At 43.5% G+C, this 144,179-nt stretch overlaps 1 protein-coding gene across 1 annotated transcript; it reads right to left on the bottom strand.

The window, feature by feature from the left end:
- Positions 1 to 81,896: 81,896 nt before the first annotated feature.
- GABRG1 (gamma-aminobutyric acid type A receptor subunit gamma1) lies at positions 81,897 to 142,357 on the bottom strand. The gene is made up of 9 exons (XM_075422046.1): positions 142,077 to 142,357; positions 124,010 to 124,158; positions 115,687 to 115,754; positions 97,799 to 98,019; positions 95,161 to 95,243; positions 93,730 to 93,867; positions 93,453 to 93,605; positions 89,970 to 90,181; positions 81,897 to 84,900 (listed from the first exon to the last, which is right to left on the bottom strand). Exons 1-9 carry the CDS (start codon positions 142,160 to 142,162, stop codon positions 84,622 to 84,624), a joined length of 1,389 nt encoding a protein of 462 aa, XP_075278161.1. The 5' UTR covers positions 142,163 to 142,357; the 3' UTR covers positions 81,897 to 84,621.
- Between the last annotated feature and the right edge of the window lie 1,822 nt (positions 142,358 to 144,179).

Raw genomic sequence — 144,179 nt, 5'->3', positions numbered from 1 at the left:
GACTGAGACAGTACCTCTAAGCTATTTCTCATGAAACCTTCCATAAAGGGCAATATATATGTGATATTTTTTTGTCCCAGTCCAGCGATCCTAATGCTCACCAGACCTTAGGGTGGGATTTGTGGTGCTCACACCAGTTGAATTGCCTGTAAACTGAGCTTTTTACTGTACTGATCTTTCTCCCTGCTCCTTAAAGAAGAAGTGTACTTGCTGCAGTGACTTAATCATAAACCCGTTCACCATTACTATACCATGAAGTTATCAATTTTTATTCCTTAATTGAGGAATACTTAAAATTAAAAGCATCAGACAAACTGGCACTTTCTGCTTCAGTTCCAGTCAAAACCTGAGTTGTTTCTCATTTTTTAAGTGAACATATTGGTGAAAAAAAAAAAGTCCTCTAGACTCAGCTGGAAATTTCTGAGATACAGCACTACATAAAAAGAGCTTTGTAGACACTGGACTGTAATTTATAAATCAGTCTGTTAATTATTTTCATAATTCCTCCCAACCTTCTGTCTCAGGCATGACAGCTGCCCTTGAGCACTTGTGTCTCTATTGTTTACTTCAAACTATTCTTCACTGCATAGAAGAGCCATATGGAACTCTGGTTTTTTATTATTATTTTAAATAAAATCACCAATCCTTCCATTTGTGCATTGCAGAAGCCATTCAAACTAGACAAAGAATCTGGAGCACTCAGTCTGGAAAGCTCAAACGCATCACATTTTTTTGACAAAAACATGAAAGATTTTTGACAAGAAGATTTTTTTTTTTTAACATAGTTCAACACTAGGCAATTGCAATAAAATATTAGGTTAGGCAGTTCAGGTATGGTGTTAATGAGACAGAGAAGGATAGTTCTTCTGTTAGGAACAAACAATTAATTTTAAAGAAACAATTCAGATGCATCCCAAGAATTTGATCCAAAAGTTATTTGGATCAAGATTTCCTTTCTGATAATACTGGAAATATGCTGTTGGAAACTGGGGGAGTATTTAAACATAAATCTGTCTTCTGAACAGAAAGTATTAATGGAAATGACATTAAGAATTACAGATCAACACTGAAGCTTCCATAGAAGTTGAGATAAGATTAATACCATATAGTGAGTATGAAAAGTGAGTATGAAATATTTTAAGCTAGCAGATTTTTTAATACAGATGCACTGTGTTGTCTGTGCATCTTTGAAAAAGAACAGTGGAAAAGAGACTGTTCAGAAACAGATATAGATTTTTCTGACAATGGACAAGACTTTTTTGTCATTTTATTTAAAATAAACTTTCCAGTTTATTTTCTTCTATTTTTGTGCAGTTATACTGTACAACCGTTTGCTGATGCTTTGAGAAATTATTGATCTTACCTCTCAGCTGCAAAATCTGCCATAAGTGAATTTGATTCCCTGGCTGAGAATGCATCGCTTCAAGTGACGCATCATCAGCGGGGAAAAACATTTCTAATGATACAGTGTGACTGCCATCACTTGAAAAGAAATCTTTTCAGTATTTGTTGAACACAGTCTTGTCTCTGTGGTGGATTTTGCAAGATCAAAGAAGCAACAGCAACATCAAACAGACTTATTTACAAAATGGTACAGGCACGAGACAGATATGGCGTGTGTGTTAGTGCTTCAGCAGCTTGTTAGGACTTAGCTAGCTGTCTGTTGTGCTGCATGGAATAGGTTTTTCATATTGTTAAAAAAAGAGAAGAAGGACCCACTAGACCTCCAGTGTCTATAGCTCTGTGCACTTGATACTCTTCAGAGATTTAATGTTTGTTTTCCTAGTAATTTTATACTTTGAATTTTTAGCAATATTTTAGGCAGGCTTAGTTTAAATGGCCCATAAAATTCAGCAACTAGTATCCAATCATACTGATTTCATCTATACTCATCTATTTCAAGGTTCTATATAGCAGATCAAAAACAAAAAAAGGAAGTTCCTATTGAGAGCAGAAAAAGCAAAGATCTCATAAAAAGAATAGCCTGCATCTTCAAGGGTCCTGAACCGTCTTCATTTATCAGACCTAGTTAGGGAAAGATCTGATCATGCATGCTACTATTTGCAGCTCAGTATTTTTCCTGGAGAGGCTGGCAGAGATCACTGAAGTGGGAAGATAGAGAAAGCCCAGTGACTGCAGTGGGCTTGGTGGGGGGACAGGTATGGAGATACACATAGAAGGAAAGAACCTCTCTTGCAAGATAAATAGCCCTGGAAGATGTTGCTGTGGTCCTATCCCTTCATGGATTTGGAAGGTAGGATGGTAACATAAACAAACAACCTAAACCCCAGACAAATCCAAAATGCATGCCAACACCCACAGAGGACCCAAAACCTAGCCACTGCAGAGAGGTGTGCTTCGTGGTCCGACTACAAACTGTTCCATTTTATTGCACTGGGAAAAGAGGAGTAAGATTTAAAAGCTTATATTGAAGTGTACTGGAGAGAACACGCTAGAAAAAGGCATTGCTTATCTTAAGAAGTTTTGCAGGCAGCGTAACAGCTTGTTGGTCATAATCATAATGCAACAAAAGCTATGAAATAACCTTGTCAACCTTGTCGTTTCAATTTTTTATGCATCGGCTTTCTCTTCCTGGATACGTCAGTGAATTCTTCTCTCCGTAACATCTTGCCATAGGCTAAAAGTGCATAAAAGAGCTCTGTCACAGAAGTGTCACATATAATAACATTATACCATAAACAACTCTGGCCTTGGTTGCTTCTGGAGGTCTACATTTCCAAGGTATCGCAGCACATGAGATACTTCAGCTCAGCCTCAGCTGGAAGGACATGGTGTTCCCACCCTTAGTGAAAAGTCATGTGTAGAAAATGTCCTCGCAAGGTCTGGATAACTGATCCAAACTAGGTTGGAAGAAAGGTGGAGAGGAGTTAAGAAGGACCTGCTCACCATCCCTGTCCACTCTGGGGTTTGCTCTTGGTCTCCAGGTCTCAGAAAGGCCACTGCTCCTTGACAAATACAGGTAGTCAATGTGGAGACCAGCCCAGCACTGCAGCTGGGAGGACTACAAGCAGCTAGAGCAGATCCCAGAGTGCCTTTTGGAAGCACTCAGGACTTCCAGCAGTTTGGGTGGCAGTGCTCGCTTACAATTGCATTTCTTTGGGTTCTTTGCACATCTGACCATCTTACCTCCTCCTCCTCCTCTGCCCTGTTCAACCTTCCTGTTCATCTGATGTTAAAAACCTCAACCAAATTAAGCTGGTATTTGCAGAAGAATGACATTCATTCTGCTGAAGGACATTTCTATTTAGCTTTAAATGTTAGAAGCCAGCTAATACTGTGTGTTTCTAAAGTATCACACAAAAGCATACAAAGAGCAGTATATCATACGTACATTCCAGCATCATTTGGAGAGTAAAGAACATGCTCAATTTTATTAAAACTTTAGTTTTAACAGCTTAAATAAGGTAATGAGGAAGGATTTCTAGCCAGTAGAACAACTAAGACAAGATTGTCTCAAAATAACTTTAAAAACTTCACCAAAACTGCCAAAGAGAAAAAAAAGGGCGGGGGGGGGGGGGGGGGGGGGGACAGAGGAGGGGAAGGAAAGGTGTGACAGAGAAAAAGATGATAAGGAAAGAAATCAACTTTTCACAGCTTCAGTGGAACGAGGAAGTTCCAGTTCATTGGAACTGCATGTTCTTCATGCTTCAAGGGCTTCTAGAATAACAATATATTGTGCATGCTTCCTTTGCCAAAGCAAGCTGAAGAGACAGATGTGCTCCTAGAACACAACCAGGGAGTCTGGCTGCCCATTCCAGTCGCATATTCCAGCCAATGAAAAGCTGACATCTTTAGAAGTGGGCTGCAGTAGTGCAAACACGAGTCCAACGCTGCTGCTGACTGCGTAGTTTGTATTTTCTGTCTGAAAAGACCCACTATTTTGATAACAACAAAATGCTCCCTCGGTGACATGCTGCAGGTTGCATTTGGAATAAATCACATTTTTACAGACTGACTGGTGTCATTGCTTAACCTAAGGAGTAGAAGGATAGATCCTGTTCCCACCAAAATCAATGGAAAGGCTCTTACTGACGCAATTGTGTTGGGGACAGCATTAGCTCTGGGATTTTCATTTTCTTTGTAATACACAACCAAATCCAACAAACTTCCTTAGCACTTTCTACTGAGCCATCATACGGGCACATTTTACCTTTCTTAAATGCTTGACCTTTATATTAAATGTTAAATAGTTCTTATCTTTTCAGCCTTACAGTTCAGAGAGACTTTGAAAATGTTTCTTCAGTTCAATTACACCTCTTCAAAAAGGCAGATGGTAGAAGTCGTATGCTAATTTTCCTTTGCTGGTGAGATGGAGGAAGGTATTCCGCTTCTTCCTCCCACTGTGACACTACTTGGTTTACAGGTAACATTTAATATTTGTCTAACATCTTTAAAGTTTAAAAGGAAAATTCCTTGAGACTGCTGTTAATGGAAACCTTTCCAGCAAAGAAAATGGGATCTCAGCCCTGGGGAAAGCCTATGCTGCGGTTGTTTGCTGTGACTGCAGCTCAGTAGCCATACCTGAAGCTACTTTTAAGCTCTCTGGCTTCAACATTGTTAGGAGCACAAATATTTCAACCCAGAACTTTAAAAAAAAGCAAGATGTCCCCAAAGAAGCTGGGTTAGACTGCTGCTGAACGCTGCTCGCTGAAGGGCTTTGTGCAGAGGCCGTCCCACCTGCAGGCACCGCGCAGGAGAGCTCCTGCATGGCTTGCAGATGGAAAGATTTGTCTTCTGTATTTTTGCTTCAAAAGTTGATGGAGGTTCTTCCACCTCCGCTGCTGCCCCCACCCCAGTTGTTCCCATTTGTCTTGGGCTGTGCAGGTTCCCAAGCTTGTCATTGGTGTTGGCATTTAAAATGCCATTTTCATCTCCTTCCTCCTGTTTAATAATCTCATCTTTCTTCAATAGGATATGACAATTTTCTGACTACTTCTACCCGTTACAGAGATGTTTCCAGAAAAAAATAAATAAATCATAATTAATTATGACATGAATGTGACAGCTTCCAAAACTTCCAGCTATTGTTTTCCATTTCATCCTATTACTCTAATAACAGATAACAGTTTGACGTGGACATGGAAAAAATGCGCTTTGGAAACAGCAGCAGACTTAGTCAGAGAATTTGTTTAAAATCTGTTAGGCAGCAGCAGTAACCGTTTCAAAGCAGTAAGAAATTGTCTGAACCTGAAAAGGAATTCAAGTTTGTACCTTTAGGCCTTGCTAAAGATCTATGAGTAAGTCACAACTCGCTTGTCTTCTCGCTAGAAATGTGAGAATTGATGAGCAATAAGATTGGATGAAACAAACGGCCACCACACTGCCTATGAGGACAAACGTCCAGAAAATGCACTTGCACAGAGCTGTTAGTTTAATCCACCTTCTATCACGACCACGCTGATGAATCTGCAGTGTGGTCGCTGGAGCTTTCATTCACGGCAGTCGTTCAAACCGCAAAACCAGACGTCCTCAGCATAGGAGACAGAAAAAACACAAAGCAAAGACTCACGGGGAAGCTCATCCAAGACTCCCATTATTTATTAATCATGACTTGCATATCAGCAGAGACCCAACACAGAAACCTGAGCAGTGGGATGGGTCAGTTCAGAGCAGCCAGCCCACTTAGGAAACAAATGAAAAGTACAACTTCAGGGCATCAGAGATGAAAGGTGACTGCGGTTAATCACAGACTACCAGTCCTTGTTAGCAGCCATTTGCTCTGCAAGTATATAAAGAAGTCTGAGAAGCGAGTTCTTCAGAACATGCTAAAAACCAAGACTACAATGTGCTGAGAAAAAGACTGCAAACATATAAAGAATTACAGTTCTGCATTGTTCAGAGTGAATTTTCCCCTGACTTCCACCGTGATTTTTCTACCGTGCAGATTTATTTGCAGGCAGTTTGTCCCCACCCAACTCTAGCTTGAGACCTGAGCATGACTTACTTGGAAAACAGCTGTAGACACTAATTTCACCAATGTAATGTTATGGTCATCTCCTGCTATCACCTGCCCAGTGTTTCTCACAATGTGTTTTTTTAAGGATTTCTCAACATCAAACGCCAAAACTCTCTGATGAATCACTAAAACTTTCTCAGTGATTTTATTAACGGCAGAGCATCTTGTAAAATCTCGAGGATTTCAGAGGTGAGGTCTCAATCTTGCTACACGTGTACCCAACTCATTTCATACCCCCTTCACTAGCAGCCTTAGGGATGTTATGGTAGGAACAGAGCAATTCATAAGTGTTACAGTTATTGCAGTTCACAGAAATATTTTAAATCCAAAATAAGATTTTGCTATGGCACTGAGGATGATAGCTTAATACTTGTAGAACCCAAAGATAAACCATAGAATAGTCTGGGTTGAAAGGGATCTACAAAGGCCATCTAGTCCAACCTTGCTGCAATGAGCAGGGACATCTCTGACTAGACCAGGTTGCCCAGAGCCCTGTCCAACCTGGTCTTGAATGTTTGCAGGTGGGGTCTCACCAGAAGATAAGTCAGAAGTCAATCAGAGGTACAAACAACAACAATAAAATCACAGTTCTGAAGACAAATTTAGGAAAATAGCCGACTCAACAGGAGTCCAGACCTACACACCAGAGGAAACAATCCTGTATGAACTAAGCAGATCCATGAACTAGATAACAACCCACTGTTATTCCTTTAATTTAAAGTTCACAAACTATCTCATCATTACTTAAATTAAACTAAAATATTACTTACAATTCTGAAAGGCTTCAAAATAAACCATGATTTGTGGGAAGTACATCTTGAGTTTAACATTTCTTGCAGAACCTCAAAGTTCTAACTCGACAGTTTCATTCTGGTGTGCACTTGAGCCAGGATTGTCCTACCAGGCTTTCAGGCCCATCAGGGAGTCCAGTCAGGAGCAAAAGGAGGCAGGACCAGGAGAGACAGCTATTTGAGAAGGAAGTTCAGGCAGCTAATAGCCTGGGGCTGGACCTGACATGGCCTAGGGGCAGGGTGTGGGGTGGCCCCAGGTGAGGCTGCTTAGGGCCGTTACAAGCTTCAGTGCCCTCAGGGCCCTGCAGTAACTGTTGGGTTGCTGGGGCTTGAGATGACTATGTGACCAAATCAGTGATCTTCCTGTAGGCTGGCTGGTGGCTCCACTCCTTAGTTTCATCTGATTCTTTCTCCGTGACATTCTGTACACTGGTTTTTCAGCACAAAATTTGTCTGGTTAATTTAATCTGTATGACCTCATAATTCCAGTAGAAATTTCCTGATCTCCTATTTTTTTTTCTTTTCTATCATTTTTTCTTATAAAAAATGCTGGCATGGTATCCTGCTAGTGCGCTACTGAGATTCTCTGCTTTGTGTTTTTCCAACTAGAAAAATCTGCATTGTGGAACAGCTTATCTGTTAAAAAGTATTCCATACCCCAACAACATTAGTACACTGCCAGCTAGAGAATAACGGAGCCGTTAAATCTTCCAGTCCCTCAGCACCCGCCGTTGCTTTCAGAAGTTCAAATGCACAAACTTCAGTGCCGGCAGTTAGAAAATACTGGTGATTGCTGGAATTTCCTTGCTATGGTGGGCATGGCAGATCTGGGACTGAATTACGACTAACAGAAGATGATCCACTCATTTTTAAATTACAGTTTGTTACTTTAAAATGAGGTAGGTTGGATGGCTTTCATTGTAGCACTTGGAACACGAGGTGCTGCTTCAGCACTGATCGATTGCTCTGATCTGTGGTTTGGAACACGAACAAGGAAGCAAGAGCAAGCACGACTTTACTTCAGCGATCTGGTGATTTTACCTCTTCTCTACAATCCTGCATAGAGCAGCCTAGAACACGAATTTAGAAAGCAAAGAGCCTAACTCCAATTTTCTCCATTATGGTGGAAAGCATTCATGCTGACTTGTTACCACCCCGGAGTCACAGCAGCCTGCAGCTTCTCCCTAGGAGCAGAGTGTTTCCATCTCCTCCCCAGAATGGGAAAAGACGATGAGTAGCTTGCACGTATGGAGCATAAAATGGGCTGTCCAAGGAAGAGAGAACCTCCAAACGGTCTGCAGCCCTCCTGTGCAGCATCCACCAGCTCCAGGTTGAAAACCAGTGGTAGGAGCTTCGGAGAGGGGTTTACAAACAGCAGCTGCGGGGCTGTCGGCAGGGATGGCTGCTGGGAAGCCGGATGCCAAAAAGCAGCCTTAGGAACTCCAAGGTGTTTGAACTTTCCCTGTCCCAACCTTTCATAGGAGGAGAAAGAGCCAAGGCGGGGGAAAACCAGATAATAGTGGCAAGCTCAAGCTAATGAAGGGCTTCAGTATGGAGAGAGAATCTGTCCTAACTAGCAGAAGTTTTGTAATTAATTTGCAAACGGGCACAAAGCAGCTAAAACAAGGGACAGAACATGTCACAGGCTCCCTGCCCAAAAAAGACATTGCAAGCAAGACCAGAACCCAGCAAACCCTGAGGAACACAGGATGGGGCTCGTTTTGAGAGGGAGTTTGCCTACACACATTGATGGCATGGCTAAATGTATCACAGAATCCCCGCATGGCAGGGGTTGGCAGGGACCTCTGTGGGTCACCCAGCCCAACCCCCTGCCCAAGCAGGGTCACCCAGAGCAGGCTGCAGAGGACCGTGTCCAGGCAGGTCTGGAATATCTCCAGAGAAGGAGACTCCACAGCCTCCCTGGGCAGCCTGGGCCAGGGCTCCGTCACCCTCAGAGGGAAGAAGTTCTTCCTCATGTTCAGCTGGAGCTTCCTCTGCTTCAGTTTGTGCCCGTTGCCCCTTGTCCTGTCACTGGGCACCACTGAAAAGAGTCTGGCCCCATCCTCCTGACCCCCACCCTGCAGATATTTGTAAGTATATATTAGGTCCCCTCGCAGCCTTCTCTTCTCCAGGCTGAACAAGCCCAGCTCCCTCAGTCTCTCCTCGTAAGAGAGATGTTCCAGTCCCCTCACCATCCTTGTGGCCCTGCACTGGACTCTCTCCAGTAGCTCCTCATCTGTATATGCACACAGAAATCAGAGCATCTTGGATTTTTTAAATTGCTTCGGCAGGAGGGTTGGACTAGATGACCCACAGAGGTCCCTTCCAACCCTGACCAGTCTGTGATTCTGTGACTCTGCGAATTTCAGAGCACAGCTTCGAAAGGGTCTGACTGATAGACATCGCACCGTCTTTACCTGCACTCATTGGAGTTGGTGGTCACCTGCCTGCTGAGCGGTGGGAAGCTGTTTGGGGCTGCATCTTTACCAGCAGGAAGTTTTCTGCCAATCCTTGGATGCTGCCAACGTGCTGCCTGCACCAGGTAGCATGGAGCCACGAGGCAGTCCCCTCGCTGTCCCACGCAGCTGAAAGCTCATTGCAGATCTTTCTGGGCTGTTGTTTGCTGCGTCTCGCTGTGGATATTAACCCAACACCTAGCTGAGTCACCTTTACTAAAAATAAACTACCGCCACTAGATGCTGTGTGGGAGTTTCAGAAGTTCTTTCTACAGTTTCCAGAGGGAAATTACGAATTTCTGACACTAATTAAAACTGCACGTTGAATTTAAGCCAGCTAGCTAAGGCTGTGGTTGGGATAAAGAGAAAAGAATTCACCTCACCCTAAAATAAATGTATGAGGCGGGTGGGATGGGGAAGCTGCTAGGGCTGCCCGTGCTGAGCATGGAGGGATCCAAGACTTCGCCTAGACATCTGATTTTTTAACAGCTAAAACTGGGGTAAGCCTCTGCCAATATTTACGTGTTTAAAATTCAGTACATATTAATCTCATGGTGTTCATGTGCATTTACAGGGTGGAGTTTATATCTTTATGCATCCAGCTCAGAGTAGGCACATCTGACGCGCAGGCAGCAGATACTGCAGACTTTGTGTGTGTGCATTTATAAAGCCTGCATTTCTTACATGATTGCTATTGATCACCTATCAGCTTTCTGGCACACCTCCCAATCAGGTTCTTCTATTAAATAGAAATAAAAGGCTGAAAGTGATTTCACAGACCAAAGAGCATTCCTTGCAGTCGCAGACAATCCGGTGAAGAAACTCACTCGGACACACAGTAAAATTCGTCAGCTATTTGCTCCCACCGTGCCTGTAGGAAGGCTGTCTTAGAACACCTTTGCTTTGATATTTGGAATATTCTTTTCATTTACAGCCTAAGATTTTTTTTTAGTTCTACATCCCTCTTTCTGGTTTTGTGTCACCATTGCCCTAGAGAATGTATATTTATTCACCCTCTGCGTTGTTTATATCTCATTCCCAATTTTTCTATAGAGAATAAATCTCTGTCTTTGGAGGGCAGATTTTTGCTGGCTAACCAAACTGAGATCCTCCAATATATATTAAAACGGGCTTTCTGTACCTCTTGAACTGAAGTGATCATACACATGATAATTAAAATGTTATTTTGCATTGCCCAGGGAGGTTATGGAGTCTCCTTCTCTGGAGATATTCCAGACCCGCCTGGACGCGGTGCTGTGCAGCCTGCTCTGGGTGACCCTGCTTGGGCAGGGGGTTGGGCTGGGTGACCCACAGAGGGCCCTTCCAACCCTTAATATTGTGTGATTCTGTGATTCTGTGATTATATTAGTGCCAAGTAGAGTGGCAGTAGTATTTTCCTCTGTCTCACAGAAATACTGCATACATGTGCAATTGCATATGGCTCAAATGAAATTTATAGACAGATGGTGCAGAGCCATGGCTTTGTTGCTTGTGTTACAGCTCTAGACAATAACAGCTATTCCGACTGATGGAAACAAATCGATCAGAAAGTCCTTTACTTGGACTTGTTAGGAAGCTACATCAGTTGTAAGAGTATAAAGGAAACATATATGTAATGTTTTATCTTTAACATAAGAGGGCATATAACTAATATTGCAGTGCTTTTGGAATATGTGTAAATGAGGTAATATGTATTTTTAACACTAAGTACTCTCATAAAAAGTGAAAGAAGTTGAGCTGTATTGATACCAACAGTAACAACCCTGTAAGGTCAGGCTGCGATAGCAGCACACACAATGACCCTCGTACTGCTGGTGGTACTGAACTGATGTAAACGCATCACTTAACCAAAAGCATACGGTCCCCTAATTATATTATGAGTTACACAAACGTATTCAGGTGTTAATTTAGCAGAATGTGCTTAAAAAAGGGATGTTTCACTGTCCTCTCTTTACATTGCATTCGACGAGATAAACAAGGAGATTGGGAAGCAGAGGAAGGAGGTGACAACGGGCAAACCCCATCGTATACAATCAGCCACATCGTCTTGGTAAGCAAGGGCACTCATAGAATCATAGAAAGTTTTGGGTCGGAAGGGACCCCTAGAGCTCATCTAGTCCAACCCCCCCGCAGCGAGCAGGGACACCACTAACTAGATCAGGTTACTCAGAGCCCTGTCCAACCTGGTCTGGAATGTTTCCAGGGATGGGGCCTCCACTACCTCTCTGGGCAACCCGTTCCAGTGTTTCACCACCCTCATTGTAAAGAATTTCTTCCTTATATCCAGCCTATCAGCTTCCATTAGTCCTTTTTATTTCACCTCTGCTACTGCTTGATTCTTATTTGTGTCTTGTCCATGGATGCACCCCTTGCTCCCAGCTTTCTACAGCTGATGGACATCTCAGCTGCTTTCATTGCTTCCACCCCTCTTCCTTGTGACTTGCTTCCATTTTCTTTCCCTTACCTTCCTTTTTCCCCACTTCCCCTTTCCCTGAAAGTCCTTTTCAACTTGATTGCTCTCTTCCCCCTCGTGACGAATCCAGCTGTTTCCACTGAGAGCAGAGCAGTCAAGCAGAAAGTTTCTGGTGCTTGACGAGATGTCAAAGTGTGATGCTAATTTCTCAGATATTTTCCTTCACTTATCCAGTCCACATTTCCAATGATATAACGCTGCCAGAACATATGTATATTGGTACCCCCTCCTAGCTACTGTAGCCGGAGAATTATTTTTAGCAGCATTAAAGAGCTAGCTGTCCTAGTCTAGGATTTTATTATTATTGTATTGAACTCCTGTAGGAAAGATAAGCAGAAATTGACCTTCTGTATTCACAGAAACAGGGCTTCATATTTGAAATGGGATTTGTTTTCTTTTCCCCTGTAGATCTTTTCTACTGTTTTTGCGATTTACTCAATTATCCCATTCCCTAAGCACAAATGCCTGTGAGGCCGTCTCGTACAAAGGGCCCTAGCGTGTCCTCCGGCTTCGCAGAGTAGCCCTGAACAGCAGTCGTTGTTGGTGGGGGTTTTTTCCCCCCCTCTATGTTCCAACAATTTTAACCTTGGAAAATTTCAAAAATAAACATACTATATCCCCTTGAGCAATCCACAACGTGGAGCTGAACTGCACAATATACTGTTTTTAACTTGTTACACATGTTCCATTTAAAATTTTCAGGAATAAAAAAGCTCGGGAATATCTAGGGTCAGATATCCAGGTATCTTTCAATAAAATGAAACCAGATTTATTTTTGGTCCTGAATCATCGTGAGAAAAAGATGTGCAGTTCCTAGTGAGCATGCTTGCCTCAGGAATACTGCATTGCTACACGCTCAGAATAATTTTATATTCATTTTGATTAGAGCAGACCGGTTACTCTCAAGAGGCTGACAAACGTTAAAGATTTCCACTTTAGTGGTTTACAATGACATCAAAGTGGCCTCACATCTTTGCAAAGATCTGTTTCCTTGGTAACATGAAGCAAACTGTTCATTTCAGAGGTGCCTACAGAGAGCAACTGAGATTTTATTTTTATGTTAAATATCAATACTAAGTGTGGATAATGACATTGTACAGAATAGACTGCTGAGTTTAAAAGATGTTCAGTCTTCAAGTAAATCCTACAAATAGTCACTCTGGAATATCAATAATTTCTAATTATATTTAGATAATATTCTTTGTTGGAAGCTGAAGTATGAGGTGTTTTCATGCTTATGAAATTAAATTTAATATTTCTATAATTAAATTTAACTATTTCATATAGTTAAATAAATATGAGATTTTAAAAGAAACCCCAAAACAAAACCCAGAATGATGACTGTCGAGAAAACACCCATATTACGAAATATTTCACAGAAAAGTATTCCCCAACCAGTAAATTTTAAAGAGTTTTCAAGTACTGTTTAGCTAACACTGAATGGTTTCTCTGGCAGGAGCATCTTCCTCTGCTGAACACAAGCTTCACGCACACAGCATTGCAATGAAAAAGAGCTCGAGATTCACACGATCAATAAATGATTAAAACTCATCGTCCTTGCTCTATTTATTTGTTACGCTCTTTCACTGTGTCTTAACTCAGGCCCTGAACTGGAATTACGTCGAAGCCTGAGCTTAGCTTTGAAGTGGCAGACAACTCTACTGAAGTCCTCCGAGTTCTGGGAAGACCTGAAGAGCACACGCAGAGCTTAGGAATTCTCACAAACACTGTCAATGTTATAGCTGAAATTATCACATGTGTCTACACGTAAATAAATACTGTTTTTCTGACAAAGTGTCTAAAAATCTGTCTATCCGAGCATCTCCACAAAGGAGACAAGTTAAACTCAACACTCCAGTTACGATCAATAATCACTGTGCTAAGGGGTTCGTTAGAGATGGGAAAATAATGACCCCCTTTTGTTCTTGATGGAAAGGGAAGAAATGTGAGGTGGGGAAGAGCTTTGAACAGAGCAACGAGAGAGGTGGAGCAGGAATTCAACAGGACCCAGGCAGAGCAGCTTCATGGAGTGACACGGCACCCTTCACGGAAGAAGACAGAGATGTGCTTTTATAATCAAGGAGATAGGATACTACGAAGGCGAAGTCTAATTTATGGGTCCTGAATAAAAATCCTGCGAAGGATGCAGCTCCTACCATCTTCCTACACACTCCTCCCTTGAGTTATTTTAAGTAGTGGAGATGTGGATCTTCCATGCTAACTGGGATTATCTGAAGAAGCCCTTTCTGTACTGGCCGCATCACATCAGCACTTGTTCACCACTCCCTTGCGAGCCAAGCCGTAAGGCACACGATAGCCACATGCTTCGAATTTTGTAAAGCTGCTTTTAGCTTGCAGAAAATATCTGGTGTACTTCCTATAGTGAGTGGACGAAAGGGTGCAGCCCAACAAGCTGCCTCCTAACCAGAGGAATTTTACCGGATCTCTGACGGGACATCACGCTCAACACTGACACATGCAATAAGGCACTGCTGGTTCTAGACTGTTTTCTTAACTGGGACTATCCATTCCTACAGCGGCTGGAACAATTCTGTTCTACAAGTTAATAGCCAGAACGGGGATACAGAACAGTATTTCCAGGGAGACATTAGAGAACAAGGACTTTTTTTCCTTCCGTTCATTTCCAAGCCAGTATTCTAGGTAAGGCTAAGGACTTGTGTGAAAACTGAAGCTCTTTTCTGTGGAGCATTGTGGTGAAAATAGATGTTTGACTCTTCAAAGAAAGCTGGCTTTTCTGCATTTCCCGGAGAAGAGAAATTCCCGTGTTATTCACTAAAAGGCAAAGTGTCATGTTTTGACCTTTCTGCAATATTTCCAAAGATCTCTGACACGACCACGCACGCTTCAGAACACAGCCATCTGAATTCATCCCTTGGGCTTTAGATGAAGACTTGCATTACCTTTCAGCCTTTGGAGGACAATGTTTGCTTGGATAAAATCTGTACAAAGGGATTTCTGGTCCTTCTTGATTCATGTTAATGCAGGCATGTATAACTATATATATATATATAACTATTAACAGGCATATATAACTACTAAGAGAATGATAGGCTCAGCCTGGGTGTATAGTATTTTCACTCATCTTTTTGGGTGCTTCTGGTCTGGATCCTTCTTCTAAGTCAGAGTAACTCAAGGTGGTAGTATTTGCCTTTCTGGACTTGGGTTGAGAGGTTTATAAATGAGTAATGGATGTGGGTCCAGTCAGGTGACCCTGCTTCGGCAGGGGGTTGGACTAGATGACCCACAGAGGTCCCTTCCAACCCCGACCATTCTGTGATTCTGTGGCCTCATGACTATAATACAGAAGCTAATTAAGCTGCCTACAGTTCCCTTTGCAAGATCATACATTTCATGGGTTTTGTTAGACTGTTTGGTTGGTTGGTTTTGTTGGAGTAAGTTAATTCAGCTACTCATTTATCAGCTGGCCAAAATAGCTACCAGATAATCCTCTCTCTGCTGTCCTCAGCTTTTCACCTATCGCAGCACGGACTGTGATGAAGTACTAGAGCCCTGCACAGCAGTCAGCACAGAAAGGCAGCTGGTTATTTAATGCCCTGATAAGGCTGGAGCCTGAGCAGCGTATTGCACCTGCAACAGTCAGCAGAAAACATCTCACACTTTCAGAGAAGGCTTGTATCACCAGAGAGGTGATGCACCTTGCCAAGAGGCATCACCACGCTGTAACTCAGGGTGCTATGGGTGACGTGGAGGTGGGGAGGAGCTACCTAATTTCACAGTTCTGAAATGCATTTAAAGGAAGAGAACATTAGTCTCAAGCCTAAAGTAACAGTGAAAAAAACCACAGTAATCGGTCTTCGTGTTCCATCACTGCTCTTCTGGCAGATGACCCTTGAGGCACTGATTTAAAGTAGGGCTACTCTTAACAAATATTTACATTTTTACCATCTTCTGTTTCTGGCTTTCAGAAGAAAACCAAACACGACAACTTGTAAATTACAAAACCAAGACTTCTGGAAATTTTATCTATTCCAGAAACTTCAGCAAAGGACAATCAAGGTAAGTTATTTACACGTGGTACTAGCATTATCAATTTGTTTAACCTCTTGTAAAGGAACAGAGATACCAGAAACCTCTGTGATAAGAACCTGGGTGCTCAGCACATGGGCTTCCAACAGCTCCTCTTGCCTTACAGTTCAAATAATGCTTTCTACGGGCTTTTTGTCCAGCAATTGACACATGAATATTATTTTCTAGTAGTTTCATATGTAAGTCAGGACCCAGAACTGTAGTGATTTTTCTATAAAGCTTCCGACTTCACCTGGAGAGAAAGGGGAGAATTCCACTCCTGGAGGGCGCGGGGTGAGGAGAGACGGTCCTGCTGAGCTGAGCAGAGACCAGGTGGACCCTCTGCAGGACTACGAGCAGCTTACTGGCAGCATCTGGGAAAAAGGCAGAATTTGGCAACGAACTCCCTCACCACAGAGCGAATCGCCTCCAGCAAAGACTCTGGCTACCAGTCAGTCATAAAAATGAACTTGCCATGTTCTGAACTTATAATTTATTTGTCTGGCAGAAAAGGAGTATTTTTTATGGCGTGACTGTAGCAATGGTGACAGCAGTGAAAACAACACCCGTAACAAGCATAAAGTTAAATTTCCAGAACAGTCTTTCAAAGACGTTTTCTTTCCCAGTTAACCAAGCATCAGCAGGAAGCTGCAATATTTTTTCCTCTCCGCAAGCAAACACAGCTTTCGGTGAACGGCACCTTTTCTGCTGTGAGAAGAACAGGAAAATGACTGCAAGACGAAGAAATCTTTACAAATTTCTCTGAAGGAGTACTAGATTTCGCAGATATTTTAGAAATGCGATTAGAGTTGGTAGGGTCGCAACTTTACAAAACTAGGACTTAAAGTTCCTTACTGTAGCCCAGACAAAAGCTTCAGGAATCTTGTGTGCAAATAAAGAGTTAAACACAGAAAAGTTTAAAAAAAAAAAAATCCATGAATAATGCAGATGCATTTTTACTGATCACTGGAGGAAAAACAATTTAGTCCAAAAGAGGTGAAAAAATTAAAGAATAATGAAATGTAATAGAGCATTAAAAAGACAGAACTATTCAATTATGGAATAACAGATTGGTATTCACAAATTCTCCATAAACAGAGTAATGTGTGTAAGAACCTTGACTAGTGTTAATACTGCTATTTGTTTTTGGCTTTTTTTTTTTTAAACTGGCAATCATAGCTGAACAGAATTCAAGGCAAAGACTTAATTGTATAGTTTTTGCAAATTCTTTCATTTTGCTAAACTAGCTTATATTCACTTTTAGTACTTTAATTTTATTAGTTAATGAATACATTTTGTTTAGTTTTAATGTTTCATTTTTCTTCCTTTTACTCCTGTATTATCTGTTCCTTTTTTCATATAATGGGGGCTTTTTCCACTTTGCTTTTCTTTCATGAAACAATTTCTACACTAAATGCCTTGTGAAGTTATTTTCGCTCTTCAGACACCACTACGAAACCTGCCACCCAGCAGCAGAAAAATCCACAGAATAAAAGGCCTGTGCATTAAACAGACTCATTTACTAGAAGTTAAATCCATAAAATATGACTGTCAGACCTTTAAGCCTCGATCTGTAGTGCCATGCAGACAAAGTGCATTCAGCTACCTACCTTTTCATGCAAATTTGTTTTATTCTACATATTGTCTGTTAGTGGATTATCAAGAGATTTAATTTTGTTGTTGAGAAATGTTATGGTACAACTCCATGTTAATCTTCAGACACATATGTTATTCTCTCAGTAGTATAGCACACACACACATCTTTGGACTCGACAGGATCTTTTAGAGCTTTCCCTGTAACCTCAGGCCAGCTCTCTCTCCTACGACTGCCTGCCAAGAAGGCGCTTGTCCAGTTTAATTTCTTCCCCCCAGGAAAGTGTTAGGTCCCTTGTAGGGATTCCATGAAAATAAAACACTTTGATAACCTTATGAGCGTTGTACAAACGTGTCATTGCTACTGGCTATTTTGTCTCTCAGTGGATTAGACATTTCAGCACTGGAACTTGTGTGGCACTTTTTGAAGGGGTGGGATAAGGAACACGGTGCGTCCTCACAAGCATACAGTTCAGCAGCAGAAAAGGAGTCCCACCACCAACCCAAATTATAGCTTTTCTCTAAATGTTGCCCGCCAGTTTATCTTTGCAGCGATATTGTTAGAATACTCTTTCATCTTCCAGCTTTTTTTTTTTCTTTCTTTTCTTCCCCTCTCACTAAAAAGTATCAGCAAGGTGGTTTCTCATTTTGGTACAGTCGCCTGCTTGTACTACAGATTTGATGCCCTCTCTGCTGAAGTGTTCAATCTACAGTGACAGTTCTTCTCACCTGAAACTACCTACATCTTCAATACTTCTTTTCCTGCCAAACCCCAAAGCACTTGAGGAAGCTTACCATGCCACTGCCTCTCATAGAGTAATTCCCTGCCTCTGCTCCCAACAGAATTCAAATTCTGCCAAGAAATTCAGAATCCGGAATCCTCCTTTTACTCTCCTGGCTTCTTTTGTCCTGACTCTAGGTCTCCTTGCTACAACGCAATAACCATCTCCCTTGGCAGCTCCTCTTGTCCCTTGCAGGTTTGCAGAGCCCCAGGGACGTGTCCTAAGGAAGGGTTCCTGTCCGCGGTGCAAAACCTCTCTTGAACGAGTCACAGCTTCACTGTTCTCCAGGTCCCAGCTACGAATTCAGGCAAATCCTTCGTCCTAATCTTTGGGATTCCTGTGCTTTAAGACTTTATGCCAATAGTGGCAAAAACCGTGGTCTTAATTTGCAGCACTCTGTGTGTGCACGTGCGTGTGCACACTGTCCTCTACACACACAAACACACCAAGATATAAACCAAACCCAGCAGGGAGTTCCCAATTTCAGCTTCCAAGTATAAAGAAAGTTGAATAAAAACTTCTAGACAAAATACCCATTTGTATTCCTCAGAGTTACACTTTATCTAGGCATGTAATGCTTAACATTATAATAGCACAGCTCAGCAATATGCAATATTGCTAAAGCGATTTATATAGAAGACACCCTATGCGTTGAATGCATACGTTGCTGCTGATAAAGTGATTCGCTGGAGTTGCTAATGAAAACCTAATTAGCCCTTAGATAAACAGATTATGGTTATGATGTGTGACATAAAGAGCAGTGATGAAGAAAATTAAGCGGTCTCCTAGCGCCAGAAACTGTATCAAAACTTCTTATTTCCAAGTGGAAAGAATAATCTTGACTCCATGCGTTTCATGGCTGCATGCTGAACGAGTCCTCTACCAACAAATCAGGACATGGAAGAGCTTCAAAAATGGAAAGTGTATGTATCAACTACATTATGATATTTTGCTAGTTTGTTTACCAAATGATTGGTACCAGCATGCAAATAGATTATGTAAATGTAGACAAAGATCTGCATGATCTATAATAATTAAAAGGCTTCAACAAATACGGATATTTTTGAAGAACAAAATCATTATGCCAGCAAGTAAATGATTCAAAGACTAATGTAATGTTGTACTATCACAGCAAGAAAAATCCCTTGCTTCCAAGGCTGAGGGTGATAAAGTTTCAGGAGTGAGGGAGGCTGCTTTCAGCCGGAGGTGATGCAGAGCCCGCCTCGCCGAAAGCAACGCAGCCGCGTGGGGCTGTGGGCACCGAGCGAGACAGCGGGACACTGGCCAGCCTTGTCCATGAGCGGGGCTGGGGAAGAGTTTCTCTACCCTGGGAAGAGAACAAATGCCACAGACTTATTCATCTGTTTATCAGGAGGTGACAGTGTAATGTTTGAGTAACTCGAAAGCTGGTAGCCGGATAGCCCCAAGGGGATGTGCCTCCATCAATCAGAGAGTGAGCATCTTTCGTTCAACGCAACGCAATTTCCCTTCCTGAGGCTGCTATCCCAGCACGTCATTGTCAACCTTAAATCTTTCCAGGTTGCTGCCTTCTTACAGAGTAAAGTGGAAAAGAAAACAGTAGAATGAGATATGCAGTATTTAATACTATTATTACAGTATAAGTAAGCAAATATCTGACAGAAAGACAATTCAGACACAGTTAGCAAGGTAGCACACATACCAAGGCAGGCAAGGCAAAGGGACAGAACATATCTAAATTGATTAAAGAAATCTGATAATTCACAGAATCACAGAATCACAGAATAGTAGGGGTTGGAAGGGACCTCTGTGGGTCATCTAGTCCAACCCCCCCGCCGAAGCAGGGTCACCTACAGCAGGCTGCACAGGACCTTGTCCAGGCGGGTCTTGAATATCTCCAGAGAAGGAGACTCCACAACCTCCCTGGGCAGCCTGGGCCAGGGCTCCGTCACCCTCAGAGAGAAGAAGTTCCTCCTCATGTTCAGACGGAACTTCCTGTGCCTCAGTTTGTGCCCATTACCCCTTGTCCTGTCACTGGGCACCACTGAAAAGAGCTTGGCCCCATCCTCCTGACACCCACCCTTCAGATATTTGTAGGCATTTATAAGGTCCCCTCGCAGCCTTCTCTTCTTCAGGCTGAACAAGCCCAGTTCCCTCAACCTCTCCTCGTAGTGGAGATGCTCCAGTCCCCTCACCATCCTTGTAGCCCTCCGCTGGACTCTCTCCAGTAGCTCTTCATCTTTCTTGAACTGGGGAGCCCAGAACTGGACACAGGACTCCAGATGAGGCCTCACCAGGGCAGTGTAGAGGGGAAGGAGAACCTCCCTCGTCCTGCTGGCCACACTCTTCTTGATGCACCCCAGGATCCCATTGGCTTTCTTGGCAGCCAGGGCACACTGCTGGCTCATGGTTAACCTGTCGTCCACCAGGACACCCAGGTCCCTCTCCGCAGAGCTGCTCTCCAGCAGGTCCACCCCAAGCCTGTACTGGTGCATGAGGTTGTTCCTCCCCAGGTGCAGGACCCTGCACTTGCCCTTGTTGAACCTCATCAGGTTCCTCTCTGCCCAGCTTTCCAGCCTATCCAGGTCACGCTGAATGGCAGCACAGCCTGCCGGTGTATCCACCACTCCTCCCAGTTTGGTGTCATCAGCAAACTTGCTGAGGGTACATTCTAACTCTTCATCCAGGTCGTTGATGAAGAAGTTAAACAAGACTGGGCCCAGTACTGACCCCTGAGGGACACCACTTTTTCCTGTAGAATTTTTCCTGTAGAAAAACCATTCACTAAGGAACCAGGAGCAGAGGGCCTGACTCGTGAAACTTTGAAGACAGAGGTACCTATGGGTGCCGATTTTAAAATAGACGCCAGTTGCACCCTATCATATGAATTGTTAAACTATTTGAAAACCTATCCTCTGTGTTTAGAGCAGCCAAACTGATTTTTGACCCATAGTGTGGGTCAATTGCTTCCAGCGTATTTGAAACCCAGAAACTATTCTTTCATCACACAAAACAGAAAATTCTGGGCACCAGCAGGCTGATGTCTGCACCAGTCAAACCAGTGGACCTCTTCCCACCAGCGTTCTCACTTTTGACTCTGGTCAGACTTAAACTAAATCCTTTGCAGGAGGCTTATTTTTCAAGCACCTGGCATCATGTGGGAATCCTGAACCGAAAGCAATCTAACTACAGCAGTTTCTGAAGTCAGTGGGGAAAAGAATCGTCACAAAAAAACCCCATCAAACAACATATAAAATCAGGGTTTGCAGCTAGTCATGCATCAGAAATGAGGAGAAGACAAAATATCCATCAAGACATCAAATGCTGGGTCAAGGAAATATCCACCCTTGAATGATAAGTACCCAAGTTACAGAGTGTGAGAGCCTTTTCTGGTGAATATTGCACCTGTCCATAAATTCTCTCGGTATATGAATAAAAGAAGGATCAGTGTGGCTTTTTTTGACAGGTCACCTCCAAACCAGAAAGAATCAGCAGAGTAGCTGGCTTCTCTGTAACAAGTGTGTCGATGCCCAAGTAATAACTGCAGGGCAGGATTCTGTGATTTTGGATCTGCTTCTGCAGCTGCAGGATGGGACAGGGAAAATTAATCTCCGGTCTGAGATCATGCCTGTGCTGACTGAACTAATCCTCAGTGTGATTCCAGTGCTCATTCCATTACCATTTAGTTATTGTCAAACTCTTAACCCTCGGTGCAGAATCACCATGTGGAGAAGTACAACGCAATAGAGGATCCTTGCACAAAGTCCTTGCTCACAGGCAGAGACCTTTTTTACTTAAGGTTCCTTACCCGAAGAAAGCCCCTTCCTCCAAAACTCCAAGCATCCCGTATTTAAGGCTCTTTCTGTATAATTCCTGATGTTCTTTTCAGAAGCACAAATGTAAGTGGAAAGAGGGAATGGCACAAAGAAATTAAAGGCGTTTTACAGTAGCCTTAAAAGAAAATCCTCCAGCTTAATCACCTCAAGCCTGTCATCATTCTGAAGAGCTTACCTGCCATCATGCCAGTTTTTAATTAAAATCCATTAATGAGCTATATCCATCCACTCATTCAGACTTCTGTGTCAAATATTTTCATTAAAGTACAGGTTACTATGAAATATAAGATTCAGCAGAAAAGACACTTCACACTGAAAGACATATCTCGAGTTATCACAGAAGAAGACTGATCCCTCCTGAGACAAAAGGTTGTTAACGGGTTAGTCACGCACAGGAGATGACATCTGGTCTTACAAAAATATTAACATCTATAAGGATGGGAACTGGCACTACTTTAATTGAGAGGAATGGTAAGACTCTCTTGTGAATAAGAAAGGAAATAAAAATTCTCATGGAGAAAGATTAAACTTACCTGAATGGATTTCAAGGATGAGATGTTATTGTGGTCTTTTTTTTAAAAAAAAAAAAGCAAGAGGTCGCGTGCTTCAGAGAAGTTTTTTGTTGGACACAATCAGAGACCCAAGGCTTACAGAAAGAAAGAAATCCTGATGAAATGCATGTCAGAAAAGTCTTTAGGAAGTCACACGGGTAAAGGAGAGAGAATGTTCATTCCATCAGCTCTGTCTCTCATAAACACTTGTAGCAAGCCTGTCTATTCCGCTACTGGGAGCTTAATACTTGTAAGATGCATTTTACCTCAAATTATCTGGAGTTAGAAGTGATTTCAAGGTAAATGAATAATAGAAAAGCATTTATCTCCTGGGGGGTGTGACAGGTTAACGTCAGAGCACTAGAAACATCTTTAAAAAGAAAATCTAAAAAATCTCAAGTGTAATCTGCGAAGCACCCAGAGATGAACAGAAGGCACACCCCAGGAACGGGGTGGGCAGCTGACATCCCTGCCTCAGGAGAGGAAGAAGTATTTTACGCATCTAATGGTAACTGGGAAGGCTTTCTCTGTCGCAGAGCGATACTTGGCAAAGCACCATAAAAACCCAGCAGTCCCTCAGAGAGATTGAGAGGATCCAATTCTGAAGGATCAAGGCCACTGAAGGGTCCTGGAGTGCAGCCTGCCTGCGGCATTGGCATTCCCTCCATCCGTCCTTTGGGGCATCAAGGCAGTAATTTAAAGTTCCAGATCTCCCATCTAGATTTTAGCTGCAGCTCTGAAAGACCCTGGGACTCTCCCAAGTCCTGTATCACAACCTGTCAGCCCCACCACACCTATGATACGCTGACTGAGCTCAGATGGCCTTGGAAATGTACCTCGTAGAAGTGGATTGAGCCCTTTGTCTCCTCCTTAACTAACGATGGTGGTCCGCTTCGTAGAAATGATTATTCTTTGAAATGATGCAGATGTGGAAGACATTTCAGATCTTTTTGTGTTTAATCCAAGCAGAACTGATCCAGCAGTCGAGTAGCCAGGCAGTTAATGCACTCATCTAAGGAAAATCCCACATCAGGTTGCTACTGTCCACTTCTGAATTTGTGGTTTGGAGGCATTTTCCAGTCAGCTTACTTTCACCACAGACTGAGAAAAGTTTTGAAAAATGGAACATTATCTGAAGTTTGGAAAAATCTTTCCCTACCTCACATTTAAAGTACCATCTAAAAATTTAAAGTCCTGGGCAAAAATCAGAGCAGTGTTCTAACTTGTCCTACATTAAAAAAAAAAAAAAAAAGGAAAAGACTAAAACAGCTGAAGTATGAACAACATTAATCTTTTTCATATACACATTGATGAAAGGGTAACAAGAGATAGTTCTGTTTTCCCAGTTAATGAATTATGTACACTGGTTGTCTTAAGAGTATATTCGAAAAGGGGTGGGGGAAATAACAGTCCATTTAACGTTACATGTCAGATAAAAATATTCCCCCTGGAGTATTTTGGTTGAGGGGAAAGGCGTTGCCTCTAACTCCACCCACTTCCAGTAGTGGCTGGACTGGTTCCAGCACGCTTTTGTTCAGACCTCTGTCAGCAACGCAAATGTCGAAGAATAATTTACTGCTGTGGTAATCAAATTAAACAAACTTAACGTGAAAGCAAATAAATCTTGTCCTATGTTCCAATAATTAGTTAATGGAACATCAAAGAGAGAATGAAAAAGACATAGCTGCAGCACCCTTAAGAGCAGATTAACTCACTAATTACGACTCAGACAAGCTCTGTCGCGTTTGGGGACAGGGGGGTTAACCCTGTCAGGGAGGAGGGTCTATAAATTGCCTTTAAACCAACAAAAAAAAATTGTCAGGCTGCCGCAGGAGCCCGGAGCTGAGGGGATGGCAGGGCTGGTCCTTGTAACCTGGACCCATCCCCACCGCCTCCTTCAGCGACCTCGCGGCCACAGGCACCAGGGCAGCTCAGTGATGAGAGGACTTCTTGGTTCAGCATCCTCCTAGTCCACGAGAGTTCAAATACATAAAGCTTGCAGATGGACCAGATGATGGTTGCAGGCCCCCTCCAGCTGAACTGGTCTAGTCTAGAACACCAAATCTGTAATGCTCAGACGTTGCTAAACCAGACATGGCGGCAGAGGTCTCCTACCCCTCTGCGGAAATCAGGGTACTCACATCATGGTACTACAAAGCACAGAGCATGGTGCTACATAGCAAAGCACACACAGCTCACGGGGCCAGTGCCCTCTCCCCACAGCAACCTGGGCAGTGCACCCTCCAGACTGGGGTGGCCTGGCAAGCCACTTTCCTCTCTTCACTCCCTCCTCAGCCATCGACTCAACACACAAAGCATCTAACAATTCACTTTTTCCACCCTCAGCACAGCTGCTATCACAGCCAAGGGCTGGTCTGCACAGTGGACTCTGTCCTGTGCCATGATATAAACTTAATACCTGCTCGTTGCTCTAAGTGAAGTGGATGCTCCTGACACATTTGGTGTGTTTGCGTGACAGTAGCCAACACTGCACCGTTCCTTGAGCCAGAGAAAGCGCAGTGTGCAAGAGGAGAAGACTGCAGCTCTACTGTTTGCTGCTTCTGAAGATTCTCACTGAAATCTGGCTAGGATACTACCGCACAACACCACAGCGTATGCATGTCCTCAGCGTGCATAGGAAATATCCATGGAGAGTACCAAGCTGAGATGGCTTCCTTCTGCTGTGAGGTGCTGGAGTAGCTAGGCAAGCTGCCAAGAGAAACTCAGGTCCATGGAGAATGGTTCCTCGCATGCCAGCTCTCAATGACTGTAAAATACAGAGCATTCCAACACTGAACTCATTCCAACTGGCTGTTTCAGATACATAGTCATTCATGGGGTTTAACCCAATTCTGGCTCTGCAAAATTGCTATGTAGAAAATAAAGACAAAAGTTAACCAAGAAAATGGCAGAAATAGCTGTGAGCTGGAACTGAAGCAAAGACTTTATGCAGTTGTAATGATTTTAATCTGAGACACCCTTCATAAGTTCCTGATCAGTCTACTGTTTGGAAGACAGAGGACTCCAGTTTTGAGGACACAATGTATTTCGATCAGTGGAGTAGTTCCCAACAGCTTCAGAACGTGATTTCCTCAGATTTCGTAAGAGTTTCACTAATACGTGATAGTACCACAAATATGCGCTTGAGTTCTCAGTGCTTCAGGTCCATTTGGACTTCCTTATTTCTTACTGACAACTTCCGAAGATGCTATCCTGGAGACGAGCCATTTAGCGTACGATCTAGCACAGCAACATATTTCTTGAGCAACCTAAATCCCTGGTGGCACAGAGTCCCTCCTGACTGTCCTGGGCTTGCAGAGAGACATTCACAGGAACGTTACTTGGAAGGGTTGATGCTGATGAAAATTTGCCCGTGCGAGGACATAGAGTGCCTGGACCTGAATCCTAAGAAAGGTTCGGTTAATTGAGCTATCTGAAACATCGTGTCATAAATCAGCTGAGAGCACAGTTCACGCTGACACTTCCAGTCAAGCAGAGTGTTAAAGTACTTTCTTAAAATTTCCCACATACGGTCTCAAATGAAATTAAGAGCAGACACTGACAAAGATCAGTAAAGATCAGTAAAATAAAGATTTGTCCATAAGTTTTGATTAAATTTTGTGGGGAAAACGAAAGCAAGAGTCAACAGACAGGAAAGGCATGAACAACAATCTTTTTCCTGTATTTTACCCTTACTTGAACTTAGATTACCCTTACTTGAACTTAGATTCCCCTTACTTGAACTTAGATTCCCCTTACTTGAACTTAGATTCCTCTTCCTGGTCTGGGTCTCTCAAAAACATTTACTGATTGAACATCACTCAAGGCAAGTCATATGTAATTTAATTGTGCCAGGAGTTCTGCACCCATTTCAGACTGTAGCCTGGACACAAACCTTCCTCATCTGCTTCCCAACAGAGCAGGCTTGCTCCCACTTTTCAGCACGATGCTTTCTTCCCGTTGAGACCACTCCTCATATCACGAGCAGCTAAATAGTACTTGGAGCAGGGATTCTGCCTGACCTTCTCTCATCTGAGGGGAGGGCCTTAACCTATAAAAAACGGCTGAGGTTTGTTCATCTTTAGCATTTCCTCTGAACAGTGTCTGTACACGGCGAGTTGCTCTACAGCCTCATCTGATACATCACTCTGTGTGGCCAAAATTAATGAGGGCTGCACACTGCTCAGGAATCATCAGCCCTAGAAGTACCGTGGTCTCTATATCCCGTGTAGTCCAGTACAATTTTTACTGAATCGGACATCTTTAATGGGAAAGTGGTAATTTTAGCGAGACTTTCACCAGAAACTCGTTCTGTTGCATGGATCTCAAGCCTCTTCTCATGTAACTTATGTGGGCTGCTGCAGAGCCCAGAAAAGCCAAAGCTTGTGTGCTAATGGTAACTCGGTTCCTCTTGGGTGCAGGACAGAAGATTACTTTTTTTTTTCCCCTTGACATTTGGAAATACCTGGTTTTAGCTGTGTATTTTGAATCTGCGATTACCTTATCGGTGGAGAAAACAATCAAAAATTGTTTAAGAATTTAATTTCCTATGATTGCTACTGCCTTAAGACATAAAGTATTAAAATATTTCCAAAACATCTTATTTAACAGCTGGAGGAATAATAATTTGACGTGTTATTTACTGCTGAAAGAATAATAATACTCTGACTGGCCGAGTATTTTAAAAACAGCAGTGTAGTATTCCAGTTAGGAAAAGGTGTGTTAAAAATAAATGTCCTGAAATTTGGCAAAATATCACTAGTTGCAAATGAGGCGGACAGGTTGTTCTAGCTATGAATCGAGGCCAAAGGAGGATGACTTGGCTTCTAGCTAATTGTCCAACTAATCATCTGCTTAAGACAGCAAAGTGCATTGCACAGAAATTATCTTTTGCTCTTGAAATCTGAACCCCTTGTTACACGATCACTTTTTCTCCGCCATCAGTAGACTTCCAAAATTCCAGAAAATATTTCATTTTTCCTAGCACAGAATGTGCAGTCTGTCTCTCTAGCACTTTTTAATTAAAGGACATTAAAATGTTTTCCAGTTATTAGAAATTACTTTGAACATCAAGTGAGTCCATGTAGAATTTTGTAAATTTTCTTAAGGGAAGGATAAGTACGAAGGATGGAGACTTTCAGTTTCTGAAAGCAAATATTTTTTTATGCAGTAATCTCATAATTACAACACTCTGATCTTGATCAGTATGAAATTTGGGACAAGAATGCATTCATGAAATGGCAAACTACAGCTCAGAAATGAGACATTGACTGGTCACACATACATTGACTTCAAACAAATTGTGACAGTGTGGAAAAAATCAAAAGATATTTCCTTCTTTGGTACATAATAGCTCATAGATACCTCATTTATTATCTTGATTTACGGAAAAAAAAAGACTTTCATCAAATTCAACCACAGTCTTTGACAAAAAATTCAGCTTTTCAAGATATTTTCAATCCTGAATCTGGACCAAAGGCTGAATATGGGTTGCTTGTAGTATTATAAACTGAGAGTTTTAATAAAATGTTGATGCATACTTGAAGAATTTTGTATTATGGTATAGTACTGACTTTAAATCTGATTTTCTTAAAACATCTGAAACGTATTAAGTCCAATACTACCACAAATGCAGTATCAGAATATTTTTTTTTTAAACAGTGGTAGATAGTTTTCTAAATATTGATTCTGTTAAAGAAAACTTTCAGAAGATGTTTTATTTTATATTGTTCATGTGTTTACTTCTTAAAAAATAGAGATATTAAAGCTAATCTTAAATACTGCAGTTCATGATAATTGAATTGAGCATTTGAAGGCAAATCTATACTTCATAGAAAACTAAATTACATGCTACGCACTTATCTAAACTGTGATTCAGAAAGAACACATTGCAAATTCTCCTCTTGTTCTTTTCCTTTTTACCAGCAAAACAAAAATGGTCACTTGCTTCTCAGAGCAATACTGCTGGCCTTAGATTCGAGAGAGATGAAAATGGCGTTGCCTTCAAAATAGGAGAGTTCTGGGAATGCACAGAAAAATCCTCAGATCTCAAAGTAAAAGCTGTGGAAGTAAAAGGCATGGAAATACACACCCACCTAGGGTTTGGTGGCAGGTGCCTGAAGTTTCACCACTGCAACCTCAAGAGACAGCACAAAAATTAAACCTAAATTTCCTATTAAGCACCTAATATATGTAGCTATAACTACTGCTTTTAATTATGCTGCACTGTACAAGACAACATTTGCTTTAATTTAATTTTGGCATATGTGCCCAAATGTTTGAAATACAGGCAACTGCAGATCAGTTCAAATGCATTAGACATCCACATAAGCCAAACTACCAACACTGCTCCTGCCTGGCAAGAGGAATGTTTATTTACTCCAGAAAAGGACTCTCTTACCTTACAGACTGAAAAAGAATAGAAAAGAAAAAAGCAACCCTTTATATCCACGACAGTACTTTGAATTATATGTTCATTAATTCAGTTAAAGTTAACTAGGTTCATGGTATCCTGGGGTAAGGTCACAAAGAACTGACATGAAATGAAGTGTTGTCTTGAAAATCAGGACTCACCAAACACATTAAGGAAAGTCATCCAAAAAAAACAATTATGATTCTGAAGCAAATGTGAGTTCTCTCAGGACCACAGAAATTCAGAGGAGGTTCCTCTACCCAGTTTAACAGCAAATCAGAAGCTTAGAGGCACAGTACAAACCTGATTCTGATGTCAGGTGCCCACATCTTCCTCTAATTTAATGCCATGCAGTGCAATTCTTGCTTACTTCAGTCTGAGCAAGACCAGAACCAAATTCTGTACTGAGTTCGGGAATTCCCTCGTTGCCTCAAGTAAAGGAAAGTTCAGAGGGAAACGGGGAGGGAAATGTGCAGACACAGAAAGCACTTTCATGTGTTCCTGCATTTGCTGATCCAGAGCTCACCAAACTCCCCGCTCCTTCCATCCTTTCCCACTCTCACCTTCCCAAGCTGAAAGAAGAAAGGAATTAGCTGAATGAAAGAGCAGCAAGGAAAGCAGGAGAGAGAAGGCAGGAGACAGGTTAGAACCCAGCTTCTGCAGCAGCTTGCAGATAGCAAAACCTGTCTTTCCTCCACTGGAGCCTTTCTGGATCATCAGAATAAACTAATTAATCCTACATCAGTAAGCAAGAGCATTAAAGAAGTCAACTGGAGCTTGGCAATAATAGCCGAGTTCCTGATTGCATTGATTGCAGATTTCTTGAATCTGAGTGGCTCTCTCACATCTCCTCAGTCTCCCCAGAAGGGAATTCTGGCTTGTCAGTAGAGATTGGTGGGAGTAGGGCATTACTCATTGCAGGGTTTCTATTTTCCTAGATGAGAGACTCAGGAGGGACTCGTGAGGAACAGTAAATGTGTGGAGACAGGGAGCAAAACCTACTGCAGATCCTGGTGGAGGAAGCGCTGATGACCAGCCTACTGGGAAGCCAAAGGGAACAAAAAAGACATAATGGGAGACACTGCAAGAAGGAAGATGATGAATTTTCCACAGCTGTGGAAAGAGAAAATTCAGAAGTCGGGAGAAAGTAGTTCAATGAGAAGGAGAAGCAGCCTTTGAAGCACCTGAAGCGGACAGAAGTCTGGTGGGGACAGCCTGGGAACAGAGAGGGAGGAAAGCACGGGGCCCACCTCCTTTAATCTGGTCTTCCAAAAAAGGAGGCATGATTAGTGCAAGCTTACTATCTGGCAAGCAGGGACTCTTCTCCTTAGGTATCTAGGTATGAAACCCATCAGACTAGCAGCGTGGAAGAGCACTTGTGTTTCACAGGTGCGGGATGGCTCTTGCCAAGCTCGTAGCGTAGCTAAGGTAGCAACTACGGGAGTTTTTGCTGCCAAAAGGTGGAAGAGGAAGAAGGGGATGGCTGAGAGTTGTGGCAGCGGGGGGAGACGAAAGCCTCTGAAGTCCTGAAAACACAGACTCTTCAAAACAAATTCTTCTGCCCGTTGTAAATGCTTCACATTCTGTACAAACTAAGCCTGTCGTTCAGCGTACTGACTCCGATGTGAGCGCTGCCCAGCACAGTGAGAGCACATCGGATGACTAGGAGAGGTCTACCTGGCAGCTGCTGAGATGTGTCCGTCAGAAGTGAGGGATCTGCAGGGACAGAGACCGTGTTTGAAGCCCGTTCAGCTCTTCACGGAATGAACTGAACAATTAATACATAAAAACTGCGCAGGCAGGCCAAGAGGTGGTGGAGTCGTAAATAACAGTAGGGACAGTGCACGAGGCAGGGCAATCGTCCTATCGTGACAAACAGCAGTAGTCACACTCAACATATTCCGTCTGAACATGAGGAAGAACTTCTCTCTGAGGGTGATGGAGCACTGGAACAGGCTGCCCAGGGAGGCTGTGGAGTCTCCTTCTCTGGAGATATTCAAGACCCGCCTGGACAAGGTCCTGTGCAGCCTGCTCTGGGTGACCCTGCTTGGGCAGGGGGGTTGGACTAGATGACCCACAGAGGTCCCTTCCAACCCCTACTATTCTGTGATTCTGTGAACACGTTTTCAGCCGCAGACAAAACTACGCACATGCCATAGGAGATGCCGAATATGTATTGAAGAAAAGGACCAAAGCATACGCTTTTTAAACATTTTTAAATGTTTTTCAAAGAAGAACTATAACTGGGATTACTGAGTAACAACAGTGAAGTGATTTGCACTTCTCCTTATGGCATGATAAGACCAACACAAGCATAATGAGTAGCAATGGGGGTTCACACTACACAAAAACATCACTGAGAAATTACAAAGGGTGCAGAAAAGTATTCAAAGGCTAGAGAAAATGCCTTCCTGTGGGAGACACAAAGAATTCAATCACGACAGTTTATGCAAAAGAAAGTTAATGACTGGCTTCAGACTGTCCTAGAGAGAAAAATCCTGTTATTAAGGCACTTGGTGAGCTATGAAGGAAAAGAAAAGCAAAACCCAATGTCTGGAAGCGAAAAGCAGACAAATCCAATATGAAAACGCACACAGTTTTAATACTGGCTAATGAGTGGAAAAACAATTATCAGAGGAAGTGCTAGATTTTGTTCCTTTTTTGATTTCTTCCCATTAAGACTTGCTTTCTAGAAGCTAAGCTGTGGCCAAACCAGTTAATGGGCACGGGAAAGGGGTAGCTGGAGATCAGCTGCATAACCAGTTAGTGATCCTTCTAGACTTAGACATTCTAAGTCTCTGAACGCACCCCAGATATGAGAGAGCAGCAGAGCCCTCTTGGAGGGCATTCACTAGTCCTTGCTTCACGGGTCTTTGGGGGAGGGTGATGGGAGCGGGGAGTGATTTGTCCCAGCACCGGACAAGGAACCTTTCTCAGCGAACTTCTGCTGCCCATTTGTATTTCAAAAGGCAGCAAGCTGTAATGATCTTCTATGTGAGAAGAAGAAGATAAGATCCACTTTGAAACTAAGGATGGTTTGGGGGAAGTTACTCCACTTCGGTAGGTGACCACTGCTTTAGATGCTGAGGTCACCACATGACCAGAGAGGGAGAAGCCCATTTCTTACTGATCTGTACTTTACATTGCTGCAACAGAACCAAAAGCTGTCCCTACATATCTTGCTTTGAGAGCTGGCCAGTGCTTGGATGTCCTTTAGTTTGTACAAAGGCATGGAACACACCAATTATAAGCAGCGTGTATTCTTTGGAGCAATGACCCATCTCCAGGTTCTTGTCCCCCAGGACATCTAGCACACAGGCAGCTAAAGGATAATTAAGGATAACATTTGCTTTAATTATGGATGCCTTTGCTTTTATCCATCTTAGAAAAGCAGCACTAATATGCTGTCAAGTGTTTGTTGAGAAGTGTCTCTCAGTGTCCCAGATATTTATTGTTTCAACCTCTAACGACACAGCTCTAGCTTTTTCACACAGAAGGTAGATAATGAAGTTTTGTCTCTCTTCCTCTATATATAGTTTATCAAGCTGATAACTGCCATCTAGCTTGGCCTTACTTGGGGTATGAGATGTTCTGGACCTGTTTCTCAGGATAAGTTTCCTTTGAGAAGAAGAGAGATGTGAACGGTGGTTTTGCCACCATTTTTCTTCGCGTTGTCAGTGTAGCTGCAGCCATTTATACCGCCAGAAGGAGCAGAATACGTAAAGGTTTCAAAAATGTTTTGTTTACTAATCATGCTACTGAGCATGTGCTATCGAACTGCAGGGAGGGACAGTTCTCATTGCAGAACCTGTGATAGAAGGCCCCTGCCCCCATAATGGACTTCACAGCTTTGAAATGCTGATTTTTAACAATATACTTAACCCCAAATGGTAAAAATGAAGCATTTTAACAGCTGCTGCATATTTTATAGCGGATTTAATTGACTGTGCCATTTGAGACCCGAGTGACATTTCAGCTGATAAAGTTCACGATAAATTCAGCTGCTGGCAGTGTAATTATCCCGAGTCATTAATTCAGCGGTATGCTTCCAAGCGGCGAGGTCTCTGTGGTTTTGCAGATGTGGTAGTTAACGGCATCCCTTTCTTACAGGATGATACCTTTTCTCTGTTTGTTTGTTTTATCTCAGACCATATAACGATTGAACTCGCTCTAGCAGGAAGAGTCCCTCCTTCCCAGAATAAGAAATACACTACTTAAGAGTGGAAACGGGAGCAACTGCTTTTTACAAATACTTCAGTGATATCCAAGGAGTAAAGGAGAAAGTTGAGTACTATCAGTCAGAGTTTCTCGACAAAACAACATACGAAATCCCTGGCATAATCAGTGAAAAATAGGTCAATTTGAATTTCAGCAGCTAGTTTTGAATACCAAATTTAATTTTTGGATGACAGTAAAGCATAGGCTTTTAAATGCTGGTCGGCACGGGACAGTCAGTGCAGTGCAATGACAGTGCAGTGATTTCTTCACCGTAACTCCTTGCCTGGAAAACCCCACTCTGTGCTGAGGGATCCTGTGCTGAGTCCCCTCTAGATAAAGTTCCTTCCTTTCTCCAAGTGTGGAGGAGCCTCGGGAGCTTCACCTTACTAGGCTAAAGATAACCTTTGTGATTTAAATCTATGAGTGCTTGCGGGCTGTAATTTAGCAGCTGCCCAGGAAGAAAGTGATGCTATAAATTACTTCGCTCATTTACTGTGGATTAACTGGTCTGTGAAGACAAACCGTAAGTCACCTGGGTACCTTTGAAATTTATGCTCACATTTTGAGCTTCACAGAACAACCACTTTCTTGTCATGCTCAGACATAACAGTCAAAGTCTTGACCTTGACCAGGAAGCAGCAGTTACTCAAAATCAATTTTTAGAAGTACTCACAGGCAGCGAATTGGGTTTTGCAGCAGTTTCCTTTCTAAGAAACCCCTGTGGGTTCCTGGCTGATTTCTAATGCTGGCTACAGAGGCAGCAAGCACTAAAAGACACCTAATGGTTTATCACACACATTCCTAGCACTAGGCAACGCTGCGTTCTGGGAGGCTTTTTTACTGGTCAAATAAATTTAATGTGGAGGAAGACAGCAGGGATCCCGGGTTGAAATACCTGTGCTCTCGGTTCTGATGCAGATGAGCAGAGGACTCTCTGGGAATAGGGAAAGCAGGCGTCCAGTAGACTCTTGAAGCAGCTGATGGTGGCTTCCAGGGCATCCTTCAACTAGAAAAAATAAAGTAACAACATTGTTTTCTGGTTTTGGTTTGTGGCTTTCCCTGATACAGGTAAACAGCAGTACTGCCAGCCGAAGACTTGATCTTGAATTTTTTCCTTTGAAACTGTACAGAATGTCTGGCAAATTCTATCAGAACTTTTCAGACCTGTTGAGCAATGAGTTTTGTATCGTAGCCTAGAGATCTACACATCTTATTTGAATTACTACTTATTTTTTGCAGTTTTTATCAGCAAGAAATTTTATGTGCAATCAGATGGGTTAGCAAAATCAATGAATTCCAGCATGTCATTTTTAACACTGTTTTAACATTGCTTCCCAGACGAAGGAAACTGTGAATGTAATTCTAATTCACTACGTATAAGGCGTCTGGTCTAAATACAGAATTTCCTTTGAGAAGAGCAGGGATACATTGTTTGAATTATAATAGCTGCTATTCAGGTTAATGTATACGTCACAGATTTGTTATTGATAGTTGTAAGTGTACTAGCTTTCTAAAAACTTTACATGAAATCTGGTCATTTGTAAGGGGATAGAGGAGAGGGAAGGCAGAAGAAAATAAAACGGCCCACCCATCATGGTTATTACGTGGCAGGTGGTGTAATTCTGTCAAACTTCTCGCTCCGGGTCTGGTCTTTAGAAAACTTCACAAGTCTGGAGATCTCCCTGCCGACTCCTCAATTAGCGTGTGTAAGGTAAAAGCAAATGCAATTCCCAAACCACTACCATAGCAACATCATTAATGTTAGTTAAGAGTGCAGCAACGTTTCTATTTTTAATAAACCAACATTACTTCCTCCTCTTTAGTAGTTCATATAAAATGGGAAGTATACAGAAATATTTACTTCTAGTCTGCCTGGCAATGAGAGATTCCCATCTCCAGTAATGTTCCATCACCGCTGAAATGGTATAAAGTCCTTGGTGACTGATGTATTCTGTTGAAAATTTAACATCCTAAAATAACAGATCTAAGTATTTTCTTTACAACTGATCCACAAACGTTGAAAATCCCAATAAATATTCTCATTTGGAGTGTAAAGCCAATATACTTTCCACCCATTCCAGCAGCTGCTGTCTAAGGTTACATTTATGCACATTTATGCACACTGAATTTGGTAGGCAAAATTTTCAGTGTTATTTGCCAAAAATTATTTCAGCTTATAGTTTAGGTACCGCAATATCTGCTGTCTTCACAGCAATAGGACTCGCAGGACAGCATTTCTAATGACTGTTTGCAATTACTCAGAGATAGCCAATGCAATCTTATTTCTGTACATGCTGTAAGTAGCAATGCATGGTAGCTTCGTTTTCCCTTTATTCTAGATTATCAGAACTGTTTTTCAATTTGCCTAGATGTCTCCTACTGTTGCTGCCTCTGTATTTTCCTGGAAGATTAAACCCTAAAATACAAATGTGTATTTTCTAATCATGAAAAGAGCAAGAGATGGAAAGTATTACTCAGCAGATTGTTGAGTCAAAACAAGAAATTTAGTCTCCTTCATCCTTTCAATATTATAGTCTCCTTCATCCTTTCAATATTATGTCAACATTTTAATGGGTGAAAAATCAATTTATATGAGAATAATATGTTTTTTAGACAGCTACTTGGGAGTAGAAATGCACATAAACCTCACAGTTCTCCCTGATTCTCTCGTTTGCCTGGCGCTTGGCCAAGGTTCCCTTGCGTTTTGGGGTGCCTGTGACGGGAGCTGCAGTGGGAGAGGTGCGCGCCCGGCACGCTGCTGCCTCAGCCAGGCTGACCGGCACGTTGGGTGCTCTGCCTGTCTCCTGGCACGTGCCTGCTTCACCCTGGAAGGCGTTCTGGGCCCCGTGAGGGTGAGAAACAAGGGATTACTCGGAACTAGCCAAGAATCCCTGGCCAAAAAGGAACAGTGAGTTTTTTGCCTGCAGCCAGCTTTAATCTTTTTTTTTCTTTTTCTTTTGCTGCTGTGTGTCTTCAGCAAGGGACAAGCATTTGGCCAGGCCTTACAGAAAGAAAATATAAAGTACTTTCTATTCCCAACAGTAACAAATGCCCATTCTGAACCAATTTATTGCAGTCAGTCTGAAATGAATATCTTTCTCTCACTGCCAAAATCTTCATTTCTGAAATCAGCTCCATGTTCTCAATAAGAGATCTTTTTGCTGCAGTGAGGTGTCGATCTGCACACTCTCATTTCAAATGGCATTACTTCTAAATGTGTCCAAACGTTCAGAATTTGGAAAAACACCCAAAAGTGAATTTTTTACTGGTTGCTTTCAGAAAACCAGATGTCATACAGATAGAAGGGTGCCCATCCGGAATAATTTGGTTTCTGTGAATGCGAGGCACCAGCAAGGATGAATTGTAGCAGGAAGGGCAGGATCATCACTAGCTAGCAGGGGACTGTCTAATTGGAACTGGCAAAGTGAAGAATGAATCATGCTCTGCGTCCCGGAATGCTGTGAAGCTTCCAAAGGTAGAAAACCTCACTTTTTCCAGAATATTATCCAGGCTGCCTATGCAACCTAGCAGGCCGTCTCCAAGTCAGAGAGCATTCGGTACACACTGCCCATCTGAAAAGGAAATTTCTTTTAAACTCTCAATGAATGCACATGGAAGAGGTGGGGGAAAGAAATATCTGGTCGTTACATGAAATGGAGGTTTTGATGAAAATGAAAAGACAACTTCCCTCACCAATTCTTTTTCCAGTGATGTTCCCAAGCTGATAGATCACAGAAAGAAATGCTGTATTTTTAGCCTTATACATTTGATTTAGACGTGCTCCTCGTTACCAATAAGCCACAAAAATTGTGTGACACTGACTCAATTCACAGTCCTATAATATACCTGAAGAACTAAATTATTAATAATTGCTCCTCAGTTGTAATTAGGAACTGAAGAGAGCTATTGGATTAGCATTTCTAGCCTGATGGCCCATTTTCTCCTTCCTTTCAGAAGAGCAAGTGTCTCTGTACGTAGGCAATGAAGCAGACAGCAACCCGGCATCCTCACAGGGATCCTGAGGCCATGTTGCCAGGGCTTCTGGTACCCTAGTATTTTTCACAGTTTTCTTATCCCAGAAAGCCTTCTTGCAACAGGATTAACCTCTTGACAGAGGAATGACTGTCCTGGGTCAGAATAAATGTCCTCTGCTGAGCATGCCTCATCCCCAGTGGTGGTCAAGAGCAGATGCTGAGGGAAGACCAGCAGAGCAGGGCAATCAGGCAGCAGTGCTTGCTCAGAAAGCTCGCCCAGCCATCGATATGTTAAAGCTCAAGGACTTCTTCTGCCAGAAGTGATACACTCGTATTTAATAGCCCTTGGGTATTCTACTGGTTTGCCTGATGGCTCTTTGACCTCATGTAAGCCTGTTAGAGTCACAGCGTGTCGTATCATGGAGCTCCGTAGCTCAGCTCTCTGTCACGGACAGATGGGCTTCCTTTAGCTTCTTTTGCTTAAGCCTAGCAATGGTTTCATGTGACCCCTCGCTCTTCTACTGGAAGAAACTTTTTTTTTTTCCCCACCTGTTCCTTGTAGAAAAGGATTCCATATCTTTGATCATCCTTGTTACCCCTCTAAAGTTTTTCTAGCCTTACCACAGAGAAGGGAGAGGTGTGGGAGAGGAAGATGTTCAGAACTATGTACGTCACCCAAGATACACGAGTACCTCAGATTTACACAGTAGGATAAAATATTTTCATTAAAAGCCCAAGACTTCACTTCAGAGTTCTAGTGGCCAGAGTTTTAAATTTCCAGCTCATTCCCGTGCCAGCAATGAAATCTCAATTCTGTTTGCTTACTGCCGTAGAGCGCTATGGCAGTCAAGCGTTCCCACACGCTTCTGGAGCCATGCACGGAGAGCGTACACTCAATACTGCTTGGGGTTTTTCGTAACACCTCCCTGAGGTCTGTGCCACCCACTGCTTAGTCAAGGAGAAGGAAGAAATGTTCCAGATGTTCACAAGTCAATGCAATCAGTGGTGTAACTGCACTGAAACCAACGGTGACCTGAAAAGTTGCATTTAAAGAAAATGCTGGCTTCTCATGGGGAAAATAAAGCTTCTGCTCAGGCTCTAAAGGCTTGCAGATTATTTCAGCTTTATTTCATTTTGCAGAGTGTACACGGCCCCTGATTATCAGCAGCATTTTCTGCTTAATTTGATTTGTTTTGATCACACAGTCCTACCGATTTAAAAATTCCAGGTTCTGAACTGGCGTGCCCCTAACAATGAACTGTTTGCTTACATTTATTTTATGCAAAAAAACTTTAACGATGATAAATTATGTTTTCTGGGAGGTGTTACATTTCTGCCTAAAATCTTAAGTGGCCAGAAACTGGAGGTCACGCACTGACTCGCTGTCATCCCTAACATATTCCATGTCCACAAACTGTTGTCTTCCTCAGGTCAGCCAGCAATCACACGTGAGCTCACTGAGAGCTAACCACGTAGCCTGTCCTCTGTCTCCAAGACGTGTTCAACATCAAGCTGGATGAGGCTGTAGCCCAAAACTACTTCTAGTTCTAAGCACAGGAATGGGGCACAGATTTTCTGGTAGCTTGGCTCTGGTTGAACTGGCTGCTTTCAGCTGCCTCCCGTGGTGGTTGATAGTGTCCCCAGTTTGTCCCCTCTTGATAAGGACGGCTTCTGGTGGGTTTGGGGTGGAGGTGTTTTGGTCTTGTTTTTTTAATATGAATACAACAAAGTTCAGAATGGCTTTCAAATTTAAATTCTGCTGTTCCCGATTCAGTATGTCACAATGCTTTCCATCTCTGTTTCTCCATTTGGAAACATAAAACCACCTCTTCTCTTACTTTGATATCGTTTAAAAATATCCTTGTAAAGAACCATAAAGCTAAACAGTGGTATCTCACTGCATAATTTATGTCTTTCAGCCAAGGATTTGGGTTGTGGACAGAAACAGAATTCTAGGGAAGAAAAGATGTTTTAAGCAGAAATACTGTAACTCTGGGCAGTAAGTTTCCATTAGGCTCAGCAAGCGAAAGAATTTTCTTTTCACCTTGCAGACTGCTATAAGTCATTGTTACTCAAGCCCCGAGGCCGACTCTGCTGTATAATTGAAAAAGAGAAGCCACTAGCCAAAAGCATTTCTATGGGGAGAGCTGTTGGGTGGTTTTCATCCAAAATATTTTTTTTCAAACAAAGGATGATTCCATTCAATAAATTTAAGTAGCAGTAGGAAAATTCTATTTTATTTGACTTTTAATGTAACCTAGATCTTATGATTTTATGAAAATTGAAAAACTAGAAATTGATGTTATTACAGGTTTTTTCTATAATCTGATTTGATTAGCACTACCCAATGCATCACTAACAGCAACAGTTCAGCTAACTGACTGCGCAGCTTACCAACTTCAGTTCACACAAACCGAAAATTCAGACCTCAGACCTGTTAGTCAAACTTCAAAGTGAAATTGTAGCTCATAGCTCTGAACGCTTCTCACCAGAACACACAAAATACTTGGAATCATTATGTTCTTTAAACCCTATGCACAGTGCACTCAGTGCATAAACAGCTCTGACACCTTCACCTGGGAGCAACACTTGGTTCAAAATGCCACTCCTCTTACACCCCAAGGCTTTGTTCGCAGTAATTATAGATACCAACGTTTTAGCTGAGAGTCTCATAACAGCAAACATTTCTATGCAGTATCATTTACCCGTATGCTAATCTTCAGTCGTGCCTTGGTGTTGTGGGCAGGAAGTCCCAAACCCTTTCAGGGTGCTTCACCAGCATCCTGCTGGACCCAGGACGCATTGCCCAGTCTTGCACAGGAGTCCCAGCACTCAATCCAGTAACAACAATTTCAGTGACAGTCTCCATTCCAGGTCTCTCCTTCTATAGCTTCACCCTACCAAGTCTAAAACCACATCTGAGTTCTGTTTCACGCCAAGTGCTCACAAGAGCAATGGACTCTTGGGGCAAGATCATCACGACCCTGTTGTATTGGTTTTCACTGGGGTAGAGTTAATCTTCCTCGTAGTAGCTGGTGTGGGGATACATTTCAGATCTGTGACCAAAACAGCATCGATAACGCGCCGATGTTCTAGCTGTTGCTGAGCAGTGCTTGCACAGCACCTATGCTTTTCTGTCCCTTCTGTTGCCCCAGCACCCAAGCAACCTGGGGTGCACAAGCTGGGCAGGGGGACGGCCAGGACAGCTAACCTCACTGTCCCCAGAGATGGCCCGTGCTATCCAACACCGTACTCAGCAACACAGCTTGAGGGGAGGAAGGAGGAAGGGGAGACATTCAGAGCTATGCTTGTGCTTGCAGCTTTTGCTTTATCTATCAAACTGCCTTTATCTCAGCTCGCAGGTGTTCTCACTTTTACCCTCCTCATTCTCTCCCCCATTGCACCGGGGGGAGAGAGCGAGTGGCTGTGTGGGGCTGAGCTGCCCACTGGGGTTTACCTGCAACACCTACTCTGGAAAATCATCACCTCTTTTCCTCCAGAGGGCAAACCTTTTTGTAACAGCCACCTTTCCTACTTGACTCTAACTTTGCATGGAGTTGCAGTGACTTTCAGCTTCACCGGTGAAGTCCTACATAGTCTACTCAGATGAAACACCTTTCTGGTAGTCATATCATCTCCTTCAGAAACAGATGCAAGAAGACAACCTTTGTAGCATTCTCCCTCTGGGTCCCTACGGGTCTCTTTGGACCACAAGACCCAAAGATGGTCATTGCTGTAAACTTCTGGAATTGTAGACCGGTAGTTAAATGTGACCTACCCTTAAACCACTATTGGAGAAAATAGATTGTTGAAGACAAAACATCTCAGATGTTTTAGGTCATCTCTGTAGCCTTTAAACAACAGCAGAACACAGCATCTGCTTTTTCCTAAATGTGAACTTAAAGGCTGAGATATTCTTTCCGTTCTTTCAAATAATTTCTGTGCAGTAAGCTCAAGTTTACGTAAGATGCACCAGAAAAAGACAGTGAAAGAAAGGTACCTGGGGTAGAGGAGTAGCAGATCTACCAAGTCACCCTAGAACTAAGTGAACTAGTAGAGAATGAGCCATAAACTCACCTCGTTTAATTCAGAAGAACCGTGAGGGGAGAGGACTGGCTGGCTGAATGTTGAGATGTGCTGAGCAGTTACACCTCCTACCATCTTCCCCTTTCAGATTCTGAGAGAAATGTAGAGAAATGGAATAACGAACGTCAGTAGGACAAAGAAAAGGTGATAACAGTAAAATCAGTAGTGTTACTGCATTATGAAAGTGTTCATTAGCACCTTTAATATCCATTTGAGATGTACTAATGCCAGAGATTGCACAATGAGATTGTACACCTCTTCCAACTCACTTGGCAGGCAATACATTAATAAATGAACATTCAGGCCTACCAATCTGTCCATCAAAGAGTAAAATTATGTGATCTTTCATGAATTGTGCAAAAACATAGATGCAATTTGAGAAAAAGCCTGTGAAGTGACCCTCTTCAAATGCTTTAACTGCCCAAACAGTTACTGTGTAATTTGCTGCCAGCTAAATTCACTCAGTCATCCTTCAGCTGCCTAACAGCAGAGATAATGCACTCTACCAGGGGCTGATCTAACGTGCGTCTTTCTGGGGCATCTTCAAGCCTTGAGAAGCAATGATAAAGGTCACAGTTCAAAAAGTTATCTCTTACAAGATTTTTTTTCCTTAAGAAAGCAAGCTAAAAGAGTCTTAGTTGAAGAGAATAAGATAAAAAATATTAAAAGTTTAAAACTAAGGTGATAAAAAAGATTTTAAAAAAAAACCCCACCTTTGCTCCATTTTTTGCAGTATTTGAGAATCAGACAAAATGTTCATCAGAGAAGGATAAGGGGACAGTTCTCTGTGACAGTATGAGATGCACACCTCGTAGGTGCACTGAAGCGGACAAGTCCCAGCAGCTCTCAGAGGGGCTTTGTCCCACCAGACCTTGCCTGTCAGGCTGGAAATCACCTTACTCTTCCCTTTCGAGCTGCATGGACCACCCGAATCCCAGCCAGGCATCAGCTGTTGAGCCTGAGGGCAGCGAGGAAGGGACAGGGGGAAAGAGGGTCGGGTTTGCAGCGTGTGTGACTGAGCCAAGGTTCGAGCAAGTTGGAGCTGAGGCTTGTTATTCCGTGATGTCAGCAAAAGTCTAAGCCCTGTAATCTCCAAACTGGCAAAGATGAAAACCTGTCTGAAAACTGTGTGATTCTAATTAAACAGTCGATAGGATTAGGAATCTATTTCTGTGGATCAGGTATGGTAAATAAAGTTAAATCTGGATGTGCCAGCTCTGAGAAAATGTTAAAGCAAGAGCCACGGTTTTGTTGTCTTACCACAGGTTAGTTATTACTCAATGCTTACTCATTCTTTTACTGGAGTGTTAGTCTTAGACGTTATGAATTAGTCCTATGTTATTTATAACCCACCTCAAGGTCTTTTTAGATTCTTATGAAAGCTTTTTTTATGAGATACATTATGGGTTCATCTCTACGTGTATTGTATGAATGAGAAGGAAAGCAAAATAAAGCCTGAAGTCACTGAGGGAAACACTGACAGTTATTCTACCAGAACAAAGTAGGCTGCCACAGCAAAGGGAGTAATCTGTGTTCTTGAAAGAAGAAAAGTCATTAAGAACTAGCCTTCATTTTCCCTGAGGCCATTTCCTAGTGTTGCTAACCACCAAAACAGATTTTTTTTTCAAATACTGGGTAACTGTACTATTAATGGAGTAAAAGTTAGTCATTTTTTTCTAAGATCTTATTATTCTGTCTATTATTCATAGACAGTGACTAGTCCCAAGTAGCTGTCCCTGCTTAGCGCATCCTGGTGAATGAGCAGGATATTCAGCTGCCAGTGATTAACTTTCTGCTGCTGCGGTACCAGCCAGGAGCAAACCAGGATAGCATGCCAGACAGCAGACTGGAGCAGACCATGTCACCTCTCCCTTCTCTTTCAGCGGAACAGAAGTTTTGATCATTCATTGCCAGCACTGACAACCACCTCTCAGCTCTCCACATTTCCACCCACCTCCCCCCCCAAATATTTTTAAATATACAAAGCAATTACGGAGTCAGCATGAGATTCAGTTCTTCACACAAAAAGAGGTAAGAAGACGTTATGCCTACCCTCTTGTAAACTTCTAAGAGATGAACATTGTACTGAAGTCTATCCACAGCTGAGGAAGTTTCAAGACAGACACTTATGTATGCCCAAGTAAATATATCTTTTAAAAAAAAAGAAACACATCTCCAAAAAAACACCCAAAAACCTACAAAAGATGAATTTTTGCAGCATGCAGAGTGCATAGCTGTCATGATGCTGATAATGGGGTTGCTATAAACGGGAAAGATGGATTGGAACAATGCTGTGCAAATGCAAAAATTGCTTCTATTTGGTGAACTTGAGTGTGGACAATGAAAATTTGAAAGCAGAGAAGCACAAATTTGCTGTAAATCTTTTAAGATCTTTACTACTGGCATCAAGGGAACACCTAGGACAGGTAAGGTCATGGGCAGAGCCTGGGGAGAGAAGGAGGCATCATTCCCCAGATGTTTCACAACACCCTTTAGTTATTTAGCTCTTCCTCCTGCTCCTTTTCAAATATAAAAGTCAAGTTCCGTGTGCGGAGAAACCACAGGACACATCAATCCCATTAAGAGAGACCTAGAACAGAAGTTCGAGCAGAAGGAAAAGAATGGAACAGCTCCCCAGGTGAGATGAAGCACAAAGCAGCACCGTGCACGTGTTCTGAGTGATGCTCACAAGAAGGTCGGCAGAGCTCTCTGCGCAGCCACCAGACAGGGCTTCCTTCTGCTTCCTACCAGAGCAGTTGGGGGTGACAGTGCCATGAGACACTTCAGGCATGGAAATACGCTAGAGACAGTTCTGTTCAGTGCTGTGTTTTAACACAATTCAGCATATAGGAGCTTAGGATGTTGTAAGAACAAACATTATTTACATATTCTCACAATGATGATGTTTTGGAGTGAACAGTTAAGTATGCACCAGTCCAGTATCAGGAACGGGTTTCAGACACAGCTACAGTGGGAAAAACCCACAGATAACATGAGTGTATCTTACATGAGATTTTCATTAATTTTTAAGGACAATATAAATTCTCGTGATCAGATACCCAGGGTGAAAAACCTCACAAAGGAAAGCTCCAAAAAGTAAACTTGTATTTCTTTAAAAAAAAAGATGTTCTGTTTTATCAGCAAGCCATGTCATAACCTGTGAGAATGGGGAACTGCCGCCGCACGTGTCAAATGGGCAGGTGGTTCAAGAGCTCGGGCAGCACAAAGCTCCCAGCTGGTATTTCTGAATTTCCACGTGCCATGTTGCTTACACAGAGCAAATTCTACTGCATGGAATAGATTCCAGACTGTGGCAGTCCTTGGCTCTATTGCTACGCAACAGGAGCATCTCCTTTATTTGCTAGAAGGGATTTCTTTCTCAGCTCCACACTCTGTGTGTTCAGTCTTGGAAGAGGCAATCACTCAAAAGTCATCAAGCAACTAAATCCCAGCCAGGAAGACGACCAACATTGACGAAGTCTCACCTGACCTCAAACTCCCCTCAGTGAAAGGCTTCCTCCTCCTAACGAATGATTGAGTTAATGGGAGGCACTTTGCATTATCAATAGCAGTCCAAAAGTTGCACAAAGTTGTTTCAGAGCCTGTAGACTTCTCCTCAACTTCCCAAGGTACTACCAGAGTATCTCTAAATTGGAATCGATTAGATGGTCAAACTGCTACATCAAAAGCACGCTGCTCTGAGCCTCACTGCGAGTTCTTCATTTTTTCACAGGTTTCGAAGAAAGAAATAGGATTTTTTGCAGGAAAAGTCTTACTTTGAATGAGGCAATGGAGTGTGAATTATTCAAGCTTACCTGGAAAAATTTCAGCTGTGCATATCTGAGGGAATTGTGGACTCCTCCACACAAGCCTAGGTGAAAGTGAAGCCTATAATGTAGACATAAATTTCCTGCTATCTGCCTCTACCACAAACACTAAGTTTAGTACGTTTCTCTATTCCAATTTAATTCTGCACACAACCAGAAAGAAAAAGGTAACAGAAACCCCAATTTATGAAGTTAAAGGATAAAATCTATATTTATTCATTCACCCAGACATTTAGAATTTCAAATTAGAGCTCAGTCACTTAAAAGGGGATTTGAATGGCAATTTCATATAGGTAAGTTGAAAAGTAAGACCATGAGAATTTTGATATTTCTTCTTTGACTTCATTTCAAGCCTTTGTCTATTTGTCCTTACAAATGCATTGTAACCCAGCTTCAGAAAATACGGGCAGATGCCTTTTCACTGAAGTTAGTGGACTGTGCCTGTTTCTACCACCAGCTGCAAATCTGGCCCATCATTCACCGTTTTGCTGAAATGTCCTATACAACGAAGTGAGTAAATAAAATTTATGCCCTCGTGCTTAAAATCAGGCTCTGGACAACCCAGCAGGAATAGAACTCATGCCAAACCATCTGCAAATCACAGGAACGCAGTTCAGCCCCTGCACATCCCTCTTCCGAAACACCAACTGGAAGATGTGCCACTTTATCTCTCAAGCTTCTTCATAGCTAGCGTAGAACACACAAAACTTCAGCTTGCCCTCAGACAGAGGAGTAATTTTCCCACACAGATAGTAACAGGGGTGTGCTTTCTTAACGTTAGAACAACAAATGTAGGCTTAAAAATAATTGTCAGCTTTTTCCCCAAGAGACCTGTTACTTGATTTTCTCCATTTTGACTGGTAACAGTGGGGAAGTTTGTCCGTGCATTAATTAGCAGAAGGAGACTTAAGTGTGTTAACATTAACAAAATCCTTTTTTTCATCATTATTTCTAATTCTCAAAAGGAAAAGTAAAACTAAAAACATTTATTTCCCCATAGCTTCCTCTGCACTGTAGTTAGAACACCGAACTTGGATGTGATTTACACCAACAATATAAGTGTGTTACTTTTGAACACAAAGATATGTAAAAAAAACCAAAACACCTTATATGAGTGTTAAGTAGAATGATATTTTAAAGAAGCAGTGAGAAACACACCGGCAAGCTTAGCCCTTGTGTACTGCTTAGGTGACAGCAAAGAGCAGGTTCTTTGCACTGAGTGTTGTAGCAGGACAAATTTCCTACAGGAGAAGAAGGTCGGCTCGCTCCCCGAGGCTCGGGTAGGGCTTTACCTTCTCCTTGGTCTTTCTGGTCTTGCTGGGGTCCACGGATCCCACACCTTCTGCCTTCTGTGAACTGCCAGAAAATGGATTGGTACAAAGCGGCTCAGCTGCAGGTTCTGGGCAGTCGGTTCATCTTGCTTAGTGTACATCATTAAGACGCAGCCGTCTCTCAGCTCTTCACAAGTCAAAACCTAACTTTGCTCATCCAAACTGATCTCCTCCAGGGCATCATCCCTGATTTGAACTTTAGCGTTTGCATGCCACTCGTTATCACCAAGATCCAGTTTCTGTGAGACGCCTCTCAAGGTCTGCTTTTTCTGAGAGATCTTCAGGTACTTTATAAGTGAAAACAAACGAACTTAAGCTAATAAAGTCTAAGGTCTTAATACAGAGTAGGTTGGTTTCAGGTTTCTGATAGTATTGACCCAGGAGAAGAACATTTACCTGTACCAGTCAAATTCAAAATTCATTCTCACTACATCATCATGTTTCCAGTTCTAATCAAAAGGAAACATTAGCATCCATTCCTATAAGGGTGGGCAACTGCCTGATAAGTGCTGACAACAGTAGCTGCATTCCTTACCTCAATTAATTGCACCTGAAAGATGTCAGATTGATCACTAGCTCATGGCTCTCCAACTTGCTGTAATTATTACTGTGCTAGCACCTCAAAACCCAACCCATGGCTGGATTGCTGTCTTATGTGGGCACATACCAAAACCATAACGATCACAAAGACCTCTTGCAGGCTCTGCAGTTCTCAGCTGAAGATTCAGATAGTGTGTAGCAGGTGAACAAAAAAAAACAGCTTCATGACCTAGCCCCACCTCTATTATGCCAAGTTATTTTCTCCTGCTTCCTTTTACATGCACAGAAGCAACACAGAAAAGTCAGATTTCTTTGGAAAGTTACCACCTGCTGTTGCAGGTTTATTTTCTGCTATTCATTTTCATAACATGCTCAGCAGTTTTAAGTGGATCAGAAACGTTATTTCTATTATTTGCCTAAGGGATTTTATTACAACTAATGGTTCTAAAAGCCAAAAGATTAAACTTCATGATTATCTTTTACAACGAATTATTATAGAAAACATCAGTACCTACATATGATAGCTATTCAAATTTACATACTGCAAGACCTTCGAGATAAGACAGCTTTGTTATGTTCATGGAAAGCAACTATCACCCCTGGAGCCCAGTATCAAACAGGGGCTTCTGTGTGACAGCCAGTGTTCTACATTAGTACGTCCTGGATCGGTGGATAGATGCTCTAGAGAAAATGAAATACAAATGGAAATCTACAGAGAGGTTAAATAGATAGAAACTGGTTTTACAGCTTTCCCAGTGGAAGAAATAGCCTATTACTTTCTCCTTCTGGTAAGCAAGAATTCAGTTTATGGACTGTAATATCAGCTGTAATATTAGCTAGCTTTGTGACCAACCTTTTGTGCTTGGATTCGCTCATTGTGTTTGCTTTGAGTTGAATGCTTTGGCATCACTGAATTAAAAACACGATCTGTTATCTCTTTCTCCAGTACCCAGCCTTACTAAGGTTTTAAATAACTCTTAGATCCCATTGGACAGACTAAAGTGTTTCATATTACAAACAGCAATGAAGAAACTCTGTAAACGTGTTTGAAATCTCCTGGAACTCTTCCAAGATCAGTTTTTCCCCCTGCTATTGAGCTTTAGCAGCCAAAGTACACTGCTGAGAGAGATTAAACCTAGAAGCAATAACTGTTCTTCCTATATATATGTATGTGCATATATGTATATGTATGTGTGTACGTATATATTTACAGATTTGCATTCCTTCCCTGATCTGGAACTCTGAGCAAGTAGGAATCAGACCAACAGATGATATAAAATGACCTATAAAGCCAGATGGATGAAGTCCAGCTAAATTTATACTACGAAGGGCTGTAGACTTCATTTTAACTTTTCACCAAACAATACAACTCTTTGTAACAATCATACTGCTGGCAGAAAATGTGGACAAGACAAACACCACCGTACATTTTTTTCCCCAGAAACTAGTAACATAGAGAGAACAACTAAAATAAAAGGAAGACAAATACGGCAGACTTCTAGAAGGATGATTAGGAACACATAAACATCTGTTTTGTAAAAACTGAAGAACTGAGGATATTCTGGAGCCGAACTGAACAGGATAGATTCACCTGTCATCTAAAACAGCCCTGTTCCAAGATACATATATATACAAACACGTCATATACATAAGTGTGTATAAGTAGGCATAAAAATACACACCATGAGATTAGCATAGAGTATTCTCATCCTTTGTAAATGTTTTACCTTTAAATATGCAAACTTGTCAGGTCCATTTCCATATTCAGAGACATAGAAGTAACAACTTTAAAAACAAATTTCTGCATTCTGATTATCTTCTGTAATGTATAGGCTAGCCCTGAATGTCTCCCGATTGCTATAGGAGTAAGTCACAGGTCACAGACAAAACAAAACTATCTTGTTTTCAAAATTATTTCCTTTTGAAATGTCACCAAAGGTAGAAATACTGCTAGGGAAATATGCCATTTCTGTAAGGGTACGTTGAGTTTTCAGAACAACACTATATCAAACGCCTGCAGAACACCTCAGACCTCCTACTTCATTTACAGAGCCATAAAATTTCAAAACTCATTTTACACCATTAATATAAAAAAAGAAGATAAATAACAAAATAACATAAAGTAACAAAAAAAGTACTTGTAAGTGGAAGCAATTCATGTCGCCCTTATGCTTATTCTTGTCTTTCCATCCTTTGACACCGCCAGGTTCAAAAAACCATGAAACATTTTTTACATAACTTAGGACTGACTAATGTCCTTTCTGATGTATATCTGAAATCTTCTGGTTCCCTTTCTTCTAGTGAACTATTTGCAAAGGCTTGATCTATAATCAGTATATGATATTTTTAAGTACTTCTAGAACTCAGCTCATAATTGTTACAAAACACTTAAATACTATTCTTCATTTCCACCACTTTCAGTTGTTTGTCCTATCTATCAGGATGAATTAAAAATAGAGTTAAATTCTATTCTATTAAAAATAGAGTTAAATTCTACTTTAAATTGACCATGAAACAATAAAATTAAAAATTGTAATGATGATTAAAAAAAAAAAAAAGATCTGCTACCCACCACACTGTGATCAGGAGCTATCTCCTTGCCCAGTTTGGCTAGCACATCAGCTTTATCAAATTCAGTGTCTACCTGAGTTGCATTTGGTTTGCTGACTGAATTATAGATGCAATATTCAGTCACAATCCGTGCTTTACAGAACTTGGTGATGACCTTGGTTTCACCAAGAGTAAGAGTAAGCCTGAGAGTGAAAAGGAGGATACGGAACACAACAGTCAAGCAAAAAATAAGGATCACTCCAGCCAACAAAGCGAACAGAAAAGACAGGAGAGTGTTTAGGATGCTCATGGTTGTAAGTTCGCTGATGCAGTAAAAGCAGAATGACGCCCTGTAGAGAGCTCTCTGTACCAGCACTGGCATTCTGGTCACCTGCTCCTAAGCTACAGGCAGCAGCTTCTACCCGGGCTCTGGGAAGTTCTACCACATCACATCTGGTGGTGACACAGGGTAGCACACAAAACTTGCACACCTGGTATCCTTGGGCAGTTCCCAGCTCTTACACGTCATGACTTTTCCATCTATGTACAGCCATATCATTATCGTGCTAACCAACTTCTTCAGAAAATTTGAGTGCCTCCCAGCAATAACCAGGGGATAGATTAAATTTACCTAAACTGTAGGTCTTTGCTATAGTTGGTCCCTACTCATCAAATACATTATCATGCACTGGAAATCAAAGATAACAAAATCATGGGATCGCTGAGGTGGGCAGGGACCTCTGGAGATCTTCTAGTTCAACCTCCTGTGCAAGCAGGGTCACCTGCAGCAGCTTGCTCAAGGCCAAATCCAGTCACGTTTTGGTGGATGGAGGCTCCACGGCCTTTCTGGGCAACCTGATCCAGTGTTTGATGACCCTCACAGCAAAAACGTGTTTTCTCCTGTTCAGGTGTGTTTCAGCTTGTGCTCATTGCCTCTTCTCCTTTCACTGGGTACGACTGAGAAGAGCCTGGCTCTCTCGCCTTTCTGTCCTCCCAGAAGGTAGTTATACACGTAGATAACACCCCCCCTTGATCTTTCTCTTCTCCAGGCTAAACAGTTCCCCAGCTCTCTCAGCCTCTCCTTGCAGGAGAGATGCTCCGGTCCCTGATGATATCAGTCATACCCCAAAGATATCAGAAACCTACAATTTCCCCATCGCACAAAGGAACTGAGCCAGGTTAACTAGCTTGCTGAAATCAGTGTACATTTGAAATACACTGAATTTAGCTTTCTTTTGTAGAAATGCCTGGTTCATCAAAACAACACTAAATTTTAATATATTTAGTAGTCCTGCTTTTAATATAGTCAATGGAAAACAACAGAAGTGTGTACTAATATTGATATTTATATTGCAATACTGCACCAAGATTCCACATACATATTTATGAAGCTCTTATTTCCTATTTAGTGAGAATATCTTACTAACTTACAAGTTAGCAACCACAAAAACATACTGGTTTTGTAGCTACAACACCATATATCTGTGGACTTGTGCTTGAAAACAGTGAATATAGCTCATTAACATACCTTTTACTGAGTCTACTTGCCAAGACAGCATATGTGAAAAAATACAGTTTAAAATAGATTTGAAGTAAAAATTTGAGTTTATATAGAACTGTTTTCATACTCTGAGTGTGAAATATGTATTCCTAGTTTGGACTATTTTGTCTGTTTGTTTGTTTTTAATTGCCAGCTGATCTTTCTGGGTGTAGACAAGGCCTCTGGAGGCACCATAGTAAATGGCATTAGCACTGGCTCAAGGTTTGGATTTAATTTGGAAAGACCTAGCTCTTTCCAGAAAATAGGAAGGCTTTCATTTTGAGAACTTCTTTGTTCACAATCCCACATCTAAAAAGTGACTTTTGGCATTTGCCTGAGCCTTTAACAAGGCATGTCACCTTGCCTAGAGTGAAGTAGAAAATTCAAGATGGAAGTCTGGGGGGGGGTTCTAGTAGGAGCAGAAAAGAGGCAAAATCAGCCTTAGAAATGTGTCTCTTGTCTGTAGAAGACCTTTAACAGTTTCATAATATCCTGAGAGTCCAGAGGCCTAAGCATACTTATGATTACATTTTTCTAAATTCAAAGCAAACGAAACTTGTGTGTCTGCTGTAGACTTTAACTTCAAGGGCACATTTGTATATAGTTAAACTGTTCTGGGGTTTGACCAAGACCTTGTTCTCTCTGCCCCAGGAGGAGGAAATCTCTTAATGCACTGCTGGTTGGTGCACACACAGGTGACCATGCAATATAGAATCCACATTAAATAGTCCACATTAAAGGCACTGATGAATAAAGAGAAACAATGGACTAGGAGTCATACAGCCATACCTGCAAGACCTGTTGATTTTCTTATTTTGTGGTAGACGCAGAGAATGGAGACTTGAATCCACTGACTTCATGAGGTCCAGGTAAGAAGTCATCCAGAAAACCTGCTGAAAGAAGGTGAATTCTTGAATAGAGTCTTCTGTGTTGAACGGCCGGATCACCTACTTTGAAAGATTTCAGTATCAACCACAGAGTAAGACTTATTCACATCCACATCATGTCTGAACTCATTAAATCTACAAGTATAGGCAAAGACTTGAATGATTTCATACTGAAATTAAATATGCAACCTAAAGATAAACACAGTTCAAGATTTTTTTACAGCAGAGTTATTTTCTTCACTTGATTTTATGTTCTTGGCAGTTACCCAATAAAGTCACCTTTTCTAGAGAAAAATTGAACCTTTTATCATGTTATTGGGTTTTCTTTGCCTTCTCATAAAATTGGAAAAGGTTTAGCAGCTTCTTCTGGTAAATGAACACCCACATGTCCCAGTTTTGCAGAGCATCAATGATCAGATCTAGCCAGCACACTCAAAAACAGGAAAAAGACGGTGCATCTACACTAGCAGTTTAGAGAAGCTGAGGACTGAACTTTGGAAGCAAACCTTCGGTCAGCATTGTAGAGCGGCCCGAAAGTGCCCTTTTTTTTGTATAAAACCAAACTGGGAAATTGAGTCCAGGAGCAATTTCCCGTTGCCACTAAGATGAATATAATACAGCTGCCAGGTCCTCTGCTTCTCTGTACAGACCACTGCTATTAGGCTACACTGCTTGCTAATGGAGACACAGCCTTAAAGAATCCGTCCTTTCCCCTATATACATTCTTTTATCCCAGAGAGACATCTCGTACTCTCACCCCTCGCTTGAAGTGTCACCTGTTCTGCCTGATATGAAGAACTATAGCTGCTATTAAAGTGCTTGTCAGAGACAAGTAAAAATGTTTCTGATAGAATCCTAGAATCACAGAATGGTTTGGGTTGGAAGGGACCTTAAAGCTCATCTGGTTCCAATCCCCCTGCCATAAGCAGGGACATCTCCCACCAGACCAGGTTGCTCAGAGCTCCATCCAACCTGGCCTTGAGCACTGCCAGGGAGGGCTTGCAAAAGTCTGCAGACAAAAATCTCACTGGTGTGGATGCTTGGCTAGCTGGCTAGTACAGTTTTTTTTTTCTATGTTTTATTAATAATTACAAATTCAGGCAAAGATGCATTGAAAATTTTTGCTAGCTGAATTCTAATCATTTGCTGTTAGGTATAGAACTATTATGTTCCACTGTAGTGTTTCATCTCAAAGAGTAAAATATTTTTTCAACTTAATATCAAGATGGTAAATTAAGACTATCTACCTTCAGCATGGAATATATTTTCACTCAGCAAAAATAGAAAGAAAATCTTAAGGGAAAAATACTACTGCATTTTCTTTGAACTCCTGATGGAAAACAACTTTGACATTTTCTTTCCTGTATGACTTCTTGACACAAATAGGTATGTAAACACTATTATTTCAAAAAATCACTTTCTCTGCCCATTTAATTTTTACAGTATACTGGACCATACACAATGCACAGTCTAATGGATCTCGAATCTTCAGCCTGAAGAAGAGAAGGCTGCGAGGGGACCTTATAAATGCCTACAAATATCTGAAGGGTGGGTGTCAGGAGGATGGGGCCAAGCTCTTTTCAGTGGTGCCCAGTGACAGGACAAGGGGTAATGGGCACAAACTGAGGCACAGGAAGTTCCGTCTGAACATGAGGAAGAACTTCTTCTCTCTGAGGGTGACGGAGCCCTGGAACAGGCTGCCCAGGGAGGTTGTGGAGTCTCCTTCTCTGGAGATATTCAAGACCCGCCTGGACAAGGTCCTGTGCAGCCTGCTGTAGGTGACCCTGCTTCGGCGGGGGGGTTGGACTAGATGACCCACAGAGGTCCCTTCCAACCCCTACTATTCTGTGATTCTGTGATTCTGTGAATACTGGGTCTACCATGATGAAATTAATTATTGCGATCAGCTTGGCTGTGTCACCTTTCTAGGGACAGCTGCTTTCTGGCAAAGCAGGTATGCAATATTATCACGCCTTGTTTCTCCTTTCATAACAAATACAAGATAGTAGATGTTTTTACTTAGAGTAGCTCCTGTTGCGGTTGCTTGTGGGAAAAATATGGATTGTTTGAGAAAGATTCACATTTCTAGAGTGGGAAAGTAAAAACTATTAAGTGACTGCTATAATTTTTTTTCAAGAGAAAGTGTACAGCTTCTACCTCAGAAGTGAGAAGTAAACTATAGCTCCGTGAAGATTAGCTCCAACATGAGGAATGTGAATCAACTATTTTTATCTTAGGTTTCAAATCCCCATTGTAGAGGTTCATAAAGAAAAGGTCATTTTGTATTCACAGGCCTCATATCTTTCAGCAAGAGAAGAACTTTCTGAAGTATTATGAAGAAAAATTTGCATTTGCTTTTATAAAGAGGGTTTACTTTATCTGTGATTTCCATTCTTTTCAAGACAACATCTCTTGAAGGTATTTCGTGAATGCATAATGTTTAAATACATATATTTGTGAAGGGAGGTGATAAGGATGAAATAGCTCTTGTATTTTGTACATAATGACAATCCGTGTTCTTGCTACAATAACCTGAACAATACAGTGCAGTGTCTCTGCAGGTACCACACAGCAAGGACTCAAAAATTCTTGGTTTCTCCCTGTGGAAGGATAAAAAGAGGTCCGATTTGTCATTTGCAAGGCTCCCTTCCTTTAGAAGCCTTGAAGAGAGGACAGTAGGGAACAATTCTTCCCTTCTCTACTTTTGTTCTGCATAAAAATAAATCCGGGTTCTGTTTCCTTTTTAAAAATTATCATTCTGCAAACAGTTTAGGCACTGCTCGCAAGTCACACAGGTCTAAACACAGCTGTAACTTGAAGGTGATACTCTAGAAGATGTGATGCCCATTCCTCAGAAGTTCTGTCCTGTTTACCCCCCACTTCAGATTTCTGTTGATTTCTAACGGCCAGGACAGCACTCCAGCTCTTTTCCTTACTTTGTTGTCCAAGCAATGTCATGTAAATAACCTGGGAGAACTGCCATTCCAGACCTCACAGCAGGAAGAAAAGGAATGTCTGGCTCCCTGTGGTGCCTGCAGATACCCAGTTCCTTCAGCTCTCTTCATGCTCCATCTTTGATTTTTCCTGTTATTGCAATATATTATTCAAAACACTATAAAACTTCCAAGTAGTGCTTGCCCATAATGAAGACAGGTGTGCTTTTTCCTCAAGGTGGAGGTGAAAAAAGCCAAGTTCAGACCCTTTCAGCTTCTCAACTGCCAGAAGCATCGAAAAGCTTAGAACATCTTCTCCGTACCTGCATCTTCCCAGAAATGACTGTAATCTGCTAGCTGCCACATAGTCTACTTATCTTAATGAGGTGCCACCTCATTCCTGCCAAAGGCCACAAAGAAGGATGTTGAAATGTCATCCCTCATCAGCTCCAGGCAGTGAAACTGAAATGGAGCACAAATTTTTGGAAAGCCACTCTTGCTGATTGTTATTAGATCTATCTCCATTTAAATGACTTGTGTGTTGGAAAATTATTATTACTGCACTAAACCTGTCATGTTCTTTTCACAAACCACATATTATAGTTCAATATAATGAAATAGTTTAAATCTACCTGGTTTAATTGTCTCTGCTTGTATTACATAGCTGTTGGTGTGTAATCAAAGGGATAAGCTCACTTAACAACAGCAAATTATTTCACTTGAGGTTCTTCTGGCCCTGTCAGGCTGAACTACACCTCTAGACAGTGCTCTGAGCTATATTCAAAAGCGCAATATCAAAGCCTAAAACAATAAGTGCTTATAAAAAACTGGCTCTTTATCCTTAACAAAATATAGAAAAAAAAAATTTTGTCTCAATTGCAGCAACCTTAGTGAAAGGTTTAAATTCAAGAGGAAAGACCTGTTGGCTCGGGTGTGACGTGCACTGGCGCTGGTTTCTTGCCTGTATTTGGTGAGATCAATATTGCCTGGTGGGCACTTACAGGATCATAGATTGGACTGGTAAAATCAACTACCTTACAGGCTCAAATGATCTCTGTTATTAGATGTACTCAAACACCCAAAAGCACCCGAATCAGCACCAGTCCTCTTAAGAGCTCTAAGTACTCTCATCGGTATAGCTGGAATGGGGGAAAAAGGTAAAAAAAAAGATAAACAAAAGGACTTCTCTGAAAATCTACTTAGCAAAACAGTAGCAAAGCAGGTAATTTGAAAGGAAACACGACATTTAAAGGCTTGGTTTTAGCCGCTGGACTGTTCTTACCTACTCCGAAGTACAAAATGTTTAAAAGGTGAATATTCGCATTAAGTGTAAGACTGTGGTGAATAAGAGAGGATGCAACTCACAGCATCGCTCTTCTGCTCTCAAAGGCCCTGTTCCCTAGGGAGCTGTGGAAGAGATGATCTCCACTGCAGGCTTTGGATTAGCCCACCTTGAGAACTGCTGGCCACTTCCAGAGCCGTTACGGCACAGACTCTTTTCCACTTCCGCAGGGTCACTCCTGGCCTTTTCATAGGTACGAGACCAACCATATGTACGCCTATATGGATCATAATTGTTAGTGTAATCAAATGCAAATTGCAGATAGCTTTTCTATCAGCCAAGTCATAACATTGATAACAATAAAACATGGAACTCCTAAATTACAGAAAAATCCAGGAGACCAAGCAACAAACTCCAGCAAAGCCAGATATTATGCTGCGCTACCTACAAGTACTTTAAACTTACATTTACTACATATGAGGGATATTAAACCTACCTTTACTCTTCGAATTCACGGCATACAGAATGGCTTAATGCAAACTGAGTCCGAGACAAATATGTTTCCACAACTTCCAGGGACTGACATCGGTCTTGGCATGACTCTGGCTATGTGGCTGCGAGCAAGCTGACTTCAGTCAGGCTAATATTTATAGAGAAAACTTTAATTAGGCATTTCATGCAATGGGCAGCATGTAATTGGCACGTATATACCTTCTGCTGAGCAGCCTGATTAGCCATAAGCAAGCATTGCAGTAGGGCTGAGGGTAACAGATGGATACTGTGTTGTACTGGTACCACGGCTTATTGACGCCAATAGATCATGGTGATAGCATTGTTTTAATGAACTGGAGAGGCCAAGGCAAAGCAGAGGGCAGTTTGTGTCATAAAGCTATAGCCCCAACATTTTAGATAATGAGCATGGACTAATTTATGATGACACTTAATACCCTGATTGCAATGATTTGTTTGCAGTTGGGCAAACAGGAAAATATATATATATACACACACACAGTCGTGTAGGTGTAAATGGAGCTCAATAGCTAACCTTTTTGCAGAATAATCACAGAATCACAGAATCACAGAATGGTCGGGGTTGGAAGGGACCTCTGTGGGTCATCTAGTCCAACCCCCCTGCCGAAGCAGGGTCACCTACAGTAGGCTGCACAGGATCTTGTCCAGGCGGGTCTTGAATATCTCCAGAGAAGGAGACTCCACAGCCTCCCTGGGCAGCCTGTTCCAGTGCTCCGTCACCCTCAGAGGGAAGAAGTTCTTCCTCATGTTCAGACGGAACTTCCTGTGCCTCAGTTTGTGCCCATTGCCCCTTGTCCTGTCACTGGGCACCACTGAAAAGAGCTTGGCCCCATCCTCCTGACACCCACCCTTCAGATATTTGTAGGCATTTATAAGGTCCCCTCGCAGCCTTCTCTTCTTCAGGCTGAACAAGCCCAGTTCCCTCAACCTCTCCTCGTAGGGGAGATGCTCCAGTCCCCTCACCATCCTTGTAGCCAATCACAGAATCACAGAATGGTCGGGGTTGGAAGAGACCTCTGTGGGTCACCCAGCCCAACCCCCTGCCCAAGCAGGGTCACCCAGAGCAGGCTGCACAGCACCCCGTCCAGGTGGGGCTGGAATATCTCCAGAGAAGGAGACCCCAGAACACAGCCTTTAAGTTGTTACAAGGATTTCTTAGAATGATGAATTGGACTCAGGGAACCACTTGTCTTATGTTGCCAATAACCCCTGCAGAGGGACTCCCTTTTATGGTTATTCCCCTTGACTTAGAAGGAGCACTGCTGGATTTGTGGGAAATGAAAGACAAAACCATCTCCATACCATGGGGAAGCGGAATTACCTACAAACATTATACTTATCCTTCAAACCTTAACTATACCAACATATGGTCTAATTCTAACTGCACTTGAGAGCTTGACAAAAATTTCCTGAATTTAAATAACAAAATAAAAATGTCTAATGACTGTACGGAGGTACCCTGGCTTGACCATCCTCCTCGACCATTCTGGGGTGTACCTATTACCTTTAAATATAGTATCCAGGTACCAGCTGAATGGTGTATCGAATTTCCCTCAAACTATGGATCTAAACGTAGTCCACAATCTAATGATGTACCTTGTATGTACCCCTTTAAGAATCAGAGATAGTTTGCTTGGAGGAGTTGGGAACAGCGAAGTACTGTCTGTATGTCTTTGCAATTTAGACACTTTCATGCTGCCCTCTGTAACAGGCATAATCTCACTGATGCTTTCCAGACAGGCGTACCCCTTACGGACCGTGGGCTTTTGGGCAATGCCAGCAGGCAGCACCATCCCCTTACAAATTGTGTCTAGGAGGCGGAAAGGTCCCCGAATCATTACACTCTGTTCTTTTCTTATTTGTTCCACTCACTTTACACCTCGTACCAAAGCACCAAAGTCCCTTTTCCAGGTCTGAGTATCGTGATTCAGTATCATTAAAGGACTTTGAACTGAACTGGAACTGAGTGGAAGCTCAGGCCCTTCAGGTCCTTCAGGTCCTTCAGGTCCTTCAGGTTCTCTTTGCCAAACATTACAGTGAGAACCGTGTTCACTAAATCCCCATTCCACACGAATGGCATCAGAGGGATGTACAGGACCTAGCTGCTGAAATAGTCTCAATTCTTTCACCACTGCCTCCAGGGCATTAGAATGTTGATTTGTCCACTCCCAGGATTTCTTTTTTTGCAGTAAATTGTCAAGGGGTTGAGCAATGATAGAAAATCCAGGAACATGTTTATGCCAGTATACTAAAGTTCCTAAAACTTGGTGAAATTCCTTAACATTAGAGGGATCCTGTCCCTGTTCTATTTTCTCCAGTGTGTCGGGAGGGATACATAAGGCTCCTTTGATCCACCAGACCCCTAGGAATTTAACTTCCTGTGCGGGTCCCTGACACTTGGATGGGGGAATTTCCAGACCCAAGGTTGTTAATTGCAATGTCACATCATCCATAGCCCATTTAACAGTGTCAGATTGTTCCCCTCCAATCAAAAAGATCATCTATATATTGATATATAGTAATGTCTGATGGAATAGAAATTCCAGTCAGTGTTTTAGCTAAAGCATTGGGAGCAATGGTGGGGGAATGTTTATATCCCTGAGGCAGCCTGTTAAAGGTGTACTGTATCCCTTTCCAGGTAAAAGCAAATTGGGCCTTATCATGTTCCTGGAGTGGAACCATAAAAACATATCTTTTACATCTCAAGTTGCCATCCATGTGTGAGATGCTCCCTGTATCTGAGTTACCAGTTCTGCAACGCTCGGTACAGCTGCAGCTAAAGGTGCAGTGTTGGCATTTAATCTCCTGTAATCAGAGTCTCCACTGCCCGTTTGGTTTTTTTACTGGCCAGACAGGGGAATTATGGGGTGAGTGTGTACGAGTGAGGATGCCTCGGTTTTCTAAGTCTCTTACCACCCCGTCAATACCCGATTGCGCAGCTGCTGGTAAGGTGTACTGTTTTTTGTTTGTAATTTTTGATGATGGTAAAGATACGGACATTTCTAATAAATTAATTTTTTTAGGCTCATTCTGTTTAATTTCTCGCCCAGAAAAACTCCAAACTGAACCATCAGGGAGTTTCCACACTCTGCCATACAATAAATCAAATCCTAAAATACTAATGTTAGCAGCACCGACCAATACTTCAGTGCGGGTTAATCTCTGTTCGCCTGGGAGCCACAGGGTTAATTTTTGCTGTAGGACATTTCCTTATGACTCCATCGATGCTTGCAAATTTTACTTTACAGCGACCAGGTTTTACATTTAAACATGTTGCCGTCTCCTTGGTGATTACCAAAATTTGAGCACCCGTATCAATGAGGAAATCCTGATTTGCCCTCGACGTGGGCCTTGTCTGGGGCGAGCGACTTGAAGTCGACCTTGTATATTGGCCACATATGTTTTTAAAGTGCCTGGGGGGGCCTCGGATCAGTGGAGTTCATCTTGCTGGATCTATAGGGTCTGACATTTAGGGCTACGAGGATGGTGAGGGGACTGGAGCATCTCCCCTACGAGGAGAGGTTGAGGGAACTGGGCTTGTTCAGCCTGAAGAAGAGAAGGCTGCGAGGGGACCTTATAAATACTTACAAATATCTGAAGGGTGGGTGTCAGGAGGATGGGGCCAAGCTCTTTTCAGTGGTGCCCAGTGACAGGACAAGGGGCAATGGGCACAAACTGAGGCACAGGAAGTTCCGTCTGAACATGAGGAGGAACTTCTTCCCTCTGAGGGTGACGGAGCCCTGGAACAGGCTGCCCAGGGAGGTTGTGGAGTCTCCTTCTCTGGAGATATTCAAGACCTGCCTGGACAAGATCCTGTGCAGCTTGCTGTAGGTGACCCTGCTTCGGCAGGGGGGTTGGACTAGATGACCCACAGAGGTCCCTTCCAACCCTTACTATTCTGTGATTCTGTGATTGGGGCTCTTATGAACACATCCCACTCATGCATGGCTTGCATGCAGGCAGCCTTTTGCACAGATGTCACCAAATCGGAGAACCCTGAGGTTTTTATAACAGAAGGTTCTCCTCTGTCATGTGGCTCTATGCCAACAGCCCAATAAGCAGCTCGCATAGTTAATGAGTAATTATGGTTAGAAATACTCCAGGACCACAGTAGCCTCCTGCTTCTTCCTCATTTAAGAGGATTTGATCTCCCCCGGTAAGAGAGACTCGACACACATATTCTGTCTCGGACTCCTCCAGACACCTGGAATATTTTTCCTGCAATTTTGCCAATTCAGCAGGAGACCATGGGATAGTTAGTACAGGAGTACGAGCCTGCTCTCCACCCTCATTAGTGGTTTTTGTTTTAATCTATGGTTGAATAGGTATAGGTTCTGGGGCCAAATCATAATGATGAACTGGAGGAAAATTCTGATTATCATCACTGTCCCAGACATCTCCATCCCAGGTCTCGGGATCCGCATACTTTATTATTTTGCAGACTTGTTTAGCTGAGACCGAGGACAGCATCAGGTTTAATAAGAGATTTAATTTTTCTTCTAAATGTTTTTCTCGCCTATTGGCCCAAAACAATTGCGATATAAGGTAACCGATTTCATCTTTTAGGGTGTCGATTTCAGTCTCCAATTTCTTTCGACTTTATTTTTCAAAAGTCAGTGAAGTTTTAAACACTTCAGTTTCTGATTTTAGTGCAGCATATTCTACATCTGCATTTTTTTCAGGCAGCGGGGACTCTTTAATTTCTTTCTGTGCTCAAGATAGGCAAGCCCTTAATACAGCACAAATAAATTTTTTGCCTTTACTGCCTTTGATCTTTTGCTCACTTAAACATTGTTTTATACATTCTGCCACTTTATCCTCATCTTTCCAGAATTTCTGGGCCCATTCAATTCCTGCTTGTGAAGGTGCACACTTATATTTCTGTAGCGGTTTATCCAGGGCAATCCTGCCGACTAAGCCAATTTTTTTTTACTTTAAAGGGGAGGAAAGGGGAGTCTGATAAGCGGCAGAAGGAGAGCCCTCCCGTTGGGTCCCGAAGTTCAGAGAAGATCCCCTCGCTTTCTAAACTCTCTCTCAGAGGTGCGGCTGGATCAACTCCAAGTCCCAGACTTGGTCAACAGTTTATGTCTCAAGGGTGAAGTGTGGAGCCACTGCTCAGGTTCACCTTGCCTGCCAGAGCCCCTCCAAGGACTGTCACTGAGACAGCTTGGCAAAGGTGAAGCAATAGGTCATTTATTGCAGTGACAGGTATCGCAGATTGGGGATTGGCGTTGATAAATTCACTGTCTACCAAAGCTGAGCTGAAAGTAATGGTTTAGCACTTTAGTTAACCATGTGTTCCCGGGGACACGGCTGACAAAGTCAGAGGCGCGACTCTTACCAACAAGGCGTCCCTTCTTGGGGGGGAAGAGAGGTTCAGACCCGTCCCTCAGGTGAAGTTCTCGCTTGGCTCCTCCTCCCAAAGAGAGTTTTCAAGTGCCAGCTTTTATATGTTCGGAAATCTTTTGGCGAGGTGGGGCTCAGTCACTTACTGTGTGCCGGTCGGCTCTCGGCATGGGATGTCGTGTCCTCAGAAGCGGGACCCAGCAGTGGGACAACCTTCGAGGGGGGCATCTCGGTGTGCGCATCCAGGGGCCAGCTGGGCTTCATCCCAAGCGATCTCTGAAGCGATCTCCGGCTCCGCGCCCCCCCGCAGATCACTGCCTTACAGCGATGGGCTGTCCCCCCTTGCTTTTGCCTGATGAGATAAGCACCAGCTAATTGCTCCCTTTGTTAGCTCTCGGGCTCTTGACGCCTCAGCCCGAGTTTGTCTTTCGTCTTGCATTTGAAAAGCCCAGCAAGGCCATCGATTACACCCCCACACTCTTAAAAACAGAGGGGGTTCATTCCTGGAAGTTTGTGAACATTGCGATATGAACTTTATATAATAAAAGCTGAAAATAAACTTAAAAAGTTACAATCCTGAAAAAAAAAAAGTTACAATCCTTAAAAAATAAAAAGTTACAATCCTTAAAATTCGGTAGAATTACAACCAAAATCCTCTCGCTAAGTGGTCATAATTATCATGGAAAGAACATATCATTTTCTTCTTGAGCATCCCTGCTGAATTGCAGCTGACGGACATTACCTTTGCTGACGAGCCTGTCCCGCAGAGCCACCAGGGGAACCTCTCTCTGTTCCCACCATTCGCTCACTTACACCCACCACAAGAGTTTGCCATCACACCTGAGGAGCTGCTTCCACCCAAAAGTCCACTTTGTAAAATGATGGAGTAACATCTCAGACAGCTTCCAGCTTCACTGATCGTCCAGTAATACGGACAGAACTCTAAAGGCATCCTACCGAGTGGTATTTCTGAAGAAAGTGGCTTTACTTTACTGCTCGGTCAGCTGCCCAGTAACCACAGCTTATGGAACACACGTAGAGTGACAGGTATCAATCTGTGCTCCTCTGTTTCTCCTGAGCATCTTGCTAAGCATCTGAATTTCAAGTAAAGAGATGTAGAATAGGAGCTGATTTAATTTCGCAGTATAAGTACCACAGCAAAATACTTCCCACATACCAAATGCATTTTGTTTTTTTTTTTTTTTTATCTGTTTCTTCAGGGGAATATTATAAAAATACGGAAAATCGTTTTTTTATGAGATTTCTTAGTGTCAAGGTGTTAAATCATGTAATTTCCACTATAATGAATTATTAGAGTTTATTACTAAATCTACCACTTGCTCTTTGCAAATGTCATGTGGGAAAAAAGTTAAGGTACTCAGAAACATTTGCAGACAAAACATTTGCCTTGCTACAAAGCAAAAGCTGTATTCTGGTTTTTAAGTAAATTTAGAAGGCACAATGGTATACCAACTAGTAGATAGTGAAAATCACATATTCGTCTTCTTACAGTTTTATTTCTTTATTCTACGGTTACCAATGAAGCACAGAAAATTTTATAGGACTTTTTTTTTTTTCCATTGCCACTTTGCTACTTCAATTACGTTTACATAAAGTACAGAGATTTTCTAAATAGGTGGCAATATAAAAGCACTTATTGGAAAGAAATCAGAGCTACAGTGTAGAAAGTCCCACACCTCTGATGAAGGCACTCCCAACAGCAGTGCTGACAGTCACATGGAGCCATGACAAATCCCATTACTCGCTGCAGGACACAGTCTGTCGGCCAAAACCCTGCTCAGCTTCCAACACAGTCTGGACCCTGTCACCAGGTTCAGTGAGGAGGCAATATTTACTGCCCAGTTACTGATTTTAACACACCAAGAGGCAATGTCAAAGTGCTGACCATTTCACTAAGCATCTGAAATGTTGGCTCTGTTGGTGAAAACACGCTTTCCTTCACGACACACAGTTTGCACAAGGAGTGAGTTTCTTTGCAGAAACACAAGTCTATTTGAAAAAACCCCACCACATTAATACAGTGAACTGCTGGCAATAATTTGCCAGATAATTGGAAATCACGGTCCAGGTTTTGACTGCAGTCTCTTCTTTAATGACAACTGATTCTTTTCTACTCTCATTTGCCAAATAAAGACCCTTTTTCCTCTTTTAGTCAGGATTTAGTTAGAACTAACAATGTCTAAGAAGAGGGGTTTTTTACCTATTTCATGCTGTCAAACATTCTTCTTTTCCTTTTTTCATGCTACCTAATTGACACAAGAGGAAATTTACTGGGATAAGATAACTGGGAGTATTATTTACTAATACCTTTGTCATTCTAGCAGTAATCGTCTTCTAACCATCATTTTTAACTATTGAAAATAAGTAGGCACACAGAATTATGCATTTAAAGGGCGTCTGTCCTCTTTTTTCTATCAATCAGCTGTCTTTACCTGTGTGCTGGTACACAGACCCTTATAAACGAGTCCCTGTGGAAGCAGCTGGCCTCTGACTGATGCTCAGCTGCAGCAAAGATGTTCCTGCATAGTCAGCGAGTGAGCGAATAGTTTTGCCCTCCTAAACGTGCGACAGGCCAAGGGAATTCCCAGCTGAGGGGAGCTGAGCACAGCTCTGCTGACGTCTGTCAGAAACGCTCCATTCTACGCTGCCTGGCGGAGCTGCGCCGCGCCAGCAAGGTTCAGGTGACTCCATCCCGAAACCAACGCCCGGTGGTGGTGGCTGCAGTTGGGACATTTCCTTTGCTGACCCAGGTCAGCAACAGAGAGGGCACTATGGGGAGTGGCAGACATAGAATCACAGAATCCCAGCATGGCAGGGGTTGGAAGGGACCTCTGTGGGTCACCCAGCCCAACCCCCTGCCCAAGCAGGGTCACCCAGAGCAGGCTGCACAGCACCACGTCCAGGCGGGTCTGGAATATCTCCAGAGAAGGAGACTCCACAACCTCCCTGGGCAGCCTGGGCCAGGGCTCCGTCACCCTCAGAGGGAAGAAGTTCTTCCTCGGGTTCAGCTGGAGCTTCCTCTGCTTCAGTTTGTGCCCGTTGCCCCTTGTCCTGTCGCTGGGCACCACTGAACAGAGTCTGGCCCCATCCTCCTGACACCCACCCTGCAGATATTTAGAGGCATTTCTAAGGTCCCCTCTCAGCCTTCTCTTCTCCAGGCTGAACAAGCTCAGTTCCCTCAGCCTCTCCTCGTAGGAGAGATGCTCCAGTCCCCTCCTCATCCTTGTAGCCCTCCGCTGGACTCTCTCCAGTAGCTCCTCATCTTTCTTGAACTGGGGAGCCCAGCACTGGACCCAGCACTGCAGATGGGGCCTTACCAGGGCAGAGCAGAGGGGGAGGAGACCCTCCCTCGCCCTGCTGCCCACACTCCTCTTGATGCACCCCAGGATGCCACCGGCCTTCTTGGCACCCAGGGCACACTGCTGGCTCATGGTCACCCTGCCGTCCACCAAGACACCAAGATATGGTCAACTTGTCATCCAACAGGACATAACTAAAAAGCAAAAACAATCAAGGGCACACAGACCAGGTTTCAAGCCCAGTGTGCTGACCTGGGTCAAGGCATTTTAAATGAGCTAGAGAGAACACTTTCATCACTATTTTTCAGAGTCCTCACTCTGTTCTTGCTCTCTTTAATCCTTAAGACTCTCACATCAGCAGAAATTAAACCTCCTGAAAAAGAAATGCAGTTCTAGGGGTCTGCAGTATCATCAAGTCTCCCCTGGCACTCCTTTCTTAAGTAGGAGTGGCCAGTATTCTCTGCTGGCATTTCATAAACGGGTCAGAGCAACAGAACCAGAGGTGAAATACGGAACAGGCACCTCTCTGCTGTGCTGAAATACCGCGGTCCTCTGACATTCTGGTTTTTGAAAATATATCTGGGAGCGAGATTTGTGGAGCCACACACATACATCATCAGTCTAAGAATTGATTTTGTACTGACAGAAATGAAGTCTTTGTGATTTCAGACAGCTTCAAGATTAAGGGGATACAATTTGAGGTCACAGTTTTAGATTTCAGCACCAAATGTCTGCGTGAATCCTGCTTCAGGAATCTTAAACCTTTAGAATGTCTGGTCCCTGATCCTATTAGACTTGCCAAGACCTGGCAATATTCAATCAGTGTAAGGATATTTGGGACAGTTCTTTTTGCCACCTTTCTAATCAGAAGAGTAAAGCATTTTTGTTAAAGAAAGTCTGTCTTAGTCTGCCAAATAGTCAGCAGAATGCAAATGGAGACAGATAGAAAATAAATGTAGCTGGGGAAGGGAAAAGGGACACAAGAGAGGAAGAGAAAAGAAGGAATCCATATTCAACACTGAAATCTAGTGTCGTTTAGTCCAGCTGTGGAAATACCTCCCTGACTTCTTTGGGTCAGGACGTCTTTCAGAATGAGGTTGATGAAGGTCTCCTGGTGTTGTGATGATCAGAGGTGGTGATAGTAGCAGCTAGAAAGGAAAAACTTACTGTCTTCGGTTCACCCATCCCTGTAACAACATCATCAAATGAAGGTCTACAAGAGATAGTAAGCATATTACTTTGTTCCTCGTGAGTTTTGATACATCTGTGTGTAGTTGTTCTTCTTGCTTATCTGACATAATCCTAAACACAGACCTCTGAATGGGCGGATTTAGTCCATCTTTAAACCGTTGCTGGATATTAACATTTATCTATTGAGCTAAGCTAGATCTTTTTTTCCTAGGACAACTCGTCAAACTTCTACACATATTTCTGAGCAGCTAAGCATATTTCTACTATTGAGTAACATGAATGGCTAGAGAGCATTGCATTGGAGTCCCCATAGCTCATGCCAGAGCCTCTTCAATATCTTTCCAAAAGTAAACACAGGGGTAAATAAAAAAAGAAGACCTGCCCACTATAAAGCCAGCTGGAAAATGGCAAGCTTCCCTAGAAAGAAAAGAACAAGACATTGGAGAAAAAAAAATAGATTTCCACCTTCCACTAGATTCTTGAGGCGAATGGAAATCAGAATATGGACCTCTGGCTAGAGCTCAGCTGGGAGTTCAGTAGGTAGTATTTTTGGTTCAGGTCAGCTTTATGGCTGAGAAAAAGGTACAGTGAACTACAAAAAAAAGGGTGCTGGTTCATTTAAGACCTCAGGAAATAACCATTTTACATGCACACAAAAAGGTCTCAGGTAGATTTAATGAACTTAAGCACCTCAGGAAGCAGCTCTGGGCCCTGGTTAAGTTGATGAGACCACTTATCTTCCTTAAATGGTGTCTTTCAGTCTTTATAGACCAAACTCAGTTCAACCCTCCTGCAGCAGCTGTGCTCAACCTCAAAGGCCTTTATCTAGCCACATCTTTCATTTGGAGCTCCTGTTTTAATTTGTCTGGTCTAGCTACATAGCTTAGTATTCCTCCAGATCATAACACTGCTTAATGTGATGCGATGCGACGCAAATGTCAGCTTGAATCACTGCTAAAAACAAATGATACCTTTTGGGGCAGTCTAGGAATTAGAAATGGTAAATAAACATTCTGCTGTCAGCACGTCTCTGCATCAGGCTGATCAGCAGTCTGGCCCTTCCCTGCTGGGGTGCTCTGAACAGCAGGAATTTGCTTTCACGTTTTAACAGTACTAGAGAACGTTGTCAAGGGGGCTAGGACTTTGAGACGGTAAATATTCAGTCTCACGACAGATTTTATCCTTGGATAAAACGGGATGAGTACCATGCATCTACAAGGACAAACCAAAACAATGTGATCTGAAAAACTATTTAGGTGGTATAAATAATATTCTTCTTGTCTAAGGAAAAATTAGTTAGCTACTGGACTCCACTGCAATGTTTTGTTAATAGTGGCTTTAACTTGGCCATTCTTAACATCACTCAAGCTGCTAGAATAATTTTATAGTATGAAAAACACACATAAATTGACCAGAGAAATGTAGCTTACTGACTGACAGGAACTACCTCTAAACTTTGAGGTTTACTTGCAGAATTTGTAATTCATCGCTGACTTAAATCAATGGTAGCACACTGAGACTCGGTGAAGAGGAGTTACATTGTGATCAACAACTACGTTTTCAGACTGCAACTCTCATTCACGAAGACGAATGACTGAATTTTAACCTCCTGTGATAAGGAATGTAGTTTTTATACGACCATCCTTGGGTCCTGGAGGACTTCAAGATGGAGAGTGGTTTGCTCAGCATAGTCATGCCATATTATACTTCTGCCATGACTGTTTCATAGTACAAAATAAAATGTTTAAAAATAAAAAAAAATAAAAGTTTACTTCTCAAAGTAAATTTCAGGCATAGCTAGGAATTTCTGCCAGAATGCCTGCTGGGAAGAGACCAGGGTCCAACAGACCCATCACAGGACACAGCTGAGCCCATCAGACAAGCTGGGGGCATCTCTGCGAAAATGCATTTTTGAAAGGGCAGAAAATGCCACACAGGCAGTGGAGGAGGGAACCAAAGAGTAAGAAACAGTAGTGGGAACATCAAGGCCAGAAGAGAAGGAGAAGGAGGAGGTGCTCCATGGCAGAGCAGACACTTCTGAAGAACTGCAGCTCTTGGAGAGCCCAAGCCAGAGCAGAGGAAAAACGTGAGGAGGAAGCAGCAGCAGCAAGGAATCGCAATTCCCTGGTGGGAACCACCCTCCCGCATCACTGGGTTGGGGAGCAGAACGGGCTGGAGGGAAGGAGTGAGGCTGAGCCTGGGAAAGGGGGCAGGAAAAGCGTTGTCTTAATGTTTGTCTTGTTGTTTCCCCCTATCCAAATCAGTAATTAAATATCTATTTTAATTTCCAATAGATTAATTTTCCCAAAGTCTAGTCTGTTTTGCCTGGGATGGCAACTGGCAAGGGATCTCCTGGTATTTATTTTGCCCCATAAGATTCCCCAACCCTTCTCGTCCTGTTGTCTTGCCCCTCAGCTGGCTGAACGAGCAGCTGGGTGGGAGTCCAGCTGCCGGCCAAGGCTAACCCACCATAGACACAACCAGCTTTGCAGAGGCGCTTAGAGCAGGAGCATTTTACCTGCCATCCCAGAATAACCAGCTACTTCACCTCAGCAGAAGAAAAGCAATCCAAAGGGGCTTGCTAGCATTTCCACAACACGGGCACCAGAAACACCGTGTCAGGAAGGCTGCTCTGCAGATCAATAACGACGGCTGGCCGTGCTGTAACGACAGGAGCCGGCGCTTTCCGGAGCAATAGCCTCACAGCTTGATGCGCTTGTCTAAATATCACCAGGCTTCAATGTCTCTGGTTTGTTTTGTTTCCTTGCTTTTTCAGTCTTATAAAAAAATCCTGACGGAGATACGGGAACAATCTGCTGATGTCAGATGTCTCCATAATAGGATGGCAGCAATTTTCTGGAGTTCCCGCTCCCAGATGTACAGAATGTTCTGCTTTCTGCCTCAGCAAGAGCCAGACTGTTACCCTCGCAGAGCCCAAAGAGCAGGACAGTTCACAGATCAAACCCCCTCTGGATGGCACTCTGGCTTGGAGACATCTTGTGCTGACCAGAGGGTGCTTCTGTAACAGCGTGACTCAGCTGTCCCAGCTATGGAGTAGAAGCAGTCCCAAGCAGCTGTGATCTGCTTTGCCTCCAATAAGCAGATATTCTAATACTGAAATTAAAAAATTACTTGTTAAGAAGGCATTTCAGCAGAATTTCTTAGACTATCTTGCCAAAGAGAAGCCTCAACAGCAGTTGAGATTCTTCCCCTTCAGGTGTGTCTCTAACGAACTTCTTTACCTTCCCAAAGGTTTAAACAATAAAATCAGGAAAAAATCTATAATGTGATCAAGACTCAGCTTAAAGCACTTGGTAATATCCAGCAGGACTGTATACAAGATAACCCAAATCCCATAGTTTCAATTGCAAGGGAAGACTTTCTGTCATGTTGAAAATATTTTCATTTGTCTCATTACTTTGTGAACTGCAGAATTAAAAAAAAATCAAATCCAACATCTAGAGCCTACAAAGACACTGCAATTCAGTTGAAGCTGTAAGCAAACTCTATAAGATCCAAGACAGTTCTCCCTGACCCCGTTATTTATCATCTTCTGTTCAAGCCAAATGCCTAACCCAGCTGATGCGTTCATTCAGGTCCGACGCAATGGATTGCTGCTATCTGGTTAGTTCTGCGGATGTTCCTGCACCAGGCTTAGGCTAAATTAATGCCTAGAAACACAACTCCAAACCAAAGCTGGTAAATTTGGAGAAGCTTAGCTCTCCACAGAGGCACGAAGCATATCTGAGCAGCCAGTGGTCTATGTCCTCCAAGGCCTTGCTGTTTGGAAGCGAGATGTGGGGGGGGATAAGTTCTCATTTTAAAGCTGATTCAGCTAAATCACTTCCAACCTATCCCCGTTGCAACTTCGACAACATAATCCCAGAAGATAGATCCCTGGGCTTTCAAGTTTTGAAAACACCTATGAAAACCTCTACAAGAGGCCAAATTTCATGTAGAAATGTCAGTGAACGATGCTAACACGACTGTTATCAGCTGTCTACCCAGCAGGAGGAGTTCTCAGGCTTCCATAACTTCCTGATAAGGAGAAACCTCTGATAAACCTGTGATTTCTCCATTTCACATCTACCTCAGCACTAGGAGAGAAATAGGATCCCCCCACACAGCAATGCAGGAAGAGTCACGTTTCAGGGCCAAACATCACCACTCGCATCCCGTCAGCAGTTCTGCCTCAAGAATGGATTATTAGCAAAGACAAATCACCGGAACCTTGTGCAGCTACTCATGAGAGAAGCTCCTAAAAACTGAAACAAGTAATGCGGAATGTCATGTCAAAGGTACATCAGATTTCGAGAAGAAGAGGTTTTTGGACTATGGGCAGAATGATCACCTCTTCCATGGAATAAAGTGAGTTTGTAGGTTACTAAGAGTCATCAAAAAATGAAGTGCGTTCAGTGCATTTTAAATGGCCAATTTCCCATTTGTAGCAAGGAGGTACTGACACTGACATGAAAAGTTAAAAGTAAGATATCGAAACAAGGACTCAGAGAAAGAAAATTTTTCCTGCAGAACAGCATGGAAAATGGTTCAAAGAAAGACAACTGGAAGAGACACAAAATAAGTGGGAAATCCAGGCAGCCTTCTGCTACTTTTTTTTTACATATTTCAATAGCATTCAAAACTAAAAATTAAAAGGTGTATATTTAATGGCTGATGGGTTACTAACAAGCCTTGGACATTCTGCAAGGAAACCTACCAGAGTTAAAGTATTGTCTTTCTTCCTTGAGGTCAACCACAGATATGGCTGTAGTATTCCATTCACAGTAAAACTATGTCTCAGTATTTCCACTAGATCCTAAGAATAGGAAAATAAAAAATTAAATTTAAAAAACACACTCAAAACAGCAACGAAAAGAGTCAAACTCTGCATTGCAGGTGTATGTTAACAGCTTTCACATATTGGTCATTTATATTTTACTCTAGTTCAGTGTATTTAAGTAATTTAGAACTTCCCGTATCTGGATTTTTTTCCATCCATCATTAATGACTCCTCTTTCTGCATGGTGCTAAGCAATTACTTGATTAGTTTTAGAAGTCTCTATTAGTGCATGATCATAGAGTCAGAGAATGGTTTGGGTTGGAAGGGACCTTGAAGATCATCTGGTTCCAACCCCCCTGCCATGAGCAGGGACATCTTCCACCAGCCCAGGCTGCTCAGAGCTCCATCCAACCTGGTCTTGAACACTGCCAGTTGCCAGAACAACAGTTCTTGAGTCTCTATCTTCATTAATGACTGCTTTATTTACCTTTTAATGCTAGTGTCAAAAATATTTGTATTAATAGGGAATTTTCAGGTGCACAACTATCACCTGTCTCCTTAAGCAATGTAGTTCCCACTGAAGGGATGCGTTCATCTTCCTTCTCAGCATTCAAGGTCGACAACGTCATTTGTTCTAGCTCTCCGAAAGGTCCTTCTTTACAAGAAAAGCTGAGTACTTTGCATCTATTTATTTAGTGTTAATTTTAACAGCTCCGTGAGTAGCTTCATTGGCATCTTATGGATAGAAACTGAGGTGTGGGGAAAGTACTTAAATAAAACAGAAAATATTTGAGTCATGCAGATTCAGTGGTAGAAGAGGAAAAGGGGAACCTCAACAAGTCCACGTCTTAAGGCTCGTATTTAACCCTTGATTCACGCTTTCAGCATCGCCCCCAGCATCAATCTTCAGCTAGTGCTTCTCATAGTGGTCTTTACGGTAAATACCAGTGAGGAGATGGGAAATAAAATCAGTATCCAGGCATTGGTGTCCCTACTTGTCTATCCATCGCTGGTAGGAAGCTTAGTAAATTATCTGACCTTTTGCCAGGTTATCCATCTTAACACGCCACAGCAGAAATGCACTCAAGAACCCAATCAGATCTGAAGCACTGCTGCTGAGAGCTCACTGACCTCAGCAGCAGGCCCAGGAGAGAACATCCCAAACAAAACCCATTCTCAAGGACGTTTTGTCCTTTTCTACCTCTTGACATTCTTGAAAGAGTGCTGGGAAAGATGTGCTCCTTCTTCACTGCTCTTTGTCAGATGACTTGACGGCAGACAGAAGGCTCTGAGGGGTTCTCCAGGCAGCTGGACCTGACACACCGCCCCGTCAGGCTGCTGCTGGTGCACGGGGAGGAAAGGTCTCATTTCTTGTGTCAGCGTCACGTTCCCAGTGATCACCTCTCGCCTTCCACAGCTCTCACCTGCGAACTTGTGAATTAACCCAGGACTAAACAGAAAATGGGAAAACGAAGGTGCAGAAGCGGGGAAAAGGATGGACATCACAGTGGAAGCAGGAAGACACACTGATTGCTAATACAAGGGGAAGAACCAGGTATCAGATCTGCTGATGGAAGTTACGAGATGGCAATCAACAGCTCTAAGCAAGGAGAGGGGTGGGGAAGCCCGAGGTGATGTTTCTCACAGGAAGGAACACATGAGAAAGCAGAAGGGCAGCAGCTAACCTGCCGCAGTCCATCAGGGACTGGTAACCGATGACGAAAACTTCTGGTTACCAGTACTTACCTAACGTTAGCTAGTCGTGTCTGGAAGCTGTCACCATACGCTGGCTGCTCACCGGCCTGTGTGGAATGACTCCAGTGCTCCCCATCCTCTCCCCTCAAGAGAGGCGAGAGCTTTGCAGGAGCCACCTGAACCCCAGGTTGGTGGTCTCAGGGCAGGTGGGCTGGGTCTCTGCCACACAGAGCAGGACCCTCTGGCATCAGAGGGGCTGCCAAGACAGCGTCACCCAGTCCTTTGGAAAGCAGCAGCTGCTGCTTTTTGACTAGGATTGCTAAATATCCACGAGTTTCAGCTGGACACCTAGACCTCCTAGTCCACATTTTAAAAGAGCCCTTTTCTATGGCAGGTATTATTAGCAAATAATAATAACAATTTTGGATATTACTAAGAAATGCTTATGTATAATGGATTTTGTTTCCTAATTATTACAAAGTAAAATCAAATATTTGATATCACTAAGTTGAAGTAGTTGGGAACTCTTAAATATTTACTGCCTTATTCTGGTCCTGCACTGAGATTTAGTAAGCTCAGTCAGCAAGGCTTGTGCCCACCCCAAGTCTGAGCAATCTTGGTTTTGTAGAAATTAATATACTTTGGCCTGCCAATGAGAAAATAATTCATTTTATCTCCCTGCAGGCACATATCACTGAAATTCGCCCAATTGACAGTAACAATTAAAAATATTTACCTTAAAAATAGGGATGACAGCTTTTACTCTGAAGCCTGTACGTAAAGGCTTTGCCTAATTCCCGCATTCATCAGCTATTTCCATGCGGTGGATTCTTTTGAGCTAAAAAGACACTGAAAGCACCATGGAGGTCTGGTGTTAGGTAACAGCACAGCTCGTTGTGCCATCCCTACAATGGAGGGGAGAGCAACCATCTAAAAGAAAATGATAAATAGATTCTATTACACCTTAAATAACCCTAATAACTTCAGTAACGGCTGGCAAGACGTAATACCGAAGGCAGTTCCCAGGGAAAAAAATATATACCACGCTGAAGGGAATGTGGGTACTGCCAGCATCCCTGGCTTGAACCTGAAAAGGGTGTCTCAGAGGCTGCAGAAATCCGTGGCGTTTTCCAGAACCCCGGGCTGCTCAAAGCACCTTCGCCTCCTTTCCCAGAGTTTTTCTCTTGGCCGCATCCCTCTTTCATCACCTTTCCCCGCGCTGTTAAGAGCGAGTCCGAAACTTTTCCTGGGACAGAACGCCGGAAAATAACGAGGGGTGGTTTTCCCCTGGATATTTTGCTTCCAGCCTGAGCCCTACTCCTTGCCCCTGGCACGTCTAGCAGAAAGCTACAGCCTTTTCTAAAACCACAAATGAGTGGAAGAAGCGGGAGCCCCGCGTCGCGGCGTGGGGGTCCCGGCAGGGGATGGAGAGCGGGATCAGCTCCAGCTGATGAGAAGGACCCCCCTCTTGGCAGTACCGAGCAGGAGATCTTTCATCAGCTCAGAGCTGTAAAACTGGGCCTGACCAATATGGCTGATAAAGTGGAATTTTATCTCCAGATCTTTGCTTCTGTGACATGACTGATGCTCGATTTACCTTTTTATTTCAGGAAAGGAAGAGGAGAGGAAAGGAGGGAGGAAGGGAAAACTTTAAACCAAGTAAAGGCGTTGCTCTTCGAGAAGTACACGAGACTGTTTTCACCAGAATGACTATTATCATCATGGTCCTAAAGAGAAAAGAATGTACAGCACACAGAAAATAAACGAGGTGAGAAAGCGAGTGGCCAGGCACTATTTATTTTTTCACAGTGTAACCAATGAATTTCACAGCAGAGACAGTAAAAACAAAGCGTTACAGCAGCTTTACAAGGTTCAGGGTTGGAACTCTCGTGATTCTTATCAGTTTAGGAGACATCAAAGCACAAACATCTAATCTCTTCGTTTTTGCACAGAACACACGGTATTCAATGGTGGTTTTTTCATTTGTTGTGGTTTTTTAAGACTATGGCTTTCGGAGTTTGCATGGAGAAGATCACAGGCTACACCTCAGCAGCATCTGTGCGAACCATGCGCCAGGGTGCGAGCAGATTTCCGCTCCCTGCACGGGGACTACTGCAACGTTGACACGAAAATTCAGTAGACATTAATGTTCACAGTACGGCCATGAGCTAGGAAACCTGCCCTTCGAACTACTCGCAGCGCTCTCCTGGCAAGAGGCTTCTGAGATTTTGGGGTTTTTCTAGAAGTCCTTATAACCCGGCCCTCTGCCATAATCTTACCTCAGAAATCCTGTTCTCAGAGCCTTGAGCAGCCAAGCCCCTTCTCATAGTGAGGGCCACAAGCACCTCCTTGCTGAGCTTGTTAGTATTCTTCCTGTCATCGCTCTCCAAGTCTCATCAGTCCTCAAATAAAATCAGCTTTTAGCAGCTGATGTACTATTCTGCATGAGGTATACTGTTGTAAAAAAAAACTGTTAGGGTGAAATCCCTCCTTTTGCTTTCATCTCTCCCCAGACCGCAAGAAAATTAAAATAAAACAAAACAAAATAAAACAAAACAAAATAAAACAAAACAAAATAAAACAAAACAAAATAAAACAAAAAAACAAAACAAAAAAACCAAAACAAAACAAAATAAAACAAAACAACATAAAATAACATAAAACAACATAAAACAACATAAAACAACATAAAACAACATAAAATAAAATAAAATAAAATAAAATAAAATAAAATAAAATAAAATAAAATAAAATAAAATAAAATAAAATCCAACAGGCAAGAGGGAACAAAGGGTTAGAAAACTCTAGCCTTGAACCACATTTGAACTTTCTGCAATATTCTATAGCAATCTGAACTCTACATGTATTTAAAACACGATCAGCAATGTCTGGTTACTCACTGTTGGAGGCTTTAAACTGAAAGCTTAAGGGATGATTGTTAGCCAGGGCTAAGCAGTCAGGATCTGAGAAGCAGGTCCTTTTCATGAGTCTTAAACTGCACATTGGGAAATGAGTCACCCCAAACTACGGGTATACTAAACAGTGTAAAACTCTGAGTCAAACTTTTACCACGGTAGCAAGCGAGTTCTCAAAACAAAGTTCAGAATCCATCCGCTCCACAAATGCAATCACAGCAACTCCTCAGCACTAGAGAAATTTGCTCCTACCCATATCTACAAATTAACTTTTCACCAAAGAGGGAATTTTCCTGTTTACCTTCAGGGATATCGATGCCCATCTTCAACCACAACATTTCTGTTCTCCATTCTTTAGTAAGAAGGAGTTAAACCAAAACCCAATCCACGAGACCCATCAAATGGAGCCATAATTATTTCAAGCTTCTGAACCACTTCTACATTCTAACTGTGCAAATCTAAATGGGTATTTTTAGGACCGTTTTGGTCACACTTAGAACATAAATTGGGGGGGGGGTAAACTTGTTAAAATGGCAATCAGAACTTCATGTACACATAAAAATTTTCATATCTTGCTTTCCAGTCTACATATGGATATATATATGTATATCTTTGCTGTTGCCAATATAATTTCTGCCACATCCACAAAGTCTCAGCTGTATGGGCTTTAGCCAAGAGCATCATTAGTTTATCCTCTCTGGTCTTCTGGTTCAGCCATGCTCATTGATAATGTTGTCAAATATTAAAATGATGATATCAATGTTTCACTCGAACCCATCAGACAGACTTTATCAAAATGGAGAAGCAAATAACAATCAATTTAATGCCTGCAAATGCTTTAGTTTTGGCCCATAAACGATTATGGTATCTTAAGAGAGGCTGAGGAAGTCATGGCTTAATCACATTAAAAGCCTGTGAGGGTACCTTGCTGTTTCTAGGTAATTTAATATAAGAATGGATGAGTGCATACCAAGGCTGCTGGAAAAGTACCAAATAACTGAGTAGAACTGTAAATATCAGCACACTTATAATAATAAAATTAGCCAACTGAGGAGGCTTCTAGAAGGAAAATTGATGTGGAAGAATAAATTTGCATCAATATTGTGTATTTTATATATAATCTCTAGAAGCAGCACTGAGAGTCACACAATTTATCTTAATGTTCCATATTTATTTTGATAAGTTATCCACCAGGGCTTTAATAAATAATTTTAAAAGGAACATTGATGCACAATATTGCAACATTGTCCACTGGTGCCAAAACACTATCAAATTAAGTGGGTGGTATGAATGTTCACTGAAGTAGTTAAAAATATTAATTTTTTAAAAAAAACAGAGTGGAAAAAAAAGGGTGCACTAGTAAGGGACAAACTGAATCACCGAAACACTGTGTGAACGATAGATGCTGAGACAGGGACTTGCATTAACAGTGTAATTGAATAACAGAACCTCAATATAATAAATACTGAGAAACACCATAAATCAACAAGTGTTATTTTTGGAGGATATTTCTGTAAATTTAGTTTTTAGACCACACATTGTGATTATTTATAAAATCTCAGTGAAGGGGAATACAAATTATAGCAGTATTCTTTATTCATATGGAAACAGCAACTAAGAACCGATAATGGATTTTTCAAGATAGGGGTCACCGTGGGATTGCCAGATTCTGGTCCCCCAGTTTCATTTAAGGAATTATTTATATTCTATAGCAACTGAGACTGTAAGTAAAGGTGTCATAACGCAATCCTCCGTGTTCATACAGAGTCCTTGCGTTCACAGCGGACAAGAGCGGGAAATACCAAAGATGCTGTGAAGAAGCGCAAACCATGAAGGTTTTTTCCAGTGACTAAAGCATGAACACAGATCGTATCTTTACCCTGGGCCTGTGGATACACAAACGTCCACGTTCACCCACCTTGGAAATCTGCGCCCTAGTGCAAGAGCCTTCGTTGCTCCTGCTCGGTGGCAGAAGGACAAAAATGACTTTACCTCTTTAAAATGACCATGACTTGCTTTCCGCAGACTTCACAACCCAAAGGATTCCTATTTACCATCTTCCTAAGGAGGAAAAACAATTCAAGGGGAAACAGACCTCTGCGGTGAAATAATGACTCACCCTCACTTCCCACCCACAGCAGCTGGCTTGGGGTTTGAGTTGGCAAAAGCAATATCTCCTCCGCGGGGCTGCTACTGGCCATCACAGAATCACAGAATAGTAGGGGTTGGAAGGGACCTCTGAGGGTCATCTAGTCCAACCCTCCTGCCGAAGCAAGGTCACCTACAGCAGGCTGCACAGGACCTTGTCCAGGCGGGTCTTGAATATCTCCAGAGAAGGAGACTCCAAAACCTCCCTGGGCAGCCTGTTCCAGGGCTCCGTCACCCTCAGAGGGAAGAAGTTCTTCCTCATGTTCAGACGGAACTTCCTGTGCCTCAGTTTGTGCCCATTGCCCCTTGTCCTGTCACTGGGCACCACTGAAAAGAGCTTGGCCCCATCCTCCTGACACCCACCCTTCAGATATTTATAAGCATTTATAAGCATCTGTTAACAGACTCCAACCTTTCCAAGGCTCAATGACAAAGCACTCTTCATGCCACCCTGCAGAGCCAGTCCACCTCCTCGGCTGAACCGGCTGGAAATCACCCTTCCCATGGCGGGTGGCAAGGCAGGGTCCGGACTGGGAAACGTCAAGGGGAAACCTGTTATTCAGAACACAGCAAGGCTCAAACCATGATGATAAAGATCGTTCTGTGAAGCTAGAAACACACCAAGGAATTGCTTCCAACCTGAAAAACGCCTGAGTCTCAGGCAGGCATGCAGAGGTGTGTGGAAGAGCAGCTACTACAAAGAGTTATGGAAGAGAAGCCTAACCACTGCAAGCAGACTCCTGCCTCTCTTGATCCTGTCAGCTACTGGGACTGGGGCCCTGTTGTCAGTGGTGAAATTGTCCTCATTTACATGTGCCATACACCCACTCTTCTGGAACTCTTGACTAAGAAAAGGAACTGAGAGGAAGAACAAGGTGGAACGGTTCGCAGGTTTTCTGTCTTACGTCCCCTGCACCTCTCCTCACACAGCTCAAGTAATGTTGATCTACCATAACCAAAATTTACAGGCAAAGCAGGATTGGTCACTATGAAGGGGAATGAGATTGTCCAGTAATTTTAGAGATTTTTTTTCCTTAAAATGCTATGAAGCTCGTAAGATCTTCTTAAAAATTGGTGGGCAAGAAGAGCCACCCACGACAAAAAGGGCTGGTTCCTTCAGCCTCTACAACTTCAGCTAACCCATCTCCACGGGCTGTCTGAGGTTTCCTCTAACGCATTAGTAACGCTCTGGCTTTCTCAGTGAGATTTACTGGTAAATGACATCAAAAGTTTGGTATTCACTGCCTTTTCACTAGCATCATAACAGATCCAAAAGCCAACTGGGACCCCCCACACTGAGCCTAGTCACAAGGCTTGGACCCCTTGCCCGGGAGGGCAATCATACGTCTGTCCCTGTACCCCCCAGGGAACACCTCGGTGCCTCGCAACAGCACGCTCACCTCAGTGAAACCGGTCCCAGGCAAAGACAGGCCCCCGGCGATGGGATGCTTCTCCATCACTCGGGAAGCCACGGTTCACACCCATCTTCGCGTGCGTTCTTCGAAAGCGTCCTGTGATTCTACGATCTTCGAAGGGAAGCACGTGCCCGGTTTCAAATCACAGCCTGGCAGGCAGAAACCACCCTTCCTTTTAACTAGAGCCTGTTCGCAGCCTCCCTGGAGCACACCAGCTACCCTGGTTCACGCCTGACGAGATGACAACCCACCCTTCCCACTCCGTGAAGGAGAGCAGGACTCAAGGACTGAACACACCTTGGGTCAGGTCTCCATTCCCAAATGTTGTAGCCCACAAGGGCACTAACAGTGGTGTAGATACCCGGGTACTAGCTCTTTTCCAGTGTCTATTGTACTAATTAATCCTGAACAATTTTTAAAATAGCCTTATCATTGATAATAAAAGGAGAAAAAAATGAACCTGTTTCTGATTTCACCTGATTTCTGATATTCTGTCTGACATTTCACCAGACTGATCACTCAAGATAACTGTCTGTTGTTCATTCCATCTGTAACTGATGCACAGGAGATGCAGAGTTTTGTTGTTGTTCTTTTTTAATGAAAAAAAAAAGAGATTTAATTATGTTGCAGGGAAATGAAGAGCATTATCACAGATGTCAGTGAGAAGCCTATTAACTAAATATCAGTCACTCAGATCCGTGACACTGGATTCTGGAACTGCTTCCCACCAGGACCTTTTCTCCCCATTTTTCCCCTCTCCCACACCGGTTTTCGGCGCAGATTCTCGGCGGAACGGAACGCGCCCGTTGGAAGAAGCCAGCCCTCTTCCTCCAGCTGCAAGCTCCCGTCACCCATCTTGGACCAGAACAAACGGCCCCAGTCTTGCACTTTGTGTCAGATGATCCCACCCACCTGGCTGAAACATCAGCTTGCAAAAGAGTAAAATCAATATAACCTTTCAGGTTTTGATTCATATGGCAACACGGCTCTGCAACTGCTGCTGCTGGAACAAGTGAAGCAGAAGCAAGAGGCGACTGAGGCAGCAAGGACAGGTCTACTCCTCTCCTTGACTTGAACCGCTTGGGTAGCGCTCACGGGATGAGCCAAGGCAGGGGCCTTTTCTAAAGCTCAGAGAATATTCTGCCTCTCCCCACGCATCAGTCTGCCCCAGAGAGCATTCATCAGGGCACGTGGACGTTCACTGAGCTTTTTCAGAAAAGGAAGCACAGAAATTCTTTCTAATTCCCGGCCTTCTATTCTTTAGCTGAAGAATTCGACGCTAGTTTCTAGCCTCTGTATCTATTATAACGACTACAAAATACAGTATTATTTCACAAACATAAAAGATCACTTATAACTGAAAAGACAATGAATTAAAAAAATATATATGAACAACTATTTAAAGGAATTTAAGTTACGTATAGTTGCACTAATTCTCAGGAATTTGGAAACAGTAAACTGAAAAGATGACTGATGAACAAAACGTATCTTACTTTCAGCAGACAGATATTTAAATCCAGATTCCTCCCGTTGGGCTTTCAATTCAAAGGTCAAGGATGTTCATAAATTAGAAAGCACAGTTCATACACCAATTTTAAACAAATCTTTTACTACCATAGCAAGTAAGCAACAGGAAATTCTAAAAACCACGTTGGAGGTCACTCTCCTTACACAATCCTACGTCTCTGAATGTCAGAAAACTGGGTAAGGTTAAAGCCTTTGAAGCACATCAACATGTAAATATAAAATACGTTACCCGGCACTCATGCTTTGGTTGCACTGCCACCACATAAAACAGACCGGTTCAGACACGGAAGACATGCACTGAAGATCAGTGAGGTACAATCATAGACAAAACCCTACCAAAAAATTAACACACAGAGTTGTACTCACTACTAAAACCGACAAGTGGCGAAGACTGTACAGAAATACCAAGGAAAAGTCTCTTTTTTTGAAAAATACATCTCAGGACTTGCCTAAGATCGGTGCAGTATAAAACAGCTTCCCCAGACTTTCACCTCTCTGCCTTTCTGGCAATTTCTCCTCCTGGGTCCCTCTCTTTCAGTGGCAAAACTTCTTACTGAAGAGGCTCTGGCTCACACCCTTAATGTTCAATCATTTGAGCTACTGAACACTCATTATTGAAATTAGTGCAAATTAAGCATGCGCTAATGGCATCAATTCAGGACAGCATCACTCTCTGTGACAAGTACACAAGCACACGCTTTCCTGAATTCTGATCTAATTACAGTACTGATTAGGAATGGGTTTAAGAATGTGCTTAAGCAGTAGTGGTCAGAATAATAGGACTTCAAATACTGTGATTCCAGCTATCAGTGACTGAGCTTCTGCCCAGGTAGGTTTGAAAAATGATCGCAGCATCTAAGCCCAAGTAATTCTAGTCTCTGTTTCTTGCCATTTGTTTGTATATCATTTAGATTTCTTGGAATCAAGAGTTTACATGCAGTTTAGAAAGAAAACACATAGGACTAAAATAACACATTTATTACACGCCATGTTACAGTGCATTCCCATTTCTATTTGCGCTCACAGTACTATGGGAAACTAAAATTATGTCATCAGAAACAAATGAAGTACACAGAGAAGTCTGTCAGCAGACAGAAGCCAGTGTATCCGCAAGCCAAAGAGCCGTAACATTCAATAGCTTCAATACTCCATCACATCGTTTCATAGAAATTCGAGATGAAAGACTTCTCCATCCCTTGCCAGTGCAGGATGTCTTCTGCTCTCCTGTTCAGTCACTGGAGGCTGACTGGCAACTGACCACCACATGAGAAGGAAAAGCTAACTAGATGTGCCAGAGGAAAGCAGGCTGTGAAATTTGTATTTCCTCTCATTAGTGCCAAGTTCTTTCAAGTTCCTTTTGTTTAAAGGTGAATTAATGAAACTCGTGAGCTCACCAAATCCGGGCCTTGTATTGTACCGGGAATCGGCTGCTTTCCAAGTACACATCCAACGTTCTGCTGCCGAAGGCACCTCCATCCCTCCAACGGAGGAATGCTTTCAGTGTGCTGCCAAAGAGCATTAAACTGCACTACGGAATGAAAACCGACACGTTTCCATTGTACCAAACATCATCTGAAAATGAGACTCTAAAAAAAAAAAAAATTATAGCAGATCATTTTTTAAAGATGCCGCACTTCTACGCTCAGCCCAACAGTTGGAAGAAGCTGGTGCTCAGGAAGGTCATGCAACAAATAACGTCAGCTAACCTCAACAGCAGGTTTTCAGGTTCTCTCAGCCACTTTCATATTTCATCAGCTAAATACCGAAATAAAGTTTGCAATAAATTGGGATCTTTTCTGTCCTGCTTTCTTCCAGAACCACTGCACATACTCTGGCATTCTCTATTCAACTTTGGGGCTGAGCACTGCGGCAACATTTCATCTGAAATGTGTGTTGCATATCATACCTTATTACGTCTGGTACCAGCTAGAATATGAAAATACATTAATCTTTTCTGAGAAATTCAGAGGAGGGAGCACATTCAACAGAAATACTGCAGGGGGGAGAGGGTCCTTCATGTATCATTTTCTGTTATTAGCCATTAATCATGTCTTTATCTCCAGTACTGAACATCCTTACCTACAGCCAAATGCTAATCCCATTAATCCTCTTTAAAGATCTGCAAGGCCTTCTGTGTAATTCCGACTTTTACTTAATGCATATCTTAATTTTACAGCGATTTTTGCAAGCTCACTTGAGACCAGTTTCTTTTTCAGAAAGGAGGAAAGACTGCATTTTTTGTAACAAAGACAACGGATTTGAAAATACAAATGGGTTACTACATACTGCCAGCCAGCAACAGTCAATACAGAGAAGTCAGTCCAGAAAGGCTACTGCCGAAGAATTGCTACCGAGGTGAACGGCAGCTCTGACCACAGAAAGGCTGGAGAACTGGTGCTGTGGTTTTTGGGGACCACATACCACCCTGGAGAAGGATCTGCAATGCACAAGGATGATTTTTACTTCCCCCTCCTCCCCCCGGTAACAGGGCTTCTCCATTAGAAACAAACCAACACGGAGGAGGTGGTTACACAGCAATCCGTAGCACCGGTTCAGTAAACCCGTGCGATTTGCCTTTGGCTCAGTGAGCAGCACGTGCAGGAAGAAGCCCAATCTCCAACGTCGCACTGCCTGCAAAGCGGGGCAGGTAACACGCTGCACTCTTCGGGCTGCGGGTGCAACATGGTGGCTTCGAATACCACGACTATAGCACTGTCACATGCTTTCAAAACTCTGGTCAGACAAATTCCACCCAACGTAGAGCTATGACTTTTTCTCTGGCCATGGGTGTGGATCGGACAGAGGAGAAGGGAACGGGGAGGATGTGAAGAGCATCACACTTAACGGCCAGAATCCCAGTCAGCCAGCGTCAGCCTGGTTTCCATGAAATGGGCAAGCAACGGCAGCTGGGCAGGAAGTTTTGAAAGCTGTAGCCCTCTTGCAGAACTTTGGGGAACTCACAACAGGGAAAGTCACGGCAGATGGAGCACAGACATAAATGTCACGAAGGCTGAAAGCCAAAAGCCTGTATCAACGGTCAGGATAAGACAAGCTCAGAATTAGCCTTGGGTTTTTTTGTGATCTACCCACTTCTTGCTGCTCTAATCTCTGCATTCTGTATAAATCTGAATGTGATTAATTATGACTTAATCACTCTTTTCAATGTACAGCAGAGAACAAGTGGTGAGTTGAAAAATAGAAATGTTCCATTTCAACTTTTTAAAATCAGGGATTAATAAAATCATCACCTTATAGATGAAATGGATGAGAATAACTAATCCCATTTTATTAAGGCTTTCTTTGTAAAGGTGTAAGAGATGCTACAAAACTCATCTGCATTATCATTGAGGATTAAAGTTGAAAGCTTATGTAGAACTGCCCAGCTAAATAACATAGCCTCTCGACTCTGCATTTTGATAAAGCTGGACAAAACCAGGTGCGTGTTCAGGCAAGTTAAATCTTAGGGACATTTGCTTTTGAATTTTCTCTTCAAAATACCATTCTCAGTTCTGTAGCTGATCACAAGAGGGAGACTACATCACCATACTTCCTCTCATTGTTTCAAATTTTTAAAGCACCCCAACAATTTGAGTCATTTTGGACCAGCTTTAATCTTTGACGGCTCACTGAAAAGTATTAATGACTGTTCAATTAGCGTTTCATTCTGAGTTTGTCCAACCTCTGAAATTTATAGATAAAGATAGCCAATCCAGTAAACAAGATTGAACAACGCAAAGGCAGTTGGGAAGAAGATTCGCGAATAGGAGTCAATTTTTGCAATACGGATGTGTATCCTTCCTTCTCTCCAAGATCCTGTGCGGCAGTCTTCAAAACAACAGAAGAAGCTAGCACAGTCCTTCCCTTCTAGGCACTCGTATCCATAATCATCATCACGTTCAGGGACATGATTAATGTTATTAATTGGAATTAGTGTTGATCCAGGTCGAACAGCAATTGCAGGTGGTTTCTTAAGAAAAACAAACAAAAAAGAAAATATGATTTTTCAGGGGTTTTTTCATCCTCACATTAAATAATCCCCTAGGCTTTCCATAGCAAAGGCCAATATTAGCACATTCAGTACACAGAAATTCTAATATTAAAGAAAACAGTCTGGGGAGCTTTGTGAATTATGAACTGCTGTACATCATTAGCTCGTGCAGGTAAAAGATCATGAATGATTTTCACCTGCCACAGGGAAACCTGGGTTGTGCTGGGATTAGGGAACAGTGGATAATTAGTTACACGGACAGGGTTAGCTGAACCCACCTACACAACACAAACGAACTTTTGGAAGTCAGTGACAGCTTGACATCTGGGTCACAAGCAAGCCCACGAGCAGGCTATAAGCATCACTGCCAAGGGAGTGGTGGTTCTCCCATCATTTGGACTCTGTGGAACGAGCCTGGATGTGCTTGTGGAAGCTGCATCTTCACCAAAACGAAAAGCTAGTGGAATTATTACAGCATCACCGGTGAAGTTGAAGAGACTGAGACACATCAGGCCAAGCTACATTGTATAACCCTCTGATGTTAAATCCCTAAACCATATGCCCTGCCTTAGACACCAACACATAAAACTCATTAGGAGAGTGACATTCAAGTCAGTGAAACTGCTTAATTCAGCTCTTCATTCTTACTTTTAATTTCCGTGGGCATAACTCCATCCTCTTGAAATCTGGTAAAACCTCAGTGAAATAGATGTTAAGGTTCATAAATAATTTTCACAGAAGAAATATGGATGCTTTGTTGCCCAGTACATACACTGATGGCCATTCCCCTCTTGGGACTTTTGCCTTTTCGCCTTCCTTTTACTTGCAGGACCACAGCCCATCTTTCCTCCTGTTATTTTTTTTTTTCCACACAGTTCTTCACTCTTCATCCTTGTTTTCCTGAATATTTCAAAAGACATTCTCTATCTGTCCTCTTTCTAAATCTCACAGCCTTTTTAAACTACTCCTTAATCACCTTTCTTTCAAACACCCCCCCCCCCCCCCCCACCTTTGGCATCTCTTCTAAAATCTTCAGACTGAAGATAGGGGCTACATCAACATTATTCTCACATTGTCTTCTCTCTTTTCTACCATTTCCACCTTTTGTTGTGTAAGGAAAAATATAACATGAAAGGATGGAGTCAGAAGAACTAACTGGGTATTGCAGTGTAGAGAAGCGTCTCTCTTAAACAATTATACATGAGAGGTAATGAAAAAATATGAAAAAAATACAAAAAGCAGACAGCCACATCATCCAGATTCTTGTTATGTTTTAGAGTCCGGTTGTCCCAATGGCAGGGAGTCACCTTGGCCAGCAGGCAGGTCTCTGGGTTGTAGAGGAGGCTCTCCCTTGCTGCCCAGTGTCCCAAGGAGGGTGGTAAAGCAGTGCAGCATCCACCAGGTCTTCGAATAGATTGATTTAATAAGTGTCTTTACCAGAGGAAGTCTCACACAGACTGCTGCTCCAACACTTTTTAGACATGATGACCTAGGGAGCTAATTATCATCCTAAAGGACCTCATTATTCCTTTCAGTTATGTTAAAATACTGACATCACTAACTAACAGCAGTTAGATGCTTCTACCCTAATTTGAGGCATTACAAACAGGGCTTATTTTCATAAAACACACACAGTAAGTTCAATTTTTTTTCTTTTTTTGAACTCAAGAACTCATTAGTTTGTTGAAGATACATAGGGAAAGGTGTTTATTTCTGATTCACGCCTGCTCTGGCTTGACAAGAATTTTCTGACCGTCGGTTCTGCCAACATGAGATCCATGGCACGATTCGTTCCTGCTAGGGGGGTAAAACAGGAACCCCCACCTCAGAAACACCACGAGAGGAGTTAAGAACAACAGTACTGCTGCTCACTGCTCATGTCCCCAGCACAGACTGAAGCTGGTCACTGAATTACGGGTTGGAAGAGGTGGCCTGAGAGAGGCAGAATGACAGTGCCATCTTAGAGGCATAACTACCTCCAGGGAATGCATAAAATGTGTGTAAAAAAGAGACAACCTGAGGCAAAAGGGGAAAAAAGACCAATGCCTCACAAGAAAATGACCTTGTATCAATTGACAGAGACTTTAAAAAACAAACAAACCAACCAACAAATAAAAAACCCCCCAAAACCCAAAAAAACCCACGTAGATAGAGTAGCACATGCTGATTGTTCATGTACATGCCCATGGATATTGTAGATAAAAGTCCACTTCTAGTGAGAATCATTTATAGTATGCTCTGGTAGGGCCAAACCCAAATTATTCTGCACGAACACTAACACCAGTAGAACAGAAAGCCATCGTCTGTGGAGATCACGGCACAGGAGCTGCATTCACTTCAGGTGAAATGATGATCAGAACAAGATCCTCAACTAATTAAGTTTAATCTTTCCTGCTCAAACTAATTATCATGACTCATGTGGATTTACAGAAGCCAATTCACCCTCCCTGTCTCAAATAATGCCAGCACATATTTTGTAAGGTGAAACTGCTGTAATCATTTGTACAATCTCACCATTTTCTCACAAGGTCATTTATTGCTCCTTCTTGGCATCATTTCCTGGAATAATCAGCTTTTATTGCATTTTGCAATAGAAACAGAAGACCTACACAAGGTAAATTTTCCAAGGAAAAAACACCTGTAAATGACAACTTTTCAGAAGGAATTAAACTGACTATTCTAATTAAATTGTTTTTTTGAGTTACATATCCATAACTACAACACCAGAAGAATGAATAACAATCTTCGACAACGATAAAGGAAAAAAAAAAGAAAAAGAAAAATATGGATCTGTAATTGTACAGCTTCTCATTAATTAATCTGATGGTGTCTTTAATTGTGCTATTTGGAACAAAAAATTTTATAGGTGTTTATAAAGCTTCACCAAAAAACCCCTATTATCAAATTAGAATCCTTGCATACGAGTATATTAAATTTAATCCCCTCCTTTTTTCAGAGTAATCTCTTACCTAGTATGGTCTTATAGCCATAACATGCTGCAACATGTTTAAAAATTCTGTGTGAAAGGATGGTTGTTTTTCAAATACTTAGAAATAAAGAGCATGTGTCAAAAACACAGTAAAACACAGCTGAACAGTTCTGAATATTGTATTGCTAATTTTAATCTTAGTCCAAACTCCAGCTGTTTATTCAGTGAGTGTCATAGTTTCTATCTCACCATTATTCTATGTTTTAAATTATCATACACACGGAAAATCTCCAAGCATTTGGCCAATTCCTGTGCAAACGGCTGATGGGTGAGCAGATTCTGGAAAGCCTCGTTACTCCAGCCACTAATTGCCACTTCAGTGGCTCTTGATCCGAAGAAGGAGATATTTCCTCCCCTCTTCATTTTTCTCTTGTTGTGCATGGTGAAAGCAGACCTATTTCAGCTCCCTCTTCCCCATGTGTTGTTGAGACCTCACTGCAGCAAGAACCTAAGCTGGAATCTATTATGCTAGCGCTGGAAGTCCCCCAGGTCCTGCAGCCTCTGGTGTCTTCTACCCACATTGCTCAGCAGCAGCCCTTGCTAAAGCCCATTTTCCATCCTCTCCCCTGTGCCCACGTTTGCTTCTACCACTAACAGGATGGAGGTCTGAGATTTCCATTTTCCAGTTCTCTCTCTGGGCTGTGTTGGATTCCCTGGGGATCCCAGCGATGTCCAACCAAGGCAGCACAGGGTAGCATTCACCCTTCACCACCAGCCTTGCCCTAAACACACAGCTGATGAATCACACAATCTTAAAATCATTCAGGTTGGAAAAGACCTCTGAGATCATCAAGTCCAGCTGTCAACCCATCACCCCCATGCCTGCTAAACCATGTCCTGAAGTGCTATATCCACACGGTTTTTGAACCTCTACAGGGGTGGAGACTCCACCACCACCCTGGGCAGCCTGGTTGAATCATAACTCGGGTGCACTCCGACCAGCTCACCTTACAAAACGTGAGGGCTCGCAGCTCTCTAGGGTATTCAGCCCTAGCAGCCGCTTTCTGATGCCAGTCGTGGAACGGACACAGTTCGTAACAGGATTTCTGCATCTCCGTATCTGGGCTTCTGTAATTTCATTTAAATTTCTGTTTGATCTCACACAGGTGGTATTCACCCTTCACCCAGAAAAGACCACTGATGTCACGATTCACCTACCCTCCAACTTCCTTTGATGAAGTGATCTGGAAGGGGTCTTTACAACATTGTCCTGCCTCGTATTCTCTCCAAAAGATTACTACAATCAAGCCTCAGATATTAAGACTAATGTTTGAATGAATAAGCTATTTAATGACTGTACCTCAATGTTTTATTAATTTAAAGATTAGGTTTAAATATTTGCGCTGGCTTCCAACAATGAATTCTTTGGAAGTGCCAGAATTCTTGCTACACGAACAGAATGCCTCTTAAAATGGAATAATACTTGTTCGTGGGATATGTGATGATTTACACCATACAAACATCGCCTTGCAAAAGCAAAAGGTTCATTTTACCACAAAGAAACAAGAAAAAAAAGAAAAAAAGAGTTAAAGTAGAATTTCTGAAGCGCAAGGGAGTCAGAATACTGCCCAGGACTAAGCACTTTTTTATTTGCAAAGCTAGGGAGATGAGACCCAAGGCTGGTGATGCAGACCCCAACAAATCCTCACACCTTCAGTCCGTTCGCATTCTCTCTGCTGCTACAGCCTTGCCTGTGGTTCTTTGCCAGGTGTTGTGCCCAGACAGAGCTGTCTCCATGGGCACACGCTCCACGGGCAGCTCTAGAAGCACCAACAGCTTGGGCATGGCGTGGAAGCACGGAATATTATAGTAAATCACCCTCTAGCTTAGGCTCGCATGTTCTCATTCACATGAGTGGAATGATTTCAAAACTTTGTTCATTAGTAGTATTTACAGAAAATCAATAAAAAACCCCAACTCTAAAAAAATGATAAAAAAAATATCAGTGTTAATTATCTTTGAACATTAGCTCTTCTACCTAAGAATGAGTCTCTCCAAATTAATGTTACAATAAAGAGCATGCTGCATTTTTTTTTCCATTTTGTTTGGCTAAACTTACCGATGGCTTAGATTTTGCCTTCTTTTCTTTTCCTTTGTCCCCTTTTCTGTTGCTGGTAAAGTAATGCAAGGTGCCGTATTCCATCAAGGCAGCAAACACAAAAATGAAGCAAACTGACACAAAAAGGTCCATTGCTGTCACGTAGGAGACCTTTGGGAGCGACTTCCTAGCGATTGTACTCAACGTTGTCATGGTCAGCACCGTTGTAATGCCTGCACGAGAACGAAGGGAAGAGGGAATATGATCATACGGTCACCAAAAAACCAAAATCCTCAAATTAGCCCGTGAGTCACTCGCGAGGCATCACAAGAACGAGCCACCACAGGGTTCCCCGCAGATCCCACCCACACCATCGGTGCTACTGCAGGAAGCCGTCCCTATGGATCCAGCGGCCACTGTGGGATCGTACGGGAGGCAGCACATCCGCTGGCGGTGTAAATCCCTCCCGTTTTCAACGCCCGCTGAATGAACAAAGAGCTGGAGAAAGTTTGTGTGATTTCTTAAAATCTGTTATAAAACGCACACGTAAAACAAATACAACAGAAAAACTGGTACAAATAAGAACACAAATTTTATAAACACAAACAACGTCCTTTGGCTTTTGAAGGATTGCGATGTACAAAAAGACACATTCAGAAAAAAGGGTGTGTTATTTACCAATTATTTCAAACTTTCAGAAAACATGAGAAAAGGGAATGATGTTTTTTGCGTCTGACATGTAGCAGGTCAACCTAGACGACCTTCATGGCTTTTCTGGTGTCATTCTGCGTTACCGGGTATGTTTTCAATACTGTGCCTTCAGTAATAGAAAATGCTTCCCTTGATTCACTTACATACAAGTTAATTAAAAGCTCAAGCTGCCCTTAATAGCGATGTGCTCGGAATCTCAACTACACCACTCTTCAACTGTTTAACATTGAGAAGGTGTTAACGCTTTCTTCTTAGATTTGATGCTTTAGGGACATGCAAAGCCTTTTTCATAGCAGTCCAAAACGAAGATGTGACCTTTCCTTTGGAGAGCAATACTTGAACACACCAATAATTTGTTATTGACATGCACCGGCGTATTGCAAAAAATGGTCTCAGGCTGTCTACGGCTTTTTAATCAAAGCCTGGAGTCACGGCTCCCTGTGGACTGATCCTGCAGCAGGAAAGCCGTGGTGATTTTGCAGCAGATTTCCCGGTGAAATGACATGCCTAAAAGGGCAAACAGACAGCCACGGAGTTTTTCAGCAGCGCTTCACTCCCGCTAGACGCTTTTGAAAATCGATTAGGCATTTCTCTGCATAACTAAATATCTAAATACCTTTAAACACCCCAAACCTTTCACTCTGGGAAACCATGATCCACCAGAATCTTTCAAGATACACAGAAGAAAAAGGCCCCAGCCTTCCCAGTGTACCAGATCCAGCTCAGCCTCCAGATGGGAGGTGGCCCCACCATCCCCCTCACCCACTTCTGCTCAGAGAGGAGAGATGGAGACAGGGACTCTCCCAGTCCTCTCCACCACGTCAAAGGCGTCTGGGGGGCTGTCACAGGGAGCCAGCCTCCCACAGCATCACGACCGCCTGCCACGGTGGACCCTGCTTAGTTTTGGCTTTCTCATCTTAATTTCTCAGTCTTTTTCTATAAAACTGTGTCTGCTTGACTGGTATTCTCTTTCTTCACCAGAACACCTGCGTGGGCAAAAAGCCGTCCCAAAATCTGTCAGACGATGGCTCCTGCGTGTTTACAGAAAAGGAGCTCAGAGTTAGCGGCGGGGAGCTGTAAATGCGACATTGCAACTGTCTGTAGTACGTCTCCAGCAGCTGAAGGTTAGCACTGCTGAAGTGGGAACACGAAAACTCCAGCTTAACCATGAGATCAAAGGCAAATTTGATAGGCTTGAGGCACAGAAGTACTCTGGAAGAACTTCTTCCCTCTGAGGGTGACGGAGCACTGGAACAGGCTGCCCAGGGAGGTTGTGGAGTCTCCTTCTCTGGAGATATTCAAGCCCCACCTGGACAAGGTCCTCTACAGCCTACTGTTGGTGACCCTGCTTCTGCAGGGGGTTGGACTGGATGACCCACAGAGGTCCCTGCCAACCCCAACTAGTCTGTGATTCTGTGACTCTGTAAAAAGAACAAACTGGGTACAGAACTAGCAGGAGACCAATACAACAGGTTTTCCTGTTATAGCTAGTGTCTTTCCAGACAGTACCCACAAAGATGTCCAACGATTAGTCAGTCAATGAAATCTTCTCATAAATTTCTATATCAAGATTTGAAACTACCGAGAGAGAGTTCTATTAATTTTTTTCAAGATTTTAGGCTCTCTTCACTAAACTTTGCAGTATTTTTAAATAGCATGAAGGCAAGATCCAAGACTCAGATTTTCTTCCTTTACCTTTGCACTGGGCTAATGAGCCGTACTCCTTTTTTCTCACTTTCTTTCTGGACTCCTGAATTTTGCAGGCTTGACTGCACAGTGGCCCAGTTTCGGTGGGAAAGGCAGGGAGTCACAGCCCGGACTCACCCTTCTGGTAGGAAACGCTGCTGGGACGTGGGGACGGCGTGTTCCCAGTTGTATACACTGATGGGGAAAAGTAACTCACATCTCTCACTCCCTAAGATACACCCCCAGCTCTTGATCTTTCCCCCATAATAGGTGATACCACCAGTTTTAATAAAAGCATCTATTGCTGCTAAGCTCGAAGCTGCTGGGGTGAGTCCTGCACACTCCAGGCACCCCTGTCTGTCCCGCTTTAGGTGGGGGCCATGACCCTTCTCCAAGGCAGCGCATGAATCCTCACCAGCCAAAAGCAGGAGACTGACACCATGGTGTCAGGTCAGCCAAGAGGACACTCACACAGAATCCTCTCTGTGGCACCTGCAACACGCTTCAGTACTGTCAGTAGTAAAAGCAGGACAGCGAGTCAGGTTTTGTGAGTTCTGTGCTTAACTGCAACTTTGGTTGCAAGTTCTCTGTCCTATCCTGGGCTTAAAAGAACAGCTGAATCATTTCTATTAGTAAAAAAACCCAACAACAACAATGAAAAAGTAGCAAAACCAAACAAAAAAGCCAACAACAAAAAAACCCCAACACGGATCTTCACGACTGTCGCCTGTAGCAATGACATCCCTTTGTTCCACAACGCTGAGTGAAGTTTCATCATACTTGTCAGACTAATGACTGCCATACTGCCGTCCCTGGAGATGAGAAAAAGAATGTAAAGGAGAAAAAATGTATTTACATGAGCAACAGCAGATCCACAAGGCTTGGATCGGGATTTTTTTCCAGATGTCCATTGTCAGTACTCCCTCCCTAAGCCCTGCTGTGCAACCACAGCAGGATCCTCCTACTCTGAATCTTGCAGTTCGGGAGAAAGGGTGATCAATGGTCACAATCCGAAGGGGGATGAGATGTGGTTCATTTACTCCCTGCTGCAGATTTGTATTCCTGGAGAGTACCAGACCCTTCAAGGTTGAAAAAAGACATTCTTACCCAGAGAAGTCCTTGCAGGAACTGCGTCCTTATTGATCCAAAATGACACCCATGAAAGAACAACAGTGAGTATACAAGGAATGTATGTCTGGATAGTAAAATATCCCATACGTCTGCTGAGATCAAAGAAGATGGTCATAATAATATAATCACCTATAAATTAAAAAAAAAGAAAAAAAAGCTTATATGACACTGAAAACGTTCTCAGTTGTATCTTCATCTATTAGTCTTGTTTACATAGATATTAAATGAAATAAAACTTAGCACTTTGCCTTACCAGACAAAGTATGAGAAATCTCAGTTGTGTTTCGCAGCCCTACAAACGCAAACTGATACAGTCTCCAGTATTTTGGATCCGCCACTTCGACAGAGGTTTTCTTCCACTTGTATTCAATTTCATTTCTGGGATATCCATCTAGAATAAAGCAGAGCAAATCAAGCGTTCGGCCGCAGCATATACCAAAGCATGTTTTGGGATCTCTGAAGGGGTTTATAAACTAATCCAGTGCTACATATAAAGTGGACCAGAGAGAAAGCCAACATGTAGTCCACGTGATACACTTCAAATTTAACCACAAAATACCTAGCCTCAGTTATAAGCCTAGCTAAGTGTACAATGAACCAAAAACTATGTAAATACGAATGTTCAGGAAATATCTACACAATATTTGGGAACTCAGATACGAAAAACTGGCTCAGAATCATCACTAGGAATTAATACACAAATGTTCTATACAATATCATTAAATGATGACAAAAACTTCAATGGACAGAAATTTATTAACACATAATTTGATAAAATTCCTATTGATATTTATTGAAATTTGTCCGTTATTCCCAGAATGGATTTTTGCGGCCTGATTCCCTGCCAAGCACTTAAACTTCAAGGAATTGAAGCCTTCTTGATTTTCATGTGCCTCACATGTTGCCCCACATCACCTTGCAGAAAGGCAGAAATCAAACTGAGCAAGGCTCGCCCACGTGGCACAGCCATGGAATCAACGGAGTTTCCAAAGCTCATTCAGCTGGAAGCACTCCAGAAGGAAGTACTAAAGGAAAACATTAATTTGAAAAGAATCACTGAAGTTTGATTTCCCTGCCTATTAGGTTTCACATTGAGGAATAAGTCATTAATCCGTGTTCAGGTGGTTTGGGTTTCTTTTGCCAGTAATGGCTCAATTGCCTTAGGAACTTGTTTTTTTTTGTATAGTTTATAGTAAAGAAATGAAGCCTGAAAGTTGTGTTTCTTGCTCTCATGAATAAGCCTCACTGAAAGGAGAAGGACTTCTTATGCTGATTAAGCATTTACAGGAACAGGTTGAAGACGACAGATCTTATTCTTCCTATGAAGTGTACCACATGGAACTAATTCAATGCTGGCAAGTCTGGCAGGCATGAAAAATAAAGTTCTTCCAGGGCAATAGATTTCCATTAACGGGAATGGGCATTGGATCAGACTTCTAAGCAATACGATTATATTTAAAGTTGCAACCAAATGAAATGCATGTAATTCAACTCCTTCATTCATAATGTGCAAATGCATTCATAATGTATTTAAAAATGCAATAAATCTAATCAAAACATAAACAGGTCAGTTCTTTCCTTCACTACAAGGCTTTAAAAAATAAACACTTGTTCTCTTGCTGCCAGAATTTAAGGAAATTTAAAGCCTGAATGTAAAGGAGAAAAAAAAAGTTTTACCACCTACAGCTTGAGAACTCCAGTGGACAGGAGTGTTCATCCATCGGGAAGTTATGAAGCTGAAGGTAGCATTCAGCATTAATTGTCAGCCTAATTAGAAAAGGAAGAGGGAAAAAAGAAAAAAAGGAAAAAAGATTACATTCAAGCATCCAGACGCTTCAGACTAGAGAGTAAAGAACATTCGCAGACATCAATTTTGCCGATTAAAGGATGTTACAGACAGCCAGCTGTGTATCAGCAAGGACCATCCCACACCACCACAAAGAACGCCAGCCGTCACCGTACGCAGCCTGAGGACCTGCGCTGTCTCAATGGGCATTTCAAGCCGTGTCAGAATTTTCAGTTGATTTGGGGGGATCTCTCAGCTCCTTACCAAAAACAGGGGATAAAAGGGAAGGACCGAAGGCAGGACAAGGAGGGGGGTTTATGACAGCATATAGAGGAAGCTTCTGCAGAACACATTTGTCGAGTCAAACTGCATTTGGTGTCATCGTATCTGGTGCCTATATACATGAGAGAGAAAGTGGGGACACTCTTGGGCTTGCTCTGTACCGAGGGAAGCAGCTCTGCTGAAGACAGCATGGATAGGAAAGACCAGACTTCATATTTCTACTCAGTTAATGTCTAAGGCGCTCAAGCAACTCAGGCAGCTAATACACATTTCAGAAGTAGTTTGGGACTCGTATCAACTGAATCACTTGTTGCTTTTGAAAATACTACCAGAGATTTCCAAAGAACTTCTAAGCAACCCACGCAAAACCCAGTTCTGCTACCTTTCTCTAGGAAGCCTGAGTAAGGGGTCAGGCTCCAACCTGCCCTCTTCGCATTTAAAGGAGCTCCTCCTTTCCTGGTAACACAGTGAAGCAAGTCAGAAAGTCTTCTAAAATCAACTCTGAAAATCAAGATCACGTCTGCATACTGGACTGTATGCAGTACTTACATGCTAGACAAAAAAAAAAATGGGGAAAGGAAGACTGCCTCGCGCTGCCAGAAAGACCTGTAAGTCTGTGAACAAAGTAGTTCTTCTACACAAAGCTTCACCAGGACCTTTCTAGAAGTCTGTCCTGGCCAAGAGGGAGGTTTATAAGGGAAAGTGTATGTCTTGTTAAAAAAATGAGAACTCCCCACACACAGATTTTCAACTAAAATTCTTGCATCCCTCTGAAGATACTTTACAATTTGCCAACTGTGGCATATGTATTTATCGCCTTCGTTTTCCATTTTCAACATTTGGATGGCCAAACACTTAAAGAAAAAGAAAACAAAGCCAGACTTCTATCAAAAGCAACACAACTGGATCCCCTCCCCTGGACGGAGGTCTGGCTGTGGCAGGGCTGGGTGAGGAATACCCACTCTGCTGCTTCATCACTACCTTTGCACGCTTCAGAGCTCCTCCTCCAGCACAACTGTTCTAACCTATTGCTCTGGGAGGGTTCACATGGGCTTTTTGGTTCCTTTTGCTTGTTTCTTTGTTTTACTTAGACCAAATTTAGAAGAAATTGTACGTTGAAACCGAATGGACAACGGAAGAGTAAAGTCCAAGCATGATTCTCGAATTGTTAGCTATAAAAAACCTGCTCAAACACCCCCATGTTAACAGAAGAGGCTCTCTGGAGATTTTTATAAACACCAGCATAAACTGTTTAAAAAGTGCTCTTTAGAGATATTTGTACGCTCTCAAATCAAACATATTAAGAAATCTAGAATTACTCTTCTTACTTCTGATACAGAAGACTTTTACAAACTGTTCATACAACGCAGCTAGCCTGCATGTGAAAACAGTGTAAATGACTGAAAGTCATTAAAAGTTGCTACTTCTTGTATAAAATAAATAAATAAATAAACAAACAGGAACAGAATCAGATTTATGGCATCCTCTATCTGGACGGCTTCCTGATCAGCTCCGAATTTATTGCAAGATTTTTTAGGTATACTTAAAAAAAATAAAACCGAGAGACGACCCTAAAAAGCTTTCTGTAGACGACCAGAACTTTGAAGACTTTCAAGAACTGTTTAATAAGTGTCTGAAAGATCGGCACAGACAGCCCGGGTGGCAAGCTTAAAACCAGCCCGAGCACCCCCCACCTGCCAAGAAGAATTATCACCGACATGTCTGCTTGTGCCTGGTTTGAATGAACGTTGATTTTAATAGCCTCCAAGGGTAAATATGTGAAGAAGTACATGCAGGACTGGGGCCTTAGCTTTAATCAAACTTTATATTAGCTGAAGCATGTAATCTTCTATTTATAGAATATAATTTGGTGGCAAAGAGATACCAAACTATTTAAAACAGAAAGTCTGCAAAACAATTTATGACTAGATCTGCAGTATGTTAGTGAAAGACCACCACATCATGCTATGGGCTACATAACTTTTTTTTTAAATAATGTCTGTATGTAAATGAGATTAAAATTTGCTATCCCCTTCAACTGTCTTTACCTAAATGTCTAGGCAATATATTTCACAGTTATTGATTTCATGTTTTTAATGATCAAATCTTTCTTTTTCCTCCTTTAGAAAAGTCCTTGCAAATTCCTGTGGTCCACAACAAAAGAGACGCCAAAGCTTTGATTCATATTCATTATTTTCATACTGCTGGTCATTACAGTTTAGATTTTTTTCCTACCCAGTTAATAAAAACCCACCTTAGAGTGTATAGTACTCTTCCATCACTCCAGATTCGAAGCAAACGGTTGGGAGTTGTAATCCAGTGCGCATCAGACTTCCTTGAGTTCCGGAAGAAAGTGTCTGGAATCCAGATTTTCCCGACCATGTTGCTGTTAAGCATCAGCACTTTCATGGAGCTGTTAAATTTTAGACGGCTGTCATACCATGTCTGGGCAAAAATTATATCTATGGTGTATTCCTAAAAACAGAGAAACAACCATACCTATATACACATTGACCAAAGTCTGCATAGCGAGAATTTTTAATTCATATACAAATCGAAGGCTGCTTCTTCTGTTCTCTTTCATATCACCCTTTGCACAGCACGCAGCAGCCTGTAACCCAAATGGAGAGCTCACCGATGGCTGAGAGGGATTCAGCCCTCCATCCCTCCCCCCTGGCACGCACAGATCAGCTACGGCAGAGGAGAGGTGACAGGACCATGGTGTGACTTGGAGGTCCCCTCAGCGCAACCACCTCGGGGCGGGTGGAGGGGCTGGACAGAAATATCAGGGCAACCTTAATACTTCAGGGCTAGGCTACACTTTCTAAGACAGAGATTCTACATCTCTCAAGAAGCAAGGTAAGTACACTTTCCATATTTCTACCCCAAACTTTACATGAGATCCTCCAAGAAATTTCAGATTTTGAAAAATTCGTGAATATGCGGGTGGTAAACATCACAGTTTGCAGAACGACATGCCACCATCTGCCTCAGACATCTACCTCACACACACAACAGGATACACAGCATAATCAGGAAGGAAATTCCCCTCGAGCAATTCCATTTCACTTCCTAAAGCCACAAGAAAGCTGCTTTTCTGATAAAGTCAAATTCATCAGTAGACGTATGGCCAACAAAGAAAGATGACAAAATTAAATAAAAAAAAACAACACAAAGCAAAAAACCCCACAGCCTTTAAACGAGACAATTCTTAACACAGTAAAACTTGAGGGAGATAAATATCACAGCTGCAGTGAAATATTATTTTCCAAAGAATCCAGGCAGTTGCTCCTGCACTGCAGACGAAGAGGCAGCCTCTTCTCTGCCGTGTTCTTCACATCTCTGGTCTCTCCCCTCAATGGCACACGGAACATTTCCTGCATGGCTGCCCCAGGAGAGCTCCAGGGAGCAGCCCAGCATCTCCTCTGCAGGGAGCAGGGGCTGAAGACCACCCTCAGACCCTTGGCATTGACCTTCCTGTTGTGGATGGGCGGGCAGGGGAGGAGGAAAGGAACCCATGGCTCAAACTTTTGCCCGAGCCAAAGGAGTCGCTGCTCGTTTACTTGGTCAATGAAAATCACAGAATCACAGAATAGTAGGGGCTGGAAGGGACCTCTGGGGGTCATCTAGTCCAACCCTCCTGCCGAAGCAGGGTCACCTACAGCAGGCTGCACAGGACTGCGTCCAGGCGGGTCTGGAATATCTCCAGAGAAGGAGACTCCACAGCCTCCCTGGGCAGCCTGTTCCAGTGCTCCGTCACCCTCAGAGGGAAGAAGTTCTTCCTCATGTTCAGATGGAACTTCTTGTGCCTCATTTCGTGCCCATTGCCCCTTGTCCTGTCACTGGGCACCACTGAAAATGTGCAGTGCAGACAGACAGTTCGGGGTTTAAATAACAGTGGAAGGCTTTGCTGGTTGGAGGGCGGCTTCTTTGTCCTTTTTTTTTTTTTAATATTAGTTTTAAACTGCATCCAGTTCTGGGCTCCCCAGTTCAAGAAAGATGAGGAGCTACTGGAGAGAGTCCAGCGCAGGGCTGCGAGGATGATGAGGGGACTGGAGCATCTCTCCTATGAGGAGAGGGTGAGGGAGCTGGGCTTGTTCAGCCTGGAGAAGAGAAGGCTGAGAGGGGACCTTAGAAATGCCTCTAAATATCTGCAGGGTGGGGGTCAGGAGGACGGGACCAGACTCTTTCCAGTGGTGCCCAGCGACAGGACAAGGGGCAAAGGGCACAAACTGAAGCTGAGGAAGCTCCAGCTGAAGATGAGGAAGAACTTCTTCCCTCTGAGAGTGACGGAGCCCTGGCCCAGGCTGCCCAGGGAGGCTGTGGAGTCTCCTTCTCTGGAGATATTCCAGACCCGCCTGGACGCGGTGCTGTGCAGCCTGCTCTGGGTGACCCTGCTTGGGCAGGGGGTTGGACTTGGGTGACCCACAGAGGTCCCTGCCAACCTCTACCAGTCTGTGATTCTGTAATCCCAGCAGCCAGCTGTACAAGTTACAGACTTCTCACTCATTTCTGCAACTGATACCACCCATCTCCCAGGGGATTTTGTGAAATTTGGCACTTCATTCTTGAGCAGTGCCAAGACAGATATTCCAGAACTACATTAATCTGTCTCAGTTGTCCCACCTCTCCATGTGGGAGAAGAATGGGTTCAGGAAACGGATCTGCAGGAGGGAGGCTTGCCCTCGCTCTGCAGCGTACGGCAGCTGAACTTCAACCTGGCCCCTGGGAATTCAGGGACTCACACAGGTTCCGGATAACCGGTGTAGGAGGCAAACCGTGGAGGGGCAGAGGGAACAACAGCACTGATCAAAAATGCATCTTAGAGACGACTTTGCTCCAAAACTCTGCTGGTTCCTTGCATTGCAAGGAATGAAACGCGATTCCTGCATTGCTGTCAGGGGAAGATTCTGGAGTTCAAATCAAGTCCTTGATTATTTTATTTCTCTAAACAACTTTCAAGACACCTGTGAAGACCCCAGAGCCTGCTTAACCTTAAAATTCAGCTTTCTGTGCTCCTCTGTCGCGGTTACAACAGGAAAGGAAGCTTGCCCTGCTGCAGTGCAAGCGAGAGCCCAAGGCAGCGCACCGGAGGAGTGTTTTAATGGGCTCAGAAGGAATGGAATGAACAAAGATTTAGGTGTTGCTTTTACAGTACAAACAGGAGAAAAAAAATAAGTCCGTGAGAGAAATCAACAGACACCACCGAATGTATGAAAAGACCAGAGTGCCTGAGTGTGCAGGTGTGACTCCGAGCAGTCACTTCACAGTAGCACTGCGTAGTCTGAGAAAAAGATATTTATCAAAGTGTCGGTACAGTCAAATCCACCCAGAGCAAGAACACTCGGGTTGCCATAGAATACCAACCACCCTAACAAATTAAGATAAAAAAGGAAGAGGAGATCACAGATTATTCTGAACGCACAAAGCCTCAGTGGACCCAGACGCTTGTGTTCTCTTACCTTTCAGTACTAAATGTGCAAGTTTTTATCATACCCATGTATTACAGGAGTTGTTTACAGAACTTTTTGGAGTGAAAAAAAGAGGAACGTTGTTAAAACCCTTCATGATACATTTACCACTGTTCAAAAAGAATCTAATACACAGTAGTTTGATATCATAAAATTAGGAACTACTTGTTTCTGAGCATCTTGCTGAACATATAACAAGAGATCACATTGCCAGCCACTTGTCACATACCTGCAAGAGGGAGGTCCTCCATTTGCAAACTGACCCTGCAGCCCCGAGACATCTCCCCCAGGAGCCAGCCAACCAAAGGGATAATCCAACTGCTCATCCCACCTGGAAGATGTGGACTTCCAGGCTCGCGGTGGGCAGCAGCAGCAGCTCACCCCCCTCGTCAGCAGGACCCAGAGCCAGCGCTCTCTGATTTCTCCCGAGAACATTTATCCCACTTCTAACCTCTGCCTTGGTGGACATCACTACCTACTGCTTCAGCATATCAGTTTGTCCTGTGCTCCCTGAGACCTCTCTGTACTTGACTGTCCATCACACATCCAGAGGCTGCATAGACTCTTCACACAACGCATCTCACACAAGATCATGTTTCTAACCCATTATATCTATACTCTCTGTCACCAAAGTGCACTTTAGCATAAGGTCCGAGCACATACCTGTACTCACAGTGCAGAGATGCAACGCATGTGAGAATGGGGCTCAAACATGTATGAACATCCTCTCCAAACACAAATTTGTCCTGTGAGGAACGGCTGAGGGAGATGGGATTGTTCAGCCTGGAGAAGAGAAGGCTGAGAGGGGACCTCAGCCTGTAAATATCTGCAGGGTGGGTGTCAGAAGGATGGGGCCAGACTCTTTCCAGTGTTGCCCAGCGACAGGACAAGCGGCAACGGGCACAAACTGAAGCAGAGGAAGCTCCAGCTGAACCCGAGGAAGAACTTCTTCCCTCTGAGGGTGACGGAGCCCTGGCCCAGGCTGCCCAGGGAGGCTGTGGAGTCTCCTTCTCTGGAGGTACTCAAGACCTGCCTGGACGTGGTCCTGTGCAGCCTCCTCTGGATGACCCTGCTTCGGCAGGGGTTTGGACTGCGTGATCCCCAGAGGTCCCTTCCAACCCCAACCAGTCTGTGATTCTGTGAAATTCCCCCGCAGAAGAGGCCAGGTGGCCTAGGTCTAAGAGATCCCAAGCAGTCACCGAGCACAGGCAAACCCAGAGCATGGTCGGACAACTGCGAGTCCGGCAGCAAGCAGCTGTGACTGTGTAGACATGTGAGAGCAACACTGAAAGGGAAACTATGCCAGGGGGATTATCAGCAAAGTTGGATTCTTTCCGAAAAATCTAGTTTTGAAATGGGCCTGAAGTTATCAGATTTTAAGAATTCATACACTGGGTTCCCTTAAATTTGCAGATTTTGTGGATTCATACATGGAATTCCCTTAAATTTGCAGCTCCTGAACAATGTTTCACATTTCCCTATAAGAAGGGTCTCTACACTTTATCGAAAATGAGGTAGAAACATCACTATACTGTCTCTGATGGAAGCTCTTTGTTTCCAAAACTAGATGAATAGAAGTCCTGTCCCTGTTTGAACATCATCATGAGCAAGCACAACAGCACGCCAGATTTATATAATATTCTCTCAGTGCAACAAATCTTTCTGAGCAACTATTATACTTTCCTTGTTTTCTTACAAAAAGTTGAATTTAACGCTCTGGTCACCACTTCTATTAGTCTTTCATAAAACTCACCATTCAACGCCACTGTATAACCGTGAAAATTGGTTTACTGTTCTCTATGTCAAATGAAACTAATGATAGAGTAGCCATGCAGAATAAAATGGGATCAATCTGTGGCTGCGTTAGTCATAGCCATACAAAATGCATGCTAATTCATATTTAGCCTCACAGGGTTCAATAACCATCGCACACGTTAGCTCACATTTGGCATTCGGTTAGATCACTCCACTCCTTTTTGCACAGCTGGCATACAGAGCCCACCTGCCTCATTATTTCCAGATAACTGCAATCCTCCTCCATCTCCTTCCTCTCCAAGACCGTAACTCCAAAGGCCGGGAACGCAGTGACTAATCTGAGATTGCCACTACAGGGCCAGGCAGTGAAAAAAACTGTGAATATTGACAAGCAGGTGTAGAGTCTCAGAGAAAATCCTTTAATAAATAAAAGAAATTACTTCAAATAAAGTAGGAAGAGCTGCTGTATGGGAATAAGTGGAATTCTCAACATCAGCGTCGTCGTCATGCACAGTTCATTTAGTCAGACATGGAAATGGGCCTGTGGATTGTTTTTTATTGTTGGAAAGTTGTGAAAGAAAAGGAGGCAGATGCCATCCTATAGAATCATTTCTCAGCGCAAACCACATCACACCAATAGCAACACAATCTCAATAAAAATGGAAAAAATCTCACGTAGCAGAAAGAAACCTCTTTTTTGGGGTATTTTGCCTGGCAGTCTCACAACTGATTTGACATTCCACAGTAAAAAGTGCGTATATGTCAAGCAATGAGTAGCTAAATTGTTGGCTGATCAAGTTGACTGCAACACATTCTGTCTGAGAACCGGAAAAAAATGGCCTGGTTTTCTGGGGCCAAGCGCAAAAGCAACGAGGACTCCCAAAAACCAAACTCGGAGCTGAAAAATTCCGTTAGCCAACTACAGGGCTGCAATACTGTCCATTACCAGTGGATTTCAGAGAAAAATGGATAAAAACTTGCTCCTGTCATTTCATCTTTGCCCGAAAACCCACCCCAGCTCTTCCCCCAGGCCCAAAATTTCACCTGAAGGTGCAACGGCATCTTCTGGAACGCAACAAGCTCATTCAGAACTCTGTTTCGCAGGGGGCCCCTGAACTCTGCTTCGTTACCAAGTGTCACAGAGCTTCATCTTCTTCGGTTATCTGAGCCTGGAGATACGTTCCTGACATTTCTTCATTCTGTTCGGCTGTCTAACTCCTTAAACTGGAACTTCATGTGAGGCAGACAGGGAATTCTTCAGAAAATCAATGAAGAAGGGGAAACTAAAGAAAACGCCCTACCAACCTGCACGTTTTGACATTAAGAGATGTGATTTAATGTCAAAGACTCAGTCTAGCGTGCTGATTAAGAGGTTTAAACGACAAAGAACGTTGTAGACAAAACTGGCAACCCCGTGCTTCCCTAAGAGGGAAGCAGCAAATAGAGCACCGAGCATCGGCCAATTTACCTTCATCTCGCCAGTGCGCTGCCAATAAACACTCGGAACCTTTACCTTTTCCCTCTCCCAAATATCTCTGAACATCCATAAGGGGCTAGGAAGGAATTTATTAAAATACTTCACCTATCTTTGAGATATTACTACTCTTAACGAAGCATCTAAAATGGGGTTGCTCCCCCTGCTTGGGTTACTTGAAAAGCCCTGAAAAAAAAAACGAAGCAGAAGTAAAATTCCTTGTTTTGGTAAACAGAATCACAGAATCACAGAATAGTAGGGGTTGGAAGGGACCTCTGTGGGTCATCTAGTCCAACCCTCCTGCCGAAGCAGGGTCACCTACAGCAGGCTGCACAGGATCTTGTCCAGGCGGGTCTGGAATATCTCCAGAGAAGGAGACTCCACAGCCTCCCTGGGCAGCCTGGGCCAGGGCTCCGTCACCCTCAGAGGGAAGAAGTTCTTCCTCATGTTCAGACGGATCTTCCTGTGCCTCAGTTTGTGCCCATTGCCCCTTGTCCTGTCGCTGGGCACCACTGGAAAGAGCTTGTCCCCATCCTCCTGACACCCACCCTTCAGATATTTGTAGGCATTTATAAGGTCCCCTCGCAGCCTTCTCTTCTCCAGGCTGAACAAGCCCAGTTCCCTCAGCCTCTCCTCGTAGGAGAGATGCTCCAGTCCCCTCACCATCCTTGTAGCCCTCCGCTGGACTCTCTTCAGTAGCTCTTCATCCTTCTTGAACTGGGGAGCCCAGAACTGGACACAGTACTCCAGATGAGGCCTCACCAGGGCAGTGTAGAGGGGAAGGAGAACCTCCCTTGTCCTGCTGGCCACACTCTTCTTGATGCACCCCAGGATCCCATTGGCTTTCTTGGCAGCCAGGGCACACTGCTGGCTCATGGTTAACCTGTCGTCCACCAGGACACCCAGGTCCCTCTCTGCAGAGCTGCTCTCCAGCAGGTCCACCCCAAGCCTGTACTGGTGCATGAGGTTGTTCCTCCCCAGGTGCAGGACCCTGCACTTGCCCTGGTTGAACCTCATCAGGTTCCTCTCTGCCCAGCTTTCCAGCCTGTCCAAACCACTTGCTGACTAGCGCTGTCTAAACCTAGTGACCTTGGGGTGAGATCTGAAAGATCCAGCAAACCCCAGCGATCCCGACGGGTACCTGTGATGTTAATGACACCGCAGCTGCGGAAGCGGTGGGAGCTGCAGGGAATTCGTGGCACAGCAGTGCACGGCGTCTGCTCCCGGGGTCATTTAACGAGTCAGATCGCTCTAATTGCACCGATCATCACACTGGAAGATGCGATCAGAACATACGCACAAGCTAAGTGGAAATACGGCAACTTGTATCTGCAGAAGGTGAGGGAGTACAGAGAGAGCTACATAGTCACAATACAGGAAAAAGAAAAAAATCTATCACTCTTCAGATCATAATTTGGCATCTGTGCTTACCCAGTCGTTATTCTGAACGTGCAAAGTGACAGATGCAAACAACAGTATGAATAAAAGGCAAGATTTATGTCAGTGCTTTGTAGATTAGAAACTGTAATTAAAATCTTGCCAACAGTCAAAAGATTAGCTAGAAAAGTAAGTAAAGCACTTCAGCAAAATCTCTTCTTTTATGTGTTCAGCCTAGATTTTGGCCATTTGAAGACAGCATAAGGAGAGGATGCAGATGATATATATATAAATTCTATATACATTCCCACACTGACAATTATACAAAAAGTTTTGGTTTGCTTTCCAACTGAAACTTGAATATTTCAGCCACTGCCACTCATAAGCAAACATTAAACTACAGAAAGAACCAGAGGAGACAACTCAGAACAACAACAAAAAAACCCCACAATGTAAAATATATGCACATATATATCAAAAACCCAGGAGTGAATACTGGTATGGATTAAGGGTTTGGCTTCAAGGTTGTTCACAGTGATTCATCAGCTCTTTTAACTGTACTGTGTAAATTCAGCAGCTACATCTACCTCGTTGTCACCAGAGAGACTCAAGCAGTCAAAACCGGTCCCACAAGCAACCCAAGTGACAGAGCTGCACGTTACTCCAGCACACACGGTTTTCTACAGGTTCCTTTTATCAACAAGCTAGGAAGTCTCAAACGCAAAACTGCACCATTCAGTACAGTGCAACTGTTTTTAAAGCAAGATTAATTGCACAGTTGCTGTTTGGTCTTTTCTCATCTTGGTTCACAGAATCACAGCATCACAGAATCACAGAATGGCAGGGGTTGGCAGGGCCCTCTGTGGGTCACCCAGCCCAACCCCCTGCCCAAGCAGGGTCACCCAGAGCAGGCTGCACAGGACCACGTCCAGGCGGGGCTGGAATATCTCCAGAGAAGGAGACTCCACAGCCTCCCTGGGCAGCCGGTTCCAGTGCTCCGTCACCCTCAGAGGGAAGAAGATCTTCCTCGGGTTCAGCTGGAACTTCCTCTGCTTCAGTTTGTGCCCGTTGCCCCTTGTCCTGTCGCTGCGCACCACTGAAAAGAGTCTGGCCCCATCCTCCTGACCCCCACCCTGCAGATATTTAGAAGCATTTCTGAGGTCCCCTCTCAGCCTTTTCTTCTCCAGGCTGAACAATCCCAGCTCCCTCCCTTGGTTCTCCTGCCACACTTCAAAACGCCAGCACTGATGGCAGGGAGACTGATCGGGGCTCGGATTCTGCCCTGCAGCTCCCATCAGATACGTGATCCCGCGTGAAATACAGCCCTCCTTTCAGTTTAGCCTTCTGGCTGATGAGGCAGTCACGCAACCCTATATCTCAACTATCTGCTGCACCGAAGATATAAGAGCATGGACAATTGCTAAGAACTTCCTAAACGAGCATCTGTCTACTCACTGGCCCGAGGGCAGAACCCTTTGTGGGGACAGACATCTACAATACAGCCACCGCTGTTTTTCAAAAAGGTGAAATCTGCGTGACGGATTGAAAAATCAATAAAATTAACACCCCTTTGCACTCAGAATTTGCAAGACTGCAACTGAGACCCTACTCCTGGTTCTAAGATCCATCACGTCATAGAAAACTTCTAGATTTCAGGCCTCCGTGACACACAGAGCAGTGATTACCCCCAGCAACGGAGAGTGTGGAAGGGATGAAGAGTGGGAAGATTTAAAGCTGTGATTTAGCCATATTGAGCTAAATAAACACCTGTGAGCAGACAGGAGGGACACAAAGCAATATTTTAGATTGGATGACAGGAGACACACAGAAGAGCAGGCAAGCAGTAGCTGAGAGCAGGAAAAGAGATGATTACCACATAAGACATCCCGCGCAGATGTCCCAAAGGAAGAGCTTTCACAAGTATGTTCATGTCAACACTTCAATAGATAAAGTACTGGGAACACCAGAAATTAAAGGACTTCCTCACAACACACCGACAGACTGACCACAGATAAAAAAGAAGCAGCTTTTCAGAATTGTCTTATGGTCCCCACCATGCCCACAGCTCAGGACTTCTGCTATATCTTTAACTAATTAGCCTCATGCAAGTACAGAGCACTAAAATCTGCAATCCAAAGGCAGTTTGGCCATCGCTCTGGCTGTGGATGCTAACAATCTGAGATGATGGAAACTGGATTTCCAACCAGTATGCTGGCACACTCTACTGAGGTCAGGGGAATCAAGTCAAAGTAAATTTTTATTAATACTGACACCATGCCAGCTGTGGCTGAAGTGACACAACGGTACTATACAAAATCACAGAATCACAGACTGGTCGGGGTTGGCAGGGCCCTCTGTGGGTCACCCAGCCCAACCCCCTGCCCAAGCAGGGTCACCCAGAGCAGGCTGCACAGGACCTTGTCCAGGTGGGTCTTGAATATCTCCAGAGAAGGAGACTCCACAGCCTCCCTGGGCAGCCTGGGCCAGGGCTCCATCACCCTCAGAGGGAAGAAGTTCTTCCTCATCTTCAGCTGGAGCTTCCTCTGCTTCAGTTTGTGCCCGTTGCCCCTTGTCCTGGCGCTGGGCACCAGATTGGACACAAGATTTAAGAATAAACCACAGCACAAAACCACTGCAGCCTTAGATCATAGTACTGCTAGATGGCATGCAGAATTCAGGCCGTATTTTTCAGCAAAGAGCACAGAGTTTTCTGGTGTCCTGTGCAGAACTTTAGCTACCTGTCCTGACTTCACACCTAGTAAGGGCCAAATGCTAAACTGCAGCTGAAAAGGGGACAAGTACCGACAGCCGTGTGCAGCGAGGGCTGACACGATGCCCACACTCTGGTGTGGTTTCAGAAAGCCCCTGTGACATTTGCCGGTTGTACAAGGGCTGTCTCTTCCCTCAGCCCTCGCCAGTCCCTCTGCAACGGTTGCAGACATCGGGAGCGACCCAGGAGCTGCTGTGCTGGGCTGGGGTGGGCAGAGCATTGCCTGGACTGGGCCAGTTCCCCTGCAGCTGAGCAGGGCAAGCTTAGAGCTGCCTTGCAATAGCAGGAGGCAAACTAGCTGCCTGCAAGAGCCAGGCTAATCAATTCCATCTTTTTTTTCAGATAAAAACAGAGAACATTCATGAAATCGTATTTGTGAAGTAACACTCAAGTTCCTAGAGATGGTAAAATAAGGACTGCGGACAGACATACGGGTTTTGACACTTGAATATGTTTGATAACAAAGAAAAAGCAAAGCTCATGCCTACTGCAGGGATATTTACTCAGCTGCTGTAAATGGACACAGTGTCCATCAGCCCTAAACACTCCTCTGAGTAACCGCCAATTAACTCTGATCACTTGTGGTGCTGACAGGCACCAAAACGATTGGAATCTATCTTTCCTAATCAAAATAAAAAGGTAAGGAAAAATACATAATTGTAGCTTACTCCAAAGAAGATGCTGTGCGACAAGAAACAGGTAATATTCAAAGGCTTGTTGGTACTTCTGTTCTGATTTATGAACAGATATTCCAGCCATCTGAAAGAGAGTGGGACCAGTTTGCACAAAATGCCGACGCTGACTCTTCCACAACGTGCAGTGCTCTCACGCTGAGCCCACACAGCCTGAGGAAACCTCAAGTCTCAAACAGGGGCAGAAGTGCATCCCTCACGCTCTCCCTTTCGGTCACCAGAAAGCTCGTCGAGACAACAGTTCTCCTCGAAAGGGTCTTCTTCAAACACGAAAGCAACCCCAAGCTCCAGGTGAAGATCCAAATGAAGTTCACAAACCATGACAAGCCCTACCAAGCAGTGTCCACCCAGTCCTGGAATATTCTGACGCGCTGCAGAGTCTGGATAGCGCTGTGATTTCTCCTTTTCTGTTTCTTGTACAGAACTACGCTCGCTTGGGCACACCGCTCTGTAAGGGACAGACACGGAGGGAGAGATGGTGCTTGTCAAATCCTCCAGCCAAGGTGACACGGTTGACATGTCTACACCGAAGTACATGCCTAGGCATCTGCAGGAGCAGGGCCTCGCTCATTCCAGCATCACTTTCTGTCTCTTTCTAAGCCTTGCCCTTCCTTGCTGCTAATTACTATTCATTCAGTAACAAAACATTTAATAGCATTCAAAGACAGAGTTAAAAATACATTGGTTCTCAGAATAACACACACAAAGAGTGTGCATCGTTGAGTACTGGATTTCAGGGTAGCTTCAGATAATGTATCTTTGGGTCACAATTACTTCTATTCCAGTATGCTTAATGCAAATTACCTGGCACTGTAAAATCACAGAATCACAGACTGGTTGGGTTGGAAGGGACCTCTGTGGGTCACCCAGCCCAACCCCCTGCCCAAGCAGGGTCACCTACAATAGGCTGTAGAGGACCTTGTCCAGGTGGGTCTTGAATATCTCAGAGAAGGAGACTCCACAGCCTCCCTGGGCAGCCTGGGCCAGGGCTCCGTCACCCTCAGAGGGAAGAAGTTCTTCCTCATGTTCAGCTGGAGCTTCCTCTGCTTCAGTTTGTGCCCGTTGCCCCTTGTCCTGTCACTGGGCACCACTGAAAAGAGCTTGGCCCCATCCTCCTGACCCCCACCCTGCAGATATTTGTAAGTATACATTAGGTCCCCTAAAGCAAGAGTGCAAAACCTTGAAACTTTCAATACAAATTTGGTGACAAGCAGAACAAGTGCAGTGACACCCCTGACCACAAAGCATCCTCCCCACCACAGTAACACCGAGCAATGTGTGTCAGGACGCTGAGCGCAAGGATACTTGAATACCTTCAGAAAAAATAAAGAAACCTGCTGCTAGTTACTGCAATTTGAGAATGAAATGGAATTTGGAAATCAAAGGATACTTAAAATTCACCATCGGCACATTCCACACAAAGTGATGAATGGTGCAATATGACAGGAAAAATTGTATCCCGACAGAGTCCGGGCCATGCAGCCTGTGTACCGAAGTAGCACACTGTTGCTTCTATGAATATCTGATTTGCTCCGTGGTTTAGCTCTCTTGTTAAAAAGAAGAGTGCTGGGCTTCAAAGGGTGGCCTTCAGCTTGCAGTCACGGTAACCTGCAATGGGTAACTAGCAAAGATAATGCGACAGAAGCTAAATCACCCCCAGAAGTGACAGAAATGTTGGGAAATAGCAGGGAAAATGAACTGCTTCAGTGAAGTGCAGCCCTAAAAATTTACCCTGGAATTTTCTGGACCTTCTAATACCGAGTTCCATTAATAAATACAAAAGCTGAATAAAGGGCATCATCTGCATCCACAGCAAGGGAAGAAAAAATATGTAGCCCTCAAATACATTAAAATGGCGATGACACAATCATGTTTCAAAATGTTAAATCATGACTTAGAAACACATGAAAAAAGCAAAGGGATTTTAAAACATAAATCTGTTTTTATAAACATATATATTTATATATGTATATACTCACACACAGACAAATATAGACAGACAGGTAGAGCATTTGTGGCTAGTTTTTAATCTCGCTATCAGTCATGATGTCTATGCATCTCTCTATAAATTATCTGCTTCTTTCTAACCCCTTCCTGATTTTTGTTACTGGAGTATTGCTCCACTATTTACTATATGAAAGGTGATTAAATACACTTTAAGGACAGGGAAAGTATAAGCTTTTCTCTCTGCTCTTCATTTTTGACACAACGCTGCAATACTTCTTCTCACTTAAGGAACTGATTCTCTATTCCTTCTCCAAAGATTTCGCTCATTTGAGGTAGAATTCTTTTATTGTTGTGAGGGTTTTGATCAAACAGCAACTACAAGATTGGGTATTCTCTCAGGTAAAGGAAGAGAATAAAATATCTTGGAGGGCTGCCATGTCTCTCCCACCCCACTGAGTTGCCCCCTTGCACGGTCTTGTCCAGCCACGATGGCCGCGGCGCTGGCATGGTTCCCCCCTGCATCCCTTGGGACGTGAGCAGCACAAAACTCTGGGTATTTATGGACTCGTGGGGTTTGGGGGGTGAACACGGGGCAGGGAAAGCTCACGGGGCCCACAGGCAACGTGGATCAACACGCACTTCTACACAGGGGCCATGTATCAGACCCTGCTAACTGTACCACCCACCAGAGTGGCTTTTTCTTCGTCCTGGCCCTAGTTTGGAGGGAAAGAGGGGGCTAGGCAGAGCCTGGCATGTCTATATCAAGTGCTCAACTGAATGAGCTTCCATACAGAGGAAAACCAGGCTCTAAACATTCACTGCATGTCTAAATTGCGCTGAGAAATCCCTAGACCACTGTGGAGCTATTTAGGATCAAGACTTTGGCCATAAAAATGCACTTTGTGGCATTTTACATGATTGTTGCGCGATGCGTAGCACAGGTTGGCTCTAACAGACGGATTCAACGAGCTTTAGGCTTCAGCAGTATTAGAAACCTAAATACTCTGCTGATCCAGATGCTTGTTAAAAATGTTTACTCAGGTTGTGGATGCCTAAAAAGATCACACGCTGTCGAAAAACATCTCTTAAGCACGGAGTGTCTACGCCGTCTAGAATTTTGTGTACGTCTTCGTTAAATCGTGAAAGCCAAAGCACAAAAACCTTGAAAAACAAATCCTAGTGAATGTCGTACTTACACTTACAGCATCCTTTTTACGAAATTCTATCACATAGCAGGTGGAAAATAGACTGAATTATAAAAATAAATCCATTTCCTCTCATAATGTGTCCTCTGAAGCTTTCAGACAAACACACTCCCTTGATACGCCGCTTCAGCATCGTTGTGAGAAGAAATGCTCTCTACCTCGTGCCATATTGTATCCACACTGAACAGTTAAAGGACATCATTTGCCAGAGTGAATTAATGTATCTGGCAAATGAGTAATCCAATGGGGAATCGCAGATATGTGTTCTCACATTAAGTGATCAAATGAAGGGCGAAGGACAGCCCTTGAAATGGAAGCAATTTTTGGATTATAGGTTAACAATCTCAAACAATATTGACTCTAGGGAGAATGCCTCCCTAATGAAACCAACAGCTCACATAAAGAGAGCTTACAGGATCAAATCTGTAATTATTTTTGTGCTGAGGAAGTTGTTTCCCAGATTAAAGACATCTTTTTTGGAAACCTTAATCAAATTACTTGCATGTATATGATTTTATCTCTTTTCGCAAACATTTAATTTTTGTAGTGATGTTAGGTGCTCCAGTGGTCCAGGTTCCTGGAGTCCAAGCCCAGGAAAGTAATTGTTCTTTCATGAAGGCCATGGTGCCGTCAGACTATAATTTAAATTGCTAAGTAGTTCTCTGCCCATTTTTAAAAACCACAGAATAGGTTTTAAAGTTCTATGTCTTAATGGCATTTACCTTATTATCTTTTGGTGGCATGCTTTGTTGTTACCTTACTTTTTTTTTAACAGAAATCAGAAGGTTAGAGGGATAAACATTCAGCTGATACACATTACAACCATTAGGATCCTACTCCCTAACGAAGTAATATGCCTTTTCAACACAGTGCTACCCTTACCTTGCACTAAATGCCAGTATGACCGGCCTTTATTAGCGCCGTGGCAAGAGCATCGCCACCCAGTTCTAGGACAGCTCTAGCAGACATGGGAAGACCTCTAAATGAGCGTCATGACAGAGTCCCATGGCTGACAGTGTCATTGCCACAAGGGCAGGTGTGATAATGCTGCATCCCAGAACACGCCGGTTCTTTAGAACTGGAAAACTGAAGCTGTAAGCATTTCTCATCCAGTGTCCGCAATGCCTACTTGCCACGGGCTGAATCATAGAATCATAGAATCACTAAGGTTGGAAAAGACCTCGAAGATCATCAAGACCAACCATCAACCCAACACCACCATGCCTACTAAACCATGTCCCCAAGTGCCACATCTACATGGTTTTTGAACCCCTCCAGAGATGGGGACTCCACCACCTCCCTGGGCAGCGCGGTCCAATGCCTGACCAGTCTTGCACTAAAGAAATTTTTCCTAATATCCAATCTAATCCTCCCCTGATGCAATCTAAGGCCATCGCCTCTCATCCTATTGCTAATTACTTGGGAGAAGAGACCAACACTCACCTCCCTACACCCTCCTGTCAGGTAGCTGTAGAGAGCAACAAGGTCTGCCCTCAGCCTTCTCTTCTCCAGATTGAACAGCCCCAGCTCCCTCAGCTGCTCCTCATCAGACTTGTTCTCCAGACCCCTCCCCAGCCTCGCTGCCCTGCTCTGGACACGCTCCAGCCCCTCAATGTCCTTCTTGGAGTGAGGGGCCCAAAACTGACCACAGTACTCGAGGTGCGGCCTCACCAGTGCCAAGGACAGGGGCACAATCTCTGCCCTGCTCCTGCTGGCCACACCATTCCTGAGACAAGCCAGGATGCTGTTGGCCTTCTTGGCCACCTGGGCACACTGCTGGTTCACGTTCAGCCAGTTATTGACCAGCACCCCCAGGTGTTTTTCCGCCGGGCACTTACACTGGACTTACACTAGTTACTGGAAAAGGAAGCCTCTGCTATGTCCTACATGAGCTATATCCTCCTTAGAATCATAGAATCATAGGTTGGAAAAGACCTCTAAGATCATACCGTCCAACCATCCACCCAACACCACCATTCCTACTAAACCATATCCTGAAGTGCCACACCTACTAGTTTTTTAAACACCTCCAGAGATAGTGACTCATCCACCTCCCTGGGTAGCCTGGTCCAATTCTCCTTACAGCTAGCTGCCTGTCCACACATTTTGCTCCCACAGTAAGTTCTTTCAGAAGAGGATAGGATGCAGAGAAGCAGAAGAGAAAGACTACAGTAGGAAGGCAGACAAAACCAAAGACATAACTTTTGCTGAACATGGAAATCGAAAAGTTTCCCCTACTCTATAACTCTTCTGCTCTTTCATGCATTTCTTATGGGCAGGCCTGGCTGGAAACTTGGACTTCCCTGCTACAGCCCAGGTCACGACAGCTCTAAGCTTGTTAGACTGTTACACTGGAATGAATATTCTTTGCCGCAGATCTGCATCATCTAATTTTGCCACCTTTATCCATAGTATCCAAGTACCACTGGTGTTTCCTGCTTGGCTTCCCATCACTAGAAGTCAGTATTCCCCACCCAAGCATGGTGACACACAAGTCAACCACAAGATCCTTAATAATAACCTAGAATTACTGTGCTTTCTCCAAATGCTCAGAAGACCCCTGTGCTGGCATAATCCAGCCTCAGATGAACAAAATGCGTCTCTGCCGTGCAAATTCAACCCCGTGAGCAATTCTGTAGGGAGGAGGGAAAGGAAAAAGGCAAGAGGGGGCTGAGCTCACACTCGCCCGAGGGCCAGCCCCAGTCTTGGTCCTGGGCAGCTGTTCCCAGGAGAAGTCGTGCTATGAGACCTTTCTAAAGCCTCCAACACCACCGTTCTGTACAACGCATACAATAACGAAGTGATTTAAGGAAAGGCCACACACTCAGCTTCCTCATAAGTGCTGTTACTTCAGCATTGGTACCACACAGATAGGTCAGATCTCAGCAGATCTACCAGAAACCAGATGAGATGCTTTGCTCAGCTTCCCAAGAAACCAGCTGTGTGTACACACACACGCACATACTGAAGAGGACCCATAAGACTAAATAAGACATGAAAAAAGGAGAACGAAAGAGTTAATTTCAAATTTTTCTTTCTATGAATTTGAAAAATAGTAATAAATCACTGCGCTGTAAATAGTTTTATTCACAAATACTAGGTTAATTGTTATTTTTCTTAACCTCTGAAGAGTAGCTCTGTGAAATTCTACTGGGCCAGAGATAAACCAGGTACAAACAAACATAGTGAAAATGTTAACACAAACCAAAATAAGGATCTGATTCAATGTCCTCTGTGCAGCCTCAATTTTTTTTTAAAGAAGAAATATATTTTTAAAATGGCAACAATTTCAAATACAGTCAAACACATTTCTGCAATAATCACAATCATATCCAAGAGCATATGAATACACAGTAAGAAAGAAACTTATTTGAATAAGATTAGAATTATTTTATAGTATTAACCCATAGCATCACTCAGACAATGATTTCTGCCAATAAGCGGAACTTACCATATTGATTGGGTCAACTGGGCCAATGCTGTTAACATAGACATCTGTTTCAATTACCGTAGTTCTCACTAAACAAAACAGTAACCATAATAATTACACATTTAATTCACTCTGTACGTTGTTAGTGTAATTTAACCTATTTACTAAGGCAACAACAGCTCTGATATTCTTTTATTAGATTCAGAATAATTAAATTTCTGGTTTGTTCATGCTGTGAAGGATCATATAGGACTTGGCTCGCTTATTCAATACAAATTATTAGAATTATCAACACAAATTTCTTACTTTGTAATGCAATCCTCACCTGTGCTTTGTGAAGAGATAGAGGATAGATATAAAAAGTATAAAAGGTAACGGCTGGAAAAATAAAAAACCAATGACAATGGTCTTCCAACATAAAAATTTAATCACAAACAGAAAAAAAATGTTTGGAAAAAATTGCTTTTACAGCAAACCATGAGGTCCAGGAGCAGATGTGTTTATCAGCTGTAGGGAATCAACACGCAGTGCTTTCTGTTGATTCCTACTGAAAACGTGTAATAAAAATAAAATAACTTTTTACTACAGATTTCTTCAGTTCATGCAGCTGTAGGACACCTCACGGTTACTAACAGCCCTTCATCTGATTAGTACACTGCTTCAAACACCAACCTGAAAGCTCTTCAAGTGAAAGTCAGTTAAAAGTGAAACATTTCCAAAGCTATTTTTCTTTAAGAAAACAAGGAAACCACTCTCACTGGGCAGACAAAAAATACCTGTTTTAAGAATCTGTTCTCATACAGAATATAGTCTTTTATTTCGTGCACTGGCACCATGACAGGCACAAAGTCAAAGCGACTTCCCGTGAAAGTCATGTCTGAAGTACAGGCGGCACCGATAATCCCGTTCTTGACTCCTAACTGGTTTACAGGTGAAAAAAGTACAAATGGAAGAGGTCAGAATGCATTTTAGCTTTATCAATTTACCAAGCATCTTCTTCTAGCTTGTACTGGAGAGCCAGAATGTGGACTCCAGAGGACTTATGGCCTAGCCCCCGCTGGAATGGAGAGGGTTAATAACAAAGCTCTGCTGGTCTTCCTCTCATGACCTGGCCGTTAAAATGAAGCACCTCTGCCCATCTGCAGATGGAAAAGGGGACAGGTACAAACAAAAAGGCACTTTGGTTTCACGGGAGAGGGATCCTAGGTCATCAGGTTTGATTTCTTCGTTCCGCAAACCATCAGAGATCGCCCAAGCGCTCTGTAACGAACCTGAAATCTTCTGTACGGAGCTTTTTCAAACCTCACAAATCTAAATTTCAAACGGAAACACAGAAAGAAACTGGGTACCATTAACATCCTTGCCAGCTACAACGACAGGCAAGATGCGTTTCCCAAATACCCTAAGACAGCTTTTCCCTGCCAGTCTCACTTGGGAGGAACCTCTCCCCGATTCCAAACCCGATTGCTGGTGTGACCCGGACTGTGACACCAAGACACACCAGCGAGGCTGCACAGAGGGTTTGCTGTACGACCACAGGGCACAGAGTCACTTGATCATCGTCCTGTCCCCAGCGTGCTTCGTGGAAAGTTTAACCAGGCTCTGGAAACCTATTTATTTCCTGGGGAGGGGGGAAAAACAAGGTACTTCCTGAGCTGCAAATGCTTTCAGTATCTTCAGGGTTCATAAGAGAAGGGGGGGGAAATGAGAACTCATATCTACAGACTGAAAAATCAGAGTAAAAAAGTCTATAATGCATGAGTCTATATACAGAGATGTATAATACAGCGTATTTTACACACGCCACATCTCACAGATGTATCTTTTCCTTTAATTTTGCAACCCCGTTTCTCTATCTAGCAGCAACCCCACTGCTGTGATTAGAAGACAAGGAGGTGGTGGACCAAAGCATGTCTCGCCTCATTGCTCAAGCAATGCTGAATCCACTGGTTTTTCACCATGTTCGTAGGAAATGTTTGATTCTCCTTAGTGTGAGGAAATCTTGATTTGTTTGGAGGTTCAAGTCTTTGACCACAACTTCCAGCGTTGCCGAGCCATAGATCAGACCTCTTCTTCAAATGCGAGGACCTACACAGGGTGATTAAGGTCACCTCCAAAACTTGCCTTCAGGATGCTGAACAGCCCACACCGCGCCCTGCAAACGCAACCTCCAGCTCGTCTGTTGAGCTTTCACTTCTCAACGTGCTCCGTTGTTCCCAGATCCACCTGGAAATGTGGACAGCAGAACTGGACGGTTTTGTGACAGTGTTATCAGTGCTGCTTGAGCATTTCCAGATTTCTACGTGCCGTGTTCCTTTCCAAATGGGGAGTTTCCTCAGGACAGTGCTCAGCTAAGCTAAGATCTCATACCACACAAAATGTCTAAGTGTTCCCCTAAACCACTGCTTTACTATGTAGAATCTCTCATCTTGAAATATGACCCACAGGATTCCTCCCCGCCATGTCCTTTCTCTTTTTTTCCTCTCAATTTCAGTATCTCCAGTTTTACCGCAGGAGCCGATTACTCTGCAGATACAGCTTCTCCCTTTCCAACAGTCTTCACATCATCTGCCAACTTTGCTACAAAAATTCATTGGTGAAATCATTCAAAATATGATTATTCTTGATCAAGACTTTCCTGTGAGACCCCTCTACAAACAGCCCAACCACTGATACCTCCTTATTGACAACTAGATGCTGCGATCTGTCAGCGAGCCGGTTTTTAATGGGCGAAATGGATTTTTAATTTTACGAAATTCCAGCTTGCAGTACTTGATCTGCCACAAAGGCTCTCCTGTGATGTGCCTCGGAGCTCAACTCGCCCCTTCCACACTGCTCCGAGTGAGGTTATTAGAGCTATTAAGAGCCAGTGAAAAGTCTGAAGATCTGCCTCTTGGAATTATTTTGAATGACCCACATGATCCAGAGAAAGAGATCCAATTCAGGAAGACTGGAAGAGGCTGTTCTGTTACCTTTGTTCTTCTGTAAGGTACAGAGCAAGGTACTTCTGCGATTTAGAAGAAAGAATTCATTCTTTCCATGTTCTTGAACCAGCAGCACTACGAGTCCTTGAAAATGTCAAATGCTGGAGGAAAATACATTCTTGGTACTAATCTGTCATCCGTCTAATTGTTGTTGTTCATTTACTCTCCACAAAGAACTAACAGTGAAAGAAGGTTTGAGAAGGTTTTTCTGCTGTGAATGTTTCTTCTTTTAATTTAAAAAATTGGTATTAGCCTTGAACACATCACAAGTAGGAAGAAGGCTATTTAACACACCCTTCATCAAGTGCAAAAAAAGCACTGTAAGCTTACAGAGTCTTCTAAGGAAGGGAGGAAGGGCTTGCACACTTTAAATATTTACACTGACAGACAATATGAACCAGGCTAGAGTAAAGTAAGAAGGTGAGAGGACAGCAGATTGCAAACTCAACAGACAGAGAAGGAACGAGCAGAGCACCAAGGGGCAGCTGCCCCCCAAGGCACAGTTCATCAGCTCCTAACGTAGCTGAAGCACACGGAGAACCTGTTTGCTAAGCTTGATCTAGAGACATCTACACACACTTTCTGATTTCCAGCTTTGACATCTTTTCTTCACTAGACTAAACTTCTCATCTTCTGGTTTAGAAGGTTTGACTGGTACTGAGCATCATCTAACACAAGCACATAGCCAGGGACAGGCTTGTCCCAGGAAATAAATGCAGCAAATAATGCCTCACCATGGTCTGTTCCATGGGCTGTAGGGAGCCTCCTGCCCTCCTTCTGCACTGACCTGGGGGTCTGCAGGGCTGTTCCTCTCATGTATTCTCACTCCCCTTTCTATCCTGCTGCAGTTTTTTCCCCCCCTTCTTCACTATGTTATCCCAGAGGTGCTACCACCATCGCTGATGGGCTCGGCCTTGGCCTTGACAAGGTCCGTCTTGGAGCCAGTGGCATTGGTTCCAATGGACACAGGGGAAGCTTCCAGCAGCTTCTCACAGAGGTCGCCTCCATAGTCCCCCTGATATCAAAACCTGGCCACACAAACCCAATACACAGACATATTCTGAACCCCAGTTTGAGTCCAAAACCTGTATTTTGAAAATTGTTTACTCTCAATTAGAAAAATCATAGTGATAAAAATCTACCTCAATCATTGACAAATAATTTTAGTAATTGCTCTCGCTATCAAAAGTGCCTCTCTTTTAGCCTGTGTTTATCCAGGCCAAATTTTCAGCTTTTGAGTTTTGAAATATATCTGCCTGCTACACTGAAGTGCTCTCCTTCTCAGTTATTCTCAGTTTATAAACCCCCATCCCCTGACAGAAATTATTCTCATTATTGTAAAAGTGCAGAACATTGCACTTTTTATTGCTTGATATTGCTCCATCTTCATTACTCCAGTCCTCAGCATTACCCAATAGCATTTTAGTCCATCTAAATTCATTAACCAGTTCTCGTAGTTCACCACAATTCCCCATTCTGGAATGAAGATCTAAGATATATCACCTTTTTTTATTATTACTTCTCATGCTATTTAATTTAAATTAAGATCACTTTTGATAATTTCATCCAGGCTTATTTTCTTTGAGCATGTTATCTACAACTCCTCATTAATTGCCTAAAGAAGCATTTCTTCTTGGTGGTAAAGCAGTTTTTCAGCAAATAAAGAAGGCGACTAGCACACTCAGAAATAACAGAGGCCTTCAGTTTGTAATCTTTCATAACAGAATAATATGATTGTTAGAACCAGTTACCTAGGAATATTACTTATATGGCTATCTATATTGAAAATTTGGCATCAAGTATCTACCGCAGGCTTCCAGCTCCATCTCTGAACAATCTATTCAAAGTGATTTTAATGAAAGCAGAGCCCTGTTCTCCACACTTCTTCTTTTACCTTTTTATTTAAACGAAATCCATCTTTAGCAAATACTCCTGCCCCACCACTTTTATTATTTCCATCATTTCCTATGCAGTGCACACATCCAGTACCTTTAACATTCATTTGCTGCACGTGCTCTTCTACATCTTGCTCTTGGATTTCAATTTCCTCCAATTCTTGCAAAATATTCTTCAGCTCAGAATACATACCTCTCTACCTTTACCTGATATTTTCCTGCTGATTTGGGCTTATTACTCTCCTGCCTATATCATCCTTTCATCAAGGCTGCACTAAGAGCACCTGTTCAACAGAATATCCCCCTAATATCCTTATCTCTTCAGAATTAATGCTTCTATTAGTCTCTTGAAAGTCCATATTTTGTTCCCGTATCCTTTATAACCCCGAGTACCTGACTTTTCCCATTAGTGCACTGAGATGCAATTACCTACCCATGCCCTGCTTACTGGGCAATTACAACTACCCAGCTTTCTCTAGGTATCCAATTTCTCTACATCCACAAGCTATCATCCTCATCATTCTTAACATTCTATCAACGCTGACTCACCAAACTGTTGATTGAAAACACTCCATTAGAGTTGTAGATATGTGATGATTATCCCCTATTTTTAATTAAAATTTCAGATTGATCAGTTGTGTTTCTCTCATATAATACGCAACATCGGACAAGAGACATAGATGGAAAAATGTGCTGTACATTGCTAGGCTAATATTAATACATCTGTGTCCCTAAGGGGTGAAAGATAGAACAGGGTGCAGCCAGAATTCTTTCCTTTAAAAAAGACAGTTGTAAAACAACAGCTGGTTTGATGTAGCACTGAAGCTAAAACAGGGTGATTATAAAACCAGGTAGCCAAAAGGTAACATTGCAGTGAGAATAATACTCCTTTATCAACGCTCCAAGGTGGTATCTGTGATTCAAGGCATTTCTACTACGGATAAGAGATTTCATCTGGTAACTACTACCATTTCATGCTGAGCGGAAGGTACTTTAATACCAGTTCCTTTATGCTTCAAACACCTCAAAGTAGATTACATAAACTGAGTTAACATTAGTAAGATTAATAGAGGAAAGGGTAGGAGTTAAAAAAATCACCACACCTCGTGGATATTTGAATGAGACAAACAGAAAAAGACAGTGTTGTGTTTTCCAATTAAATTTCAGTATTGCCTCTGACATTTCAGTGTTCATTTGGCTCTCCTTTATCATCTCCCTCAACTAACTGCACGTTTAACAATGAAACCCCTTATTTCACAATGAGATGCTGAAATTCTGTGTCAAGATCAGGAAGAAAACAAAATTCTGCTCGGCTACTCAAACCCAAAAAGTCCAGGTTTAAAAAAAAAATGTTGTTATTGTAACTGAGCTTTGTAATTCAATAGTAAAAATGCTCTCCGGGATATTCTTGCTTTGAAAGCTAATTAGAATTCCAGCTCAATAACCTTGTTGTACAAGTACTGACGTGTACTCTGAAGATGTGGAATCTGACACCAGATTTTACCCACATAATTGAAGCAGACTAAGATGAATGCACTATGGCCTGATTTTGGGGTTCTGTCTGTTCAATATCTGCTGCAGTTCCAAAGCAGCTGGCCAGAATGCGTTGCCTGCACTCGAAGCTGGAAATTCCATCTTAGGTTGTCCAGAATTTCTGCCATGTGGCAGCGGTCTGCAACCTCCCCTCTGTCCAGACAAGAGTAAGTCTTGACATTTGTTCTGGCAACAAAGCAAATGCCCCCAAACATCTTCTGCTCGCATTTGGCTGATATTCATGAACCTGACGTGTTAATGCATCGGATGGAGGCAGGTCCCAGATGGCAAAGGTCAGACAAAAGTACTGCACTGAGAAAGCGAAGAAGAAAAAGGAAAGGAGCATCTGTGTGAAAGAAGCTAGAACCAAGTGTCTTCTTTCAGGAACCAATACTCGGAATATAAAAAGTTGTACACTGATTTACTCATAAAAAGGCAGATTTCTTTCCCTATCGAGACTCGGTACATAATCAGAAAAGCAAAGGTAAGGATTACACCAAAATTCTTCCTTGCCCTTCTAAATCCATTTAGCATGTCAAAATAAACTCCTCTTCCTCCGTTTTCCATCCATTTATTTCAAAGTTTTATGAGGAGAGAAAAGAAACAAGATTCTCTTTCCTTCCATCCCCACCCACCAGCTCATCATCAGAAGGAATCCTGGTGGAGACAGTTCATTCCCTTATAATCCCTTTGCTGTCTGCTACATCAAGTCGTCGGGAAAAAAAAGTAGTGCTATACATCCATCACATGTCGAGAATTTAAGGAAAAATATGCTGGAAGACCTTTCTTTTTGTCTAAATGTTTGCAGTAACTCAATGAAATGAACATGAAGGCAAAGATGAAAAACTTCATGAGATTCACATGTGATTATATTACGACAGTGAGAGAAAAATTGCCGTTCAACGTCTTTAGGGTAACAGTCAACAACAGAACAGAACTAAGAAATTTGGGGAAGAAAACAGTTTGTCAGAAGCTTTCAAAAGAAAATACTTAGTTTGAGATTGCATCTCTCTTCTCCTACAGAAATGAAGCAAGTCTAGATTGCTGTATTGTTTATCGTGTAAGCAGCTTACAGACTTACGTAGCATTCCTTTGGTAGGGAATGCCAAGTATTTAACAAATAATCAGGTCCTCCATCTCTCCCTTCACAGTTCAGGAAACAAGCTCAGAGAAAATGAATTATTTTTCCTAGTTTGATCCAGCTCGCATGTTGTAGACAAGAGCTGGCGAGGTTTCATGTATTCCATGTTTTCAACACAAGATTCTTCCAAATGTTGACACTTAATAGTTACAGGCAAATTGGTGCTTTGACTACTGAAAGACAAAACTGCCTTCCTACTGGCTGCAAAGTTTGATCTCTAGTAAAGCAGTCTTCCTTCCTGTATTCCTCTAGAAAACATACAGTCCTAGTTATATTTTTAGATTCTTACAAAGTTTTTCAAAATCTGAGCTAAAGGAAGAAGAGAACTGGGTTCAGTCAAATTTGCTCAAAATACACACTTACAAGGCATTTTCTACAGTAAGAGCAAAAATATCTAGGAATAATTCTTTAACAAACTCCTACAGACTCAGGATCAAATTTGTAAATAACCATGGCTGGTTTATAGCTACAACTCTTTCTGTCAGAAGCTCTTAGTCAAACAAAGCAAACTACAATTGCCTTTTAATTATTTATTACAGATTGCCCACTGTCCCCAAAATGCAATGTTTTACCTAAGAAAAAGAGATTGTAAATAAAACACAAAAAATCTACTCTTGCACAGAACACTACTTCTAGCAGTTCCAGAAAACCACTGCATTTCATTGCTGTTCCATTTTTCTTGCTATATTAAGTTTTTAAAATTGCATTAAGAGGATTTGTGCCGACTTTGACAAAATGCACGCTATCTCTGGTTCACATTTTCTGAGTACTGCACTGCTTTCTGGGCTTACCTCCAATGTCCGGCCGCAGCTTGTTGTCATACCCTTGAAGCAAGGAGTCCAGTATGTGAGTCACATCCCCACCATGAATCTTCGGTGCAAGGACCCATGTTTTATTCACCGTTAGATCTTCATCATCCTCATCATCTGCTTTATCAGCTCTGTGTTGAATAAATAAAAAAAAACCCAAGGTTGAGAAACCCAACCAGTGAAACTAAACACACAAGATGTGAAGAAGAAACTGATAAAATATTGAATGCTATTAAGAGTACTTTATAAAAACCCAGATGCATGCCGGTGCCTACAGCAAGGCGCAGGGCCTTATTTAAACCACCAACATTTGGTTTTACGGCAGCAGAGAGCGTGAGCTCATAAACATGTCAGGAGAGGCATTAACACCTCACCCACGCAGAGAAACTCGAGCCATGAGTCAAACCCGTGAAAGCAGCAGCAGGCACCCTCTTGCTGTCAGCCTTTTCCCGTTTTAAAACACGGAATGTAATTCCCAAGCTTTTCCCTACATGTATTCCATTTTCAGCTCGTGGTACTGATATTCCTAAGAGATGCTTCATCTTGGTAATAGATGCATCTTGGTGTCAAGAACATTAGCAGACTCTCCTTCCTAGCAGCCTCCGTTCTAGCTATGACATAAAAAAATAAGACTCATATACGTATTCAACTTCATCAAAATCTTAAGAAAGCAAACAAAGAGGACGTCCACGTGCTACGAAGAATCCTTCCTAGAAGCTGCAGTCGGGCGTCAGTTATGGATCTGCACGTAGCCGTGGTGTCGTTAAAATGCTGCCCCACTCCTTTCGGTTAAGAAGATCATTACTTAGCTACCTATTTTATCAAGATGAAACTAATACACAAGGAAAACACATATTCATGTACTGCCTATCTTTATATTAGGTAAGCAGCAATACAAAGATAATCACTAAGTCATTAGGAAAAAATCGCAGTACCTTGGTTGCGCCTCCAGATTCACTCAGATATCACCGAAAGGTGAAAGCATGCCTGGAAGCAGCTTTCTCCCCATTTCAATCAAATGAATGCGGACTTAAGTATTCCTCCTGTGCTAAAGTTTGCCACCTATATTACTCACTCAGCTTATTTCAGGGAACTGCTATGGGCTTGGAGTGGAGCAAAGTGCACCAGCCTGATAGCAGGAGCTCCGAGAGGCCACCGCGTGTCTTCACAAAGCGACACCGGCTAGCAGCTATTACAGAACCTTTGCGATCCGCATAAATCAGGTCCAGCGTTAACATAGGCACAGATATTCCAGTAAAAGGACGGAATTAAATTACTGTCCTCGTACCAATTTGTATCGTACATCAAAACTAAAAATGTTACTTATGTGTTATTAGAGGGATCTAAGGGCTTATGAATTACACGGGCATACTCTGCCCTCAAATCTAAGCGTGTAATATTTCAGTAAATTTCCTACAGGAACGAAGATACTGCAGAGAGTCCAGCACAGGGCTACGAGGATGATGAGGGGACTGGAGCATTTTTCCTACGAGGAGAGGTTGAGGGAGCTGGGCTTGTTCAGCCTGGAGAAGAGAAGGCTGAGAGGGGACCTTAGAAATGCTTATAAATATCTGCAGGGTGGGGGTCAGGAGGACGGGGCCAGACTCTGTCCAGTGGTGCCCAGCGACAGGACAAGGGGCAACGGGCACAAACTGAAGCAGAGGAAGCTCCAGCTGAACCCGAGGAAGAACTTCTTCCCTCTGAGGGTGACGGAGCCCTGACCCAGGCTGCCCAGGGAGGCTGTGGAGTCTCCTTCTCTGGAGATATTCCAGCCCCGCCTGGACAAGGTCCTGTGCAGCCTGCTCTGGGTGACCCTGCTTGGGCAGGGGGTTGGGCTGGGTGACCCACAGAGGGCCCTGCCAACCCCGACCAGTCTGTGATTCTGTGAAGACTGCCAGCACGTTCCACGTGGAGACAACACTATGCCTTTGGGGGAATGAACAGGGAAAGCCAGGACAGGAGAGCGATGGAGGAGGCATGCCTGGCTTTCATGGCACTCCTGCCCGGGAACCCACCAACACAGTCTGCTTTCACAAGACCTCGCGTCACCCCTCAGATGACACTGGCAAGTCTCACTGGAAATCAGGACTATCACAGCTGTGGAAACTGCCCGGAGGTTTTGGCACGCCTGCTGAATTTGGGACGCGCATCAGGGAGCTCGCCACAGCTCAGCAGGTTCCCAGGGGACGGATGAAAGGCACTGCCAGGCACTACCAGGACTTCCACCCCCAGCCCGCAGCCAACCAGTCACCAGAGTCTGTCACAGCTGGAATACAATCTGAATACAAGGTTCAGTGACGGCTCCCATGTAACCGCCCGAAAAGTGCTTTCGTTCTTCTAAATTGAAATGTGCTGTACAATACTTAAATCTTTACTGCACCACGTAGGCATTATAGAAATGTCAGGTATTAAATATTTAACATTTCCCATTAGCAGGATCCCACTAATGGGAGCACTAAAAGAAGTAGGAAGCGAAATTTCGCAAATGGACGCTCTTTCTCCCCTCGAAGCTACCTGCTGCCTTCTCTTTCACGTTTTGTTACCAAGTGGCTTTTTATAATATATTTTTGGTCTGCTTGCACTTTACGTCATCTAATTACTATATAAATTAGGTTGCTAAGAGTGCAGAGTCAATCCCAGTCTTTCCCCAGGGGCATTAAGATGACGATGAGTAAAACTTTATTCATAAGCAGCTCTCTACGGAAAGACACACGGCCACCGCAAAACCGACCTCCTCTTCTTCCTCTTTTTTGCCCTCCATCCCACAAACAGCAGAAAATGCAGTGAAACCACCAGGGCTCTGTGCAGACCCAGGGCACCCGGCTCTCGGGATCAGCCCAATTACCGGCAGAGAATTTGAAGTGATGATTACACAGTTACGTCCTGTTTTAATGTTCTTTCCGCAGTCGCTACTAAGGACAGAAGAGATTTAGCCAAAATGAAAAGTACAAGAGGTCACACCATTCCCGCCTACACCCAAGAGGACTTGCCTCCACTCACACTCACTCCAACAGCCCGACATTTTTAAGAGTCCTTAATCTTATTTCTAGATTCACAGGACAACTTAGGTGGGAAAGGATCGCGGGAGGTCTCTAGTCCGGCCTCCTGCTCCAAGCAGGGCCAGCTCTGAGGTCACAGCAGGTTGCTCAGGGCTTGATTAGGTTGAGTCTTGCAGACCACCAAGGATGGAAACTGCACAATGAAAACAACCCGCTCTCCACCTCTCTCTTTTCCATTATTTACTGCATTTAAATAAACCAGAAATTAATGAGAAAAAAAACACAAATACATTTCAGATTTTCACTTTCTGTCTTGCTTGGTTGGAGGACCTCTGGTCCTCCTCCAATTCTAAAACTCTGAACTACAAAGAGGTATGCAGATGAGGACACTGACAGCTTAAAGCTATTAATAAGGCAATTCCACCGGCAGAAGGAAAAATTCTATCCCAACGTTTTCCAGCCACTACTAAGTCAGTCCATTTAGGGAGGCACTTTTATTAGAGGCAGCATTTCTTTACTTAGTGTCTGACAAGAAGTCTTGGCTTCAAATGCACATTTCCTACTATTTACATGGAACTATCGGGTTTTATCCAGAAAATACTGTACACTGAAAAAAGTGCCAACTGCTAGAAAAGCAGCACGTTAGACTTCCATACCAGTACACCAGGTTAACTAGAGCTGGTGGCTCACGAATCTATAAGTCAGACCAGCAAAGGAACCAACGCAAATCAAAATGAATATAAACAAACATGGAGGAACCAGACCATCGCTGTTCTACACGGTAAAAGGAGCTATTCTTACTCTCTCTATTCCTACCTTACTGCCCTTTGCAGAGATGATTGACTGTGATTAACCCATCTCACTATCAGAATATCATCTTTCTAACTCTTCTTTAAAATGTGCCCAAGACCACCAAGCATGCGAAAAAGGGCTGTGATCTCTGCAGTGCTGATGGCACCCAGTTCTACACGTCTGATTCCTAAGCCGCAGCCTCTGATGGGCAGCCACAGGACTGAGATGAGAACAGAATGATGCTGGCTGGAGAAAGGAAGCGACCAGGATATGGAGAAAGTCTTTCGAATGCCCTCGAAGCAGAGCACACACCACCCGCCAACCCGAACGCTCAATCCAGAGGTTTTTGAGCGAGATGCGTAAAGCTCCCCCAAAAGAGCACCTAGGCAGCAGGAGAGACACCGTGTGCACATTCATTTCTTGGAATCTGAGTTACCGATCTCTGTCACACCAAACAGATTTGAACTACTCTGTTGCAAAGGCAGAAACCCCTGCAGATTTGCACAGTTGGCAGGATCAGCTGAGATGGTCTCGTCAGGATCTAACCCAGGTTGCCTGACCATGTTCTTTAACGAATCCCTCCCTTTGGAAAACCAGATGGATCAAAACTGCTGACCTTCTACCCGAGCTTCGGCGTGTCTCACATTGCTAAGTCCAGCTTTCTCTCCAGGGTTTGGAGTGGAGCAGAAGGAAAGACAGAAGACAGCAAACTTCCTTCCAAGCCGGAAGATAAAATGTTAAATTCAGGTACGCCGCTCAAATATTTAGCAACAGTTAACTTGGGCTCAGCACCTTTTTACTTCTTTGCAGTTGAAATAAGTCTAACAAACCCATGAGGATTAATGTCAATTAACTCCACTCTCACTTTAACAGCAGCACTTCCCCCCCCCCTCACAACCCCAGGAAGAAAGGCAAACTTAATTAAAGAGAAATTCTTTTCCTCCCCAAGTTCATCTAAAGGTTATTTCACTATACACAGAACATAACAGTTGATCCTCTTTCCATTTATTGTGAAATGAGTTTTTTTGCAATAAAGTTCACTCAGTAGGTCTTCTTCAGAATATCTGGAGAGACAATGATTTAGAAGAAAAATATGTCATCAAATATTAAAACATTTCTGTTCCATGGCATGACGCTTTCTCACATCTATTACTGCAGGTGTTAATCCTAATTTTAATGATTTTATAAATAAGAAAGAGACCTTACTTCCTAACACGCTTGTTGTTACAACACTTCAGCTAGGCTCATAAGCTCCACAGTAAACTGCATGTACACAGTTAAGAGTAATTAGGCAAAAAGTGCCCTAATTATGCTCTCTGTCCTTCAACTAATTGGAGACATTACCATGACTAATAAATCCCTGAGCACAAGTGACTAATGACTAAATAAGTCTTTTCAACATCAGGCAACACGCTCATCTTCAGGCACTAATATCACAGGTCTTTGTTCTCCTTTGAATATGAGAAAAACCAACCAGATGAGCTTTAAGTTGCAATTAACATCTGTCAGGTTATGTAATGAACTGGAAAAAAATCAGGATGTAGTGAGAATGCTCCTACTGCCATCTGCGCCATGCGTATCCAAGTATTGCGCGTAGAAGGACACATACAGCATAGGTTGGAGTATTCCGACATCACTAAGGGTGAATTTAGCTGCCCACTCCCAGGCTCCTGTTCCCACCCCACACACCTGAAGGTACCCAGTCCTCCAGGCAGGGTTGATTTATGGGGAACCCATAGACTTCTGGAGAACCAGCAAAGCCTGGGCAGGGACCCTGGTACCTCCACCAACACCTCACGCCTGTGCACAACCAACTCTGAACATGAGGAAGAACTTCTTCCCTCTGAGGGTGACGGAGCACTGGAACAGGCTGCCCAGGGAGGTTGTGGAGTCTCCTTCTCTGGAGATATTCAAGACCTGCCTGGACGCGGTCCTGTGCAGCCTGCTGTAGGTGACCCTGCTTCGGCAGGAGGGTTGGAGTAGATGACCCACAGAGGTCCCTTCCAACCCCTACTATTCTGTGATTCTGTGAACTCAGCCGAGCCCTTACTGGCCCTGAGGTTTGAACAACCTGCACAGTGGCTTTGTCTACTTCGAGATCAAGTGATCCTTCCATACAACGAACACTCTGATGACCATTTCATAAATAAATAAGAAGGAAAGTCAGTGCTTCAGGTAATTTCTCTGCCAAAAGAGCTGAAAGGAACACACCATTCTCCTTTCTGCCTTACACACGTAAATGAAAACCTGGAGGCTAGTTGTGTTACTTCATTTAGCTGAGGATCTTCTCCAGTAGCAGCCAAAAGCAGTCGCTTCGGGAGTTTTACTGATCCAGGAGTAGGGCACAGTGATGCTTATCTAAATCAAGAAATATGCCTTAAGACAGCTGTTATTCACTGATGTGCTTCCCAGCATATTTCTGTCCTTTGTCTAAGGGTAATACAATTTAGCCTTCATTTTCCAGTACTTGGAAAAAAAAAAAAAAGCAGCTATTTCTCTGAACTATCAGACAAAATGGTAATGTTTCCCAAATTGGAAATGTGGGAGATTACTTTGTTAGCAACAATACAGCTTTAGAGGTTTGCCAAAGTACTGCATTTAACTAGACTATGCGTCCTGAGAAGTCAGATGACACAGACAAGGCTTCCAGGGAAGGTTTCCAACCCATCAGACATCTAACCAGATGCTCCTTCACTCCAGAACACCGCATGATATGTTTGTATGTGGTAAAGAAGTGCTCTTCATGGCCCCATCAAGAAGAGTCCAGAGCTCACAGAATCCCAGCACGGTCGGGGTTGGCAGGGCCCTCTGTGGGTCACCCAGCCCAACCCCCTGCCCAAGCAGGGTCACCCAGAGCAGGCTGCACAGCACCGCGGCCAGGCGGGGCTGGAATATCTCCAGAGAAGGAGACTCCACAGCCTCCCTGGGCAGCCTGGGCCAGGGCTCCGTCACCCTCAGAGGGAAGAAGTTCTTCCTCATGTTCAGACGGAACTTCCTGTGCCTCAGTTTGTGCCCATTGCCCCTTGTCCTGTCGCTGGGCACCACTGGAAAGAGTCTGGCCCCATCCTCCTGACACCCACCCTTAAGATATAATTATATATTTTATATATTTTATAAAGTTTAATATTATATAATATTTATTTATAGTCATAATATTATATACTATACATTATATATAATATAAAGTATAATTATATATAATATATATAATATAATAACATATCTGTAATTATATAATCATCTGAGCTAGCCAAATTCCACACAGGAAAAAAGATCTAAAGCACTGCTGAAAAAAACCCCAGACATGGTCACTGCTCCCCCAACATGCAGTCAGACATTTTTACAAAGGCTGGTGACGATTCTTAAGCAGCTAAATAAAAAGCCAAGTACTTGGGCACATGCCACGTGAATGGCCAAGGCACAGGACCAGATGCAGATGAAAATCTGGACTCTAGAAGGATGAGAAGTTTAAGCAGTGCCTGAGACAGAAGAAAATTCCTTACAGAGAGAGCAAAAAGCAACTTCAACATGGAAGGAATGAGTCATTACTCTTATGTCAGCAATTTAAAACAGGTATTTACATATTTCCTTGGATATTCCTAAGATAAAACAAGGACCTTGGACAGGCTTGTAGTGTCCTTCAGAAGCTGAAGAAGGATTAGGACTCCTACACATACACAAATATTACTTCTTTTCAGTAGCAGCAATAGCAGCAGGACCACATAGTCGTGACTGCTACATTAAGACAAAATTACTTTTTTTTTTTTTCCAGAAGATTTTCTTGCAAGCTTACTGCCACTGCTAGCTGTCAGTAATGGATGGCTTAAACATCTCTCAAGCTTTACCCTCCAAACTTGATGGCTGACTTCATACTCTTCAGTTCTACCACGTCTCTGCAGAAATTAACTCTCTTTTGCAGTTCATTGTCATCTTCTTCACTGATATGCTCTATTCATCCCAGAAAATTTTGGGGAAAATAAGTGTAACTGCAAGCAAAGCAATGCAGCTAACTGAAAATAATTCCCAGAAAGCACTGCTTGCTCTTAACACTGTGGGATATAGAGTCACCCATGTTGTATTCCTCCATCTTCACCCTTCCTAAACTGGTTTAGACACTCTCTTGACAAAACTCTCTTTTAGCTTGCCTCCACTCATTCCATCTCAGATGCTTTTCTCAACCTCCTTTCCCCTCCTCCTGCCTTGCCAGACCTCGGCATATTCTTCTGCGTGTCAAAAATGTATTTCCCTCTCCCACTGAAGTATGTTTTACTTATTCCCTACATATTTTTTTCCAGTATACCTACCACACACTGTTAGATTGATTCTTCTTCTGGATACACGTACTGTCTTGTGCTCTTGCCTTCTCTAACCTCATATTTGTCTGGCTATTTAGAATTTCCTGCCCTGTTTCCTCTTTCCCTTCTCCCTACTGAGTTGTTACTGAAGGGATGAATTTGACCTGAAGTCAGCAGGAAAATTATCAGGAAAAGTGTGGAAAAAACATTAGAGATTCTTATACAGAAAGAAACATTAGCTTTTTAGGGTAAGCTGCATAAACTCACTTATCATTAAATAAGTAAATCTTTGTTTAAAGAAACGCTGCACAATCCCAGCGCTAACAGAATAAAAGCAGGTACCTCTGCTGTTCATTCCCCCTAATGAAAAGTGTTGCCTCGGTGTCGGAGTGTTTAGGCTATCAAACTGGTGATACCTTAATGCATATCACAGCCATCAGGCGATCGAGCTCTTTGGAGTCCTTACAGCTTTGAAGCACAGCTCTGAAAGATGTGAAACGTCTTCTCCCACGCACAAGAACTTCTGCGCAATTAATCTTCGTCCCAGCAAAACCTTCTCTTCAAAGCGTTGCCACGTTTCTTACGAAACGATGTTCAACGTCTCTGTGACGCTAACATAACAGAAACTAATCCGCACAGAAACTACTGAGCGATACAACCAGACTGGACTCTGAACTCTTATTAAAGGCACCACCTGTCTGCAAAGAAGATTTACAGAAATGGGAATTTTTAATGTTAAGAACAACGGGTGTTGTTAAAGATGTGTTCCAGATGAACAATTTTGTTCTGAGATCCACACAAACTTCTCTCCTTCAAGTCAACTTCCAGATAATGCTACATACTATTTGAAATGACACTGGTCAAATTTGTTATTAACTCAAATGGCTTTTAAAGATCTCAAAAAAATTATCATCTAGACTCAAATCATCACAGATATTCTTCATCCATCAGTCTTCTCATATAACACAGACTTCATCTCCTCTCTTTGAAAGTTCATCCGAATATTGACATACCAGCACAACTGCCACCTCTATTCCCATCATGCCACAGTCCAGAAATCAATTGAAAATTTTCCTCACATCTGTCCATCCAAGCGCAGGTAATCCACTGTGCCAGTTCACAGCTGCTGGATCCTCAGACATATTCAGCCTGATTAGTGTAGTGATCTCACTTTGACCATCTCAGTAAAAATAGCTCTTTACCTCCATATGTGGTCACAAAAATATTCTTCCCAGTTTTGTAGACCTGCTGGAGACAGCTACCTGCTTCTGCGTCCCTCTCTTTTCTGCTGTACAATAGAGAGCAAGAACCTTGCACAAGTAACATAGCAAACCATATTAAAAAAAAAAACAAAACCCAAACCTGAACACCCTCCCCCAAGCCAATTCCTGCCATTTTCCACAGAATCATGCAATTTAGAAGGGATCTTGCGAAGCTGACTTCTACTCCGAGGAGGGCCAATACTGAATTCAGACCAGGATGCTTTGAGCTTAGTCCAGTTGGGTCTTTGAAAATTCCACAGACAGAGATCCCACAACCTCACTGAACAACTTCTTCCACTGTTTCATTATCCTCCGGGTGAATGTTTTTTTTCTATACCTAGCTGAGATTTCCCCTGTTGCAATTTATCACCACTGTTCCTCACCCTCTTACCACTGCAAAGAGACGATCTCTGTCTTCCGACTGCCGCCCCGTAAGTGGCAGGGGCTGCTGCTGGGACTCCCAGAGCCAGCTCTTCTCCAGGCTGAGCAGCCCTTTCCTCACTGGGTGAATCACAGAATGATGGGGGTTGGCAGGGTCCTCTGTGGGTCACCCAGTCCAACCCCCTGCCGAAGCAGGGTCACCCAGACCAGGCTGCACAGCACCGTGTCCAGGCGGGTCTGGAACATCTCCAGAGAAGGAGACTCCACAGCCTCCTTGGGCAGCCTGGGCCAGGGCTCCGTCAAATGCTCCTGCCTGGCCAGCTTGACAGAATTTTGTAACATTCCCGTCAACACATTCCCCAGCCTCTCCAGGTCCCTGACAGATAAACTTGGTAAAAACAATCTTTCAGCATGGAAAAAAATAAATTGTCTTCAGGAAAGGCTGTGCTAACATGGCCATTCCTGATGCTCTGAGCGGTTCTTGCTCCACCCCAGACAAGCGAGGAAATAGGGTGCTCTTCTCACTTTCCTTTCCTCGCATCAGTTATGCCATGTTCTGATTACAAACTTCACGACTGTGTTGTGTGTTTCCTCTTTGCTTGCAAAAACCAGATGACTTATTGACCGTAGCACCCACATTTGCAATGTAAGTACATCTCTTCCTCTGTTCCGAGAAAATCATTGCTACAATACCTTCAAGCTGTTCTTTGTCCTGCAAAGTACTTGAAAGTACCCATTATCTTCAGTAAGTCAATCCTTCCTTTTTTCTAGTGCAAACATTTCTAATGCTAGCTGAAAAAATATTAGGGACCCTTATGCCAACTGTATTTAAATCTTAGAGATCAAGAGCATTTTATTGTTGTAAAATTTTTAGACAAATATAAATTCATCTGCCTTAACAAAATGTCTTCTAAGGAAAGCCTTCCAGCCGTTGCATGCCACAAAGAAAAATAAAATTCAGCAGAAAGATAGAGTGGGCCTTAGGATAATCTGCACTGTCTTGACTGAAACTGAAGTCTAAACCTACTAAAATTCTTAGGGAGATTTATTTCAGGTGGATTTGAATGAAACCTGGAAATGTAAATTGGTAAGTCTTATCTTCTCAACGGGTAAGTTTTGTCTTCTTTGTGGGTTTTGGCCAGACCACGCAGTCAAACAACTAAGATGGAAACAGCCATATTCCACTGTTCATCCAGACCAAACAGCAGGGAATAAATGAATCACTGAATGGTTTGGGTTGGAAAGGACCTTTAGAGGTCATCTAGCCCAACCCCCTGCAGTGAGCAGGGACATGTTCAACTACATCATGTTGCTCAGAGCCCCGTCCAACCTGGCCTTGAAGATTCAGGGAACAGAAGGTACAAGGATAACAGCAGCAAATTATAGAGCCTAAGCAGATATAACTTAAAAGGGACAAACGGTACGAAATGAAGAACAAGGTATCCCCAAACTGCCAAGGAAGGACATGAGGATGAGAAGGCGTCACCTTGCTGGGTATCTGAAGCATGTACTAACCATGGCAGTACCAGATCTGCTGGGAGTCTCAGGCCAGGATCCTCACGTACAGAGAGACACACGTAAATCCACGTGCCCCGTGTCAGCACCCTGCTCAGGAGACCGCAGATCTCTGTCTGCGCGTCACTGATGAAAGGTTCATTGTCACCAAGTTGAGAACGGACCGATATATTGCTGAGGGGTTAAGTGCCTTCATCCAAACAACACTTTCCACAGTGGAATCAGACTCAAAAACAAACCTACCATAAATGAACGCTGAGAACCATAGCCTCAATAAAAAGCAGTTACCCTAATTAAATGCCATCCCCCACTCACTGTAACTTTCAACAAATGGCAAAGTCCACTTTGTTAGATCTCTGGTTTAAAACGCCACCAGCACCTCAAGAAATATGTAAAATGAGCTCTCCTTTATACGGCATTTTTAGTCATTTGGGCTGGAATTTCAGCATATCCATGTGAATTTTTGTTCTATCACAATTCATTGTGTATTTCCTACAAAATCTTCAGGTAACTGGGAATCTGCTGCAGCCCTTCACAAAAACAAGCTTATCTGAAATACTTCCACGTTCTGGCACACACGTGAGCAGGTCTCCTCTGACAGAATCACAGAATCACAGAATAGTAGGGGTTGGAAGGGACCTCTGTGGGTCATCTAGTCCAACCCCCCTGCCGAAGCAGGGTCACCTACAGTAGGCTGCACAGGATCTTGTCCAGGCGGGTCTTGAATATCTCCAGAGAAGGAGACTCCACAACCTCCCTGGGCAGCCTGTTCCAGGGCTCCGTCACCCTCAGAGGGAAGAAGTTCTTCCTCATGTTCAGCTGGAACTTCCTGTGCCTCAGTTTGTGCCCATTGCCCCTTGTCCTGTCACTGGGCACCACTGAAAAGAGCTTGGCCCCATCCTCCTGACCCCCACCCTGCAGATATTTGTAGGCATTTATAAGGTCCCCTCGCAGCCTTCTCTTCTTCAGGAGGCAAAGAAATCGGTAGAGACTGAAGGAGCCACAGAACCAGGGACCTGCACTGAACTGCGCACCCCAGTTGTGGCGTCTATGTGAATCTGGCTTTCAATCATAGAAAAAGCCATACAACTGCAGTACCTAGGCAACAACAACACGTCCCCGAGAGGAATACGGGGAGTGGGGTCTACCGAAATGTTAGGCAATTATGGACGAATCCAAAGGTCAAGGAAATTAGTGAGTAATTGTACAAAGAGGTGAATATACTCCATAAAGGCTAATGTAAATACCTAAACCAAGTCATAAAAAGCTTGCGTGCTCTCTCTCTCTTGCTGCAAGCAAAATTATCCCTTCTCCACTGTAATTTATGGTATATTAAATGTATTATATACTATTTACAAAAGGAGTATTCCATCCCTCATCAGATGGTGGCTGAAATTCCCTGCTGCCCAAGCTGTCCCTGGCCGGACGCATCCCGCAGGCCATCAGTTGGACGCCCACATCGACACGGCAAGAACCTCAGGTCCAGAGCTCACCCACTGCAGGTCTGACACAGCCCAGTGGGTGTTCATTGGCTGTATGCTGGTGAGACCAAGCACCTTTCTCCCCCAGGGAGAGCACTGACGGTGCTTTGTTATTAAAAACATCTGCATAGTTAATTCTGCCTCGTAAATACGGCATTGGACAATGAAAAAAAAAATTGTCGTGACTTGTAGTGACGGAGTTAGCCACCTAAATTAATACTTCATAGTACAACTTTTTCCTAGTATAAATTCCATCTGGCTGAACTGTACTCTGAAAGATAAATTGGACCATAATATTATGTTAATAAGACTTAACAATAGTAAGACTTAATCCCTCACGGTACACTGCCTTAAATAAGAAGAAAACCATATTAAATGAAAGGACTAACAATCTATTTAAGACCTCGAATAATTTAACCCAAAGGGGACACATCTCATGTTACCGTAGATCTTTCCTGTTCGCTATGTCTGTCTCTCTTCCTAAAAATAAGAAAAATAACTGCATATCAACTTAGAAGCACAGAACGAGCCTTTCACACCTTCCCAGAGCTGAATGCATGACCCGGAAAAGGATTTGAGGATCAAGGCAGAAAGGAGAAGGACTACGGGGCAGACTGGAGCAGTACTGGAGCTAATCCTGGGACAGAGTATCTCAGCAGCATGAAGCAGGAGTAGGGAGCTAGTATTCTGCGTGTATCTGCCATTAATGAGGCTAATATTTATATAATTATTCTTTAGGTCTGTTCTTCAAAGAAAAATTGAAAGGATTTACAAAATGGCTAAACAAACGATTCAGTATTTCCTGAAGAAATTTAAGTAGCTCATTTTACTCATCTGAGAGAAAAATGCAAGCTGCTCTCAAGTTGCCTCTTAAACCACGTATGCCAGGGAAGCACTTCTAACAGCAGTTAGTACGACTGTAGCACAGGTAGATCCAACTCCATGGAAATTTCCACTCTGCGCAGAGTATCTCGTGTTTGCATAAAACTTTCATTTCGGAAGAGATCGCTCATCCCTCAACAACCGCTACCCATAGAACTGCCGCGCAGCTTCTCCCCTCCAACAGCTAAGGAGGCTTCGCCCAGCAAACAAGCTACAACCTACCACGAAAGGCTGGCCTGGAAGGAGAAAGGCAGCAGGATGTTTTCTGACCAAAATGCTAATTTCTTCTGAGAATTTTCAGGATTCACTGGAGGTGCTCCGAGTCCTCTTCAAGGCGAAGCTTGGCAGAGGTGCACAGAAACATACGGAATCATAGAATCATGAAGGCTGGAAAAGACCTCTGAGACCACCAAGTCCAACCGTCAACCCAACACCACCATGCCTACTAAACCAAGTCCCAAAGTGCAACATCTACACGTTTTTTGAACGCTGGGTGAGGATGAGCTTTGGTGACCAGGTTCCCTGCTGCAGACCACGCTCTGCTGCTGAAGAGCCACTGCAGCCACAGGTCTGCGTCCTGAGGTTGCCCTGCAGAACCAGAGGCACCAGCACAGACCTGGATTTCCCCACAGAGAGGTGGACGTGGGATCCAGTGCCTGGGCCAGATGTAGCAGGTGGAACTGGAAGAGAAAAATCTGGCTTTTTCAGTGAGCAGAAGGAGGCAGATCCACTGGCTGGAAGTCAGAGAAACCTCAGACTAGACACACTGCAAAATACTTCATCGCTCTCCTCCTCATCAACTTCTTATGCAGGGACTCGGAACAGTTACGCTGAAAACCTGATGCAGAAACGCGGGTAAACCCTCCAGTTCTGTTTATCCTGGTATCAGTCAGGATTATCACAACAGATCCTACCGACTTACACATGCACCACTGAAAGACTATTTTACAAATTATTTCTTTCCATCTTTGCCATATCACTGAGATTTCCTTCTTCTCTGGAGCTTCTGGTCAGCTCCCGGTGGCCATCCCAGTCTCTCCAGTCACCTCTGCCAGTTCACTGTCGCTGCATGATTTGCCATTTTAACTTTAGATACGGAGACTGAAGTTTTCACATAGGCCAGGGGGCCACTGAACTCACCGCTCTATTTTCAGCCTTATTAAAATGGCTCACCTGCGTAAAAGCACAAAATCCGGGCTTCTGTGTCGCCTCCAGGTTAATTCAGTTGCCTCTGAATTACGCCTTACAAATTATTACCATTCAGAGAAATCGTTAAGAAATAGAAGTGAGCGTCAGTGTCAGCCCCCGGCCAGGCTTAGGTATCCAGGAAAGGGTTGGTCAAAGCCAACGGATGCTCACCTGTAACCTTTTCTACCCTGCTCAGCAAGGCTTGAATTGGTAGCAAGGGGGTTCTTGCTTAATCCCAGGTGTATTTAACAAACAGGAAATTAAAAGTAATCGATGAAGTAGTTCAATTGCTATGGAAGCCTTTTTTTTTTTTAATATATTGCCATAGGATGAAGACTTCCTTCAAACCCATTGTAAGAAAGTTACGCGCAATGAATATAAATATTTCTCAGTATTTTTGTCTCGTTAAACTTTATACTAGCAAAAGAAAATCTTAATAAACTTTTAATAAAATAAACCGTATTTTAAATGACTGGGGCTGCTAAACAACAAGTTCTTCACTGTCACATCATGGACAAAGCATGTAACAGCGAGGATAATAATGAATAAACGTCACAGAGGTTCACGTGAAACAGTAAATCACCACTACCAAACATCAAGAAACCCATGTTGCTATGACAGGCTTAACTCTGACCCAGGAGTCTCTGAGAGAAGAAAAAGTAGCCCTTATTATGTAAGTATTTGCCTAAGAGGTACTCTGAAATGGGAAAGAAAACACTAATTGTCCTTTGCACCTGCTGACAGTTCATTTGCAGTGGAGCACTTATAATTACTTTTTAGAACAAAACTAAAGGGAAGGTATGGCCAAAACTGAGCTCACAACATACCGTTTGGGATGCTGCCCAGCAGGTACCACCGAAAGCTGGATAAATCAGGAGAAACGCTGCGGTTGTGCTGCACCTGAACGGTTAGAACTAAGGGAGCAATATTAATTATATTGTCAGCTCTTGCGCTCTCCCTATGAATTATCTATTTATAGGAGTTCCACGAGAATAATGGGCTTGCTGAACGCTTGGGACTGCCGTGACGGCTGGGTAACCGCTCTCCTCCTGCACACACCGTACAGAAAGGCCCACAGCCCAATTTCTGCTGCAGAAGAGAAGTCAGCCATTGACAAAAAAAAAGTCCTTCGAGGTCCCAGTGGTGAAGCTGCACCACGGATGTTGGCCATGCTGGTCTGCTTGTGGCGCCTGTGCAGAACCAAGGGAAAACACCAGTGCAGAACCAGGGGAAAACACCAGTGCAGAACCAGGGGAAAACACCAGTCTTATGGGGCAGAGTTAAGGGGCAAGGAGTCCCTTTGGTGGAGGAAGTTTGGTCTAACGCCACGCTGCAGCTTTGGGAGCAGCGCGTCAAGAGAAGAAACCCTTGGCTGGAGGCAGCTTCCAACTCCCTTGCTTAGGCTTTGGCTCCATTAGTCACCCTTGTAGCAACTCCACTCACAAAGTAATTTGTGTGTAGGTGCCTACCAGGAGCGATGCAGTTTGCAGCCCTTCAGCAGTGTCTGTTGGCAAGATGGGCTAACTCCTGCAAGATGTTCTTCGGAAAACAGCTGGAACTGGTGCAGACCGGTCTGTTCTCGGGGAAAGCATTGTCCCTGAGGTTTAGTTCGAACTTCAAGGAAAAGCTTTGGCTGAAACTACAGAAAGGCACCCAAAGAAGTAGAAAAATACCACTCCCATCCTACTTTGTGGTCAGCTGCTAACGGGTGCTACACCTCCTAAGAGCTGTACACCTCAAACCCCTGAGTTGTTTCACACCACAGGTCAGAGGATCCGGGTCTGGAAAACATGTCCTTTTGTGGACACTTCAACAAAAACAGGGAAAAAACTCTCAGCAACCACCGTTTTCCTCTGAACGAAAGGCAAGCCTGAAACCAGCTGACGCAGACACGTGGGTATTTACACCAAAGGTTCCGTTTCACCTGAGACCTTCTGAGGCACAAAACAAATTAATGCATGGAAGTTACCTCCTCTTCTCACCAAAGGCTTCTTCTCAACTTATTTCAAAGTGCTAACGAGACGGGTACATAATGATCTACACCTGGCTCTGTAATCACAGCCACACTTTGACAAACAAAACAAAATTAGAAGTTTTTTTTCCAGCTAGCCCTCCTCCTTTGTAACTCAGTCTTTGAACTGATCACTCAGCGTGCGTGTTCTTTTCTCCCACACCACTGGATCGTTTCTTTCCCACCTGAGGTACAACACGTCTGTTAAGAAACGCATTCCGGAGGTGCACAGCTGCGCTGCTATAATTTCCGTCAATGCTTCTGAAAAATATTTCCATCATATGCCAAGGTTTTAAAAGACAAGGAATGGAGAAGCATAATCAGCAGCGTTTCTAACTGGGATAGCACAGCAGCCTTCCGAGCAGGGGAAGATGAGCGGAGCCCAACGCGCTCCACGCAGGCTGAGAAATCACCACGCAGCCCGGGGAAGGGGGATACAGCCTGGCAGACTTAAATAAACAATGTTTAATAGATTTTTTTTCTTTTTTTTGCCACATTTGCTATATCCTCTTAGAATAATAGGTTGGTCCACGGCTACAAGGAAAGACACATGGTCCATGGCTAAAAAGCAAGACACGCTGGGCAACGGTTAAACATCTTTTCGGTGCTTTTTTGTGATTTTTGGGAGAGGGTAACCTGTGGAACGATCCTGCGTTATTACCGGGGCCGAACGACCGGGTGGCTTCCAGTTACACTGTGGCGGTCCTACACCGCGGTTACACCCCGGATGGCTTCCAGTTACACTGTGGTGGTCCTAACTCCGCGGTTACCCCCCCCCCCGGATGGCTTTCTGTTACACTGTGGCGGTCCTACACCGCGGTTACACCCCGGATGGCTTCCAGTTACTCTGTGGCGGTCCTACACCGCGGTGACACCCCCGCACCAAACTCCTGCAGCCCCTCGCATCGATCCCGTAACTCCCCCCCTTAAAAAAATCCCGGCACCAACTCCCGGGTCCCGGGCGCCCGCCCGGCATCGCCCCACGCTGCGGGGGGGCGCAGCCCCCCGCGGGACGCCCCGCACCGCGCTCACCCCGCACCCCCCCGACTCTCTCCGAGAACGAGCGGGGTGCGGCAGAAGTTTTCCCCGCCCGCTCCACCGGGACCCTTTGCTTTTTTTTATTTTTTGGGGGGGGGGTTCCCTCCAAGTTTCGGGGCGCGCATGCCCCCATCCCTCTCCCCCCTCCCCAGGTGACCGGTGGGGGGGTTCGGAGGGCGATGCGGGGGGTCCCCGCCGTACTCACCCGCTGCCCAGCCGCACGGTCAGCAGCAGCAGCAGCAGCCGGGCCCCGCGGTTCCAGCGGGGTGCGGGGCCCCCCCACGCATCCATGGGCGTCCAACCGCTCGCTCCCTTCCCCGGGTTCCCTCCGGAGAGGCTGGGGAACGGCGACCCTGCCAATCCCACCGCCTCCCCCCCCCCTCCCCGCCTGCCGGGGAGGGGAGGGGAGCGGGAAGGGGAAAAAAAAATAGGGGGAAAAAAAAAAAATAATAAACCACCCAAACAGGTAGGACCGCGCTCTACCCGCCCAATAGGCTCATCAGGTCGCTGCATAAATTATCCTAAAATCTGGCGGGCGAATCAGCCCCTGGCAGAGGTGGAGCCGCCTTTACTAGCAGGGAAACATGCTGGGGGGGGGGGGAGGGGGGGGCACCGGTTTGCCGTTTTCCCCGAAGAGGGAAATGAAATAGATATAAAATAGATATAAATTATATTTAATAATATACATAATTTTCATATACAATATCCATTTATTTATTAATATATAATATTCGTTTATTTATTAATATATATAATAGCTTCATTTATTAAAATATATATAATAAATAGATATCTATAACTATAATAAATAGATATCTATAAATATACATAATAAATAAAATGTTCAATGTATATTTAAAGCTATATATATATTTAGAATTTTTTTTAATTTATTATTTAAAGCTACGCTGACAAGCAGCCCCTCGGCCCTGCCAAGCGGCGACCCGCAGCCGGGGGAGAGATGTGCGCGGGCACCCGCGGAGGCTGCGCGGCCCCAAGCCCGACGGGAGGGGGGGGTGGGGGGGTGGGGGGGGTCCCCTCCATCCCCCCCGCCTGTCCTCGGGAGCAGGGCCGCGGTCCGCGGGGCTCGGCGGAGATGCTCGGGCGCGCACCCGCGGGAATTCCGCGCACCCGAGCGGGGGGAGGCGGGGGGCGGCTCTGCGCGGCCGCGGAGGAAGGCGGGGACGGGCGCGCTTCTGCGCGTTAAAACGCAAAAACCTTTTTTTTTTTCCCCCTCTTTTTTTTCCACTTTTTCTTCTTTTCCCCTTTCCTTCCCTTTTTCCCCCTTTCCTCCCCTTTTCCCTCCCTTCCCCCCCCTTTTTCCCCTTCTCCCCTTCCCCCTCCTTCTTTCCCTTTCCCTCTTTTCCCCCCTTTCCCCCCTTTTTCCCCTTCCCTCCCCTTTCCCCCCCTCTTTCCCCCTTCTCCCCCTTTTTTCCCCCTCCTTTTTTCCCCTTCTCCCCTTCTCCCCCTTTTTCCCCCCCCTTTTTTCCTCTTTTCCCCCCTTTTTCCCCTTCCCTCCCCCTTTTCCCCCCTTCTCCCCCTTTTCCCCCCTTCTCCCCCTTTTCCCCCCTTCTCCCCCTTTTCCCCCCTTCTCCCCCTTTTTTCGCTCTCCTTTTTCCCCCCTTCCCTCCCTTTTTCCCCCCTGCTTTTTTTCCTCTTTCCCACTTTCCCTCCCCCCTTTTTACCCCCTTCCACCCCCCCCTTATTTCCCCCTCTCCTTTTTTTTCCCTTCCCCCCCCCCCCCCATTTCCTTTTTGCCTTGTCTTCTCGCCTCCCCTCTGCTGCTCCCTCCTCCCGCCCCTCTCGGCAGACCTACGGCGGAAAGTACCCGTCCCCCCCCCCTCAAAAAAAAAAGAAGAAAAAAACCCCAAAAAGTGTAATACACCCCCCCACCCCCCCCCAGCAAAAGCACCCCCGGGGCAGGAAAAGCCGCCGCGCCGGGGGGGGGTCCGCGCCCGCAGCCCCCCCGCGCTGAAATACCGCGCAGTCCTTGCCGCGGCTTCGGGACGGGGGGGGGGGGGCGGACCTGGACCTCCCCCCAACCCCCCCCAGCTCCCCGGCCCCAGGGGTGCCCCCGCTCGCTGCTCTCTGTGGGGCACCCCCAGAGTCACCCGCGCTGCGCGGGTCTCCGCGCCAGGAGCAAGACGGTTTATAGCCTTCATCATCACCCTCATCATCATCCCTGGAGTCAAGGTGTCACTGCGCAGGGGTGTAAATAACCCCCCCGGCTCGGCGGTTCTCCCGAGGAAAGGCAGCGTTCTGCTTCTCCACATGCCAGCGTCGGGTTATTATTTATAGATATATTTTA

This window comes from Opisthocomus hoazin, chromosome 5 (assembly GCF_030867145.1).
Source record: "Opisthocomus hoazin isolate bOpiHoa1 chromosome 5, bOpiHoa1.hap1, whole genome shotgun sequence".
In the NCBI taxonomy this organism is placed as follows: Eukaryota; Metazoa; Chordata; class Aves; order Opisthocomiformes; family Opisthocomidae; genus Opisthocomus; species Opisthocomus hoazin.
The sequence above is the reverse complement of the archived record's forward strand: the minus strand, read 5'-3'. Positions and strand labels throughout refer to the sequence as shown.

What these genes read in the sequence shown, in the direction of transcription:
- GABRG1 (XM_075422046.1), bottom strand. Translation starts at nt 142,162, where the DNA reads ATGGATGCGTGGGGGGGCCCCGCACCCCGCTGGAACCGCGGGGCCCGG. An exon ending in CAGTTGACCCAATCAATATG is followed by an intron (nt 98,020 to 115,686) that starts GTAAGTTCCGCT and finishes CTCTGTTTTTAG; the next exon opens with GAATACACCATAGATATAAT. An exon ending in TCCTGCAAGGACTTCTCTGG is followed by an intron (nt 90,182 to 93,452) that starts GTAAGAATGTCT and finishes GTTCTCGTGCAG; the next exon opens with GCATTACAACGGTGCTGACC.